Source organism: Macaca fascicularis, chromosome 19 (assembly GCF_037993035.2).
Source record: "Macaca fascicularis isolate 582-1 chromosome 19, T2T-MFA8v1.1".
Lineage (NCBI taxonomy): Eukaryota > Metazoa > Chordata > Mammalia > Primates > Cercopithecidae > Macaca > Macaca fascicularis.
Window position 1 is genome coordinate 52,198,538 of NC_088393.1, and position 121,005 is coordinate 52,319,542.

The 121,005-nt window shown below is 38.9% G+C and overlaps 3 protein-coding genes and 1 pseudogene across 24 annotated transcripts; 3 read left to right on the top strand and 1 right to left on the bottom strand.

Annotated features, from left to right (window-relative positions):
• The first annotated feature begins 21,565 nt into the window (after positions 1 to 21,565).
• ZNF227 (zinc finger protein 227) lies at positions 21,566 to 62,450 on the top strand. 21 transcript variants are annotated; one of them, XR_012427667.1, is made up of 9 exons: positions 21,566 to 21,798; positions 22,136 to 22,290; positions 26,793 to 26,854; positions 30,521 to 30,647; positions 31,848 to 31,931; positions 35,752 to 35,847; positions 37,610 to 37,759; positions 61,766 to 61,907; positions 62,249 to 62,450. XR_012427667.1 is itself a non-coding variant. In XM_065534573.2 (7 exons), exons 3-7 carry the CDS (start codon positions 26,795 to 26,797, stop codon positions 39,727 to 39,729), a joined length of 2,487 nt encoding a protein of 828 aa, XP_065390645.1. In that variant the 5' UTR covers positions 21,566 to 21,798; positions 22,132 to 22,290; positions 26,793 to 26,794; the 3' UTR covers positions 39,730 to 40,172. The 21 variants fall into 21 exon arrangements, 18 of the variants coding, with proteins under 18 accessions (XP_065390645.1, XP_073879947.1, XP_065390646.1 ...); XR_012427669.1 differs by lacking the exon at positions 35,752 to 35,847; XR_012427670.1 differs by lacking the exon at positions 35,752 to 35,847 and having other exon boundaries at positions 21,566 to 21,620; positions 22,132 to 22,290.
• An 809-nt stretch (positions 62,451 to 63,259) lies between these two features.
• On the top strand, positions 63,260 to 78,150 carry ZNF233 (zinc finger protein 233). Its single transcript, XM_005589511.5, is given in 8 exon segments — positions 63,260 to 63,312; positions 68,271 to 68,332; positions 70,118 to 70,244; positions 70,779 to 70,874; positions 76,249 to 76,450; positions 76,452 to 77,475; positions 77,477 to 77,999; positions 78,002 to 78,150. Coding segments are annotated over 7 exon segments (2,016 nt in total). The 5' UTR covers positions 63,260 to 63,312; positions 68,271 to 68,317; the 3' UTR covers positions 78,031 to 78,150.
• Positions 78,151 to 89,995: 11,845 nt separating this feature from the next.
• Positions 89,996 to 112,142, bottom strand: ZNF235 (zinc finger protein 235). 2 transcript variants are annotated; one of them, XM_005589510.5, is made up of 5 exons: positions 112,088 to 112,142; positions 110,486 to 110,548; positions 107,046 to 107,172; positions 106,268 to 106,351; positions 89,996 to 92,845 (listed from the first exon to the last, which is right to left on the bottom strand). In XM_005589510.5, the coding sequence occupies exons 2-5, from the start codon at positions 110,498 to 110,500 to the stop codon at positions 90,867 to 90,869; spliced, it is 2,205 nt and encodes a 734-aa protein (XP_005589567.1). In that variant the 5' UTR covers positions 110,501 to 110,548; positions 112,088 to 112,142; the 3' UTR covers positions 89,996 to 90,866. The 2 variants fall into 2 exon arrangements, with proteins under 2 accessions (XP_005589567.1, XP_005589566.2); XM_005589509.5 differs by having other exon boundaries at positions 106,256 to 106,351.
• Positions 100,713 to 100,967, top strand: LOC123570339 (NADH dehydrogenase [ubiquinone] 1 alpha subcomplex subunit 3 pseudogene; annotated as a pseudogene).
• Positions 112,143 to 121,005: the final 8,863 nt, after the last annotated feature.

Below are 121,005 nucleotides of genomic sequence, written 5' to 3' on the forward strand. Positions count from 1 at the left end.
GCTTGGAAGGCTGAGGCAGGAGAATGGCATGAATCCGGGAGGCGGAGCTTGCAGTGAGCTGAGATCCGGCCACTGCACTCCAGCCTGGGTGACAGAGCGGGACTCCCTCTCAAAAAAAAAAAAAAAAAAAAAAAAAATAGGTCAAAAAGACTTAATTTAGAACTTTGATCCTGGAGAGACCTGCCAAAATGTCAAAATGGTTAAAACATTTAATTAAAACAGAATCACAGATTATTGTGGAATAATAGTCATTCACTTAATCAGAGTGAAAAGAGATTCCAAAAGCAAATACAGAACATTACATGGATTAAAAAAAAAAAAACAAAACAACAACAACAAAAAAAAACCTTAATTCTTTCAAAGCTCCTGAGTAATAAAAAGCCTAATAAAGACAACATGAAGCATGAGAAATTATTTTGATAAAACAAAAAATCTTTATTTCCTAGGCCAGTTACCAAAAGATAAAAACCTTCTACATATTTAAAAACCCCTTGTGATTGCTTCTCCCTATGGGAAACCCATTTCAAAAACCTGGAAGTTGAGCCTGATGAAAAGGTACTTGAATTCAACTAAACACTGGAAGAGTGTGTATCCAAGGTTATGAGTGTACCATATTATAGAAAAGATAAGTACCTTGAGCAGGGGGATATGTGGCTCTTAGAAAAAGTAAAAGAATGTGGAATTTATTGGTTAAACAGCAATTCAGACACATCAAGAAAAGACAAAATTACAGAATCAAGTTATACTGGAAGAAAATAATATTCCCCTAGATTCTCCTAGGCCTTAAAAGACAAACATTTTTAGTGTTAGGCCACAATAGCAGAGTCAGAACTGGAGAGAGAGCCATAGAGAGAGAGAGAGAGAGAAGAGGTTACAGGAGCTGACGCCAAAGTTGAGGGAGAGGGTTATCATCCCTAAGGAGACAAGGAAGAACTGAAGGCAATGATGCATGATTTTCGTCGTTCACTTAATCAGAGTGAAAAAAGCTTCCAAAAGCAGATACAGAACATTCCATAGATGTAAAAAAAAAAACAAACCTTAATTCTTTCAGAGCACCTAAGTAATCAAAAATCTAATAAAGACAACATGAAGCATGTTTCTCATCAAATCATGTGCAATGAGATACAGCAAAGTCAAACTGAGATATGAATTTGAAAAGCTTCAAAAGGAAAGTTTTTTTGAGAAACTAAATTACTATTTTTAAGTGAAGGAGATAGTATTCTGAGGCTGGAATAAGGGAAATTAAGTGGAAAGTGTAAAACAGGAAAAAGCTGCAGTTCAGAAGATGATTGAAAATTTAAAGAAACATTTCAGAATATCAAAACCTCTTGCAGATTTTTTTTAACTAAAATCAGGTAAATACTTCAAGAAAACCTTATTGCTTTAAACATGGATGACTAGATTCTGGTTGTGTATCACGGTATTAATACTCAATTTTTGATAAAACCTATGAATAATTCCCTTTTAACTATAGGCAACTTGATTAAACACAAATTTTTTCCATAAGATTCATCTTACCTGAAAATAAATTTTTTCTTTTGAAAAGAAATTCTCTTTCTCTATTAATTCTCTATTAAATTCCTAACAAAAAAATTTATCCTTTTACATATAATGTTTTTCATATATCTCTCTCCTGCTGACTGGTTCTTTTCTGCCTTGATTCTATAGTATTTTTAAAATCTATGTTTTAAAACAAGCTTTAAATTACCTCTGAATTAGACAAAATTATGTTTTGCAATGAAAAACAACATTTTATACCTTTTGTATAATTTCTCTGATGAAAAACCCTGTTTTCTAGTACACTTTTTATGCATAATTATATATATGCTGGAATTTTTAACTTTTGATAACTTTAGTTCCTATTGAAAAACCTAGAAAGTAAGCAAACTTTGAACTGTTTTGTATCAGCATCTTGTAGGTGAGAACTATTTTATAATTTTCAGAAACATGTTTCCCCATAACATAGTTTTTTCATGTTTATTATTTATTTGTTTATTTAATTTTTTGAGACAGGGTCTTACTGTGTGCCCAGGCTGATCTTGAACTCCTAAGTTCAAGTGATTCTCCTGCCTCAGCCTCCCAAAGTATTGTAATTGCAGGCATAAGCCACTACACCCAGCCCAATTTTTTCGTGTTTATTAACAGATCAAGATATTTTAGTTTCTCTGAACCATAGAAAAAGAAGATGCCCAATATATATATAGCTTAAACTTATGTTTAGGAATTAATGTTTTAGTATTTTAACTTAATTTGAAATGATCTAGGTATTTAATGAATATCTGTTATCTAATTTAACATATCATATCTTTAGGATTTTAAATTACATGAAAAGTTGGTTTATAAATGTATATCCCATTTAAATTCACCAAATTCACGTATTTTTAACAGATTGCTTATGAAAACTGAAATATTAAACAGAGCTTGTCATTACTTCAAGTTATTACCTTGTTAACCATTTTTACAGCATGTGAATGTTAGATGTTCACCTAAATAAGAACCTTAAAGTAAAATACATAGGTATTTTGCTAGTAACTCAGAAGACACAGCTGTCTTCATTAAATCAACAATATTAAACTAGTGTTATTCATCAAAGAAGTACATAAGCAGAGACCATTTTACTCTTAAGCTGGATTTATAGTTATATGACATTTGTGTCAAACCTGATAGCATAAAATATCTATCAGAGAAAAATATAAAACTATCTGACAAATATATCCAGGCAAAATGTATGCTAGCAATTCTGAAGACCTCACTATTTTACCAACAATTTTAAAATCAGTTTATTTACCAAAGATTTACCTAAGTCACACAAATTTTAAAAAGTTGGGTTTATTACTATTTTTAGTAAATAGTTATTTACTATTTTTCTGATAAATTGCTTATTTTTTTCTTTACATCAATTACATAGAGCTCTTTTATATATTTCTGTAGAAAAATACTATGTATATATAACACAGACCCAGAAACATACAGAAACACAAAAAGATCTTATAGCTTGTCACTGTAAAATTGTAGTCAAGAAACAGTAAAATAGGCCGGGCGCGGTGGCTCAAGCCTGTAATCCCAGCACTTTGGGAGGCCGAGACGGGCGGATCACGAGGTCAGGAGATCGAGACCATCCTGGCAAACACCGTGAAACCCCGTCTCTACTAAAAAATACAAAAAACTAGCCGGGCGAGGTGGCGGGTGCCTGTAGTCCCAGCTACTCGGGAGGCTGAGGCAGGAGAATGGCGTAAACCCGGGAGGCGGAGCTTGCAGTGAGCTGAGATCCGGCCACTGCACTCCAGCTCGGGCGACAGAGCGAGACTCCGTCTCAAAAAACAGTAAAATATACTAATATAAACTCACTAGTATATAAAAAAGGACAGTTGGATCCAAATTATATTTCTGAAAAAATGGGACAAGTTAAGATCAGTTGTTCATCTTGCAAATTTTTTTTTTTTTTTTTTTTTTTTTTTTTTGCCTTTGATAGGTAATCTTACGAGGGAAGTGGACCAGATTTTGGGTAAAGCTGTTTTTATAGCGTTTTAGTTTTTGAAAAATATTTTACCCTTTTTTCCTCCTCAATTTCAAATGAGTTGTTTTAGTTAACTTCTGGATATTTACATTTCAGTTAGGATTGGCTAGAAAAATAAACTTCCAAGAATCCTTGAATTTATTAACAAATTTAATACAAGCAAACAAGTCAGCAGATTCAGAGCAAGCAGAGAAAGAGAGATAACTTAGAAGCCCCTGCATGTTAATCCTACAGTTGCATTCTCTTAATTCAGCTCTAAGGAAACAAGCTTAGAGAGTTTAAATAATTCCCATAACGGCCATACATTATCCTTAGTGTAATTTGCCAATTATTTTTTAAATGTGCATGAGAAAGGATGATACATTTCAAATGTATAGCTGCCTCAAGCACCAGAGGGCTTGGCATTCTTTAGAAGTTGAAGATTCCATTGCATTTCTTATCAGTCTCTCAAGAGCAAAGAAAAGTCCATAAATTTTGTCAAAAGCGTAACAAGTGTACCTGGCACAGAATTCATCTTTTTATACTTGGCAGATGGCCTTTGTCCTAGTTGTCTAACCTTGGTCAAAGTTGTCTAACTTTTTTTGTGTGTGTGTGTCCCCGGTTGCACAGAAATTTTCTTGAGACTGGCCGGTGCCTCAGTGGTAATCTTCCTTGTCTATGACCGTTTTATCCTTACATGGGAGATGTTTTCTTTGGAGACTGGAGTCCCTCATAGATGGCAGTGACCTTCCTAGTGGCATTTATTATTATTCTTATTTTGTTGTTGTTGTTTTTGTTTAGATACAAGGTCTCACTCTGTTGCCCAGGCTGGAGTGCAGTGGTGCAATCATAGCTCACGACAGCCTTGAACTCCTGGGCAAAGTGATCCTCTTACTGCAGCCTCCTGAGTAGCTGGGGAGACAGGCGTGCATCACCACACCTGGCTAATTTCTAAAGAAATATTTTTAGAGACAGGGTCTTGTTATGTTGCCCAGGCTGGTATGAAAATCCTAGTTTCATGTGTTTCTCTCATCTCAGCCTCCCAACTGGCTGGGATTACAGGCACAAGCCACCATGCCTGGTCCTAGTGGCTTTAATTGTCCACTAGAATCAGTTTATTTACCAAAGATTTACCCAAGTCATATGAAATTTTTAAAATGTGGGTTAACTACTATTTTTCTGATAAATTACTTAAATGCTTAAATTTTTTCTTTAAGTCAATTAAATAGAGCTCTTTCATATATTTTGGTAGAAAATATTATATACATATAAGATATAGACACAAGAACATACAGACAACACAAAAAGATATTTTCCCTTTAAAATTTTAGTCATGATACATTAAAACAGTAATATACTGTGCCATTTAGAATGTTTATTTTTTCTCTTGGAAGATGTTCAGAAACAAGCAGGGAAAACAAATAAAAGAGCCAAATTATTTACAGTTGCATGTAACCAAACTGACATGAAACCAAATGAAGCATGCTCACAAAAATTTTAAGCCAGGCTTGCAGAGCAAACAAAATATAAAACCATGTTTGCAGAAAAACCAAAGCAAATTCACTAGAAAATACATGCCTCACAGAACGTAAGTTCTGTAGGAACCAGAGTAGTCTCCAAAAGAACACTTGGCCTTATACCAGAAGAGGCTTTCCAGAAAAGACAAAAAGTCTTTTGTAGTCCCACAAGCGTTGCAAGGTCATTAATTTAAGGTGGCCTTATAGCCAAACCCAGATCCTGAATAAAGTCAAAAGAACTTACCGAACAAAGGACATCTGAGAATCTAAGCGAAGATTCACTAGAGCAGAAAAGGAAGGCCATAGAAGCATGGGCTCAAAAGGGGTCAACGTTGGTATCTCACTAGGCTCCAGGAGATGCTGGCCCATTTGAGGTCAGCTGACTTCAGTCTCACTTCTTGACACAAACTTTATGTCAACCTAAATAGCAGACACAGAGAGAAGATGTCTAAAAGAAAATTGTATTTATTCAGGAATGAGTATTGCAATGGGAAAATAGTGGGTGTATTCAGGGAGGTAAAGACAGACAAGGACTTTTAAAGGAGAAATGAGGAGGGTTACATGAGTTGTTTGAAACAATTATCTTTGACTGCAAGGATCAGTAACAAAGGTGGTAGTAGTTCAAGGTTGGACAGCCAGTTGCTGGGCAGCTGTCCTAACCAAAGTATTTTTGTGTGTGTAAGGTTGTGGTGGCCTTTGTGCAAGATTGTGATTTTTTCAGTCTTTTGTGCAAAAGTTCCTCTTATCAGGCATATGTGCATGAGAACCTTCTTTTCATGACCTTCCCTGGTTCCATTTGTCCTGCTATAGTGACACCAGTCTTTTAGTCCATACATTTGACTTCATGGGGAGCTTGCTATAATCAGTTGAATGAAAGAAACATGTGGACCTGGTTTATAGGTAATTCTTCATAATATTCTAGCATCACCTAAAACTGGACAACTGGCACACTGTAGCCTCATGCTGTGGTGGCCCCAAAGGAGAGTGGTAAAAGAAAATATTCCCATTTGTTAGAATTTTGAGTAGTGTACTTCAGTTTTTTTTTTTTTTTTTTTTTTTTTTCCCCCAGAAGGAAAGATGCCAGGGGAACGAATAGTTTTGCTAGATGGTCATGGACTTCAAATAAGCATGATTGATAATTGGTGACAAGGCAAATTGACAATGGTGTGTGAGTGGACTACTTTTAATGAGCAGAGTATAAAATTACTTGTGTCCTATTTAATTGTCAATAATGAGCAACCTCACAAGAAGATGAGCTTAAAAATCAGGTGATCAAGATGGTACATTCTGTGAATGTTCTTCAAGATTTTTCTCTAGCCAACCATGTCCATTCTCAGTGGGTGCATGAACAGTGTAGTCATGGTGGAGGAAATGGAGCTTATTAGTTCAGTACTATGAAATTCCATTCACTGAATCCAATCTGGCTACAATCACATTTATATGGCCAATCTTTCAAAAATACAGACTAACACTGGACTTCAGATAGGCACTCTTCTTCAAAGGGGACTACCAATCTCCTGCTGGAATTTGATTACACCGAACCACTTTCATCATGAAGGAGACAGCACTTTGTTTTCAATGGAAAAAACAATTACTCTAGATAGGAATTTGCCTTTCCTGTTCCAATGCTTCTGATAAAAGCATCGCCTGTGGACTTTACAAAATGTTTTATTCTCTCCTATGGAATTCCACCCAGCATTGCTTGTGACCAGGGCAGTCATTTTTCAAAAAATGAATTGCGTTTATTGGGCTCATGTTCATAGAATTCACTAAACTTACCATGATTCCTGTTAACAGTTCCATTTCAGTAGTGGGACATGCCTCAATTCTCAGAGTCCTACCATCTCTGATTTGTCTTCCCATGTTTGTGTACCTAATTCCTACTTTAAAATGTCCTTGTCCCTAAAATCCTAGTGATTCCACTTTCCTGATTGAACCCTGACTGATATTGAACCATTTCTGCTCCTTTTCAGACACTACCCCTCTCTCTCAACCATAATCACTTTCCTAACTTCTATCGTTGTTGACTACTTTTCCTTTTGTATATCTTTATATATATGAAATCATACTGTATATATCCTTTTGTGCCTCTGTTTTGCTCAACATTATGTTTGTGAGATTGAACTATGCTGCTGTTTTATAGCAATTGTTTACTTACTTTGTTACTGTAGGGCAAGTATAGGCACACTACATCCCATGGGTGAAATCTTGTATATATTTTGGGGGTGTGTGTGTGTGTGTGTGTTTCTGCTTGCTAGAAGTGGAATTTCTGTGTCATGGAGAATGCATAAATTTATCTCTAGCAGATACTGTGAAACATTTTCCAAAGTGATTGTACCAATTTACATTTTTACAAGGACTGTGGTAGAGTTCCATCTGCTTCATGTCCTTGCCAATGCTTGGTGTTGTCAGATGTAAATTGTTTTAAAATTATTTTTTAAATTCATCATTCTAACATTTTAAAAGAAATAGAGTATAATGCTACTCTAGGGGCACTAGAGTAGCTACTCCAACTCCAGGGATTGGAGTGGAGGGATTGGGACATGTTGGTCAAAAGATATAACATGTCAGTTAGATACGAGTCTAAATTAGTCATTCTGGTGTGTCGATAGAGTTGTCTCATTGAGGGTTTAATTTATACTGCTGTAATGACTAATGAAGTTGAGCAAACAGAGCATGTATCTGAAGCCTTGTTGTACGTTTGTATATTCTTCTTTTTATAGTGCTTACTTAGTCAAGTGATTTGTTGATTTGTCTATTTGGTTGTCAGTTTTATTCTTGTATTTATAGGATTTATTTATATTCTGCTTATAAGCCTTTTGACATGTGTGTGTGTATTGTGATTATCTTTTCAACTGTGGCCAGCATTTTCACTTTCCTTGTGGTACACTTGGTGAACAACCATTCTCATTTTAAGTTTCTCTATTGTATTTTTCAGTTGGTGCTTTAAAAAATCTTTGCCAACATTAGAGAAGCCCACAAAGATATTTTAGTAGCTATTTTAAAAAATCCTTTAAGATCCATATTCCATCTCATATTGATATTTACATATGAGACATGCTAAAGGTCAAGATGAATTATTTTTCCATTGAAGAATATACAAAGGACCTATCCTCACTTCTTAAGAGATTTCTCTATTTCAGTTATTATCTTTGTCAAATACCAAATGACTAGATATATGTAAATCTGTTTCTGAACTTTCTGTTATCTTCCGTTAGTCTATTCATATTGCATATATAACACACTGTTTTAATTACTACAAATACATAAAAAGTCTTGATGTCTTATTGCATAAACCTACCTCTTTCTATTCTCTTTTGATGCTTTGGTTATTCTTGACTGTTGCTTTTCTTTACAGATTTTAGACTCAGCTTGCTAGTTTTCACCAAAAAATTGCTAAGAATTTTATTAAATATATAGATTATTCAAAGGAGCACTGATAGCTTTATAACATTGAATTTTCCAGTATATGAATAGCACCACGTATTTTAAATTTTCATTGAAGTATAAATAGATGTAGAAAAATGTATATGTCATATGTGTCATGATTGTTTAATTTTCAACACACTCAAAATACCAGCATCTGTATCAAGAAACTGCACATAACCAGCATGTGGTAGCCATGAAAATGTACTTCACAAATATTTTAATGCAAGTAACCAGAGACCCCTATTGTTGTGTTTTGAGGTAAATCCTGTGTTAGAACCAAGACCAGATTTTCTGGGGGCTGCTGCTCCCAATCAATGTCTGAGAGCAGTAAGGATTTTAAGGTAGACCTGTTCAGGGAGACATGGATCTTCTCTGTTGGGTAGATAAGATTGTGAATACCTGACTTTAATGGCTTTTTCTTTAATGTAACTTTTCTTTCTTTTGTTTGAGATTTAGTCTCACTCTGTCACGCAGGCTGGAGTGCAGTGGCGTGGTATCAGCTCACTGCAACCTCCGCCTCCGGGGTTCAAAGGATTCTCCTGCCTCAGCCTCCTGAGTAGCTGGGATTATAGGCACACCACCACACCCAGCTAATCTTTGTATTTTTAGTAGAGACAGGGTTTCAGCATGTTGGCCAGATTGGTCTTGAATTCATGACCTCAGGTGATCTATCCGCCTCAGCCTCCCAAATTGCTGGGGTTACAGGTGTAAGCCACTGCACCCAGCCTAATGTAACTTTTCTTAGGCTGTATGGAAGTCCAGAATGATTGTATCCAATCTTCCTTTGTTGTTGTTGTTGTTGTTGTTGTTGTTGAGACAGGGTCTCACTCTGTCACCCAGGCTGAAGTGCAATAGCACAATCTTGGCTCACTGCAACCTCTGCCTCCCCCGCTCAAGTGATCCTCCAGCCTCTGCCTCCCAAGTAGCAGGGACTACAGGCACGTGCTACCACACCCAGTTAGTTTTTGTATTTTTTTGTAGAGACAGAGTCTCACTTTGTTCCCTAGGCTGCCTTTTGTTCTTTACTCAGTGTTAGATTTACGTCGTGGTCTGGCAATTAATTCTTCCAGCTTCTCTCCTGTTTTCTCTCACGGTCATTTCCCCTAATAAAATTCTGACACAACTAATCCTGCCTTTGCATTTTTTTTTCTCTTTCTTTCTTTCTTTCTTTCTTTCTTTCTTTCTTTTTTTTTTTTTTTGAGATGGAGTTTCATTCTTGTTGCCCAGGCTGGAGTGCAATGGCGAGGTCTCGGCTCACCACAAACTCGGCCACCCATGTTCAAGCGATTCTCCTACCTCTGCCTACTGAGTATCTGGGATTACAGACATGTACCACCACGCCCGGCTAATTTTGTATTTTTCGTAGAGATGGGGTTTCTCCATGTTGGTCAGGGTGGTCTGGAACTCCCGACCTCAGATGATCCCGCCCACCTCGGCCTCCAAAAGCGCTGGGATTACAGGCGTGAGCCACTTCACCTGGCTGCATTTTTATTTCTAAGAGGACGTGCATTAGCACATCACCCTAAAAACGTTCATGCCCAATTCAAATCCCTACTTTTCTCTGAAGGTAGGCACTATTCTGATTTATAATAGCATAGATTTACTTTGCTGTTTTTTATACTTCATATAAATAGAATAATAAAATACGTACAATTTTGTGTTTTCTTTATTTGTCCACATTATGTCCATGACATTTATCCATACTGTTGGAAGTGAATGTAACTGGTTTACTCTCATTAATGTGTATTATTTTAATGTATAAATATCACATAACTTATTAATTCATTTAATTGTTGATAGATTTTGTGTAGTTTCTTGTCCTTGGTTATTAAAATCAGTGCTTGTAGGCTGGGCGCGGTGGCTCATGCCTGTAATCCCAGAGCTTTGGGAGGCCGAAGTGGGCGGATCACAAGTGTTTGGATCACAAATTTAGGAGTTCCGGATCATCCTGGCCAACATGGTGAAACCCCATCTCTAGCAAAAATACAAAAATTAGCTTGACTTGGTGGCATGTGCCTATAATTCTAGCTACTCAGGAGGCTGAGGCAGGAGAATTGCTTGAACGCGGGAGACAGAAGTTGCAGTGAGCTGAGATCGCACCACTGCACTCCAGCCTGGGCGACAGTGCAAGGTTTCATCTAAAAAAAAAAAGATACATAAATAAAAAATGATTAAAATAAAATAGTGTTTGTATAAACATAAAAAGACATGTCTTTTGCTGAACATATGAATCTCCTTCTATTGATAATATATATATATAAGCATGGATCTAAGGGTTATACGACAGTTTTAGTAATAGCACTAAAAGTTTTAGTAGTAGCATTAAAACTACTCAGCTTCAGTAATTACTGCAAAACTTTATTGCAAAGTGGTTGTATAAAACTACACTCCTACACAATCCAAGTATTTGCATTTTTGTCAACCTTTCTTTGACTAATTCCTATTTTTTTTTTTTTTTTTTTGAGACAGAGTCTTGCTCTGTTGCCCAGGCTGGAGTGCAGTGGCGCGATCTCGGCTCACTGCAAGATCCGCCTCCCGGGTTCACGCCATTCTCCTGCCTCAGCCTCCCGAGTAGCTGAGACTAGAGGTGCCTGCCACCATGCCCGGCTAATTTTTTTGTATTTTTAGTAGAGATGGGGTTTCACCATGTTAGCCAGGATGGTCTCGATCTCCTGACCTCGTGATCCGCCTAATTCTTAATTTTAACCTTTCTGGTTGGAATGTAGTGGAGTTCTCACAATATTTTGAGTTTCTTTGATGACTCAGGAACTTGAGTATCTTTTTATTTGGTTTTTGAGTATTTTTGTCATCTTTTCTGAACTATCTGTTCAGTTATTTTTACATTTTTCTTATCTGTTTGCCTGACTTTTTCTTATAGATTTTAGGATTTACGTATTCTTTATATGCTCAGGATATGAATCTTTTGTCACATACATGGTTTACAAATTTTCTCAATTTGAGAATTACCTTTTCATTTTCTCATTGCTGCCTTAATTAAGAGAAATTCTTCATTTTTAAAATAGTCTAAGTCAACTAATTTTTAAAAAATTGTGGATTATTTTGGTCTCATATAATAATTTTTTCTACTTCAAGGCAACAAACAGGTTCTTTTGTTTCCCTCAGTGTCATTGCTTTACTTTCCAAAATTAGATCTACAGTTTTTCTGAAAGTTGTATTTGTGAATTCTGTGAAGTACAGACGAATATATATTTTCTCATGTGGGTATCTAATTGATGAAGAAGCACATATTATTTTATTTTATTTTATTGAGACAGAATCTCGCTCTGTCCCCCAGGCTCACTGCAGGCTCCCCCTCCCGGGTTCACGCCATTCTCCTGCGTCAGCCCCCCAAGTAGCTGTGACTACAGGCGCCTGCCACCACGCTTGGCTAATTTTTTGTATTTTTAGTAGAGACGGGGTTTCACCGTGTTCACCAGGATGGTCTCGATCTCCTGATCTCGTGATCTGCCCACCTTGGCCTCCCAAAGTGCTGGGATTACAGGCGTGAGCCACCGCGCCCGGCCAGAAGCACATATTAAAAAGAACTTTTAAAATGTGTACAGCAGCATATCCTTTTCACAAATGAAATGACAGTATTTACTTTGATCTACACTCTATTCTCTTCCTTTATCTATATATCTTTAAGCAAATGCCACACTGATATTGTAGCTTTATAATATGATTTAATATCTCATAAAGTAAGTCTTCCATTTTGTTATTCTTTCACATTATCCTGACTATTCTTAGTTCTCAGATTTTACTCCAAATTTTTTAATATTTGTACCAATTTCCAGAAAAATTCTAGTATTTTTATTGGGTTTGCATTGATACGAGGGATTACTTTGGGGAAGAATATTGACATGTTTAAAATATTAAATTGTCTATCCATGAATATGATTATTATAATTATTTTTAAGGTTTTTTTTGTATATGCAGGAAAATAAAAGCAGATCCTTACCTAATAATATTTACATAGATAGACTTCAGAAGGATTAAAGGGCCTAAATAGCAAAGGTAAATTTAGAAAGTTAATTTTTTTAATGTAGGAGAATATTCTTGAAACCTAGGAATTTCAAAAGCACAGAAATTAAGGAAAATGCTTATCAAATTTCTTTCCTCAAAATTAAGGATGTTTATTCAACGTGAGACACAGCATGTGAATATTAAAATCAAGTACAGGTGCCAAGACAATTCAATGAAAAAAGAACAGTCTCTTCAACAAATGGTGAATGGTGCTGAGAAAATTGGATGTGCACATGAAAAAGAGCGAAGCTGGACCCCATACTTTACATCATATACAAAAATTAAAGTGGGTAAAAGGCCTAAATGTAAGAGCTAAAACTATAAACAACTAGATGAAATCATAGGTATAAATCTTCATGACCTTGAAATAGGCAATGGTTTCTTAGATATGACATCAAAAGCTCAAGGAACAACAAAATATAAATGAATGAATTGGAACTCATCAAAATGAAAAACTTTTGTGCATCAATGGATACCATCAAGAAACTGAAGACACCAACATAATGGGTGAATATATTTGTAAATCATATATCTGATAAGGGACTTGTAGCTAGAATGTATAAAGAACACTTGCAATTCAACACTTTAGAAAGACAGATAACCCAATTAAACAATGGGCCAAAGTATCTGAATAGACATTTTTCAAAAGAAGACATACAAATGGCCAATAGGCACATGAAAAGATGGTCAATGTCATAAGTCATTAGGGAAATGCAAATCAAACCCACAATGAGATATTACTTATCCACCAGATTGGTTGCAGTAAAAAAGACAGGTAATAAAAGGGTTGCCAAGAGAGTGGAGAAATTGGAACCCTCATACATTGTTGGTGGGAATGTAAAATGGTGCAATTTATTTGGCAAACAGTCTGGCAGTTTCTCAAGGGTTTAAACATAGAGTTATTGTATTACTCAGCATTCCACTCCTAGATATACAACCAAGAGAAATTAAAACCTATGTCTACATATAAGCTTGTACATAAATGTTGAAAGCAACATTATTCATTAGAGCCAAATGTGGAAACAATCCAAAATATCCATTAATGAATAAATAAGATGTTGTGTATTCATCCAATGGCACATTATGTAGCCATGAAAAAAAATGAATAACTGATTCATGCACCAACATGGATGACCCTTCAACATGTTATGCTAAGTAAAGAAAGTTTGTTTCAAAAGACCACATATTGTGTGAGTACACTGACAGAAAATGTTCAAAATATGTATATCTACAGAAAGTAGATTAGTGATTGCCTAGGGCTGAGGAGTTTGGGAAAAATTGGAAGCGACCGTTAATGGGTATCAGGTATCTTTTTGAGATTATGTAAATGTCCTAAAAATTGATTGCAGTGATAGTTGCACAACTCTGTGGATATAATAAAATTCATTTAATTGTGCTCTTTAAATGGGTAAACTGTATAATATTTCAATTATATCTCAATAAAGTTTCTATAAGAAATATCAAAAAATACCAAGTAGCAGGTATTGCTATGTCTCAAATGCATAAGGTATTAATATTCATGGTATATAATCCAAATGAACAAGGAAAATATAGCACCCATAACCGAAGAAAAGGGCATAAATATACAGTTTACAGAATAGGCTGTAAAGTATTTTGAAAAAATGCTCAAACTTATTAGAAATCAGATAAACTTAATTAAAACAGTGAAATACCAGTATGTGTTTAATCGAGTGGCAAGACATAGGATGACTGATCATGGCAAATGATGATATGGAAATGGGTGGTTACACAACAAACTCTATTCAGTGCTCATGAGAATGTGGAATGGTTTAACCATTCAGGAGAGCAATATAGCTATTAATATTATTCGTAAATGTGTAAGTATATGACTGCTATGAACCAACAACTGCACTTATGGATATGTGTCCTAAATAAATTGTCACACATTTCTATGAAGATGTATAGTGATGTTCCTAGCATTATTATTGCCACTGACAATCCAGGTTTCTGTCATGGAATAGTAAATAGATAAAATATTTTGGGTGTAGACAATTAGTCCTATAAAATAGGTTAATGTATGCTAGAAACATGAATGAATCTTTAAAACATACTGCTGAGTTTCAAAAGTCTTGACATTTATTTTTATGACATAATACCACTTATATAAACTAAAACTGTGCACACATAACCACATCACATGCACTTTGCACAAAACACACACAAAGAGAAACACAACAAACAAAATATGGGGCTGGGGGAGGAAATGAAAGTGTTCCATAGGGGAAAGAAAGGAATAAATAAATAATAAAATTATTTTGACCAAGTTGCTAGATATAAGGTTCAGTACAATTTATTTAGAAGTGGTGATATTCAGCATCTCTTCCCATTCTCATTCTCAGAGATAAATTTTCAACATTTTGTTCATTGTTGTGTATGTTTTAGTTTTAAGTGGGAATTTATATTTCTCAAATGTATCATCATAATGTTCCTCATAATATTCTCTTAATATATTTAGTGATGCTCCCTTTTACTTCTGAAATTGGTAATATGTCATTTCTGTCTTTTTTGTTTACTGTCACTGGACTTTGTCAATTTTATTGTTCTATTTATAGAATGATCATTTTGCTTTTTAAGATCCATTCCATTTCGTGTTCTATTTCATGCATTTCCTATTATCTTGATCATTTCGTTCCATCTACCCACTGTAGTTTTGATATTTGTTTACTGAATTCCTGAGATGAATGTTTTTATTTTTTTGTTCAGCTTTTCTCCTGTTTTAGGATAGATGCTCCTCAACTTACAATGGGCTTACATTCGGATGAACTGTAATTTGAAAGTATCCCAAGTCGAAAATGCATTTAATACACACAATCTACCAAACATCATAGCTTAGGCTAGCCTGCCTTAAAGGTGCTCACGACATTTACATTAGCCCCGAGTTGGGCAAGATTTTTTTTGTTTCGTTTTGTTTTGAGAGGGAGTCGCTCTGTTGCCCAGGCTGGAGTGCAATGGCTCTATCTTGGCTCCCTGCAACAGCCGCCTCGCACTTTCAGGCGATTCTCCTGCCTCAGCCTCCGGAGTAGCTGGAATTACCGATGCGCACCACCATGCCTGACTCATTTTCATAGTTTTAGTAGAGACAGGGTTTCGCTATATTGGCCAGGCTGGTCTCAAACTCCTCCCCTCAGATGATCCAAGGGCAACGTTATCTAACAAAAAGAAGCTTATTTCATAACAAGTGTTGAATATCATATAATGTATTGAATAGGTATTGAAAGAGAAAAACAGAAGGGTTGTATAGGTACTGTACTGAATGTGTATTGCTTTCACCCCATCATGAAGTCGAAAAATCTTAAGTGAACCACTGTTAACTCCAGGACCTGTATATGATTTCAAGGCTTTCTGTGTTTCCTTCTAATTATGTATTAAAAGCTCTCCTGTTAATGTTTTTCTCCTTATGAGTCTGTCAATTTTTCTTTATAAAGTTTGCTTTGTATTATGTACGGCTGTTATAGTTAATAGAAAATTTTCATTATTATGAATTGTTTCTTTGTATATCTTAAAATGTTCTTTTCTTCAAGGACTATTGTACTTTGTCCAATATTAACATATTTTAAAATTAGAGAAAGAATATGAGGCCTAGGACGACAGTCTCTTTCTCTATTAGAAAATTTTATTTGTTTATGTCAGGTACCTGCAAACACTAACAGAAAAGGTTTACTTTAATCTATTTTCAGGTACGAATGTGATTTCAAGTTTTGCTTTAGTCCCCTAGTGAAGACGATCTATTTGCCTTTTATCTTTATTCCTGTAGTGTAGCTCTTTGGGTTTTACTAGGTACCCTTCTCCCGATCCGTAACTTCTTCCCCGAGGCCCTTGAACAACAGAATCGGTAGGTACCACCAAGACAGATACTTCCACTCTAAATTGCAAATCTTGGCTAAGATTCGCTCTGGCTTTCTAGGATACCCGGAAGCTCAGGTTACTCGGAAGTATTTCCGCTCCAAGGGGCGGAACTATGGCCGTTTTCCCCCTGGGGCATTCTGGGAAGTGTAGTCAGGGATCCGCGTAGCCTGGGGCACTTCCGCTTTCGGATGGCCGAGCTAGGGAATTGTGGGAAGTGGTCCAGGGTTTCTCTTTAGTTGCTGGAAGACTTTTTCGCTCTAAGAGGGCTCAAGGAGACAAGTGTTTGGATCCGCAGGGACCCTCCAAGTTTTCTCAACCTCGTTGGGGAGCAAGCGGGGCCCTGGGCCTCGTCTGGAGGAGGGCCTGAGAAGCTGTGGCCAGCTTCGAGGCTGGAGTTGGGAGCAGTTTGTTTTCTTTCTCCTCGGCTGAGCCTCACGTTTGGAGCAGTTCGTGCGTCCCCGGGTTGGGAGCGTCCTGGGTCGGTTGTCGCTTGGTTAGAGGGTCTCCTGGCGTTCCCCAGCCAGCCTCTCCCACCTACTGGGCAGCTCTGCCTCTTACTAGTGTTATAACGTTTTGTGAGTTAATCTTAATCTTTATGCCGTTCTCCTCATTTCTGAAGTAGAGTCATTAGTAGGAGGTCCTTATACTTTTATACGAATTATTCATTAGATGTCCAAAATAGCGTTATGTGGTAGGTACCACTACGTTCTAACAGAAAGACGAAGATAATAGACCTCTCTACACAATGTAGAAAAGAAAGCTGTCTTATTACTGAATAAGGACAACCACTGTGTAGTATTGTAGGCAATCTGAATAAAAATATTATTTAAAAATTCCGCCGTATGTGTACAGTCAAGCAGTTTTAAACTTTTTATACAGTTTTACTTTTGACTACTCTGTACATAAGTTCTCAAGATTAATGATTTTTCAATAAGAGGACTCATCATTTACTGCAAATTCTTTTATACATTTATTCTAAATTTACTTGAGAATCCAGTCTTAGTTAACTAACTTTATCCGAAGTGATAATAAAATTTCTCTTACCTCATCTGCTAGCCGATTTACAGTTTAAAGAGAGGCACCATGGTTAAACTCTTACAGTGTTAGGGACAGCGGGTTGTTATTTTCTCAGATATTTATATTCAAAAGGGACAAATCTCAGAACTTTCACAAATACTTCTATGTTGTACACCTGGCTAGAGGCTCACATAGCCTCTAACGAAATTTACATGCATATCAAAAGGTTAGAGAAAGGATTCAGAAGCACTAGGTTTCTTATGGAAATGCTCTAAGAAGAAAAGGGAAGACGAACCCTAAAACGTTCAGTTACTAAGAGAACGTCCATATGAACCCAAGAATTTGAAGCCTCAAGTCTGTGTTCATATTCTCCACGCTGTACATTTTTCTTAGAACCATGCAAAATAATCTTGTATATGGTTTGTGGAAGTCTTTTTCTATCAGGTTTGGATCTGGGGCTTTAGAGTCTATGTTCTCCTTATAGAAATAATGCATGACCATTATAGAGAGATTAGAAAATACAGAAGTGTATAAAAGGAAATGAAAGTTACCCATATTCACTGCTGTATATTTAAACAATTAGCTGGGTGTGGTGTCGCATACCTATAGTCCCAGCTACTTGGGATGCTGAGGTGGGAGGATCGCTTGAGCTCAGGAGTTTGAAGCTGCAGTGAGCTACTATCACGGCACTGCACTCCAGCTTGGATGACAGCGAGACCCCATCCCTTTAACCCATAATCTCAGGATTTAGAGATAACCACTGCTAACATTTTAAATGCATTTATTCATTGGTGCCATACCACCCACATGGTATTTCTGTAATTTTTCTTATAGAAATTCCCAAACATACACATAGATAAAATAGTGTTAATGACCCCAACCCCGCCATCATTTGTCTTTAACTCTTGTAAACATTTTGCCTATCTTATTGCATCTATTACTCTTCTCCCACATATGTTTTTGGTGGGTAGAGGAGGAATTTGACTATTTAAAATCAAAACCAAATCCTAGTCAGTAGAAATTAAAAGTAACTAACATAAAGTAATTATGAATGAAGAGCAAAGGAAGCAAATAACTTCAGAGTTTTCTTTCCTGGAAACTAGGAAGAAGGTAGTTATGTGAAAAACCTAAGGGAGAGGGAAACATTGAGATTTGGAAAGGAATAGTTATGAATTTGGCTTCCTTATTTGGAATGTTTTACTTAAGGTCTTTTAGATCTGATCTGTTTCTCCCTTAGGCTGCATGTTACTTTGTTGCAGGGACTATGTCCCATTCTTTACCATGTGCTTGCACCCAGCACAAGACTGGCAAGGAGGGGTTTAGTATTTATGGTTTGTGGAGCTGCCCAGTATCTTGAAACAGAAACCTGCAGATCATTTAGGTTGTATTTAGAATTCCCAAAATGGAGGCCGGGCGCGGTGGCTCAAGCCTGTAATCCCAGCACTTTGGGAGGCCGAGGCGGGTGGATCACGAGGTCAGGAGATCGAGACTATCCTGGCTAACATGGTGAAACCCCGTCTCTACTAAAAATACAAAAAACTAGCCGGGCGTGGTGGCGGGCGCCTGTAGTCCCAGCTACTTGAGAGGCTGAGGCGGGAGAATGGCGTGAACCCGGGAGGCGGAGTTTGCAGTGAGCCGAGATCACGCCACTGCACTCCAGCCTGGGAGACACAGCGAGACTCCGTCTCAAAAAAAAAAAAAAAAAAAAAGAATTCCCAAAATGGATTTAGGAAAAAATAAAAGGAGATAATGTCAATATTAGTGACCCTTTATCTCACTTTTGGTGGGATGCACTTGCATATTCTTCTAGTTTTTTCACAGTAATCAAAAGTTGATATGTGGTTATTGATAATATTTTAATGATCAAAGCAAATTTTTGTAGAAACCTTCCATCCATAATTTATGTGTCCTGTGTTTATCACCTGAGGTTAACATTTGCTAACTTTTTATAGGGTAGTCATGAATCAGGCAGAATTTCCAATGTTTTAGGTGTATTTATTCATTTGTACCTGATATCAACCCTATTATAGTCTCCATTTTACAAATGAAGAAAAAAGGGACAGAAGAAACGGAAGCACTAGTATTTTAATCTAGGAAGCTTCATACTAAGTCTGTAATCTTGGCTACTACACACTACTTTTATTAGTTTCCAAGGCAAGAACCCACAGTAAATCTTCCTAGAGCAGGGAATATTTAAGCTATGGATGAAGACTGTCACCCAGGAGGGAAAAGAGTAGCAGATTATGACAGAAGGGACAGCAAATACAAAGAATTTGAGGCTTTTTGTAGGAGTACAAATAATCCACTATGACTGGACATGTAGAGTGGAAAGTGGATTTGAAGAGAGAAACAGCATCTGGAAAATTCCTGTCTGTGTGACTTGTTAAAGCATTTGAACCTTCTCTTAAGGGCACTGGATAGACATGCAGGTGAAAATAATCAAATTTCCATTTTAGGAGATATACTTAACCTCTCTCTGCCTCTGGACCCCAAAGAGTAAACTAGAGGACATTACATTATTTGTCTTAAAAAAGTTGTGAAAATGGGCTAAGTGCAGTGGCTCATGCCTGTAATCCTAGCACTTTGGTAGGCTGATGTGGGTGGATCACCTGAGGTCAGGAATTCGAGACTAGTCTGGCCAAGATGGCAAAACCCCGTCTCTACTAAAAATACAAAAATTAGCTGGGCACGGTGGTGGTGCTGGGGGGTGCCTATAACCCCAGCCACTCCCGAGGCTGAGGCAGAAGAATCACTTGAACCCTGAGTGAGGCGGAGATTGCAGTGAGCCGAGATTGTGCCACTTCACTCCAGCCTGGGCAAAAGAGCGAAACTCCATCTAACAACAACAACAACACGAAAAAAGAAAAGAAAAAAGTTGTGAAAATATAGCGAGGGTCCCAGAGTCTGAATAGTTTGGACTAGTTCCTGGCACATACTTGGTTCTTTATAAGAGATAGTTATATATAACAGAATAAAGAATATATATTTAGTAAATGAGAACTGCAAACATGTACTGTAGTGGATATGTGGATATTTTTAGGTATTGCTCTCTTCTTTCAACCCTCAATTCTTGGAAACATCAATTCCATCATACATTTAATAAGCAAATAAAGATCATGGTTTAAACACTGAAGTAATAAACTTGTTCATCTTTCAGAGTCAGAAACTCCTTGAGGAATGATTACAGTGGCCTCAGTTGCTTTGAGGAGTTGATCATACAATATGCCAAAGCTTGTGTTTTCTATGTCTAGCTATCTTCAGCAAGCAAGCTATTCTGAATTATATGACTGTGCTATTAACAAAAGTGGAAATCCACAATATATTCTGCCTTCCTTGCATTTTTTGGTTGTTCTTTCATTCTTTTTGTAACTAAAGAGTAGTTTTCCTATTAGTTGATCCTGTTAAATGTGAAAAAGGGTTTCCCCTGCCTTTTTTGGGGACGTGGTGGGTATAATTCTATTAGTACAGGATCACATGATCTGTTTCTTATAAACGTTTGTTTTATTTTTTGTTTTTCTGAGACAGAGTCTCACTCTGTCACCCAGGCTGGAGTGCAGTGGCATGATCTTGGCTCACTGCAACCTCCACCTCCCGGGTTCAAGTGTTTCTTCTGCCTCAGCCTCTCAAGTAGCTGGGACTACAGGCGCGCGCCACCACACCCGGCTAATTTTTATATTTTTAGTAGAGACAGGGTTTCATCATATTGGCCCAGGCTGGTCTCGAACTCGTGACCAAGTGATCCGCCCCCTCCAGCCCCCCAGCCTCCCAAAGTGCTGGGCTTACAGGCGTGAGCCACCGCGCCCGGCCTATAATCTTTTTTGTATTTTAGGGCTCCAATTCTTCACACATTTGCTGTTACTTTTTGTTAATAAGAAAAACCTAAATTCCACTGAAATCAGAGAACTGCTTCGGCCTGGCTAAACAGCAAGAAGCCATAAAGGGGATTCTGGATGTTGTAGTCCGGGAGCTCCGAGAATTTGGAGGTTCTTTTGTCACGCTCTCGGTAACCCTCTCTCACTCGCTCTTTCTCTTCCTTTTTTTTTTTTTTTTTGTTTGTTTGTTTGTTTGTTTGTTTTTTAAGCGCGAAGAGGGCGACAGCTGGATGATTCTTGCTCCTGGGAATTCTGGGAAACGTATTCCAGAACTCTGTCCGGAAACAATTGGGCCTCAGGAGCGCGGGCCTTCTGGGAAGGGTAGTTCAAGAGCTCTGGGCAGGGAGAGCCACTTCCGCCCCAGAAAGCGAGGCCGCCACCATCTTTTGGGTCTGGGAGGTGAGTCAACCCGTCACCCACCACGACCCCTCTTGAACCTTTTCAGCCTCCGCTTGGGAATAGGCGCACCCCAGCCATCAGTCTTAGGATGGAGAGGTCGCGGCCGCGGCGGAGGCCGAGAGGCCGAGGGTGGAAGTTTGCTCTCCTCCTGGACTTGGCGAGCAGCGCCGCTACTTCTGTGGGTATAATAAACAGCGAGTTAACTATGATCCGCGCTCCTATTTCCTCATCTTTAAAATAGCAGTAAAGATAGTAGTTACCGGGTAGGGTTGTAATTAGAATTAAACAAGATAATACGCGTGAAACCTTAGAACAGTGGTGGCACCAGATACTGGGTTGGCTTGTGCTGGTTATACAGTGATTACCTCACAAGCACCCTTGTTACTGGAAGCTCCAGTGAAGAGAGAAGAAAGGTCAGGGCTTTATGTCTTGACGTATCCTTCAGGAGACCGAGCTCTTTCCGAACTTTTACTGATTTTTTTTTTTTTTTTTTTTTTTTTTTTTTTTTAAGGAAGGATTGAGTCCTCGGGCTCCAATGCGTGGGGATATTTACTGCCATTTATCCGGGATGGAGACTCCATCGTGCTGACAGCGTCCTTTTATCCACCGGCTCCTAATTCGCAAAGAGGAGGAAGGAGGGACTTCTTGGCTTCTCCCAGCATAGCCCCAGGTACCTGCTCTTGAACGCACTTTGTTGCTCCGTTTTCTGCCCTTTCAGTTAGTCAAGTTTCCTTCACTCAGTAAGTTACTACTGAAAAATGATGAAATATTTGTTGAATAAATGTGAGAGTGGGTAGGAAAGCTATTTGGAAATGAGTATTACCAATAACATCTTACCACTTTGATTTTAAGCCTTTCGTCTGTGGACCATAGCTATTGATGAAGTAGGTCTAGTTATTATGTTATGAGGCAGTTAGGCAGAGCTTATGTTATTAAATACTTTCCCGAAGTTATTCAACTGATAGTAAGAGGTGGATTTGGGATTGAACCCAAGCATTCCTTTTCAGAGTGTGTGATCTTTTTTGTTTGTTTTTGTTTCTTCGATTTTTGTTATTTTCTATTCCTTTTTCAGTGTCTGTGATCTTAATGATACAGTCATCTTCAGTTATCTTAAATAGTAATCCATATGGCTACAGGTGAGTCGTTGGAAATCAGCCTTGGGAATGTAGGTATAGATTTTACTGTGGAAGACCTCAAAAACTGCACTGATGAATTTTGAATTTTTTAGAAAAATCTTACAACATCTCACTTACTTAATTTCATTCCATGTCAAAATATGTCATATTCTGGTTATAGAAGTAATGAATGCTCATTATAGGATGCACTATCCAATCCAGTAGCTGTAAGCCATGTGTGCCCTAGGAGCACTTGAAATGTGTCTAGTTCAAATTGAGATGTGCTATAAGTGTTAAATACACACTGGATTTCAAAAACTTTGTGCAAAAAGTGTAAGATGCCTTACTGACAATTTTTTGTATTATTTGTCAAAATGGTAATATTTTGGATTCAATGGCTTAAATAAAATATATTGTTAAAATTAACTTTGCCTATTTTTGTTTGTTTTTGTTTTGCCTTTTTTATATGTCACTGCTAGAAAATTTAAAATTACGTATGTGTCTCAGTATATTTCTATTGGACAGTGATTCAGAAAACATAAGAATAAAGAAAAAATTACTTATAATAAAACTGCTGACACTTTATAGTGTTTCTCTTTAGTATTTGCTATGGATGTTTCTCAAAATAGGTTTGGTATTCTGTGTAGTTTTTTTCTTAATATATTATGAAAATTTTCTTTTTTTCTTTCTTTCTTTCTTTCTTTTTTTGTGATACGGAGATTCACTCTTGTTGCCCAGGCTGGAGTGCAGTGGCACAATCTCAACTCACTGCAACCTCCACCTCCCAGGTTCAAGTGATTATCCTGCATCAGCCTCTTGAGTAACTTAGGGATAGCAGGTGTGTGCCACCACCCCCAACTAATTCTTGTATTTTTGGTAGAGACAGGGTTTCACCATGTTACTCAGGCTAATCTCAACCTCCTGACCTCAGGTGATCCGTCCACTTCGGCCTCCCAAAGTGCTGGGATTATAGGCATGAGCCACTGCGCCCAGCTGAAAAATTTCAAGCATATTCAACTGTCAAATGAGTGGTGCAGTGAATCTCATGTAACCAACACAACATTTGCTGCAGACTATCTCCACCTCCTTCCACCCCCGCTCCTTTAAAAAAAAAAAAAAAAAAAAAAAAAAAAAAAAACTAGATTGTCTTAAAGCAGGAGTCCCCAACCCCTGGGCAGCAGACCTGGTACTAGCCTGTGGCTTTTAGGAACCTGATGGCACAGAAGGAGGTGATTGGAGTGGTACCACCTGAGATCTGCCTCCTGCCAGATTAGCAGGGGCATTAGATTCTCATAGGAGGGACTGCATATGCAAGGGATCTAGGTTGTGTGCTCCTTATGAGAATGTAACTAATGCCTCATGATTTGAGGTGGAACATTTCATCCCCAAACCATCTCCCCTGTCCCCATCCATGGAAAAATTGTCTTCCACGAAACTGGTCCCTGGTGCCAAAAAGGCTGCAGACGATTGTCTTAAAGCATATACCAGACATCAGGTCAGTTTTTTTTTTTTTTTTTTTAAATGGAGTCTCGCTCTGTTGCCCAGGCTGGAGTGCAGTGGCCCCATCTTGGTTCACTGCAACCTCCGCCTCCTGGGTTCAAGCGATTCTTCTGCCTCAGCCTCCTGAGTAGCTGGGGTCAGTTTTTTTTTCATATTTTACCATGACCTCTGAAACTGAAGCTTTATTTTGCTATTTGCTCAGTATATTATATCTTTTTTCGGTCTTTTTCTTTCAAACTTTTTGTCATTATGTTTTTGTAGTGTCTTTTAGAATATATAGTTTTTTTTTTTTTTTTTAGTGCAGTCTGGGATAATTTGCTTTTACTATCTCTGTGTATATTTTGTTCTCCTTTCTTGTGTTTTTTTGTTCAACTTATCCCTTTTATTTGTGCTCAAGTGGTCTGGGGTTTATATGGTTTTGTGTCATTCTTCTAACTTTAAAAATATTCTCTTAGCAAATACTAAATTTAATCAGCATGTGTTCTTATTCTGAAGAATATTGAGACTAAAAAAAATCTAAAAGAAGATGGGGCCAGGCACAGTGGCTCATGCCTGTAATCCCAGCACTTCAGGAGGCTGAGGCAGGTGGATCACATGAAGTCAGGAGTTTGAGACCAGCCTGGCCAGCATGGTGAAACCCCGTCTCTACTAAAAACAAAAATTAGCCGGGCGTGGTGGCGTGTACCTGTAATCCCAGCTACTCGGGAGGCTGAGGCGGGAGAATCGCTTGAACCTGGGAGGCAGAGGTTGCAGTGAGCTGAGATCGCGCCATTGCACTCCATCCTGGGTGACAAGAGCAAAACTCCGTCTCAAAAAAAGAAAGAAAGAAAAAGAAGATGATGTACCTTTTTTTTTTTTTTAAGAAGACTAGGTTTTTATAGGTCTACTTTTTATTATAACCACCCTCAAAATTTGTCATTATAGTTCTTTGGCTTTTTTAAAACAAAGATTATATTACCAATATACTCACAAATGTTTTCTTACCATTGCTTTTTACAGTCCATCTTTTAGAGTTCACATGGTTACAAATTTTTCTTCGTTTTTTTTCAGCTAAAATATTGCTTCTTTCTCATGTAAATTATCATTTAGTTGAACATAGAATTCAGGTTGACAATTTCTTTATTTTGGAGGTAATATTCATTTGTTTTAAATTTCCATTCTGTTACCCTATTTCTGTCAAGCCAATTGTTATTTCTTTTAGGTCAACTATATTTCTAGGAGCTTTAAGGTGATTGTTGTTTCCAGTTCTTTATGTTTGTTTAGTCTTTTGAATTCCTGAGTTTTACTGTGATTTGTTTAGGAATATGTTTATTTTTATTTATACTGTTCGGAATTTCTGTATGCGAACTTGTATCTTTTATCAATTGTGTGAAATTCTCAGCAATTGTATCTTGAAATTAAGATCTCTCAGTCATTCCCTCCATCCTGCATTCTCTTCTCCCATTCCTGTTAGACAAATATGGAACCCTCTCAATTTATCTTTCATATTTCTTGATTTTTCATTTGTATCTTTATCTTTCCCTTTGCTGTGTGTTTTTCTCTGTGCACATAAAAGAGATTTACCAATGATTGTTTCCAGGCTTAATGAAGTAAATTGACCTAGAATGATACATTTTAGAAAACTGATATCAGTGTCAGTAAAATATTACTAGCTGGGCAACAAATTAATAAAAAGAAATTTTAAGTCAGATTTTGGCTTATCAGAAATTAAAGGTGACTTTCATAGGAGAGCAATATTTGCAAGCCAAGTGTATAATGCAAAGTATCATCTGCTTTTTTTTTTTTTTTTTTTGAGACAGTCTCACTCTGTTGTCCAGTTTGGAGTTCATTGGCGCCATCTTGGCTCACTATAACCTCCATCTCCCAGGTTCTAGCAATTCTCGTGCCTCAGCCTTCCAAGTAGCTGGGATTACAGACGTGCACCACCATGCCTGGCTAATTTTTTATTTTTGGTAGAGATGAGGTTTTGCCATGTTGGCCAGGCTAGTCTCAAACTTCTAACCTCATGTGATCCTCCCTCCTTGGCCTCCTCAAGTGCTGGGATTACAGGCAGGAGCCATCATGCCAGGCCTCATCTGCTTTTTTGTAACTATAAGAGAAAGGGACTCCTGGTTCTTGGAACTCTCCATCTACTTATTTAATCCTTGGAAAAACCCTATGAGGGAGGTACGATTTATGATTCTTACCATGTCCTCATTGTATACATAACAGAAGTGAGGCACAGAGAGGGTTTTTAATATCCCCAAGGTTACACAGCTGGTAAGTATCATTTCTAGGAATTAAACCCAGATACTTGACTTGAGAGCCCTCATGTTGTTACACTGCCTCTTGTTTCCTCCTGTCTCTGCCATCAGATGTCCTTGTAGCAGGGATGCTGCGTTTGTGCAGACTGTTCACTGCCCAATGGCCCTGAACTATCATGCCTTTTTGTAGCTGGAATACAGTCCATGTTCTGCTTACCAAGCTGTCTGAAGTAGGGCTATTTCTGTAATTTCCTTATATGTCCACCTGGGCTAACAGCAGGCTTGTGTCTCATGGTGTCTTTGGTCTTCCCCAGTTATGCCATCTCAGGACTATGACCTTCCCCAGAAGGAGCAGGAGAAAATGACCAAGTTTCAGGTAAGTAAAGGATTCCTTACTGTCTTTTAAGGTATGATTTATTTCTCAAAGATTAGAGATTTATTTTTTCTCTTTCTTGGAAAGGTTAGTGGAAAACATCTTCAGGGCATGTTGTATGCTAACATGTATGTGTTTTGTTTGTTTCAGTTTATCACCTTTACTAATTTACAAAACAGTGTTTGAAAAAATAATAGAAGCTTTAATCAAAAATAATCTACAGTACTATCCTGCTTATGAACTAGCTTTTTTCATTTTCCCATGTTCCTTTTTCATAAACATTTTGCAATACTTGGGTAGATGAAATTTTCAAGTGTGTATTTTCCACTTAATTGCATCACCTGCATTGTATGTGATTACATCATATGCCATTGAATTGCAGTGCCCTTAAAAAACAACAAAAAAAACTATTCCTTATTTAGCCTTTCAGATATTTTAAGAATTTTACTACTTTAAAGTAAATCCAGTGACTTTTTTTTCCTACACATAAAAACAATTCCATCAAAAGAAATTCTGATGGAATTCAATATTATTTGTCCTTAAAGTTTTAGGAACTCTGCATTGAAGAGGTTCATGTCTCAGTTTCATGTTGGTTCCCTCAGGTGTTTTGTAAACAGAACATCTAAAGAATGACATGGTGTAATTTCATTAGATGCTTTCAGAGAAGAGCTATATGTTTTTTCCTGTTTATGTTTTTTTTTTTTTTTTTTGAGACAGAGTCTCGCTCTGCCGCCCAGGCTGGAGTGCAGTGGCGTGATCTTGGCTCACTGCAAGCTCCGCCTCCCAGGTTCACGCCATTCTCCTGCCTCAGCCTCCCGAGTAGCTGGGACTACAGGCGCCCGCCACCTCGCCCGGCTAGTTTTTTTGTATTTTTTAGTAGAGACGGGGTTTCACTGTGTCAGCCAGGATGGTCTCGATCTCCTGACCTCGTGATCTGCCCGTCTCGGCCTCCCAAAGTGCTGGGATTACAGGCTTGAGCCACCGCGCCCGGCCCCTGTTTATGTTTTTATCACTCATTTATTTCTTGTATGAATTTATTTCATCAAAGTAACTACATGTACGTAAGTTTCGGGTCTAGTAGTACTTAGATGTCTTGCCAGCCCTTTCTATCTGTCATTGCATTTTTCAGATGTGAGGATGGAGATGATTTATCTGCAGTTTAAATAGGAAGAAACAGGTTATGGGAACATTTTATGGCTGCCCCAAATTTCCCAGGTAGCTGACTCATTGGACACTGAAGCTTCCAACTATTAGGAATATCTGGCATTCTATTTTCATATAAAGGTAGACAGAACAAAAGAGTTTTCCTTTCACAGACATGAGCGCATATCATAGAAGTACCTGATGTTACCTTTTTATTCTTTTGAGACAGAGTTTCATTCTTGCTACCCAGGCAGGAGAGCAACGGCATGTTCTCAGCTCACTGCAACCTCTGTTTCCCAGGTTCAAGTGATTCTCCTGCCTCAGCCTCCCAAGTAGCTGGGCTTACAGGCATGTACCACCATGCCTGGCTAATTTTTGTGTTTTTATTAGAGACGGGGTTTCACCACGTTGGCCAGGCTGGTCTCGAACTCCGGACCTCAGGTGATCCACCCACTTTGGCCTCCCAAAGTGCTGGGATTATAGGCGTGAACCAGTGCAGCTGACTCTGATGTTACCTTTTGGAGGACAGACCCCAGCAATGCCCCTCATCCAGTTTCCATCTCAATGCCTATCTCTTCTCTAGTTTTGTCTCTTAGTCATTCCATGAACGTAGATACTCAAGCACAGTTTTTATATAAGTGTTTTAAATTTCCCTACAGCAAAAGCTATCAGGCAGCAAACCGGTGGCATATACGTAAACATTAGGTAAAGGTTTAATAGCTAAAATTCCTGTTAAGATTAGTAATATAGAGAAAATTCCAACTGGAATATGAGCAAAAGAAATGAGTAGGAGTGTCATAAAGAAAAGAAATTTATGAAAAAAAAGATGGTCAGTAATAAATCTGTGAAAATGTTAATAAAATAGCTTTCTATTTATATATTGGTTTTACTTACATTGTCAATGACCTTTTTAGAAAAAGGAACTGAGTCCTATTTAGCCAGGGTCTAGAGATTCAGGAATGCTTATACTGTTGCATGAAAAGTGAACTGGGAAAACCTTTGGAGAGGAAAATCTTCCATTACACTTCTAAAATTTTTAAAGTAAATATTCTGTGACTTTGCAGTTCCTTCTTCTTGACCATGATCTCTGTAAAAGGATCTATGCAGTATTGGTTAGAGTAAAAATCTGTAATTAATTGTACATTATTTGGATTGGTTAAAGATAAATCATCAGTTCCAAGGAATACTATTGTATGTAGTCACAAAATGGGACAAAAGAGATCATAAAGATATTCGTTGTTTGAATTTATTGAGCATGTATGGTGTGCCAGGCACTTCTAAGTGCTTTACATATATTCATTCATCTCATCCTTTCAAACACTTTATGATCTATTTATTTTAATTTTAAACATTTATTTATTTTAAGACACTGTCTCACCCCTGTCATCCATGCTGGAGTGCGGTGGCGCCATCTTGGCTCATTGCAACCCCCGCCTCCCAGGTTCAAGTGATTTTCCTGCCTCAGCCTCCTGAGTAGCTGGGATTACAAATGCACATCACCATGCCTGGCTAATGTTTTTGTATTTTTAGTAGAGATGGGGTTTCAGCATCTTGGCCCGGCTGGTCTCAAACTCCTGGCCTCAAGTGATTTGCCCACCTTGGCCTCCCAAAGTGCTGACATTACAGGTGTGAGCCACTGCGCCTAGCCTGAAAATGTATTTATTTTTAAAAAGTGAGACAGGCTGAAGTGCAGTGGCACAATCATGGCTCACTGCAGCCTGAAACTCGTGGGCTGAAGTGATCCTTCTGTGTCAGGCTCATACACCTTATAATTCAGATACAATGATAAAGAAGAGGAAATTGAGTTAGTGAGAGATTAAGGAATTTGCCCAAGGTCCTATAACTAGTAAAAGGCAAAACCTTGAAATTTGAACCTGGCCAGACTCCAGAGCCAGTGCTTTAAGCAGCTGTGCATCCTGTAGTAGGTGGATGTGACATGTGCCTTGAAAGCACAGGAAGAGCTATATACCCGTCCTGGGGGTTGCTGAAGGCCTGTGAGCTTTGCAAACATTAAAAACAATGATAGGGATAGGTGGGGTGGCTCACACCTGTAATCACAGCACTTTGGGAGGCCGAGGCGGGCAGAACATTGGAGGTCAGGAGTTTGAAACCAGCCTGGCCAACATGGTGAAACCTCGTCTCTACTAAAGAAATACAAAAATTAGCTGGGCATGGTGGTGGACGCCTGTAATCCCAGCTACTTGGGAGGCTAAGGCAGGAGAATCTCTTGAACCCAGGAGGCGGAGGTTGCAGTGAGCAGAGATCGCACCACTGCACTCCAGCATTGGTGACAGAGTGAGATTCCATCTCAAAAAAGAAAAAAAACAAAAAACACTGATAAAGTCCAGGCTTTGTGGGGACGGGCGTAGGAGATAGTGAGAGAGGGGAAAGTGTCACAACTGAAAATTGACAGATCTCTTGGAATCTATAACAATTTTTTTGTGGTGCTCTTTTCCTTCTTGATGCCACCCTTCTTCCAGTAGAGGTTAGTTGTAAGATTGAGGTTACATCTGTTTGATGTTGTAGGAGGCTGTGACATTCAAGGATGTGGCTGTAGTCTTCTCCAGGGAGGAACTGCGACTGCTGGATCTTACCCAGAGGAAGCTGTACCGAGATGTCATGGTGGAGAACTTCAAGAACCTGGTTGCAGTGGGTGAGGACAGGCACTGTCTGACCCTGAATTTCAGCTCCCTTGAGAATCTCTTTGCTCTCAGGTGTTCAGGGGTTTGAACCTTTTAAAACGATTCCTTGCTCTTGAAGACGAAAGGTTTTCTAATCTCTGGGAAAACAGCATAGGTTTTTCTGGTCTTTCTGTTCAGGCAAAATTCTGTCCTTTTAAATTGCTGGTTCTCACCCACAGGTGATTTCGCCCCCAGAAGATATTTAGCAATGTCTGGAAATGGTTGTTACAACTGATGGAGGGGTGCTGTTGGCATCTTGTGGGTAGTAGCCAGGAATTCTGCTAAATCTCCTACAGTGCACAGGACAGTGCTCCCAAGAGAGAATTGACCAGTCCAAAATAGTAGTGCCGCAGTTGCAAAACCCTGTTTTAAATGAACCGTAAATGGACAATTTAGCTTCTATGCTTTATCTTTCAAACACCTTGTCTTTCAAATGAAACCCATCAATACATTAACTTAGTACATTATATTGGCTTTTTTTTTTCAGTGAAATAAAACAGATAAGGATAGAAAATATCAGAGTTCCTTATCAGGAACTGCTCACATTGCATCAAAAACTGTGACAATTTTCAGTGAATGGTGTGAGATATAGTGTTGCAAATGTGATGAAAACAGACATTGGCTAAGTATAACTTGATATATATATATATATACACACACACACACACACACATATATATGTATATGAACTAGGCCACAACCTAAATTTCTTATTATAGTTCATGATCTAAAAACATCTTAAAATAAATCACTCTAGAGGTCGGGCATGGTGGCTTATGCCTTTAATTGCAGCAATATGGGAGGCCAGGATGGGTGGAGCACTTGAGGTCAGGAGTTCGAGACCAGCCTGGCTAACATGGTGAAACCCTATCTCTACTAAAAATGCTAAAATTGGCCGGGCATGGTGGCAGGTGCCTGTAATCCCAACTACTCAGGAGGTTGAGGCAGGAGAATTGCTTGAACCCTGAAGGCAGAGGTTGCCGTGAGCCGAGATTGTGTCACTGCACTTTAGCTTGGGCGATGGAGTGAGACTCTGTCTCAAAATAAAAAATAAATAAATAAAATAAGTAATAAAATATCACTCTAGAGGTTGTGAGGCTTATATGGTTCAGACAAAAATGTGTTTTAGTTGTGTGTTCATCTTAAATACATATAAATCTACATTTTCATAGGGCATCTTCCCTTCCAACCAGATATGGTATCCCAATTGGAAGCAGAAGAAAAGCTTTGGATGATGGAAACAGAAACCCAAAGAAGTAGGTATTCTGGTGAGAACCCTGTGTCTGTTCTTTCAGGTACTGGTTAGTCTGCATCTTACCATGTCCATTACCTCCCTGGTCCGAATGTGGTCATCTTTCACCTGGATTATAACAACAGCTTCCATGCTGGTCTCCCCACCTCCTCCCTTGTGCTCCTACAGTTTGTTTTCTAAATGGTAGCCAGAGTGGTTATTTTTTTAAATATCTTTATTTTTTGAGACAGGGTCTCACCCTGTCACCCAAGCTGGAGTGCAGCAGCGTGACTGTAGCTCACTGCAGCCTCAACCTCCTGATTTCAAGCGGTTCTCCTGCCTCAGCCTCCTAAGTAGTTAGGACTATAGGTGTATATCATGACACCTGGCTAATTTTTTATTTTTTGTAGAGATGAGGTCTTGCTGTGTTGCCCAGGCTGGTCTCAAACTCCTGGACTCAAGCATTCTTCCCACCTCAGCCTCCCAAACTGCTGGGATTATAGATGTGAGCTGCCACACCTGGCCCAGAATGGTTCTTTAAAGAACACATTAGATTATGTCATTCCTCTGCTCAGAAGCCTTCACAACCTTCCCATTTCACTCAAAGTCCTTGTACTGAACTGCAAGACCCTTCCTGGTCAGATTTCACCAAGTTTCTTTTTGGTCTCCCATTCCTTTCCCTTTGGTTAGATCATCTCAGCCATGCTGGCCACCCTTGGAGTATTTGTTAAACCTACCAAGTTCCCTTCTGTTCCATGGCTTCTAACTAGCTCTCCTCGTTGCCTTGGTGGAGAGTCTCCCCAGCACCTTACTTATTGCACTCAAGTCATTGCTCAAATGTTGTATCATTAGAGAGGTCTTGTATGTTTAAATTTACCATTTTAATTTAAAATACCATCTTCTTTCCATTTTCTATCCCCTTACCTTTCATTTCTCCCCTCTTTGCTTTCTCTTTAATTCGCGTATTCCTCAGGTCTACTTACTTAAAAATTAAAAGTAAGCTGGGTATGGTGGTGCACACCTGTAATCCTGGCTACATGGGAAGCTGGAGTGGGAGGATCACTTGAGCTGAAGAGTTCCAGACCAACCTGGGCAACACGATGAGACTCCATCTCTACAAAAAAATAAAAAAAATTAGCCAGGCATGTTAGCATACACCTGTAGTCCCAGCTACTTAGGAGGCCGAGGCAAGAGGATCAAGTGAGCCCAGGAATTTGAAACCAACCTGGACAACATAGTGAGACCTTGTCTCACACACACACAAAATTAAAAATAAAAATTAGGTATTCCTAGATGATGTGAATTTTTTTATTTTATTTTATTTATTTATTTTTTTTGAGACCGAGTCTTGCTCTGTCACCCAGGCTAGAGTGCAGTGGTGCCTCCCGGGTTCAAGTGATTCTCCTGCCTCAGCCTCCCAAGTTGCTGGGATTACAGATGACCACCACTACGCCCAACTAATTTTTGTATTTTTAGTAGAGATGGGGTTTCACCATGTTGGCCAGGCTGGTGTCGAATGTCTGATCTGATCTACCCACTTTGGCCTCCCAAAGTGCTGGGATTACTGGCGTGAGACACCGCGGATGATGTAAATTTATATGCTCTCCCCACCCCAAAAACAAAACAAGTAAGCTTATCTATTAACATGATAGACTAGGCTCTGAATTCTGTGAGGAGTTGATGGATATAATTCATCCTCTTTGGTTCATCTCCCTTTTTAGGTCTACATGCTGCTTCATGTTTGATGTGTTTAGGAATGTTAGATATTTGCTTCACTTTACTGGGTCTCATTTTCATATGCAAACTTAACCTCGGGAATTATCCTAGGTATTGTTACTTTTCATTTTTGCATAATTTAAACAAAGTCCTTCTTTTAACAAATCTTGTAGCATTTTCTGCCACCTTATCTCAAAGGTTTTTCTTTGATACCTTCAACATGTTTCAGGATTTTGCAACCATGCTCCATGTACAAGTAATACTCTGAAACATTCTTCATAAGTCAGAGGAACACATGTTAAAGGGCTTCCCCTGCCTCCTCACCCCCGCTCCCTGAGATGTAGTTTGGCTGTGTCACCCAGGCTGGAGTGCAGTGGTGTGGTCTTGGCTCACTGCAACCTTTGCCTCCTGTGTTCAAGCAGTTCTCCTACTTCAGCCTCCTGAGTAGCTGGGATTACAGGCACTTGCCACCATGCCTGGCTTGTTTTTGTATTTTTAGTAGAGATGGGGTTTCACCATGTTGGCCAGGCTGATCTCGAACTCCTGACCTCGTGGTCTGCCTGTCTCAGCCTCCCAAAGTGCTGGGATTACAGGCATGAACCACCAAGCCCAGCCAAAGGGTTTATTTTTATAAGAATTATTAACAAAAAACTTAAAGAGAATGGAGACAAGTAGATATCACATCCCTTTTACTCCGAGAGTTAACTCATAGATTGAGAGCACGGCAGTGTGATTAATTATTTGGGAACACTGTCTTCTAGTGGATGTCTAACATAACTCGTAATTTCTAAGACATTTTTGGATATATAAATATTCAAACCTACTAACCTTAGAAGATAAAAGCTATTCACAGCTGTTGGAATGTGTAACTACACTATCAAAAATTATCAGTGGCAATATGGCAGGTATTACAGTTCATCAGTTTCCTTGTATCAGTATCAAGTTGACTTTACTCATTGGTGAAAACTGCCTTATCCATACAGCTGACTTCCCACTTTCCCATTTTCCCTTCCCTCTAATACCCAAACAGTTATATAACTTACATACAGTAGTTCTTCCGCAGTTTTGAATTGGACATTTCCAGAAGTCCAAAGGCACTGACATACCTGTGGAGTTGAGGTGAGTCTTGATTAGGCAAAGAAAATTCCAGAATTTCTAAATTGGTTTTCCTGTGTAATTTGCATCCACATGTATTAATCTTAGCTTCCACCACAAGCAATGTGAGAAGCACTTTACATGTTGTGGTGACTTCTGGTACCAAACACCTGAAGTTAGTCTGGACTTTCAGAGTAAGGGCATAGTCTTCCACAAGACTGCTCTCTATACCAGCTCTAAGTTTAGGGATTCCCAGATAATTTTGCTCACCTCTGACCAAGTAGCTACAAATTTGAGAGTTCCATGATAATTTGTTAGAATGACTAACAGAATTCGGGAAGGTGCTGGACTTACAGTTTGTTTTTTTTTTTCTTTTGAGATGGAATCTCGCTCTGTCACCCAGGCTGGAGTGCAGTGGCACGATCCTGGCTCACTACAGCTCCGCCTCCCAGGTTCTCGCCATTCTCTTGCCTCAGCCTCCCGGGTAACTGGGACTACAGGTGCCCGCCACCACGCCTGGCTAATTTTTTGTGTTTTTTAGTAGAGACGGGGTTTCACCATGTTAGCCAGGATGGTGTCAATCTCCTGACCTTGTGATCTGCCCGCCTCGGCCTCCCAAAATTGCTGGGATTACAGGCGTGAGTCACTGCACCCGGCCTGGACTTACAGTTTTATTATAGCAAAAAAGATACACATTGGAATCAGCAAAAGGGCGAGGTGTATAGGGTGAAATCTGGGAGGGTTCCCTCTTCCCTTTTGTAAGGACTTGTGATTACTTCGGGCTGATTGGATATTCTAGGGTAATCTCCTTAAGAGCTTTCATTTAATCATATCTATAAATTGCTTTTTAAAAAAATTTTTGTAGACAAAGAGTCTTGCTCTGTCGTCCAGGCTGAAGTGCAGTGGTGCAATCTTGGCTCACTGCCACCTCCACCTCCTGGGATCAAGCGATTCTCACGTCTTAGCTTCCCTAGTAGCTTACAGGTGCCCACCACCACGCCAGGCTAATTGTTTTTGTATTTTTTTTTTTTTAGCAGAGACGGGGTTTCACCATGTTGTCCAGGCTGGTCTCGAACTCCTGACCTCAAGTGATCCACCCGCCTTGGCCTCCCAAAGTGCTGGGATTACAGGTGTGAGCCACCTGGCTTGTAAATTCCTTTTTGCCATGTACATTAACTATTCACAAGTTTGAGGGTTCAGGATGTGGACATCTCTTGGGGGTTGCGTGTCATTACTCAGCCTGCCATATCCAGAAATGTGTAGATACCTGTCGATATTTTTTTTTTCAGTTTGTATTATTAGAATGTAACATTTCATTTAGGCAAATTACTTGATTAGGACTTGGTAAACCACCCCCTAAACATTTTAAGCCAAAGTCTTTCATATGTTTCTAACCATGACCCTCAACATAAGTATAATTTTACATCTTGACTAAGCATAAATATGTTTATATTTATGTGTATGTTTACAAACTACTTTTATTGCTTTTAATACACTAAGCATGTTCTTATTCTGGTTTTTCTTTTTTTTTTTTGGTCACAAGTTATATACTTGGTTTCATGGTGCACTAATGCATTGCAGCAATTTGAAAACCCTTGTTACAGTGGGGATAAAGCAATGAAGAAAACAAAATGCGTGTTTTTTTCCATGACCATTACATTCTAGTGGGTCTAAAGAGACAAAGGAAAAAAAAAGAAAGTATATAGTAAATCAAATAATAAGTACTGTGGGGAAAAGTCAAGCAGGGTAATCGAACTGGGAAGAGTCGAAGGTGTATGGCAGGCCAGGTGCGGTGGCTCAGCCTGTAATCCCAGCACTTTGGGAGGCCGAGGTGGGCAGATCACTTGAGGTCAGGAGTTCGAGACCAGCCTGGCCAGCATGGCAAAACACCATCTCTACTAAAAATACAAAAATTGAGGGTAGCAGCATGCTCTACATGTGGCAGTAATCCCTGCTACCTGGGAGGCCGAGGAAGAGAATCTCTTGAACCTGGGAGGTGGAGGTTGCAGTGAGCTGAGATTGTGCCACTGCACTCCAGCCTGGGTGACAGAGCGAGACTCTGTTTAAAAAAAAAAAAAAAAAAAAAAAAGTTTATGGTGGTACTGTTGATTTATTTTTAGATCATGTGTTATGGAAGGCATCATGGATAGAGTAACATGTAATATGTGAGCAGAGACCTGACAGGAGCAAGAGAACAAGCAAGGCTCCCTGCTTTCTGGGAGGAAGTTTCCAAGCTGAACATACCTCTCCCTCTCTCCGTCTTCTGTGTTGGCTTTGAGAGTTTGCATTATGCTCTATTTCTTTCCTCTCCGAAGTTCTCTCCTAGTTACACAAGATTAACTTTCCCTTTTCCACTTCTTGTCCAGAGACCTGGATTTCTACCAGATTTTAGAACAATGATCTTATTCCAACTGCTTTCCCAAATTTCCTGTGGGATAATAGTTTCTAACAGGATCTAAAATACTATTTTATGCCTACAGTCTGAACTTTTCTAACCTAACTGGTTATTAGAATCCCACTTACCATAAGCCTACTGAGGAAGAGGTGAGTAGGCTATTAATTGATGTTATTGTAGGTCGCAATGTGGATTGTCTTTTTGTTGCCTTGCAGCTACCTGATTTTAGCTTTTAGCTCTCATATTAAATTGTTAGACTTACGGTTCTAAATGGATCATGTTTATACTTAGTGAATGGGAGCCTGTGGACCCCATTCTTTGTTTACACCTGTATGAAAAACATGACAAAAGAATACATGATGCTGTAAGGACAAGGTCACTTTTTCCCTGGTTTATCAAGGCTTTCTCCCATGACCTAAGTGTGAAATTCTGATATTTCTGAAGAAAGCATTTACTGCTCTCATCTCTAAATATTGCCTTTTTTTTTTTTTATATAGGCAGCAAGCATCAAAATAAGATGGAGACGCTCCAAAAATTTGCATTAAAATACCTTTCAAATCAAGAGCTATCCTGCTGGCAAATCTGGAAACAGGTTGCAAGGGAATTAACCAGGTGTCTTCAGGGGAAGAGTTCCCAGTTACTACAAGGTGACTCTATTCAGGTTTCTGAAAATGAGAACAATATAATGAACCCTAAAGGGATTTATATTGAAAATCAAGAGTTTTCATTTTGGAGAACCCAGCATTCTTGCAGGAATATATATCTGAGTGAGTCACAGATTCAGAGTAGAGGTAAGCAAATTAATGTGAAAAATAACCTGCATATACATGAAGACTTCATGAAAAAGTCACCATTTCATGAGCATATTAAAACTGACACAGAACCGAAACCCTGCAAAGGTAATGAATATGGCAAAATCATTAGTGATGGCATCAATCAGAAATTACCCTTAGGAGAGAAACCCCATCCATGTGGTGAGTGTGGAAGAGGCTTCAGTTATAGCCCAGGGTTTCCCCTTCATCAGAATGTTCACACAGGAGAAAAATGCCTCAGTCAAAGCTCACATCTGCAAACTCTTCAGAGAATTCACCCAGGAGAGAAACTCAATAGATGTCATGAATCTGGTGATTGCTTCAATAAGAGCTCTTTTCATTCTTACCAATCTAATCATACAGGAGAAAAGTCCTATAGATGCGACAGTTGCGGCAAAGGATTCAGTAGCAGCACGGGTCTTATCATTCATTACAGAACTCATACTGGAGAGAAACCCTATAAATGCGAGGAATGTGGTAAATGCTTCAGTCAAAGTTCAAATTTTCAGTGCCATCAGAGAGTCCACACTGAAGAAAAACCATACAAATGCGAAGAGTGTGGTAAGGGCTTCGGTTGGAGTGTTAATCTCCGTGTTCACCAGAGGGTCCACAGGGGTGAGAAACCCTATAAATGTGAGGAGTGTGGTAAGGGCTTCACTCAGGCTGCACATTTTCACATCCATCAGAGAGTGCACACTGGAGAGAAACCCTACAAATGTGATGTGTGTGGTAAGGGCTTCAGCCACAATTCACCATTAATATGCCATCGGAGAGTCCACACAGGAGAGAAACCATACAAGTGTGAGGCGTGTGGGAAAGGCTTTACCCGTAATACAGATCTGCATATTCATTTCAGAGTTCACACGGGAGAGAAACCCTATAAATGTAAGGAGTGTGGTAAGGGCTTCAGTCAGGCTTCAAATCTTCAAGTCCATCAAAATGTCCACACTGGGGAGAAACGATTCAAATGTGAAACATGTGGGAAGGGCTTCAGTCAGTCCTCAAAGCTTCAAACCCATCAGAGAGTCCACACTGGAGAGAAACCATACAGATGTGATGTGTGTGGTAAGGATTTCAGTCATAGTTCAAATCTTAAACTACACCAAGTAATTCACACTGGAGAAAAACCATATAAATGTGAGGAATGCGGGAAGGGCTTCAGTTGGAGATCAAATCTTCATGCGCATCAAAGAGTTCACTCAGGAGAGAAACCCTATAAATGTGAGCAGTGTGATAAGAGCTTCAGTCAGGCCATCGATTTCCGGGTACATCAGAGAGTCCATACTGGAGAGAAGCCATACAAATGTGGTGTCTGTGGTAAGGGTTTCAGTCAGTCCTCTGGTCTTCAATCCCATCAGAGAGTCCACACGGGGGAAAAGCCATACAAATGTGATGTGTGTGGAAAGGGCTTTAGATACAGTTCGCAGTTTATATACCATCAGAGAGGCCACACTGGAGAAAAACCTTACAAATGTGAAGAGTGTGGGAAAGGCTTTGGTAGGAGCTTGAATCTTCGCCATCATCAGAGGGTCCACACGGGAGAGAAACCCCACATATGTGAGGAGTGTGGTAAGGCCTTCAGTCTCCCCTCAAATCTTCGAGTCCACTTGGGTGTTCACACCAGGGAAAAACTCTTTAAATGTGAAGAGTGTGGTAAAGGCTTCAGTCAGAGTGCACGTCTTCAAGCCCATCAGAGAGTCCACACGGGAGAAAAACCATACAAATGTGACATATGTGATAAGGACTTCCGTCACCGTTCACGTCTTACATATCATCAGAAAGTCCATACTGGCAAAAAGCTTTAGAAATGAGAAGTGTGTTACCAACTTTTGTCTGAATGCACCTTTTCAAGTTTTTGGAGAGTGCATGCTGGTGGTAAACCCTATAAAAGTATTGAGAGTGGAAGGGGGTTTATTCACGTTTGGAATCTTTCTAACAAATCCATCAAGATGATGACATAGAACCATGAACAGGAATAGAACTCGTATTTAGGGGAAAAATGGGGCTTGTGGCTCTCTTGGTAAGATCTAGTTAATATAAATGATCACCTTTCAATGTGAATATATGCCTGAAGATAATGTGTGGAAGGATATTTGCCATATGCTAACTGGTTTTTTGGCCAGGGAGAGTTTTGAGTTACTATTCCTTTTCTTTAATTTTCATTTTATACCTACAGTGATCATTATTTTCATGAAAGCTGTAAAGCTATGAATAATGAATAAAATTACTGACTAAAATTTTTCTGTAACTAAGGACTCATAATATGATTATTTTATATGGTACATAGATTTAAAATTAAGGAATATATCCCAGGGATGAATCTTTGATCTTCAGAAGTAAATATATGTCTGCCATAGAGGTATATTAAAGGATAGTATGGCCGGGCATGGTGGCTCATGCCTGTAATCACAGCACTTTGAGAGGCCAAGGCGGGTGGATCACGAGGTCAGGAGATCAAGACCATCCTGGCTAATATGGTGAAACCCCGTCTCTACTAAAAATACAAAAAAATTAGCCAGGCGTGGTGGCACGTGCCTGTAGTCCCAGCTACTTGGGAGGCTGAGGCAGGAGAATCGCTTGAACCCGGGAGGTGGAGGTTGCAGTGGGCCGAGATCACACAATTGCACTCCAGCCTGGTGACAGAGCGAGACTGCATCCCAAATAAATAAATAAAGGATAGTGCATCATTGTTTTAATAGCAAACAGAAATAGTTGGATTGCCAAAGTATTTTGTGCTTTACCAATCCAGCAGCACGCTATGCAGACATCAAATGGGAAAAGGTAAATTTTTAGCTGTGGATGTTGGAAGATGTTCAGAGTATATTAACTTGAAAAAAAAAATGTGAGATTTTTATGTGATCCTATTTTGTAAAAACGCATAGATGAATAAGTACTTATAGTTCTCTCTAAATAATGAGATTTTACTTTATGTATATTTTTATATTTCTTTAAACTTATTTTGAAATAATTTAAAACTTTCAGAAAAATTATAGAAATTATATAAAAGCTCCCATATACTCTTTACCCAGATTCACCAGTTGTTAACATGTTTGAATTATTCTCTCAATAAGTATGAGCATATCTATACCCATACTTATACATGTTATATGCATTTATACATAAAGTTTTGCCATATGAATATGTTATATCCTTCTCCCTACACTAAATACTTGTGTGCTTTCCTAAGAACAAGGATATCTACTTAGCTTTAATACAACATTCCAGTGATTTATTTACTTAGAGACAGGGTCTCATTCTGTTGTCCAGGCTGAGTGCAGGGGGGTGATTATAGCTCACCACAGCCTTGAACTCCTGGGGTCAAGCGATCCACTCCACTCAGCCTTTCAAGTAACTGGGACTGCAGGCATTGACCACCATGCCCACCTAATTTTAAAGATTTTTGTAGAGATGGGCTCTCGCTATGTTGTCTAAACTGGTGTAGAATTCTTGGGCTTAAGTGATCCTCCCACCTCAGCCTTGCAAAATGCTAGGATTATGGGCATGAGCCACTGTACCCAGAAAGAAAATTTATTATTGATACATAACACTATGTAACATATAGACCTTATTTAAATCTTAGTTATCCCAATAATATATTTATTGGTTTTCTGCTCTAGAGTCCAAAGATTACACATTGCATTTAGACTGCTTTAATCTGAATTGCTACCTCTTTCATTGTTTTTAATGACCTTGATATTCTTGAGATTATTTTGTAGAATGTCTCTTAATTTGGATTTGCCTGAGGTTTCCTTACAATTGGATTTGAATTACATTTTTTTCCCTGAGGACTCTAAGTGGTGTGCAGCACATCAGGAAACACGGTATGTTTGTACCTTTATGGATTATGTTAACTTGGAACACTTGATTGGGGAGGGCCGTGCTGGGTTTTTCCACTGCGAAATTACTATTTTTTTCTTTGTAATTAATAATTACAAAGGCAACTTGTGGGGAGACACTTCCTGACTCTATAAATAACTTGTTTTTCGTAAATTTTCCTCCACTAGTTTAAGCATTCTCTAAGTCTGGCCTAAATCAGTAATTGCTCTGATGGTGTAAAAGGGTGATATATTCAACCTTCATCATTCCTCCAACACTTGTTAGACTGTTGTTCTACTCTAAGGAAGTTTCCCTTCTGTCCTGTTTGCCCGTCAGGTATTTTCAAATAAATTTGAGCACATCTACACAATACAATGTTCCAAGCTCATCTGGTATTCTTCCTGCCCCATCCATGGAATTTGCTGTTTCTTTGAGAACTCAGATTCTTCTGATTGGGGGATGGTAGTTAAACATCAAGATCTGGGTAATAGCTGTAATAGATGTGCCTTTTCTTTTTTTTTCCACTAGGGGATGAAGGAGGGGAAAGAGGTATATAGACAGGAAGAGAAGTAGAAAGGTAGAAAGAATTAATGATGAGTTCCTGCTTTTATCTCCAGTTCTTAATATCATAGTGACTTTTTTTTTCTAGCCTTACCCCTATTCTGTGTTGCATCTTCATTCTTCAAGAATCAGAAATTTGTCTCCCAGTATCATTCATATATTTACTGGGGAATGTGGACATGCATCCAACTAGAACTTGGGGGTTCTGTCTTTTGGAGAGAATGGGAATATTGGATGACTGATGCCAGAGATGATTTTTGAATGGCATAGTCTCCCAAACATTACAATTTTTCGCATTCTCAGGGCATTGACCCTTTAAACCAAATAAAATGTTCCCGTAGGATCATGAAGAAAAGTATCTGATAGAAATATCCAAAGATAGATATATTCAGATGAGAGCCTTCCAGTCAATGTTTCCTTGCAGGTACTAGCACAGTTAATGTTAAGGAATGGTTTCTTGTGAACTGTTGTGGAGCTCTCCTAGCCTGTGAGTGTCACTGATGCCACTGATGAATATTGCTTTATTTACCTCTCATTCTCTTCGTAACCTTCTCAGAGGTAGTTTGACAAAGTCTCAAACCGCATCCCTCTACTGCTTCTTGAGAGGACCAAGACATTTTAGGAGAAACTAGTGTTAAAGAGACCAAGTCAGAAGATTGGTAACAAAGTAGTATAGTATAATAGCAGACTCTCAGCCAGGCACCGTGGTTCACACCTATAGTCTCAACTACTCAAGAGGCTGAGGCGGGAGGATCACTTGAGCCCAGGAGTTTGAAGCTGCAGTGAGCTGTGATTGCACTACTGCATTGCAGCCTGGGTGACGGTGAGACCCCATCTTGAAAAAGCTGGCTGGGTGCAGTGGCTGCCGCCTTTAATCCCAGCACTTTGGCTGGCCAAAGTGGGTGGATCACCTGAGGTTAGGAGTTCCAGACCAGTCTGGCCAACATGGTAAAACCCTGTCTCTACTAAAAATACAAAAAGTTAGCCAGGTGTGGTGGTGGGTGCCTGTAATCCCAGCTATTCGGCTGAGGCAGGAGAATTGCTTAAACCCAGGAGGTGGATGTTGTAGTGAGCTGAGATCGTGCCACTGCACTCCAGCCTGGGCAACAGGAGTGAAACTCCATCTCAAAAAAAAAAAAAAAAAACAGGAAAAAAAGAAAAAGCCAACCCTGGAATTAGACTTTCTTGTTCAGTGTAGCCATTTGCTAGTTGTGTAACTGCAGACAAAATGCTTAACCTCTCTATTCCTCAATTTGCTTGTGTTGTCAATGTTTGAGGATAATATCTTTTAGTTCTGTGGTAAGGGTTAAAACTATATGCCTGGCATATAGTAAGATCTGTATAGTGTTAACTATTATTTTCAACATAGATGTCACTATTACTAGATATCTGCTAACTTATACTAGAAATGTCTAAACAAGAGATCAGTAAACTATAGCCTGCTGGCCAAATCTAGCCTGTGTTCTCCTTTTGTACAACACGAGAGCTGAGATTTTAAATGTTTAAAGAGTTATAAGGAAAAAAAAAGAATATGCTACAGAGACCATCTGTGGCCCACAAGACCCAAAACGTTACTGTCTGGCCCTTTTTAGGAAGTTTGCCATTCCCTGGTCTAAGCAAATTTTAGTTTCTCGGAAGCCTTGCTTCTGAGATACATACGTACTACAGATATGTATTATCTCAATTCAGCACTTCTCAAGTCTTTTAGGTTTAAAGAAATGCTCAAATTGACATAAGAAAACACAAGCATATTTTTTTAGAGAAAATTAGGACCATGTATGAAGCAATGTGCTGTGTGTCCAATGTGTAGCTAATCTGCAATTCTATGAATAAATGTTATGTTTGTTTGTTTTTTTTTTGTAAGTAAACTTAGGTTTTACAGGTTTAAGTACCTTCCCTAAGTCAGTCAGTAGTAAATGCCACAACCACAGTTTGAACTCAGGTGTATCTTGCTGACTTCAAAGCTACTCTTAAATGCTATCTGCATAAATTACATTGCAAGGCCAGAATGCCTAAGTTTACATTCTGTAGAGCATGCATCCCATTTCACATGAATAAAGTACAAATATAAGAATGGAATATCCTTCAAAAAGTACCAAATTTGCCTAGGAAGTGTTTTGCTCCATTTCAACTCAGGCTTTTCCTATAATAAGTTAATAATCTAAGGCAAGCTTGTCCAATTTGCAGTCCAGGACAGCTTTGAAAGTGGCCCAACACAAATTCATAAACTTTCTAAAACATGAGATTTTTTTTTTTTTTGAAAAATTTTAAAGCTCATCGGTTGTTTTATGTATGACCCAAGACAGTTCTTCTAGTGTGGCCCAGGGAAGCCAAAAGATTGGACACCCCCATCTAAGAGATATGTTTTGTATTTCCTACTTCCTTGATTACATTTCTGACCTTGTTGATGCCATTTTAAAGTATTTCTTCTTGTTTGATGATTGAACCAATACTGAAAAATTAACTCAAATGTTGAAAAAGCCATGTTTGAAGCTTTAACCTAGCAGATGTAACCTAACTGAATGTACCTCTTCCAACTATAATTTTGCAGTCCACTTGAGGAAGGAATCCTTTTTAGGACTTATCTGAAACTATTTACTTGGTAGTTCCTCCACAAAATCAGGTTTATTTAAAAATATGCAGCTTTTGCCAGGCATGGTGGCTCATGTCTGTAATCCCAGCACTCTCAGAGGCTGAGGCAGGAGAATGGCTTGAGCCCTGGAGTTCAAGAGCAACATGGGCAACACAGTGAGACCCCATCTCTACAAAAAAAAATCAAAAAATTAGCCGGGCATGGTGTCACGTACCTGTAGTCCCAGCTACAGGCTGAGTGGCTGAAGTGGGAGGATTGCTAGAGCCCAGGTGGTTGAGGCTGTAGTGAGTTGTGCTGTTGCACTGCACTCTGGCCTGGGGCCCTGACTCAGAGATAATAATCATCTTAAAAATGCAGGTTTTAGGATAGCCATTTACTTGAAAATTGTAAGTTGGAGAGCCCTTCAGCAATTTATACCCATATTTCTCTTCTCTTTTTCCCTCCCCCTTTTAAGTTTTGAGGTATAATTAACATACAATAAGCTGTACATATTTAAAGTGTTCGATTTTTAAAGTTTTAATATGTGTATCTTTGAAACCATCACCACAATCAAGATAGCAAAAATACCCATCATTCTTCAAAGTCACCTCATATCTCCCTTTTAATCTCCATTCTGCTCCTCCCCAATCCCTGAGCAACCACTGATCTGCTTTCTGTCACTGTAGAGTAGTTTGCATTTCCTACTATCCTAACAAATGAAAACCATACAGTATATACTCTTTTTTTCCCTAACTTCTGGCAGAAAGAGATTCATCCTTGTTGTCTGTATATAATTAATTCTTCATTATTGATCATTACTGTAATTGTATAGATATACCACAATTTTTTTTTAATCCATCTATTGATGGGGATTTGAGTTGTTTTCAAACTTGGCTATTATAAATGCTATGACATGCTGTCAACACTTGTTTGTGTACAAGTGTTTGCATGGAGATATGTATAGTCCAGAAATATATATATACACACACCATATATAACTCTGGACTATATATTTTATCTTGGATAAATAGCTAGGAATTGGATAACTGGATCATATGGTAAGTATATGTATGACTTTTATTGTATTTTTAATTTAGTATTTTTATTTATCACAGTTATACAAATTTGGAGGAGTACCTGTGGTATTTCAGTACATGTGTAAAATGTGTAATGATCAAATCGGTGTAGTTGGGATGCCCATCACCCCAAACATTGTGTTTAACTTTTTTTTTTTTTTTTTTGAGATGGAGTCTCTGTCACCCAGGCTGGAGTGCAGTGGTGTGGCAACCTCTGCCTGCTGGGTTCAAGCAATTATCCTGCATCAGCCTCCCAAGTAGCTGGAACTACAGGCATGCGGCACCATGCCCGGCTAATTTTTTGTATTTTTAGTAGAGACGGGGTATCACCGTGCTGGCCAGGCTAGTCTCGAACTCCAGACCTTGTGATCCACCTGCCTAGGCCTCCCAAAGTGCTGGGATTACAGCCACTGCACCCGGCCGTGTTTAACTTTTTAAGGAATTTCCACTTTACCAAAGTGAGTGTGCTGTTTTATGTTTTCATCAGCAGTGTACATGTTTTCTTCACATTTTCATCAAAATGTATAATGGTCGGTCTCTTTTAGCTATTCTACCCTAGTAGTATCTTACTGTGTTTTTAATTTGCATTTTTCTAAACATGTTTTGCATGTTCTGATTTTCCACTATCATATCTTTGGTAAAGTCTATTTAAATACTTTGCCCAATTTTTTTTTATTGGGTTACTTGTTTTCTTATTGAGTTTTATGGGTTCTTTGTATATTATTGATACAAGTGCTTTATCAGGTATGTGATTTGTAAAATTTTTTCACTCTGTGGTTAAGCAGAAGTTTAAAATTTTTATGAAGTCTAATTTATAATTTGATGTATCATGCTTTTGGTGTCATATCTAAGAAACCTTTGCCTAATCCAAGGTCTCAAAGACTTTCTCCTATGTTTTCTTCTAATTTTATGAGTTTAGGTTTTACATACAGATGTATGGTCCATTTTTAATTAATACTTGCATATAATATAAAACATGTTTATTCATCTTAAAACTATGGATGTCCAGTTATGCCAACACCATTTATTGAAAAAATGATCTTTTCTCCATTGAATTGACTTTGCATCTTTGTCAAAAATCAGTTGACCATATACGAGTGGGCCTATTTCTGAACTCTCTATTCTTGCTTGTTGATCTTTATGTCTGTTCACCATACACAGCCAGTTGTTCTTGATTACTAACATAGCTTTATAGTAACTCTCTCTAAATCAGGTAGCACGAGTCTTCCAACTTTGCTTTTTCAAAATTGCTTTAGCTATTCTAGTTCTTTTGCTTTTTCGTGTAAGTTGTAGAACCATCTTGTTGATTGTTTTAAAGAATATTTGCAGGGCTTTTAATGGGAAGCGTGTTAGAAGATTTGACTTCTTTAGTCTTCCAATCAGTGAACATGGCATGTCTCTTCTCTTATTTAGGTCTTTTACTTTGTCAGTGATTTGTATTTTTCAGTACACAGATATTGCCTATGTTTTGTTAGACTTGTACTTAAAAAATTCCTGAAAATTTTGTTCTATTGTAAGTTTCTATTTGTTCATAATAGTATATAGAAATGCAACTTATTTATGTTAACATTGTATGTTAACATTGCATCTCAGGACCTTTTGAAACTGATTAGTTCTGGTAACTTTTTCATTCTTTATACATAATCATGTTGTATGCAAATGGAGACAGTTATTTCTTCTTTTCCAATACGGTTTTTGTTTCTTTGCTTGTTTCCTTAAGAGCTTTTTCTGCATCTACTAAGATGATTAAAGAGTTTTCCTTCTTTAGTCTATTAATATGGTGAATTACATTCATTTTAAAATGTTTGAACAACATTGCATTCCTGAGATAAACCAATTAGTCATGGTGCAGTATTCTTTTCATATATTCTACTTGCTGGTATTTGTTGAGGAATTTTGTGTCTATGTTTATGAGGAATATTGATTTGTTGCCTTTCTTCATGCATTTTTCTAATTTTGGTAACAAGATAATGCTAGCCTTATAAAATGGAAAGTATTTTTCTCCTCTTTATTTTCTTCTTTTTCCTCAAAATGTTTGTGTGGTGTTGGTAGTTTCTTTTCCCTTAAATGTTTGATACATGTAAGAGGCCTAAGCCTGGTGGTGGTGTTTCTGGAGGTGTTTTAACTTGAATTCAATGTCATTAATAGGTATAGGAACATTCAGGATGTCTATTTCTTCTTGAATGAATTTTGGTAGGTTTTCTTTTTTAAATAAATTGTCTATTTCATCTAGATTGTCACGTATGGCATAAAGTTTTTCATAATATTTATTTTCATTTTAATGTCATTAGGATCTGGTGTGTGTGTGTGTGTGTGTCTCCCAGGCTGGAGTGCAGTGGCGTGATCTTGCACTTATTTGCAACCTTTGCCTCCCAGGCAGGTTCAAGCAATTCTCCTGCCTCAGCCTCCTGGGTAACTGAGATTACAGGCACCTGCCACAATGCCCAGCTAATTTTTGTATTTTTAGTAGACATGGGGTTTTGCCATGTTGGCCAGGCAGGTCTCAAACTCCTGACCTCAAGTGATCCACCTGCCTCAGCCTCCCAAAGTGCTGGGATTACAGGCGTGAGCCACTGCGCCTGGCCTATCATTAGGATCTGTAATCATAATACAGTCCTACAATTGGTAATTTCTGTTTTGTTTTCTTGTTCTTTTCAAAGTTTATTTATTTTATTTTTTCACCATTGTTCCCCTTTTAGTTTGGTTGATTTCTGCTTTCTTTTTTTGTTGTTGTTTGTTTGTTTTCTTCCTTCTTGCTTAGGGGTTTGATTTTCTTTTTTTTTTCTTCTTTTTTCATAGACAGGGTCTCACTCTGTCACACAGGCTAGTCTCAAACTCCTGGGCTCAAGCAGTTCTCCTGCCTTGACCTCCCCCAAATCCTGGGATTACAGGTGTGAGCCATTGAACCCAGCTTTTTTTTAAAATTAAGTTTATTAAGCTTAAAAAAGCTTAGATAATTGATGTAAGTTCTTTCTCTTCCAATAGAAGCATTTTCATGCTGTAAATTTTTCTCTAAATGCTGCCTTAGTGGCGTTCTACAAGTTCTGATATGTTATCTTTTTATTTTTATTTGATTTAAGTTATTTTCCCTTTTCTCTTGTAACTCATGGGTTATTTTTTTCACCCATGGGTTATTTAATTTCCATGAGTATTGGGGGACTTTCCTGAGATTGGTTTGTTATTGATTCTCATTTAATTTTGTTGTGATATGAGAATATACTGTGTGTGGTTTCAATTCTTTTAAATTGGTGCAGTGAATTACATGGCCCAGAGTATGATCCATCTTGGTATATGTTTTCTTTTTCATTGTGGCAAGATTTCATCATGACTTACAGGTTTTCTTCCTATTTGTTTTATTGATTAATGAGAATGAAGTCTCCAACTGTAATTGTGGGTTGTTTAGTCTTTGTCTTTATCAGTTTTGGCTTTGTATATTTTGAAGCTTTGTTGTTTTGTGCATACACATTTAATTTTATGTCTTTTTGGTAAATTTGCCTCTTTATTATTATTTAATGCCCCTCTTATTTCTGGTAATAATCCTTGTTTTGATGCCTACTTTGTTTGCTTTGAATATCACCACTATAGCATTTTATTCATGTTTGCCTAATAATAGTATAGCCACTCCAGCTTTAATTTGATTATTGTTGCTTTATTCTCCAATCTGATGATTTCTGTTATAATTGGTATGTTTATGACATTTATATATCATTTAGTAATTGATATGGTTAGATATAAATATGTTTTTGGTTACCTTCTGTCTTCATTTCTTTTCCTCTTGTTATACATTTTTTGCTAATTTTAAAAAATGATTTCATATTGTATCCACAATTAGCTTATTTATACAGGTTGAATATCCCTTACCCAAACTGTTTGGGATTAGGAGTGTTAGGATTTCAGATTTTTTCGGATTGTGGAATATTTGTATTGTAGTTATCAGTTGAGTATTTGCAGTCTGAACATCTGAAATCCAAAACACTCCCATCAGCATTTCCTTTGAGTTGTCATGTCAGCACTCAAAAAAATTCAGATTTTGCAGCATTTGGATGTTCAGATTGGGGTACTCAACCTGTACCTCTTTTCATAATTGTTTTAGCATTTACTGTAGAATTTACAATATACATCTATAGTTAATGACAGCCTCTCTTTAAATAATATATACCATTTTATTTATTTTATTTCACTAGGTTTTTGGGAAACAGGTGGTGTTTGGTTACATCAATAAGTTCTTTCGTGGTGATTCCTGAGATTTTGAATATGTACTACTTATACAACTGTACACTCCCAATTCCTCCCTTCAAACTTTTGTCCAGTTGTTGTCAAGCATTTGTCTTTTGCATATGCTATAAAGCCACAGTACATTGCTATTATTTTTGCTTTAGGGAGTCAAGTGTCTCTCAGAGCAATTAAAAGTTAAATTCTTAACTGCTTCTGGAAATCTTCATTACTTTACATGTTTACCAAATTTTATTTAGCATCCTTTCTGTTTGAAGAACTTTCTTTAATGTTTCTTGTATTGCTGGTTGGCTGCTACTGAATTTTCTCAGTTTTTGTCTTAAAAAGTTTTCATTATGTCTTCATTTTTGAGGGATATATTTGCTGGGTATGGAATTATGTGTTGATTTTTTTTCTTTCTATACTGTTTGTATTCTAGTTTGCATAGTTTCTAATGAGAAGTGTCCTGTAATTCTCATCTTTGTTTCTTTGTATGTATTGTGTCTCCCCACCAATCCCCTGCCTTTGGCTGCCTTCAACATTTTCTCTTTATTTTGAATTTACTGCAGTTTGAATGTGATGTGTCTAGGTGTGATTGTTTTTAAACAATCTGTATTTTTAATTTTAAAAAATTAAAATAAAATTAAAATTAAATTTTATTTTAAAAATACAGATACTACCATTGAAAATCCCCAGAAATATATTCATTCACCTAGAAACTCTTGTTTCTTACTACACTCTTCATGTAATAAACCAAAGGATGGAAGGGTGTATATTTTAATACATTAGAAAAAGCTCATTTGTATATCTTTTGTCTTTGGTTATATTTTGTTGTTCAGTAATGTCATTCATATTCAAATCTTTGTACTTTAATTTGCAATTAAAGATTCAATTGAGAAAAAATAAATCACACTTTCACATAGGACAGTATGCATTATTAAGAGTTTAATGTTAGGTTTTAACTTAAGTAAATATATGCTTCTTGAATTTTTCATATGCACAAAGACCCACTGAAAGTATACATGAAAAACTAACACTGGTCGGGCATGATGACTTACGCCTGTAATCCCAACACTTTGAGAAGACGAGGCAAACAGATCACTTGAGGTCAGGAGTTCGAGACGAGCCTGGGCAACATGGTGAAACTCCGTCTCTACTAAAAATACAAAAATCAGTCAGGCATGGCTGTGCACATATGTAATCCCAGCTACTTGGGAGACTGAGGCAGTAGAATCACTTGAACCCAAGAGGCAGAGGTTGCAGTGAGCCAAGATTGTGCCATTGCACTCCAGCCTGGGTGACAGAGCAAGACTCCATCTCAAAAAACCAAACCAACAAAAAAACTAACACAAAGATTACATGTGGTACATGGGCTTTTGGTATAGTCAAACAACCTTGGGTCAGAATGGGATGAGTTCTCAACGTATATTGTTTATATTATTTTAATTTTGTACCATGTAAATGTATTAGTATAGAAAAAAATTTAAAGCAAATTGCGCAGATGCATTAATGTGCCTTATTTTTTCATTTGCCTAGTTTATTTGATTAGAGTCTCAGTATTATCTCATTTATAATACATATAGACAGTTACACATCCATATTTTTGTATTTATACAATTTTAGAAAGTATTACATTTCCCTACAGCCTCACTCCATGGGAACAGTATTGTTAATCGGCCATTGTGTTTTGACTCACCACTGGAAAAGAAAAATTAAACACACGTTTAACAACACAGTTTTAAAACCTAACAAAGACCCAGTCCACAGACCCCATATATGTTATTTGCTGCTGCTCAGGATGGTATTTTCATCCCTGAGAGACTGCAATGCTGTTTTATTTTTTCTTGTCAATGGTTGTTTCCCTTGTCCTGCTTTCATCCAGAATAAAGTTCTTAAAAGCCTATTTCTATCATTGACTAACTCTAGCCTTCACAATGAGAACAGTGAAGATACAGTTTCTTTTTCCTGAATTCCATAATGAGAACTATCTTGTAGTTCATATTGTGGACTTTTGTTCATTTTCTTCTCTCCAGCATTAGCTCACTGATCCAATCCTCTGTTATCCCCAGTTGTCTCCATCTCCCCTGTACCCCCTAGAGTTACAGAGACCTCATTTTGCCAGGTATTTGAACTACAGGAGTTATTGCTACATTTTGCTCCCCATTCCAGTCCGATTGTACCTGACAATATTCCAATTTCAAATCCATTAAGGATAAGCTGTTTTAAGAATGGCAAAGTATAGGTTCAAAATAAAGGGATGGAGGAATATTTACCAAGCAAACAGAAAAAAAAAAGCAGAGGTTGCAATCCTAGTCTCTGATAAAACGGACTTTAAACCAACAAAGATAAAAAAAAAAAAAGACAAGGGCATTACATAATGGTAAAGAGATGAATGCAACAAGAACAGCTAACTATCCTAAATATATATGCACCTAATACAGGAGCACCTAAATTCATAAGGCAAGTTCTTAGGGACCTAAAAAGAGACTTAAGACTCCCACACAATAATACTGGGATACTTTAACACCCCACTGCCAATATTAGACAGATCAACAAGACAGAAAATTAACAAGGATATTCAGGACAAACTCAGCTCTGGACCAAGTGGACCTAATAGACATCTACAGAACTCTCCATCCCAAATCAACAGAATATACATTCTTCTCAGTGCCACATAGCATGTATTCTAAAATTGACCACATAATTGGAAGTAAAACATCCCTCAGGAAATGCAAAAGAAGAGAAATCAAAACAAACAGTCTCTCAGGCCCCAGTGTAATCAAAGTAGAACTCAGGATTAAGAAACTCACTCAAAACTGCACAACTACATGGAAACTGAACAACCTGCTCCTGAATGACTACTGGGTAAATAACAAAATTAGGGCAGAAATAAGTTCTTTGAAACCATTGAGAACAAAGACACAATGTACCAGAATCTCTGGGACACAGCTAAAGCAGTGTTTACAGGGAAATTTGTAGCACTAAATGCCCACAGGAGATAGCGGGAAAGATCTAAAATCGACGCTGTAACATCACCATTAAAAGAACTAGAGAAGAAAGAGCAAACAAATTCAAAAGCTAGCAGAAGACAAGAAAGAACTAAGAGCAGACCTGAAGGAGACAGAGACACAAAAAACCCTTCAAAAAATCAATGAATCCAGGAGCTGGTTTTTTGAAAAGACTAACAAAACAGACCACTAGTCAGACGAAGAAAAGAGAAGAATCAAATAGACCCAATAAAAAATGATAAAGGGGATATCACTACTGATCCCACAGAAATACAGACTACCATCAGAGAATACTATAAAACACCTCTGTGCAAATAAACTAGAAAATTTAGAAGAAATGGATAAATTCCTGGACACATATACCCTCCCAAGACTAAACCAGGAATAAGTTGAATCCCTGAATAGACCAATAAAGAGTTCTGAAATTGAGGCAGTAATTAATAGCCTACCAACCGAAAAAAGCCCAGGACCAGACAAATTCACAGCTGAATTCTATCAGAGGTACAAAGAGGAGCTGGTACTATTCCTTCCAAAACTATTCCAAACAATAGGAAAAGAGGGACTCCTCTATAACTCATTTTATGAGGCCAGCATCATCCTGATACCAAAACCTGGCAGAGATGAAACAAAGAAAATTTCAGGCCAGTATCTTTGATGAACATCGATGTGAAAATTCTTAATAAAATACTGGCAAAGCAAATCCAGCAGCACATCAAAAAACTTATCCACCACGATCAAGTCAGCTTCCTCCCTGGGATGTAAGGCTGGTTCAACATATGCAAATCAATAAACGTAATCCATCACATAAACAGAACCAATGACAAAAACCACATGATTATCTCAATAAATGCAGAAAAGGCCTTCAATAAAATTCAACACCCCTTCATGCTAAAAACTCTCAATAAACTAGGTATTGATGGAACGTATCTCAAAATAGAGCTATTTATGACAAACCCATAGCCAATATCATACTGAATGGGCAAAAGCTAGAAGCATTCCCTTTGAAAACTGGCATAAGACAAGGAAGCCCTTTTGCCACTCCTATTCAACATAGTATTGGACGTTCTAGCCAAGGCAATCAGGCAAGAGAAAGAAAGAAAGCGTATTCAGATAGGAATAGAGGAAGCCAAATTGTCTCTATTTGCAGATGACATGATTGTATTTTTAGAAAACCCCATTATCTCAGCCCCAAATGTCCTTAAGCTCATAAGCAACTTCAGCAGTCTCAGGATACAAAATCAATGTGCAAAAATCACAAGCGTTCCTATACACCAATCATAGACAAACAGAGAGCCAAATCATGAGTGAATGTCCATTCACAATTACTACAAAGAGAATAAAATACCTAGGAATAAAACTTACAAGGGATATGAAGGACCATTTCAAGGAGAACTGCAAACCACTGCTCAAGGAAATAAGACAGAACACAAACAAATGGAAAAACATTCCATGCTCATGGATAGGAAGAATCAATATCGTGAAAATGGCCACCATACTGCCCAAAGTAATGTACAGATTCAATGCTATCCCCATCAAGCTGCCATTGACTTTCTTCACAGAATTAGAAAAAACTACTTTAAATTTCATATGGAACCAAAAAAGAGCCCGTATAGCCAAGACAATCCTAAGCAAAAAGGACAAAGCTGGAGGCATCACGCTACCTGACTTCAAACTATACTACAAGGTTACAGTAACCAAAACAGCATGGTACTGGTACCAAAACAGATATACAGACCAATTGAACAGAAGAGAAGCCTCAGAAATAACACCACACATCTACAACCATCTGATCTTTGACAAACCTGACAAAAACAAACAATGGGGAAAGGATTCCCTATTTAATAAATGGTGTTGGGAAAACTGGCTAGCTGTATGCAGAAAACTGAAACTGGACCTCTTCCTTATACCTCATACAAAAATTAACTCAAGATGGATTAAAGACTTAAACATAAGAACTAAAACCATAAAAACCTTAGAAGAAAACCTAGGCAATACCATTCAGGACATAGGCATGGGCAAATATTTCATGACTAAAACATGAAAAGCAGTGATAACAAAAGCCAAAGTTGGCAAATGGGATTTAATTAAAGTGCTTCTGCACAGCAAAAGAAACTATCATCAGAGTGAACAGGCAACCTACAGAATGGAAGAAAATTTTTGGAATCTATCCATCTGACAAAGAGCTAATATCCAGAATCTACAAGGAACTTAAACAAATTTACTAGGAAAAAAAAAATCAAAAAGTGGGCAAACAATATGAACAGACACTTCTGAAAAGAAGACATTTATGTGGCCAAGAAACATTAAAAAAGCTCATGATCACTGGTCATTAGATAAAGGCAAATCAAAACCACAATAAGAGACCATCTCATGCCAGTTAGAATGGTGATCATCAAAAAGTCAAGAAACAATAGATGCTGGAGAGGATGTGGAGAAATAGGAATGCTTTTACACAGTTGGTGGGAGTGTAAATTAGTTCAACCATTGTGGAAGACAGTGTGGTGATTCCTCAAGGACCTAGAACCAGAAATACCCTTTGACCCAGCAGTCCCATTACTGGGTACATACCCAAAGGATTATAAATCTTTCTACTGTAAAGACACATGCACACGTATGTTTATTGCAGCACTATTCACAATAGCAAAGGCTTGGAACCAACCCAAATGCCCATCAATCATAGACTGGATAAAGAAAATGTGGCACGTATACACCATGGAATACTACGCAGCCATAAAAAAGGATGAGTTCATGTCCTTTGCAGGGACATGGATGAAGCTGGAAACCATCATTCTCAGCAAACTAACACTGGAACAGAAAACCAAACACCACATGTTCTCACTCATAAGTGGGAGTTGAACAATGAGAACACATGGACACAGGGAGGGGAACATCACACTGTGGCCTTTCAGGGGTTGAGGTGCTAGGGGAGGGATAGCATTAGAAGAAATACCTGATGTAGATCATGGGTTGGTGGGTGCTGCAAACCACCATGGCATGTGTATACCTATGTAACAAACCTGCACGTTCTGCACATGTATCCCATAACTTAAAGTATTAAAAAAAAAAATGGCAAAGTAATGTCAGGGAAAAGATGGATTAGGTAGCTTCAAGGGCCCATCCTTCCACAGAAACAAAACAAAAATGATCTTAAAAAACCTGTCAGATTCAATGTCATCAGAACTCTGAAAAGTAGTCCATGGTTTACAACAACCCAGGGAATGTTGAATAGAGAAAACAGCAGCTTAAAAATAGTAGGGGAGCTTTGTGGTGCTTTCGTTTGCCCTTGATTTACTTTTCTCTGCAGCTGGGTGATGGTCTTGAAGGTGACAGCCTATATTCCCAGTGTAGGACACTGATCCCTCGCTCCAGCGGCAGTGGAGCAGACCTTGTTCTCAATTGTATTTGTCTGTTTTGAACTGTCTGAGGGCTACTTGAAGGACTGTTGCAAGTCACTTGGTTTTATCTTATCTGACTTGGAACTCTATCATGGTGGAAAAGTGGCTAATTGAAGAGTACATTCCTCTAAATCACTGAAAGGCAAATGAACAACCCACTGTCACTTAAGGTGAGAGATTACTGTTGAAGCAAACAGTATACAGGATGACAACTTGGGAGGAAAATCTGGGGAGAGAGATTCTGTGAGGAAGTAGGGTATTGAAAAGCTCTCTACATACACCAGGAAATTTAGAAAGGCACGCACATGCTCAGAGGAGAACATATGTTCAGAAATGACCTGAAAAGACTGCAGGCTTTTACCACTGACTGATATTCGGCTTAGTGCAAGCAATAAGAGAAGGCTTTGGCAGAGTTTTAAATGGCCTGGTTAAGCATTGAAAGAGGGCTCCAACACAGAGTCATTGCACAAAGAGTGGGCAAATATTTTTCCTTTTTTGTTTGTTTTTCATCCAGACATTCAAGGAAATCCCTGTTAACACAATGGGTAAAAATAAGTGAAAAGAATAGAGGCCTTAGATACCACACAATACAGGAAATGTCAGTTTTACAAAAAAAAAAAAGTCATTTAGAAAACTCACTATTCATTTCCCGGAGCTGCCGTTACCACATGGCACAAAATTAGGTGGCTTGAACAATAAAAATTTATTTTCTCCCAGTTTTCTGCAGGTTAGACCTCCAAAATCAAAGTGTCAGAAGGGCCATGCTCTCTTTCATTACCTCTTAGTAGCTTCTGGTGGTATCCATTCATCTTTGATATTCCTTGGCTTTTAGCTGTATCACTTCAAGCTCTGCCCCTGTGGTCACATGGCATTCTCCCCATGTGTTTCTGTCTTGATATGGTATGTTACTCTTCTAATAAGGACATTGTCATACTGAATGAGGGTACACCCTAATGCCCTCATCTTGACTGCATCTTCAAAAACCCTATTTCAAAGTAAGGTCGTGTTCACAGGTTAAGACTTCTACATATCTTTTTGGGAGACACAATTAAACAGTCACTAAACAAACCATTATAATCCACAATAAGATAAAAACAAACTGAGCAGGAGGAAGAATCTGACTTTAAGAGATACCACATTATAAAACAACAACAACAAAAAAAAACAGAGCATGCAAATAAAAAATTATGGTCCATTCCCAGAATAAATGAACAGAAACTGTCCCCAAGGAAACATAGACACTGGACTAGACAAAGACTTTAAATAAACTGTCTTAAATGTTCTCAAAGAGCAACAGGAAACCATGAACAAAAATAATAATAAAACCAGGAGAATGATGTCTGAAAATAAGATACTGAATAGGTAGAAATTATTTAAAAACCATGAATTTTGGACCTGAAGAGTACAATAACTGAAATGAAAATTCACTAGAGGATTTCAACAGCATATTTAAGCAAGCACAAAAACCAGTGAACTAAGATAAGTAAATTGAAGTTATTCCATCTGAGGAGCAGAAGGAAAAATAAGTAGAACTAAGATATCTGTGGGATGCCATCAAGCATATCAACATATGCACAATGGGAGTCATGATAAGAGAGGAGAGAGAAAGGAGTATAAAGAATATTTGAAGAAATAATGTTCAAAAACTTCTCAAACATAAAAACGTGAGTCTACACATATAAGAAGCTCAAGGAACTCCAAGAGGAATAAATGCATAGAGATCCATACCAAGACACATTATAATCAAACCATAAAAAGACAAAGAGAGGCTCAAAATCAGCAAAAGGAAGTGACTCCTCATGTACAAAGGCTCTATAAAAGATTAATAACCCACTTTTCATCAGAAATCATGATCTCCAGAAGCCAGTATGATGACATATTTAAAGTAACGAAATAATTAAAAAAAAAAAAAAACCTGTTAGCCAAGAATCCTATATCTGGCAAAACTATCCTTCAAAAATTAAGAAGAAATTAAGATATTCCTAGATAAACAAACACTGAGGGAGTTCATTGCTAGTTGGCCTGCCCTACAAGAAATACAAAATACTTCAAGCAGAAGTGAAAAGACAGTAAATAGTATCTTGAAGCCATGTAAACGAATAAAGAACACTGGTAAAGTAACTACATAGGCAAACACAAAAGCCAATATTATTGTATTATTGGCTCATAACTCCTATATGATTTAAAGAAAAATGAGTAAAATAATTATAAATCTATGTTAATGGGGCACACAATGTATAAAGATGTAATTTTTTCAAATCCTAAAGGGAGAAGGACAGATATATGGGGGCAGGATATTTTATACTGTAGAAGCTAGGTTAGTATTAATTCAGACTATATTAACTTCTTTAATGTATTATAATATAGTTTGAATTAATACTATTCAACACTTTTGCATCTTTAAATTTTTTCACAGTAGTATTTGGAAAAATAGGCCAGCTGTGGTGGCTCACATCTGTTATCCCAGCACTTTGGGAGGGTGAGGCAGGAGGATTGCTTGAGGCCAGGAGTTTGAGAACAGCCTGGGAAACATAGAGAGACCCTGTCTCTACATTTTTTTTTTAATTAGCTGGGTGTGATGGCACATTTCTGTAGTCTTAACTATGCAGGAGTCTGAGGCTGGAGGACCACTTGAACCCAGGAGTTCGAGGCTGCAGTGAGTCAAGATCACACCATTGCACTACAGCCTGGGTGACAGAATGAGACCTCATTTCAAAAAAGAAAAAAGATGTTAACTGTATTCCAAGGTTAATCACTAAGAAAATAAAATATGCAGAAAAGGGAATAAGAAGAAAATTTAAATGGTACACTACAGATCAGGCATGTGATTTATGCCTGTAATCCCAGCATTTTGGGAGGGCCAAGGTGGGTGGATCACTTTAGGTCAGGAGTTTGAGACCAGCCTGCCCAACATGGTGAAACCCCATCTTTACTAAAAATACAAAAATTAACTGGGCATGGTGGTGCATGCCTGTAGTCCCAACTATTTGGGAGGCTGAGGCATGAGAATCACTTGAACTCAGGAGGCAGAGGTTGCAGTGAGCTGAGATCACACCACTGCCCTCCAGCTTGGGTGACAGTGAGACCCTGTCTCAAAATGGAAACAAAAACAAAACAGGTATGCTACAAAAACGTCAAACAGAAAAGAAGGCATTAATCGAGAGACCTAGGAACAAAAAAGATAAGCTATGTAGAAAACACATCACAAAGTGAAAGAAGCAAGGCCTTTTCTAAATCAGGAATTAATTTAAATGCAAATAATTAAGCTCTCCAGTTAAAAGGCAAAAGTTGGCAGAATGGATAAAACAGCATGATCCAACTATATGCTGTCTATAAGAGACTTATTTGCAATCCAAAGACAAAAATAATGTTGAGTGAAAAAATGGAAAAAAAATTATTCCATGCAGGATGTAAAAAAAGAGAACTGAGGTGACTGTATTAATATTAGACAAAACAGACTTTAGGTAAAAACTTGACGAGAGACAAACAATGATATTATATATTGACAAAAGAGTCAATGCATCAAGAAGATATAACGGTACAGATATTACACAGCTAGTCCCCAAATATATGATGTGAAAATTGATGGAACTGAAGGGAGAAATGGATATTTCTACAATGTTTTCAGACTTCAGTGTACCACTTTCAATAATGGATAGAACAACCAGACAAAAGATCAAGAATTAGAGGACTTGGAAAGACATAAACCAAACTCCTAGCAGATATATACAAAGCACCCCACCTAAAATCAGCAGAATACACATTTTTCTCAAGTGGTCATGAAACATTTTCTGGGATAGATCATACATTATGGCACAAAACAGGTCTCAATAAAAATTTAAAAAATCATGTATCAACAGAAAGATAAAGTCATATGAAATGTTCTCAGGTCACAAAAAAATGAAACGGGGAAATCAGTAATGAGAAAAACTGGAAAATTCACAAATGTGTGGAAATTAAACAGCACACTCATAAAAACCAGCGGGGATAGAAGTTACAGGGACGTTAGAAAATACTTTGAGATGAAAACATGATTCAGAATTCCTTTGGTACTAAAATAATAAAATTCTGCTGACTGAACTAAAAAAATTGTAGTAGAAAATATCGAAGACAGTTTCCTACCCATCCTATACACAATACCCACCCCCTATAACTTAAATAAAACAGAACAACTTTCTCCTTTCTAGAGAAAACCACATTGGAAAGAAAGTCTCTGCAAGAAGTCTTGATACACGTGCTTTTACAAGGCTGTTAGATATTACTTCATTTTGGATTCCACATTGACTTGATCTGTTGATGATCATTCTATTGTATTTATCATCTCAAGAGCAAGCTGAGTGGATATAAAAAATATATAAGTTGAAATAAGAGAAGAAGCATTTTCAAGATATAATTTAGGTGTTTTTTTTGCAAATTACAATACAGTTGGCCCTTGAACAACACAGGTTTAAACTGCATGGGTCCACTTACATGTGAAAAAGCTCACAGATAAGCCATGTAGCCTAGAAATATCAAACAATTAAGAAAAATGTAGGTATATCATGAATGCATAAAATATATGTAGATATTAGTCTATTTTATCATTTACTACCATAAAATATATATGAATTTATTATAAAAAGGTAAAACTTATCAAAACTTACACACACAAACACAGACTGTACATTCACAGTGAAGAGAAATGTAAAACAAAGATGCAATATTAAATCAAAACTGCATAAAGTTAACTGTAGTACATGCTGCACTACTGTAATAATTTAATAGCTATCTCCTGTCACTATTGTGGTGAGGTCATGTGTGTGAATATCTGCTTAAAATTCCAAGTGATGCTAATCATCTCAAAATGAGCAGTTCATCTCTCCAGTAAATTGTATATTACAGTAAAAAGTGATCTCATGGTTTCCTCTTATTTCTTATTATGTTTAGTGCAATACCATAAATCTTGAATAATACCATGGGACCTATGTGAACTGCCACTAGTGATGTTGGAAGTGCTCCTAAGATGCATAGAAAAGTCATGACATTATAAAAGTTGGATTGCTTGATATGTACTGTAAATTGAGGTCTGAAGCTGCAGTTGCCTGCCATTTCAGAAAGACAGTTTCTTAAACAGATGGTGTAAACTTACAGTATCAATACAGTACAGTACTGTAAATGTATTTTCTCTTTCTCTTGATTTTTTCTTCTTTTTTTATTTTTAGATGGAGTCTCGCTCTGTCGCTCAGGCTGGAGTGCAGTGGCACAATATTAGCTCACTGCAACCTCTGCCTCCCGGGTTCAAGCAATTCTCCTGCCTCAGCCTCTGGAGTAGCTGGGATTACAGGCATATGCCACCAAGCCCAGGTAATTTTTGTATTTTTAGTAGAGATGGGGTTTCACCATGTTGGCCAGGCTGGTCTCAAACTGCTGACCTCGTGATCTGCCCCTCCTTGGCCACCCAAAATGCTAGGATTACACGCATGAGCCACTGCACCTGGCTCCTCTTGATTTTCTTAGTAACATTTTCTTTTCTCTAGCTTATTTCATTGTAAGAATATAGTATATAATACATGGAACATACAAAATATGTTTTAATTGTTTATGTTATCTATAAGGATTCTGTTTAATAGAAGGCTATTAGCTGTTTTTTTGAGAGTCAAAAGTTTTACGTGCATTCTTTTTAACTTTTTTTTTTTTTTTTTAAGGTTAGTCAAGTGAAGCAGTTGGAGTGAAGAAGGAACAAAGAAATCTGGAACTGGTTGTGATCACCAGTTGTAACACTACTGCACCCAAACCAGCCTATAGATGCATTTTTGACTGTGATGGGGGTGACTGTCCCAATCCCAGAGTTATTCAAAGGTTGACTGCATTAATTCTTCCAATCAATAAATATGGAATATCTTTCCATTTTTCTGTGTCATCTTCAATTTCTTTCATCAGTGTTTTATAGTTATCAACCTGGAGTTCTTTCACTTCCTTGGTTAAGTGTAGTCCTAGGTATAATTTTTTTGTTGTGTTTGTAAATGGAATAGTTTCTTGATTTCTTATTTTAGATAGTTCACTGTTAGCATATTTCCTTCACTTCCCTGCCAGCTCCTTTCATTTGCCAAAAATCCCTGTATTTCAAAGTGATCAATTAAACCCAACAAAAATGAGAAAATTTTGTTGTTCTGTGACCCGATCAAAGGTTACTTTTCCTTCTTGTGAGTCTTTAACATCTTTGAATTGCTCATGATAGATATCATTGTCTAGATATATCCAGGCACATGTAAAGAATGCAATAAGATAAAAAAAAAAAGTTTGAGATTCTCTGTTCACCTTTCTCTCTATACAGCCACATTTACTTCATTTTTTAATTTTTTTTCTTTTTTTTTTTTTTTTGCCTCTCCACTCTTTGAAACAGCCACATTTAACTTTCCAGTCACACTTAGTTGTAGTGTCACTTTAGAAAGGAAACAAAGAAAACAGAACAGGGAAGGAACAGAAAAATAAAGGTCAAGCGCTAATAGCCCCTGACAACAGTTAAGTGAATCCACTTACATATTTAAAAATAAATAAATAATTTAACGTGGCAAGGTCTGCCTTGCGGAAGATTTTAGGAAGCGTAATACGTGAGAACCAGGTAGCTAAGACTACTTCCGTTTGACGGGGCGGGACGGTAGCCTGTTTCCGCTCGGGCATTCTGGGAAGTGTAGTGCAGGAGTCGTTGCAACCTTGTGCACTTCTGCTGCAGGAGGGCTAGGCAGCCGTCATCAATCCCCTCTGGGAGGTGAGTCAGCGCGGAACCTCTGCATCTACAGCGAGCTTTCCTGGCCTGGGCGTGGGACTCGCAGGTGCCTGCCTTCGCCCTCAGTAAAGAGAAGCCACAGAGGGCGGGGTCGATGTTTTGCTTGCTCTTTGCTTTTAGGGCGGTGCATGGGTCTCCAATTTGGGAATGGCTCCTGGTCGCACGTCTGGTTTGAGGGTGTCCTGGGCGCTCAAGTTCCCTGGTTTTCCCCACCTTCCACACGCTCTGCCGCCCTCTGGCAATATAATCTTGGCATATAATTTCTCTGTTTCTCCTCTGTAAAGTGAATTTCATAGTAGTACCTATCTGGTAGGAGTTTCGTGAGATTTACGTAAGATAGACGTAAAAATGCTTAGGACCGATCCTGGCACACAGTGAAAAGGTGGCTGGTTGTTGCCAATCTCTTATTTCTTCCCGGAGAGGAGAGGCGTTCAGTCTCTGAAAGGTTCTGTGAGCTCGCGGTGGGTTCTGAGCTCCAGGTGCAGCGCCACTCACCCTTCTCTGATCCTTGCACTCCGCGGGGCTGTTCCTGGCTTCCTAACGGGGGGAGGGGGGCGTCAATTTTCTCTCCATCTTTTTTATTTTTCCTTCTCCTTTAAGGCATGAGTGTGTCTCACCTCCATGTGGTGCCTGGGGATGTCCACTGTCATTCATCCTGGACCAGAAACACAGTTTGGATATCTTCCAACCCCCTTTCCTTCCTCAGCCCTGACTAACCGGAGGGCTGCAGAGAGGAGGGTGTCGACCCCCCTGACTCTTTGTAACATTGTCCCAACGTGAGAGGACTTAATACATGCTATTGCTATTTCTGCTCAGTTGGAGAACAGATTTCCTTCACTCATTAGCAATATTATTTTTCCTGCTGGGCAAAAGCTCAAATATTTATGGAATAAACGGGAGGTTGGATTAGGCATGTGTTCATGAATGAGTAATAATTGTTAATACAATGAGTGCCAGGGTCTCTTCTATAGGCTTTACATGCATTAGTTAGCTTAATCTTCATAACAATGATAATATTATCATTCCTATTTTACAGATGACAACACTGATGGGTAAAATATTTATCTTCCCAAAGTAAAACAACAGGAAAGAGCCTGAACTGGGAGTTTGAGCTCAGGCAGAGTGGGTTCTTGAACTTTGTGCCACACTCTCCTTCAGCCCTGAGAAATGTCAGTTCCATGGGGGTGCAGTGGCTCATGCCTGTAATCCCAACACTTTGGAAGGCTGAGGCAGGAGGGTGGCTTGAGCCCAGGAGTTCAACACCAGCCTGGGCAACATAGTGAGACTCCATCTCTACAAAAAAAATTTAAAAATTAGCTGGATGTGGTGGCACACACCTGTGGTCCCAGCTACTCGGAAGGCTGAGGTAGGAGGATCGCTTGAGCCCAGGATGCAGAAGTTGCAGTGAGCTGAGATCATGCCACTGCACTCCAGCCTGGAAAAGAGAATGAAAGTGTGTCTCAAAAAAATTAAAAATAAAAATAAAAAGAGGAAAAGAAATGGTTTCACAGCTTAGGCAATGACTGGGAGATGCTCAAGAGTAATAATCAAAGAAAAAATTTTTAAAGGACTTGCAGGGAAGAACTCTGAGGAGATGACATTTGAGTAAATACCTGACACTGCTATTAAAATAAATAAATAGATAGGGTTTACATTATCCACAATCTATGACCCTTTTATGAATGATTTCACTTTTTTTTTTTTTTTGAGATTGAGTCTCCCTCTGTCTCCCAGGCTGGAGTGCAGTGGCACGATCTCAGCTCACTGCAACCTCCCACTCCCAGGCTCAAGCGATTCTTGTGCCTCAGCCTCCTGAGTAGCTGGGATTACAGGTGCCTGCCACCATGCCCGGCTAATTTTTATATTTTTAGGAGAGACAGGGTTTCACCATGTTGGCCAGGCTGGTCTCGAACTCCTGATCTCAAGTGATCCACCCACCTCAACCTCCTAAAGTGCTGGGATTACAGGCGTGAGCCACTGCGCCCGGCTTAATGATTTCACTTTTAAGGATGACCTTGATGTTAATTGAGCAAAGCAAATGAAATTAAAAAGCAAGAAGAAATTGACAGATAAAGTTCATCTTCTCCTCCCAATTAGGAATAGCCTCAGAATTTTGTAGCTCAAGAGAATCTTGGAGATCAATTAGTACAATCCTTGTCTGTGTGTCCTTCTTTGATTCCGTGTGCATCAAATACTCACTATACTCTAGGTGCTTGGGATAAAAAGATGAGTAATTGTTCATTATCTCACAGGCAAAACAGATGCTTGATTTACTAATTATACCCCAAATGCCCCAGCTACTCAGAATGCTTCCAAGAGGAGGGATTACAGAGAAGGACAGGGAAGCTGGTCCTCTCTGGAGGCAGAGTGGCAGGAGCAAAGGCACGAGAGGACTTGACAACCTAGGAATGAACAAAGTCTGGAAATTCAGGCCTAGAAAAGTGGCCCTGGTACATATAGTGAGCAGAGCTGAGCCAGGCACTCCAGACCCCATTTGCTTTTTTCTACTAAATGTTGTGAAATGTCAAGTCTTGCAAAATCCTGTTACTGAGCAGAGCAGGAGGGTTCAGGGAAATATAGGACCAGAACAAAGGGAATTGGATGTTAAGAATTGATCTCTCCCTAGCTTTGAGAAGAGAATACATTGCTCTTTTCCCTACTAGAGTGTTTCTGCCTGAAGTAGGAGGAGCCGTGAACGGGAGTAGCTATCTGTATTGAACGCTATCTTGTATATACTCACTGAAACCTCTTAATAACCCTACGAAGTAGATGCTGTTGTTGTCCTCACTTTATGGGCAAGGAAACAGGCACAAAGAGCTAGTACGTCAGAAGAGTCAATTAGGATATTAGGTTCCTCATCATCTGGCTCCAGTATCTCTCAGCAGATCATTTTCAGCAGTTCACACCCTCCAACTCCCCTTTCTCTGATCTCTAAGACATGACTCCTTCCATGTCTTCATATTTCTGATTAGAGAAGGAGACACGATTAAGAGACAGGCTCCGGACTCAGCTGGATTTAGATGCAGTCTCACCTCACCAGCTGTGTGACCTTGGGTAACTTAATCTCAGTAATCCTCAGCTTCCTCATCCACTAAATGGGAACAACAGTCATCATGTCATCACTTACTGAGAGCTTATATAATGTGCCCGACACTGAATCAAGGCTTTTCCCCACTATTTTAAAAATTGAGTCATAATTCATATACCATATAATTCACCCTTTTAAAGTGTACAATTCGGCGGCATTTAGTGTATTCACAATGTTAGGTTGTACAACCATCACTATTTTCTAATTCAAGAACATCTGTATCACCCCCAAAAGAAACCTCCTATTCCCTAGCCATCATTCTTTACTATCTCCTCTCTCAGCCTCTGGCAACTATTAATTTATTTTTTGTCTCTATGGATTAGCCTAGCCAAGACTATTTGATTTGCTCACTTAATCCCAAAAGCAACTCTGTAGATTAGGATCTATTATTAGTACTACAGTATTTTTCACTTAAGTGAGACACATACTGTCAAACTTTCACTCAAAATTAGAAAAAACAATCGCAGAGACACATTTTAAATTAGTATTTCCTTACGACAGTGAGCATGGGAAAGGGAGATACACCACTAAGACTCCTGTCTACATGAAGAAAATTCATAAATATTTATACCTTTTATAAAACTGAACACTGATATCAATTAAATATTACAGGACAACAAAGTAGTAAGTAATGTAGCCAATCAGAATTATAGACTTTTCAGAGGTAAAGGTGAATTTCATAAGATAAAGCATTGTACAGTCTTTGAAATCTGGATGTTATAAAAGACTCTTTTGTTGGAAATGATGGCAAAAGACATTTGTAACAACAATTTTATGATGCATAATATCATCTGCTTTTGTGCAACTACAGGGAAATCATTTATAAGAGTTTCCATCTGGCCGGGCGCGGTGGCTCAAGCCTGTAATCCCAGCACTTTGGGAGGCCGAGACGGGTGGATCACGAGGTCAGGAGATCGAGACCATCCTGGCTAACACGGTGAAACCCCATCTCTACTAAAAAATACAAAAAACTAGCCGGGCGAGGTGGCGGGCCCCTGTAGTCCCAGCTACTCAGGAGGCTGAGGCAGGAGAATGGCGTAAACCCGGGAGGTGGAGCTTGCAGTGAGCTGAGATCCGGCCACTGCACCCCAGCCTGGGCGACAGAGCAAGACTCCGTCTCAAAAAAAAAAAAAAAAAAAAGAGTTTCCATCTGTTCACACATTTGACCCTTATAATAATCTTGCAAGAAAGCACTATTTTTCTCATTTGCAGGTGACAGATTTGAGGAATGGGGAGGTTAATGAGCTTAAAGAGTTAGTAGCCAAGCCAGGATTTGACCCCAGACCTTGTGACCCCAGAATCCACTTTTGTAGCAAGTACTTTCTGCTGCCTTTCATTTCCCACAGTGTCCAGTATGAGAATGATAACCCTGGAAACTACAAAGGGCTCTTATGTTAGGCTTGCTACTTAGAATCGGGCAGGTTGTTTACTGCAGAAGGGCCCCTGGCTGAGCGGCTAGTGATATGTGCTGAAGAAAGGGTCTTTTTTTTTTTTTTTGAGACAAAGTTTGGCTGTATTGCCTAGGCTGGAGTACAGTGGCACCATCTTGGCTCACTGCAACCTCCACCTTCCAGGCTCGAGCCATCCTCCCACTTCAGCCTCCAGAGTAACTGGGATTACAGGTGTGTGCCACCACACCCGGCTAATTTTTGTATTTTTTTGTAGCGATGGGGTTTCGTCATGTTGCCCAGGCTAGTCTCGAACTCCTGAGGTCAAGCAATCTGCTTGCCTCGGCCTCCCAAAGTGCTGGGATTACAGGTGTGAGCCACCGTGCCCGGCCACCTTTTAAAAATTCACCCAGGACGGCCACGTGGGCTATGGCCTATTTCTCATGGCTTCTTTCTTTTCCCAGTTCTGCCTTCGCAGGACCCTGCCCTTCCCTGGAAGGAGCAGGAGAAAATGACCAAGTTTCGGGTGAGTTGAGTTTTGATTTTTATCTCTTAAAATGACATCTCTTTCCCTCAAAGATTAGACACTTTTTTTTCTCTCTTTCTTGAGAAAGATAAAGGAGGAAAACAGGTATTTGGGATCTGCTAGTTACTTGATTGTCGATTGGTTCAATTTTTTGTTTATGTCTTTAGCTTTTGTTTTGTTTTTAGTTTTGGTAGTTTATCTTCTTTATTTCATAAGTAGTGGTACAAAAATTCATAGATATCAAAAAATGGGAGAAAAGTCCACATTACTACACTAAAATACAAATCATCTATTTCCTCCATACTATTTTATATGTATTTACATATTGTGTGTCTTATATGTATACTTATCAGTGTATTTTACAGAACTACAGTCGCATTCTATATATAATTTTCTTTTTTCAGTTAATGTTATCACTAGAGTTTTGTATGATTTAGTGTTTCTTTATGTATTTGTCTGAGAAGGGTTTTCATTTTGTGTCTAATTTTTCAGAGGCTATGAACAAACATACACAATATTGTGTCTCTAAATGTTATTTCAATTTGCAATACTTTTTCATGAGGCTTTAAAAATGCAATATTTACTTACAAAATTACATATCTCTTAAGTGGTCAGGTCAATAACAGTTGTATATCCCACTCTGACAGTTGTATAATTGCATTAGCCCACCACTCAGAACAAGATATAGGACACTTATATTACCCCAAAAAGGTCCCTCCTGTCTCTTTCAAGTTAGTTCTTTACTCCCCAGAGGCATCCTCTGTTATCCCTCAGCTGAGGCCCTAAAGTCCATTGTGTCATTCTTATACCTCTGGATCCTCATAGCTTAGCTCCCATTTATGATTGAGAACATACGATGTTTGGTTTTCCATTCCTGAGTTACTTCATATAGAATAATAGTCTCCAATATCATCCAGCTTGCTGTGAATGCCATTAATTCATTCCTTTTTATGGCTGAGTACTATTCCATCATATATATATATATATATATATACACACCACAGTTTCTTTTCCCTTTTTTTTTTTTTTTTTTTTTTTTTTTTGAGACAGAGCCTTGTACTGTCGCCTGGGCTGGAGTGCAGTGGCGTGATCCTGGCTCACTGCAATCTCTGCCTCCCAGGTTCAAGCAATTCTCCTGCCTCAGCCTCCCGAGTAGCTGGGATTGCAGGCACTTGCGACCACTTTTTTGTATTTTTAGTAGAGATGGTTTCACCATGTTGGCCAGGCTGGTCTCGAACTTCTGACCTCATGATTCACCCGCCTCAGTCTCCTAAAGTGCTGGGATTACAGGCGTGAGCCACTGTGCCTGGCCACACAGTTTCATTATCTACTCATTGATTGATGGGCATTTGGGTTGGTTCCACATTTTTGCAATTGCAAATTGTGCTACTATAAACATGCATGTGCAAACACCTTTTTCGGCGTTGGTACTAAATTGACCCAACATTTCTAGGACAATTTCGTAGTATCAGTCAAGTTATAAAATACATATTCCGTGTGAGTCAAGGTTTACAGTGCTGGGGCATTTACTGCTGGAATACTTACAAATGTCACCAAATACACAGGGGTTATTTTTTAGTAGCATACACTTTTGATGTGACTGTGGAAAAGGAGTCTATGAGACTGGCATGTGGGATGGAGAAAAGGAGGAAGCTACTTAAAGTTGATTTGAGGCCTTCACAATCCAGAACATTTTCCTGCCTGTTCTTTCTACCTGCTTAGTGCTGCCTCTCTCCCAGTAGATATTGGCCATCAGATTGAGATTACATCTGCTTGATGTTGTAGGGGATGGTGACATTCAAGGATGTGGCTGTGGTCTTCACCAGGGAGGAGTTGGGGTTGCTGGACCTTGCCCAGAGAAAGCTGTACCAAGATGTGATGCTGGAGAACTTCAGGAACTTGCTGTCAGTGGGTGAGCACAAGCGCCTCAAATTGTAACTGAAAGTCAGCCCTCTGGACCGTCCTGCTTTCAATTATTTAAGACTTTGAGATGCTTAAAATGCTTCCCTGAACTTGGGGATGTGAATTTCCTAATTCCCCAGGGATACCTTGTCTATACTTTGTCTATTTTTCTCAAACTGCTGTTGTGAAATCTTGGTGGGCTTTGAAATCAGTTGGTGAGTTATATTGTGTTTAATGAAATGAAGTAGAAATATTATAGCTCCTTGTCAAGAACTGCACTCAGTGCAGCAAAAATTGTAAGCAGAAACAGGAAAGATGTGATCAAAGTAGACAATGGATAGGATCAGATTATCTGATCACTTGATTCAGTGATTGACACTTATGTATTTGTGTACCGGATCACAAATTAAAAGGTATTCAGATAGCAGTTCATGATCACAATTTTGAAAAATACTACTTAGAGCGCATGAAGATGGTAGTGTTGGAATTAAAATTTTTTACTATAATGCATTCACTTTATATATATGCCATTTCTTTTTCACAGGCTATCACCCCTTCAAACTAGATGTGATACTACAGTTGGGAAGAGAAGACAAGCTTTGGCTGATGGAGACAGAAATCCAAAGAGATGGCTGTTCAGGTGAGAACCATGCAGCTCTGAGTCTTTGCATGGTACAACCCAGTCCTCTCCTCCTCACCACCTCCTAGGCCACCAGCCTGGCCCAAGCCCTCAGCATTCATCACCCCGGTTTACTGCAGCAGCTTGCACATGACCTTCCTCCTTCTGCCTCCCTCCAGTCCATTCTCCACATAGCAGCCAGATCATGTAAGTCAGATCATGTTGCTCCTTGGCTCAAAACCCTTCTGCGACTTCCCATCTCACTCATTAATTCCGAAATCTGTATGAGCCTTCAGGGTCCTATGTGACCTGGCCACCCACTCCCTGTGAATTTATTTCCTATCCTTTGCCTTTCACTCACTTCTTTCCAGCCACACAAGACTGCTGTGTGTTTCTTATACATGCCCAGTGTGCTTTTGTTTTTTATGTTTTTTTAAAGACGGGTCTCATTCTGTGGTCCAGGCTGAAGTGCAGTGGTGCAATCATGGTTCACTGCAGCCTCGACCTCCCGGGCTCAATTGATCTTCTCACCTCAGCCTCCTGAGTAGCTGGAATGGGACTACAGGCACATGCCACTAAACCAGGTTAATTTTAAAAATACATACATATATTTTTTATATATATATATGTATTTTTTTGGTAGAGATGAGGTCTTACCATGTTACCAGGCTGGTTTCAAACTCCTGAGCTCAAGCAATCCTCCCACCTCAGCCTCCCAAAGTGTTAGGATTACAGGCGTGAGCCACTGTGCCTGGCCTGCATGTATTTCTCTCTACCTGAAGCCCTGCTGTTCTGTCTGCATGGGATGTTCTTACCTCATACATCCTCTTGGCTCCCTACCTACTTCCTTTGTGTCTGGTCAGATGTCATCTCATCATAGAAACATCACAGAAACCTGCTTTGACTACCCTGTTTAAAATACCTATCCTTGGTTGGGCGGGATGGCTCATCCCTGTAATCTCAGCACTTTGGGAAGCCAAGGTGGGAGGATCACTTGAGGCCAAGAGTTTAAGACCAGCCTGGACAACACAGCGAGACCCCACCTCTACAACAAATAAAAAAATTAGCTCGCAGTGAGCTATAATTGTGCCACTGCACTGTAGCCTGGGTGACAGAACAAGACCCTGTCTCAAAAATAAATAAATACATTTAATTAAATACCCATCTCTTTATTCTGCCTGACTTTGTGATTAACCATCAATCACCAGCTGACATATTCATGTATTATATTTTGTTTACTTTTTTATGATCTCTTTCCCCACTAGAGTGTAACTTCATGAGTGTAAGAATTTTACCTGTTTTCTTTTCATTTTTCTTTTTCTTTTCTTAGAGATGGGGGTCTGGCTTTTTCACCTAGGCTAGAGTGCAGTGATACAATCATAGCTTGCTGCAGCTCAAACTCCTGGGCTGGGACTGCAGGAGTACACTACTGTGCCCAACACTAATTTTACCTGTTTTAAAATTGCTGATCCTTATTGCCTTTCATAGGCTTGGCACATAGTACACGTTCATTCAATATTTGTTGAATGAGTGACTGAATGGGTTAATGGACTGATGTCAGTAACGTCAGTTAATGGACGAATGGATAGGTGTTTTCATTTGAATAGTAGTGAAATGGCTCCCTCACAGCTCTCCCTAACCTGTGTTATCTGCGTGACCTTTGGTGAGAGTTGCCTTATCCATACACCCAGGGACAACCTCCCTGCGCTGCTTTCACCCCTCTCCTTCTATTCTTTCTCTTCCTTATTTCATTCCCCCTTTTCTTCACTCCTTCCTTCATTTATCTTTAATTTGAATATACATCATAAATACCTAAAATATATGAATTAAAGTCATTCCTACTTGACTTTACCCACCAAAACCCAAAACTAAATCAAACAAACAAAAAAGCAAACCAAAAACCCAAGAGAATCTCTCTGCTTAGCTGAGAGAGACAGACCCTGGATTTTGGAAGTAGCTGGGGTAGTAAAATCTTTTCAATCTTATCTTTTATTTTCTTGTATCTCCATGCTGCATGAAAGTTTACTGCATTGCAATCAGGAATGTTGGATGCTGACTTCTTTGGCTGACTGCCTCATTTTTTAAAATTTTCTTTTTTTTGTTTCTGACTGCCTCATTTTTGTGTACAAACCTAAACTTGGGAATGTGATCCCAGTTATTGCCACTGTCCTTTTTTTTCTTAATAGGTAGCTTCCCAACTTCTTCTTTGCCTCCTTGAGCAAATCTTTACTTTTTTTTCTTTTTTTTTTTTTGAGATGGAATCTTGCTCTGTCGCCAGGTTAGAGTGCAGTGGCACAATCTCGGCTTACTGCAACCTCTGCCTCTCAGGTTCAAGCGATTCTCCTACCTCCGCCTCCCAAGTAGCAGGGACTATAGAAGCACGCCACCACACCTAGCTAATTTTCGTATTTTTAGTAGAGATGGAGTTTCACCATGTTGGCCAGGATGGTCTCCATCTCTTGACCTTGTGATCTGCCTGCTTTGGCCTCCCAAAGTGCTGGGATTATAGGCATGAGCCACCATGCCCAGCCACAAATCTTTATTTTTTTTTTTTAATTTTTGGCCAAATTTTTATTGAAATATATACAGAAAATTGTACAAATTGTAAGTGTATAGCTCCCTAAATTTTCAGAAAGTAAAATGGCTTGTTTTACAGTTCTTTTTTACTGAGTTAAAATTTACATGTGCACACCTTAAGCGTGCAATTGGATGAGTTTTGACAAAAGGATATAACTATGTAACTTACAGCCCTTGGAAAACTGAACAAATCTGACAGTGTATTCTACCCTCACCTCTCTTCAGAGTGAACATCAGACTTTTTCAGGGTTTCACACTCTGCCTGTCCATCTAGGTACCCAGCTCCACCTACACAAAATATTCCTGAGGTCTATTTTCACTGGACAGAAGTACAAATTAAAGGGCATCTTCTCCCTCAAGGATCAATAAACAAAACCTTACAGAGAAGGGTGCTGAGTGGATCTCACCATCTTTACTTCTCCTGGAGAAAGTTCACAGGCAGGGAATAAAGAGGTGTCATTAAAGGACTATTTCAGCACATAGTTACTCTTCTGACATATGTTCAGCCTAGTTATAATTTTTATGACACCTATGTTAGTCATCAATTATTGTATAACAAATTACTGTAAAACTTAGCACCTTGGCCAGATGCGGTGGCTCACACCTGTAATCCCAGCACTTTGGGAGGCTGAGGCAGGCAGATCACCTGAGGTCAGGAGTTCGAGACCAGCCTGGCCAACATGGTGAAACCCCATCTCTACTAAAAATACACACACACACACACATTAGCCAGGTGTGGTGGCGGCTGCCTGTAATCCCAACTACTGGGGAGGCTGAGGCAGGAGAATCACTTGAACCCCGAAGGCAGAGGTTGCATTGAGCTGATATCATACCATTGCACTCCAGCCTTGGGAACACGAGCGAAACTTCGTCTCAAAACAAAACAAAAACCTTAGCACCTTAAAACAACGAACACTGGTTTACAGTTTCTGTGGGTTAGGCATACGGGAGCAGCTTAGCTGAGGGGTTCTCGCTCAGGATCTCAAAAAGCTGTTGTCAAAGAGTGACGCAGCTGCAGTCCCCGGAAGGCTTGACTGAGACTGAAGGACCTGCTTCCAAGGTGGGCTCGTTCACATGGCTGTGGCAGGAGGCCTCGCATCCTTGCTAAGTGAGCCGTTCCCTAGGGCTGCTGAAGTGTCCTCAAAACATGGCAGCTGGTTCCCCCCAGACCCAGTGATTCAGGAGAGAGGAAGATAGAAGCACAGTGTTTTTATGACCTAGCATCAGAAGTGACAGATCACTTCTGCCATATTCTATTGGTTTCACAGACCAAGCTTGATACAGTGTGGGAGGGGACTTCAAAAGGGAGTGGATTCCAACGGGGAGTGATCACTGGGGACCATCTTGTATTAGCCATTTAGGTTTATCAGAAAATTCAGTCAAACCAAGTGGCAACAATTTTCAATGCCTTTACTCTCCTATAGGGTGTGTCAGCTATGGGAATATGTTTTCTCATTTTTTTTTCACTTATCATGTTCACTAATTGAATATTATATACTTAGAACCTCATTGAAAAGGAGAATTCTCCCAAATCTAGCTCATCAAATGTATATTTTAAGAACTAAATTAAGGAAATAATGGTACTATCTTATGGGTTCATTCTCAAGACAGAGAAGATATTTTTCTATATTCTCTTCACTTTTGCCAAAGATTCTCTTTCTCTGAGAATTCTTGGCATCACTTAATAATCCACTTGTAAATGCTGAAGGAGAGATTCAGGCTTTTCTAACCATTTTGGACTTTTTATCATATACAGATGCAGGTTGTACAATGTAACCATGATTCTGAGGCTTACATATAGCCAGGATTTTGTAGATTTTATACATCTGCCATGGAAAAGAGGAGAGGATTTTTAAGTGATTATTCTTATGGACAAGGAGGTAAAGTTACTCTTCTATAACATCTTTCTAGGACATCTTTTTGTTGCTCTGTATGTGTATTTGACCACATACATAAGTCTTGGTATTGGCCAGGCATGGTGGCTCACACCTGTAATCCCAGCACTTTGGGAGGCCAAGGCAGGCAGATGACTTGAGGTCAGGAGTTCAAGACCAGCCTGGCCAACATGGTGAAACCCTGTCTCTACTAAAAATACAAAAAAATTAATGGGGTGTGGTGGCATGCACTTGTAGTCCCAGCTCCTCCAGAGGCTGAGGCGGGAGAATCACTTGAACCCCAGTGGTGGAGGTTTCAGTAAGCCGAGATCATGCCACCACACTCCAGCCTGGGTGACAGAGTGAGATTCCGTCTCAAAAAAAGAAAAAAACAAACAAAAACAAAACAATCTTGGTATAGCTCTAAATGAGTCTCATTAACATTTTGTATATAGAAACCAGCCTTTTTTGTTCCCATAGGCATGAAAAAAACCAATGATAGGCCGGGCACGGTGGCTTGTAATCCCAGCACTTTGGGAGGCCGAGGCGGGCAGATCATGAGGTCAGGAGATCGAGACCATCCTGACTAACACAGTGAAACCCCATCTCTACTAAAAATACAAAAAAAAGAGCTGGGTGTGGTGGCGGTTGCCTGTAGTCCCAGCTACTCGGGAGGCCGACACAGGAGAATGGCGTGAACCCAGGAGGCAGAGCTTGCAGTGAGCCGAGATCACACCATTGCACTCCAGCCTGGGCGACAGAGCATGACTCCGTCTCAAAAAAAAAAAAAGAAAAAAAAAAAAAAACCAATGATAAAGTCAAGCTGAATTCTCCACTGGTTTATTAAGGTTTCCCAGTGTGGTCAACCTGTGAAATGTTTTTTATTTCTGAACAAATATTCACTTGTCTTCATTTTCATTTCTGAGTTCTCTTTATAATTCCAGGACACAGGAATCAAAATGAGATAGATATCCTTCAAGAAGTAAGATTAAGATTCCTTTCATATGAAGAACTTATATGCTGGCAAATATGGGAACAATTTACAAGTAAATTAACCAGTAATCAAGACTTCATAATAAATCTTCAAGGCCAGAGGTCCAAGTTGCTAAAACAAGGTGATTCCCCCTGTCAGGTATGGACAGGAGAATATTCAGGTCTCTGAAGATGAGAACTATACAATAAAGGGGCAAGGGGAGAGTTCAAATAGCATCAAAAATCAAGCGCTTCCAATGAGGACCACCTGGGATTTCTGGAGGAAAATGTATCTGAGAGAACCACAGAATTATCAGAGTAGGTGTCAGCAAATTGATGTAAAAAATAATCTCTGTAAATGTGACCATTGTGTTACGCAAAGGATTGCTCATCAACATGATGGTCATGGAGTAAACAAAAGAGAGAAAGCTTTTAGCCACAATAATTGTGGAAAAGACTGTGTGAAGGAATCATCCCAACATAGCATAATCCAATCAGGAAAGCAAACCTCTAATGAGAATGGAAAAGGCTTCAGTGTTAGCTCTAATCTTGAACTTCACCAGCACCTACACTTAGAAGACAAGCCTCAGGTAAGTATCGAGTATGGGAAGGGCATAGGTTACAGCTCAAGGCTTCCCAGGCATCAATGTGTCCACATAGGAGAGAAATGCTATCAGAATGGTGACAGTGGTGAGGGCTTCAGTCAGGGCTCACATGTGCAACCTCATCAGAGAGTCAGCACAGGAGAGAACCTCCACAGATGTCAGCTATGTGCCCAGAGCTTCAACCAGAACTCCTGTCTTCCCTCTCATGAGCTTACTCACCCGGGAGAGAAGTTGTGTACATGTGGCACGTGTGGGAAGGGCTTCCATCATAGCTTAGATTTTGACATTCACTGTGTAGATAGTGCTGGAGAGAGAGCCTGTAAATGTAAATGTGATGTATATGATAAAGGCTTCAGTCAGACATCACAACTTCAAGCCCATCAGAGAGGTCACTCTAGAGAGAAGACATACAAATGGGAAGTAAGTGACAGGATATTTAATAGGAATTCTGGTCTTCATCAGAGAGTTCACACTGGAGAGAAACCATATACATGTGAGGTATGTGATAAGGGCTTCAGTAAGGCCTCAAATCTTCAAGCCCATCAGAGAATCCACACTGGAGAGAAACCCTACAAATGTGATGTGTGTGATGTAATAAGAATTCAGCCGTAATTCCCACCTTCAGGCCCATCAGAGAGTCCATACAGGAGAGAAACCCTACAAATGTGACACATGTGGGAAGGACTTCAGTCAGATCTCTCACCTTCAGGCCCATCAGAGAGTTCACACAGGAGAGAAGCCATACAAATGTGAGACATGTGGGAAGGGCTTTAGTCAGAGTTCGCATCTCCAGGACCATCAGCAAGTCCATACTAGAGAGAAACCCTACAAATGTGATGTGTGTGGGAAAGGCTTCAGTTGGAGTTCACATCTTCAAGCCCATCAGAGAGTCCACACAGGAGAGAAACCATACAAATGTGAAGAATGTGGGAAAGGCTTCATCTGGAACTCATATCTTCACGTTCATCAGAGGATCCACACGGGAGAGAAACCCTATAAATGTGGCATGTGTGGTAAGAGCTTCAGTCAGACCTCACATCTTCAAGCCCATCAGAGAGTCCATACTAGAGAGAAACCATACAAATGTTTTGTGTGTGGTAAGGGCTTTAGTAAGAGTTCATGTCTTCAGATTCATCAGAGAGTCCATGATGGTGATAAATCCATTAATCATGATGAGTGTGATAGAGGTGCTCTTCAAGACTTAGACTTCTCATTTTCCTAGAAAATCCGCACAGCAGAGAGCATTTATAAAATGTCATGTTTTAAGAATTCACGAGTGAGCTGAGTTTTTATAGTCATCTGAATTCCATTGAAGAAAAGCTATTTTTTGTATGAATATGACCAGTTTCAAGCAGAGCTCAAAATGTCACAGTTGTCAAGAGAACACAAAACAGAGAAACCCTATAAAGAATGATACAATACATTTCAATCAGAACCTTCACATTCAATAAGCAATATGCAGGAGTGAAGACTTCAAAATGATAAGGTCAGAACTTTAGCAAAAGTATAATGAGGGACATGATAAAATCTGTGTCCACTAGAATCTAAGCTCCATGCAGGAACATTGTTTGCTGCTGTATGATCATGACCTTGAACCAGTACCTAACAAGTAGTGGCTTCCCTGGAATTGTTTAATTTGATAGGAAAAATCTATCATATATAGGACATATATTTGAACATTTTAGTGAGCTCAGCCCCAATTCGTCATTATAATTGTACTGGGAAAAGGATTCTTGCAAGAAGCCTTAAAATAAATTCAAGGAAATGACATTTAATTAAAACACAGAAAACCATGCAGTCTACAATTTGAGTAATATTTTAGCAATTGGCTTTTGTCCTCAGTTCAGCTTCATTTTTCAAGCAGTAACAGGCCAAAGTTTCTATCTGATCATTTAAGACTTTTCCATACAGTGTACAGCTGTGCTATGTTTCTTTGGTGGGGGCTTTGCTATCTTTCTTTCTGGGAGCTTTTGTGATAGAAAGAGACTGAATGAAGAAAAAAATCCCAACTGGTTTTTAGTTCCATAAAGCTTCATGAGAAAGGTTTTGCAAAAAAGGGGAACATCATATGGCATGCATTTTAGATGTTAGACTAACCTGTTAAGGACACAGCATTTTGGACAACACCCCACACTTCTCAGACACCATTACACGTTATGCAGTGTATAATGATCAAATCATAGTAATTGGATGAAGGGTTTACTCAGGTGTATTATTTAGTGGAGGTGGGAGAAAGTTTCCCACTGGTTTTTTTTGTCCTGAACCTTACCTTCCAGGACAATGAGTACTTAAGTTCCATGATATCTTGTTTCATGCTACCATCAGAAATACAGGGCCAATAAATGAAAAAGAAAAAATAAATAAAAAAGATAAAAACAAAGAAATACAGGGCCAATAATGCTCTGCTTTGTCACCACCAGATTACTAGGGTGGGCTGCTGGAGCTCATGGTTGTTTAAATCAAGATGTTTTCAATTGTGAGAAATAGAAAATCACACTCCAACTAGCTGGAACAAAATTTATTGGCATGCATAATTAAAAAGAAGAGGCTGGGCACGGTAGCTTATGCCTGTAATCCCAGCACTTTGGTAGGCTGAGGTGGGTGGATCACGAGGTCAGGAGTTCGAGACCAGCCTGGTCAACATGGTGAAACCCCGTCTCTACTAAAAATACAAAAATTAGTCAAGTGTGATGGTGGGTGCCTGTAATCCCAGCTACTCAAGAGTCTGAGGCAGGAGAATCGCTTGAACCCAGGAGGCGGAGGTTGCCATGAGCTGAGATGGCACCACTGCACTCCAGCCCAGGAGGCCGGTGTGAGACTCCATCTCAAACAAAACAAAACAAACAAAAAGAATACAGGTAGGACAGGACTAGGTGTGGTTGAAATAGGGCTCTGGGTCAATTCTTCTGTGATTCCCTCACCTCTGCCCTTCTGGTTGAGTTGATTCCCATATTTGTTCATTCCAACCTACTGAGGAAATTTACTTAAAGAATAGATGCTCAGTTAACATTCTCATATCACACTCCCTTTTCTGTGCACTTCTAAACCAGCTATTTTTTGAACCTGTTTTTGCTCTTAGTCATGTAGAGACTTTCATTTTCCTAAATATATCATATCTAAATAAATATTCATAGAGGTACTGTGGGTTATGGTTTGCCATTTGAACCATGCATCAACCTTCTGGAGAATCTTTTAAAGTATATACATTTTTCCAGAGTAAATATTTTTTTCTAAAAATAAACACTTGAAATAGTTTTTATTAATATATTAATAGTTGTATATATTTATGGGATGCATCTGCTATTTTGATTTGTGCACAATGTATAATGATCAAATCATGGTAATTGGGATATCCATCACCTCAAACATTTATCATTTCTTTGTGTTGGGAACATTCTAAATCTTCTATTTATTTTGAAATATACAATAAATTATTGTTAACTGTAGTTGCCCTACCTTGTTATTGATTAGATAGAATAAATAAGTTCTAGTGTTACTGACACTGTTCTATCTAATCATATTTTTGTACCCATTAACTAACCTCTCCATCTTTCCCTCACCCCTGTCCATCCCAACCTCTGATAACCACCATTCTAAATCACTTCCTCCTTGGGATCAATGTTTTTAGTTCCCATATAGGAATGAGAATATGTAAAATGTGTCTTTCTATGCCTGGATGATTTCACTTAACATAATATCCTCTGGTTCCATCCATGTTGCTACAAATGACAGGAGAAAGAAAATGTGGTATATACACACACAATGGAATATTGTCCAGCCATTAAAATAATAAAATCCTGTCATTTGCATCAGGAGATTGTCTGGCTTTTGTTTTTATTTAATTAATTAATTAATTTATTTATTTATTTGAGACAGGTCTCAGTTGACCGGGCTGGAGTGCAGTGGTGCAATCTTAGTTCACTGTAGTCCCAACCTGCCGGACTCAACCAATCTTCCTCAGCTTCCTGAGTACCGGGGACTACAGGCATGCACCAACATACCCAGCCAATTTTTTATAAAGACGGTCTCACCATGTTGCCCAGATTAGTCTGAAACTCCTGAGCTCAAGCGATTCTCCTGCCTTGGCCTCTCAAAGTGCTGGGATTACAGGCATGAGCCACTGCGCCTGGCCTGAATAATTTTATCTATATATACTTGGTCTAAAGAGAAAAAGACCTGCAAACAAATCATGAACACTAACAAAGTTTGTTATGTGCATTCATGTTATTTGGCAACTCCAAAACTACTTGCCATGTACTGGAGAACTGAACAGATGAGTAAACATACTGATGATGCTGGGGGCCAATTTCTGACTCTTAGAGAAAGAAGTAAATATGGAATGGGAAAATACCTTAGCAAGAATCCTGCAATACTTATTTAAAATGAGAGGGATCATTATTTTGCACAGACACACACACACACACGACTATTATCCCAATAATGATTAGTATGCACAGCACCCAGATCTGGGTTTCTAAGTATCATTCCCCACTAAAAGCAATCAGAGCTCTACAGAATCTGTGGCTGGGACAGGGAATATACAAGATAAACCTAATATATTATTGTACCAGAAAACAAAGGTTCATATGGACAACAGACAGGTAGAGAGATATGGGGGTAGGGGAAGGAAAAGCTCTTCTAACAAACAGTAGGATGCCAATTCCTAAAAATAGAAGGAATGACAGAGTCAGAAGGTCATCATTTTGCAGTCATCACAATAATAATTGATTCAGACAAGAATCATCAATGAACACTAAAACTAGTGGGTGAAAGATGAGATCTTCCACACAAATTGCTCAAAGATCTTCCCGCAAATTGCTTACCAATTTCAAAGCCAAAATAGCCATTTTTTAGTGGAAAAACCTGGGAGACACCAGTTTATACAAGTTATCAATGCTAACACCAACAAAACACATCATGTGTTTCCTATTGTGATACACTGAGAAGTATGCATTATTCATGCAATACTCAATCTACAAACATTTAACTTGAATCTAATCATGAGGACTCAAACCCAAATTTAGGGTTGTTCTACAAAATAGCTTGTTGTCTTCAAAAAGGCTCATGAAAGAAAAAATGGCTATGGAACTGATCTAGGTTAAAAACTAAAGAAATATGACAATGAAATCCAGGGCATGATACATTTTAGATTGGACCCTGAACTAGAAAATGCTATAAACATTATAGGACAACTGTGGAAACTGAATAAACTCTGTAGATTAGGAAACATTACTGTATCAACCTACAATGGTCTTAAAATATGTTTACAGATTATTTTCCTACCCTCTTGATTGTGGATAGGGTTAGAACTGAGGCAGAAGTGATGTTGGAACTTCCAACGCTAGATTAGAAAAGGCCATAGTACATGCGCTGGCTTTTATCTGGATACTAGCTTTGAGCCACCATGTAACGTCCAGTTTCTGTGAAGTCACCATGCTGAAGAGGTCACATGCCTAAGGAACCAAAGCTGTGTCGTTCTCTCAGTTCAGGCAGTAGACGTGGAAATGAACAGGTTTAACTGCAATCACATTAGAGACCCCAAGAATATGTGGGATTCTTTTGTATTATTCTTGCATCTTTTCTTAATGTTTAGAATTAATTCAAAATAAAAGTTTTAGAACATTTAAAAAACATTACAAAAATGTTAAAAATTACTACACTGGCCCCCTTAAAGTAACAAGATCATATGCATACATACATATATACACACATCACATACACATATATACACATTCATACAAAATCCTGTCTCTGCCCACTTTCCTAAACATATTCTGAGTAACTACCAATGTCAATAATTATAAATTTACCTCCTCTCATTTCACTCTGTATTCCACTGAATGGATAAGTCATCAAATATTTTGTCAGTCCAAATGATAAATGCAAATTTTGCTATTATCAACAATGCAACTGTGAATATCGATTTACATACATCTGTAACCGAGTGTCTCAGTCTTCAAATGCATCTTAAAACTTTTTTCCCTTTCCTTCCTGATATGGTTTGGCTGTCCCCACCCAGATCTTGAATTCCCATGTGTTGTGGGAGGGACCTGGTGGGAGTTAATTGAATCAAGCGGTCTGGTCTTTCCTGTGCTGTTCTCATGATAGTGAATAAGTCTCACAAGATCTGATGGTTTTAAAAAGGGGAGTTTGGCTGGGCGCTGTGGCTCACGCCTGTAATCCCAACACTTTGGGAGGCCGTGGCAGGTGGATCACGAGGTCAGGAGTTCGAGACAAGCCTGACCAACATGGTGAAACCCCGTCTCTATTAAAAATACAAAAATTAGCCGGGAGTGGTGGCACGTGCCCGTAATCCTGGCTATTCAGGAGACTGAGGCAGGAGAATTGCTTGAACTTGAGAGGGGGAGGTTGCAGTGAGCCGAGATTGCACACTACATTCCAGCCTGGGTGACAGAGCGAGACTCCATCTCAAAAAAAAAGGTGGGGGGTTCTGCACAAGCTCTCTCTTTGCCTGCTGCAATCCAGAGACTCTGACTCAAAAACAAAAAAAAAAAAGAAAAGGAAAAAAAGGGGGAGTATCCCTGCACAAGCTCTCTCTTTGCCTGTCATCCATGTAAGACATGACTTGCTCCTCCTTGCCTTCCACCATGATTGTGAGGCCTCCCAGCCATGTCAAACTGTAAGCCCATTAAACCCTTTTTCCTGTATAAATTACCCAGTCTGGGGTATGTCTTTATCAGTAGCATGAATACAAGCTAATACACTTCCCAATCTCAGAACGTAGCCTTGTACTTTAAAACTCTTTGTATTTCCCTTTCCCACCAGGTACTTTCACGCACAGTGCTCGCTTATCTAATTATGTGTTTGCTTGGAAATTCCAGGGCTAATTATAAAACAGCCCAGACATAGAGACCCAGCTGCGCAATCCTCTCACTTAGGGAGAGTTACAGTTAGTTCACCACTAATTGGGCCAAAATCAGGATGACACAAACTATTTCTCTGGATGGGCAATTACTCAAGATATCCACTGGAACAAGACATACAGATCTGCATTTTCCTGTGTCACTCCCACACATATGTCCCACACCAAGTTTTCCTTCTTAAACCCCCTCAGTCAACCCAAAAAGTAAGACTGGACTTTTAAGGCATGAGCTTGGCCATTCCCCAACTACTTGCATTTAATTAATAAAACTGCGTTTCTTTCACTACACCTCACTTGTGTTTTCAGCCTTTGAGTGGCAAGCAGTGGATTTTAGCTGGTTACAAGTTTCGTGCCCCATGTGAAGAACTGTGTGTTTTGAGCAGCTCAGCCTGTATGCCTGGTTTCCAATGAATGGAGCAATTGGGCACAGCAGATGCCAGAACTTACCCATTCATGCTACCAGGCAGTACAGCAGTCATTTGCAAATGCTAGCTGCTTATGGCTAGCTGACCCTGCAGTTGGGATCTTACAGAATTCCCAAGTGTCAATACTCTTTGTCTTGGGGATTTGCCCTTCCCTCTTCTTCATGGCATCAGCTGCTATAATACTGTGTTGGAGTGAGGAAAGCCACATCTGGGAAGCTGATGGGCTTCAAGAACTGGGCAACCAGAGTGCATCCAAAAATCCTCTGTCTTTGCCATCTGGGCTTTCAGCCATCAGGACCTAATGCAGGTCACTCTATGGTCCCATCTGGGTTTGAGACAAGATCTCAGGACTTTTCTCTAAAATACCCTGAGTACCAGTCTGGAACACTGTCTACACTGGATCCATCTGTGGTTTCTGTTCAGTGGTACCTATCCTTCTGAGGGTGCTTTGGCAGTTTCCATCCCACCAGCCAAGACCAGGTCCAACTGATTATCAGAGGGTAGCAAGATAGGCTGCTCCTCTCCTTGCTAGGGGAAAAGCAGGTTTTATCATGTTGGCCACCAATTTTGTAACTCTGAGATTTTAGCATATTTTAGACACTTGTGTCAAGCTTTGTGGGGAGGAGAATGTGTGAGAATTCCTTTCTAGACTATCTGGGAATCCAGCTGGTTACATATCTATGGCCGTTTTTGTACACATTTTAAATTGATGGGAAAATTACAGCAATAAAAATTCAGAGCTCAAATGATTAACCTGCAACTATAAAGTTAAGCAGAATCTTCTAAAGCTCTCTATTTATGTCTCTCTTTTGTTTTCAGCCTGTGTTGAGTCTACTGTTAGTAAGCTACTGATGTTGAGATAAAACTCACTGTTTCAAAGTAATGTAGATAATTTTTTATTCTTATACAGTTCAGCTAGTTCTGGCTAAAATATAAACATTGCAAACTCCTTTAAAACTTAATTTTAAAAAGGTAAAAGAGGTTTTTAAAAATTAAAACTGCCATAAAAACTGTTTTACCCAAAATTTTGATCCACCGTTCTTCTTGGATTACCTATCAGGGCAAACAAAGTTTAGCCATGTAAACAGATTCCATTTCATAAAAAAAAAAAAAAAATTTTGGATACAGCTATCTTTTATAAAATGGTGAGTGTGTATTGCTATCTTACGGCTAGAACTCTAAGGTAAAAGCTATTGGATCTTTGTATATGTGTGTACATATTTAGATATGTTTTTTCGACTGCATTATTACATGTATGTAACATGTATTGTTATGTGTTGCTCTAGCATGCTACCAAATGGCCTTGTAAGTAGATGAGTAATTATAAATTAAGTAAGTACAAATGCTTTTCAAGTTCACATAGATCTTCAGTAAATAAAACTGGTTTTAAAATCATTAGTAAGATTAAAATGTCTTCAGAATTGTCAGCATACATTTTTGTCCGGGTAAATAAGTTTTATAGCTTTATAGTTGCCTTGGCTAAATGTTTTAAGGTGTCACAGTTTGGCACAAAGGTTCTGAGACTATAAACCCAACTGAAAACAGAGTAATCTTTGTGCAATTTAAAAAAAAAAAAAAAAAAAAACTTTACAATTGTTAGTTTAACGAAAACAGCTAAATCTTCTGAGTTACTGGCAAAATGCCCAGTGTTTAAGGTTCTTAGTTAGATGTATATCTGATATTCAGACTTTAAAAATGGTTAACAGGGAAATAACTTTAAATAATGACCAACTTTATGTGATATCTCAGTTTTCAATAGTAATCTAGATAGGCTGTTAAAAATGAGAAAATATTGAGTACATATAAATGAGATAAATGCTTATAGACTTTTTGTGTAATTTAAAACCCTAAAAATTTTAAATTAAATAATACTCATTCACCCTTTCTACTTTCCCATACATTAAGGCATAGAACGGTTGAGGACAGTGTAAATCCAGGTAATGGGTCAAGACCTTTACGAACTGAAAATAAAGTGCTACTAAAATCCTAGAGAAACCAAGGGCCAGACCAACAGCTAGCCAAAAAGTAGACAGTAACTCAACCATCCATTCATCTGTCAGATTGGACGGAATAAGACCATGGATACATCACACTAAGGTGAAGGCAGCTCCTCCTCAACCTGATGCCTCAGACAACCGGACTGCTTGGTCATGTAAACCAAGAGGACCTAAAGTTATTTATTAAAGAAAAATCATACAAATAAGTAACACCCTTCTGTTAACATGAATTGTTAATGAATTGTACAGTTATAAGTACATTCTTTATCTTTGCTAAAACTAACCTGTTTGCTGAATGGGCACAGCTGGTGAGTTACCCTAAAATAAGACTGTTGGGTCTGCGGGGTGCCACCCCTTTCTTTAATCACAGGCTTGCCATGGTGCATACAAACTGCTAACCTGAGCACTTGAGTATTTTTATACTTGGGGTAAAAATACTCACCTGTTTCCCTTCTATGATTACAGCAGCACTTACCATGAGTTCCCCACCTCTGAGAAAACACATAAACATATTTTCCTTCTGTTTCATAAACAGGTTAACGCCACCCCCACTACAGGATATGCCATACACGATGGCATAGGATGGCTGATGGCAGCGTAAATCCAAGTAATGGGTCAAGACTTCTATGCACTGAAAAACACAGTAACAGTACACCCTGCACTATCTCCCACGATATGGGATGATTACCTCTTCAACAATGTGGCCAAACCCTTGGACTGACTAATAACATGTGACCAGGACGCACAATCAAAATAGCATCCACCTCCATAACAGAGCCTTATCCTTCCCCCTGGGGTTTGCTATGGGTCTGCAGCACTCATGGTTGGCCTTACTGTTGGGGACCAGCCTTAACACCACCCGTAGGGTACCCGAAGTCCAGTGGCAAAGTGGCGACAAAGGAATGAGAAGACACAGGTTGAGTTCATAAAGGTGGGAGCCAGGGGGCCAGAGCAAATCAGAAGCTGCAAAAGCCCAGAGTTTCGGTCTCTACACTATTTATTGAGTATAATCACTTAGATCTAAGATGTTCAGGGCAAACCAGTGAAAGGGAGGCAGTGCGTTATACGCGTGATCTATAGCAGTGGTGGTTTAAGTGAATCTCCTTTGTGCTTAAACAGTGTTATCTTTAATTTATCGGAGAGTAGCTGGTGGGAGTGGGCTTAAATAGGAGCCTGCATATCTGTCTACACTTCAAGGCTTTAAAGGAGTGTCTTTTTTCTTGAACACAGTGTTTACAGGTAAGACAGCAGGTCTCGCTCTGAGTATGGGAACATGATGGCAATTAGGAGGCTTTCTTCCTCAGAGGCCTCTTGTGGCTTTCCACAAATTATTGTCCCATATTTTTATGGCCAGTTTATGTAGGCACCCCACAAGCCCTTTTCCCAACACTTACAACTGGACTGGTAGGCGCACCTTCCCTACCAGGATGTATCCTTTCCCATTTAGACTCTCTCCATGCCAACTGGGAAAGTGTAAAGGCTAGACAACCCCATCAAAAATAGGCATCAAGGTAGTTGTACCCACTAGGCTTTCCCCACCCCCCCCCCCCCAGGCAGTGGCCATAGATGTAAAATTACAAATAAAAGACCTGGTTAAACATACGGCTGCTACTTTTAATAATATCCATCATGCCATTCCCTTTCTCACTGAAAGACCCTCACAAGATTAGACAAGTGGCCCTGCACTGGCCTGGCCAACATAGTGAAACCCTCTCTACTAAAAATACAAAACTTAGCTGGGCATGGTAGTGTACACCTGTAATCCCAGCTACTGGTGAGGCTGAGGCATGAGAATTGATCTTGAGAGGCAGAGGTTGCAGTGGGCCAAGATTGTGCCATGGCACTGCAGCCTGGGTGACACAGCAAGACTGTCTCAGGAAAAAAAAAAAAAAAAGACTAAGTATCATGTATATATACCACATTATTCTCACAATATGACCCAAGCTATGCATGCATTGGACACCCATATTTCTGATACAGATATAGGATCCTCTCCCAGGACCCTTGAACAGTGTGGTCCAGCTGACTTCCTCATAAAAGACTTTCATATACAGTATGGTTGGTATTCTTCTCATTGTCCTCATCAGCTGCTGTGGATTTTACCTCTGTTATACACTGAGGACAGACTTTCTCAAAAGTTCCTAGGTCCTTGGTCCTCCCACTGTTAAGGCTCCAGCAAGTTCCTGCTACAGATCTGGGAATGCGGATATATTTCCAACTCCAAGTGAATAGATTCTATTCTGGTACTTCCCAACTACGCCCCCTTGCAGCAGGAAGCAGCCAGATTAACTGTGTTGCCCACTTTCCATAAAAATAGGATGAAGTTCGACAGTGGGGAATTCTAACACAGTATTCCAGCTTTGAAATGCATTTAAAAACTTTTCTCCCTTTCCTCCCCAATCTCAGAATGTGGCCTTATATGTTAAAACTCTTCATCTCTCCCTTTCCCACCAGGTACTTCATGCACAGTGCTCCCTTGTATAATTGTGCTTACTTAGAATTCCAGGGACTAATTTTAAAGCAAAACAGACACAGAGACTAAACAAATCAGCCGCGCAATCCTCCCACTTAGGGGCAGTTATGAACAGTTCATCCACCACCCCTGGGCCAATATCAAGATGATGCAAACTGGACTCCAGATGGGCAGATTACTCAAGAAAACCATCAGAAGACGACATGCAAGACCTGCACCTGACTGCACCGCTCCCACTTATTTCCCACACCAAGTTTCCCTCTTAAACTCCCTCACTCAGCCCAAAACGTTGGAATGGTCTTTTAAGGCATGAGCCTGGCCATTTCCCAATTGCTAACATTTGATTAGTAAAACTGCTTTCCTTTCACTACATTTTGCTTTTCATGTTTTCAGCCTCTGAGTAGCAAACAGCTGGACTTAAGCCAGTTACACATCCATAACACAGGATTACATGCCATATAATGAGATAAAGCAAACAAGATTTAGCTGTAAGGGATTATCATCAATTTTATCAAAGTGAATCACTTTTACTTTGATAAAATTGAAGTCACCATAATTTTTTGAACAGTTAAAATATCATCCCAACCTTCCATGTCACAGTAAACAACTGTTAGCATATTAATATCCTTCTATTATTTCTATGCATATAATCACATCATTAGGTGGACAGACTTCTATTAACTGGATCCATCCCAGGAAGGAGCTAACCTAGTTTTCTTATGAATAATGTTTTCTCTAGTCATTATAGACCTCTGATCATCTTAATGGCTGTATATTATAAGGATTTATCAAGACTTACTCAAATATTTCACTGACATTTTCCTTTTTGAATTCAGGATAAAGATCCTTGTGTACAATCTTTCTCACTTTTGTCACAATCTCCTAAGTGAAATTTCTAGTGCTAGGACTGCCAGGTCAAAGAGTATTTATTGTCCACTAATACCAAGAGGTGTTAAGCATAGAATGCTGTGTAAACAGTAATCCATCTAAATCATTACATTGAATACAATTTCAAGGTTGGGCACAGAGGTTCACATCTATAATCTCAACACTTTGGGAAGCCAAGGTGGGAGGAATGCTTGAGGTCAGGAGTTTGAGAACAACCTGGGCAACATTGCAAGGCTCTATTCAACAGAATAAATAAACAATAAGATAAAATTCCAATAAAGACCCAACAGGTTTCTTGCCCTGCCACTTCCTTTTAAGGGGATAAATGTGACAAATTAATGTGCTTGAAATCTGCCAAAGCTCCTTCTAAAGTGGTCTAGATGCAGGAAAGACTATACGTAGAAAAGCAAGTAGACCTGAACCTGAATGAAAATAATGAAACCAATGATTAACAATTCAAGTTTACTAAGAAACTTTTTGTCATCAGTAACTACTTTTAACACTTTCAGAGTTACAGTAAAGCTTAGTGTCCAAAAATTCTAATCATGTAAATTGCAGGGTCACATTAGATAAAAACAGTATTGTTCAGTCTACAAACTAATGACGCTAAAAATCATACTGTACACAACCGATACACTGTACAAAGAACTAAGGCTGAAGGATGGGAGCCAGTCGTGTCTTTTTTCCAAATCTGTATTAGTATGGATGGCAGTATTACACATTTTTCAGTACTTACTGAAACTAACGTTATTAAGGCTACTTGCAGGATTCCTCTTGAATATAAATTAATATAAATTTACGGTACAAAACAGACTAGAATTTTCAAGTATTTGTCCTAATTAGAGGTATTTTCTTCACTTTCTTCAGTAATTGCTGGGCCCTATTATGAGCTAAGCACAATTCTACATGGTAGAGATACAGTGGTGAAAAACACCTCCTTACATAGAAGTTACATTTTAGTTGACATCAATTTTTTCTGTCAATCATATTTTTGTTAAAGGCAGGCCTCTCTCCTGCGCAGACTCTGACAAGACTTTTCTGCTGTGTTACATCTTGAGAACTGGGACACTTGGTAACTCTGATATAAACACTGATCATATTTACAGAACAAAGTTTTCTCTCATCTGTGAAATATGACGTTTGTAAAGAATTCATGTCCTGACCAAGTCTAAAACACAGCATTTGAGAGACTTCTTTCCCGTCAAGATTCTTTGAAGCTTCTAGTTTTACAAGAACTTTTCACAATCATCAGCATGGACTTCCCAACGGCGACAAAGATGTGAGCTCTAACTGAAGGCTGAACCACACCTCTCTCATTTCTACAGATTCCCTCCAGTGTGGACTCTCTGATGGTAGACGAGATGTGACCTCTGACTGAAGCCCTTACAACAGACATCACATATGTAAGGCCTCTCTCCAGTGTGGACTCTCTGGTGTGTGTGAAAATGTGAGGCCTGACTGAAGCCCTTCCCACACTGCTGACATGTATAGGGTTTCTCTCCCGTGTGGACCCTCTGATGAGCACTGAGACCAGCACTCCAACTGAATTCTTTCCCACATTCCTCACATTTAAATGGTTTCTCTCCAGTGTGAATTATCTGATGGACTTGAAGATTTGACCTCTGGCTGAAGGCCTTACCACAAGTGTCACATTTATATGGTTTCTCTCCGGTGTGGACTCTCTGATGGGCTTGAAGGTGTGAGGCCTGACTGAATCGCTTCTGACATGCATCACACTTGAATGGTTTTTCCCCAGTGTGGACGCTCTGATGGGCTTGGAGATTTGAGGCCTGACTGAAACCCTTACCACACTCTTCACATTTGTAGGGTTTCTCTCCCGTGTGGACTCTCTGATGATTGTGAAGATTCAAGCTCCAATTGAAGCGCTTCCCACACACTTCACATTTGTATGGTTTTTCTCCAGTGTGGACTCTCTGATGTGCTTGAAAATATGAACTCTGACTGAAACCTTTACCACACACGTTGCATCGAAATGGTTTCTCTCCTGTATGGACCCTCTGATGGCTCTGGAAACTTGAGGCTGAACTAAAACCCTTACCACACTCTTCACATTTATATGGTTTTTCTCCTGTGTGGACTCGCTGATGACTATGAAGATTAAAGCTCAAACTAAAGCACTTACCACACTCATCACATTTGTATGGTTTCTCTTCAGTGTGGACTCTCTGATGGGTATGAAGATTTGAGCTACAACTAAAGCGTTTACCACAATCCCCACATTTATAGGGTTTCTCTCCGGTGTGAATTCTTTCATGGGCCTGAAGATGTGATCTCTGAGTGAAGCCCTTCCCACACACCTCACATTTATAAGGTTTCTCTCCAGTGTGAACTCTGCAATGAATGTTAAGATCTGTGCTACGACTGAAGCCCTTCCCGCAACTGTCACATCTATAGGGCTTCTCTCCTGTGTGAATAGGCAAATGAGCATAAAGATGTGAGCTCTGATTAAAGCTCTTACCACACTCGTGGCATGTATAGGGTTTCTCCCCTGTGTGGACTCTCTGATGAGTTTGCAGATTTGAGCTCTGACTGAAACCTTTACCACATTCATGACACCAGTAGCGTTTTTTTCCAGTACGAACACTTTGTTGAACAGGAATACGTGAGCTATGACTGGTGTCCTTCTCGTGCGTACTATACGCTGGAGACTTCTTTCTCAAGTGTACCTGCTTATGAAATTCGAGACTGGAGCTATCATTGAAGGCTTCTTCACATTCATTACCCTGGTAGGTTTTCTGTCCTGTGTGAACACTACACTGGGTAAGAGGTGATACCTTTAGGGTATCTTTACCACAGTCACTATTGCTATGAGCTTTATCTCTTTTGTGCAGTATCTTATCATCACGGTGGTGTGAAATGCAACTGAAAATGTCAACATATGGAGCGAATATACATAATTGGTTTTTCATCTGAGTCTGCTTACAACTTCTCTGATAATTCTGTGTCTCATTCAGATATATTTTACTCCAAGAATTCGGAACTTTCCCAGTTGGAAATTCTTGATTTTCAATGATCCTGGAATGATCCCCTACGTGATTCACTAGAAGGCTGTCATCCACAGAAGCTTGAACAGATTCTCCTGCTCCCACCTGACAGGGGGAATCATGGTGCTTGGGGAACTCAGAGCTCTTTCCTTCAATATTTATCATGGAGTCTTGACTTCTGGCTAATTTACTCACAACATGTCTCTTGATTTGCCAGCATGAAAGCTCTCCCAGTGAAAAGCACCTTAATCCTGCTTTGTGAAGAGTCGCCATCTCGTTTTGATTCCTGTCTCCTGAAAGGATAGAGAGAATAAGGAATAAAGGACCAGAGACTGACATTAGCAAAGTAGAGAAATTAAGAAGATCTAAGCTCTAATTTTCCCCATGGAAATGTTAAAAAAACAACTAGACTGGCTGAAATAAATTTATAGGAGCTCCGAAAAGCAGCTGCAACCAAGAGAACACTAAATTTTTTTAAAAGCCATATTTAAGAGAGAAAATTTGAGATCAGCCCAGGGTGAGTGCTTAAGGTATATCTTGGGTCTTTTCTGAGTATGTGTCTTGCTGTCTGTGTGTATTCTCCAGTATACACAACTCCAAAATGAATGCTTTGTCCAGATGTTTCCAAATTTTACACATAGTTCCTTCGGTATCGGGCTTTAGTTCGTGATGGAAATTTTCAGCTTATCTTTACCATCATGGATTTTCTTGGATTTTATGGCCTGTGGAAACACAGAACTACAGATCTAAGAATAGGACAGGGGGTAGAAACCAGCCAGCTGCAGAGCAACAAAATGATATCTCAGTAAGTACTTGGAAAGGAAAAATTGACTTCCTTGCCTATAAGAATGGTAAATTAAAAGTCACCTCTTCTTTGGCTACAGGAACTGAATCATAAGTAGCAACTACATAAATCAGGCAAAATACATGCCTCAATTATAGGCTCTCATTATACAACCTGCACAGTTAGAAATGTGCTCAAAATAACTGATAGACAAATCCATATTTATAGCTGGAGATTTCAATACCGCTTTCCAACAGCTAGCAAAGCAAGTAGCAAGATGCATGGTGGCACTCATGTAACCCAGTCCATGCTGTGAAATGGACAGCTGCCCTGGCCCCTTGGGGGTCAGAAGTCACCATGCCAAGGACTGTGTGAAGGGCACTAAGTTCCACTGGGACCCAAGCTCCAGTTCTTGAGAAGCCAAGAGGAGGGAGCACCAGACTTCCTTCAAACAGTGGTGCTGGTAGCCTCCAAGTCTCTTCCTCCAGGCCGCCTGTGGATATGCCCTCCAGAAACCAGTCCAGCCCAGCCAAGATGATGACCTGTGCCCTTGTACGCTGCTCAAAGACTACCAGAACTTTCCCAGAATTGAGAAGGTTGATGACGCTGTGAAGACACTTGTCTTTGGAGATGGCTAACCAGTAGAAGCCAAAAATTAAGCCGAATAGTTCATTAAAAAGGACATGGCAAGCCCTGAGGACACCAGTTCCCCAGAGACTAGAATTATTGACTTGAACATCAAGGTCCATGGTTTTTTTTTTTTTCTTTTGAAATGGAGTTTTGCTCTGCCCCTCAGGCTGGAGTGCAGTGGCACGATTTCGGCTGACTACAACCCCTGCCTCCTGGGTTCAAGCGATCCTCCCACCTCAGCCTCCCAAAGTGCTGGGATTACAGGCATGAGCCACTGCGCCTGGCCAAGATCTGCAGTTACGAAAAACACATGCCGATACATTGAAAGGACAAAGCCCACAAATGCTATCTGCTGATGAACATCAACCAGAGGAAAAAGATGCTCAAAAACCTCCATAAGACCTATTATGACAACTCTGGGAAGACACGTAGGGAACTGGGGACTGAAGACACCTTTCCCCTCTGAATTATTAAACAGCCCACTGACCGTGGCTTTTGACTAAGAAGGCTCTGTGAATCCAGGTTTTCCAGAATGCACAAAAGCTGAAGAAACAAAAAAGGTCTTAGCTGCAGCAGCGGCAGCAGCAGCAGCCAGAAAACAAAACAAAACAGAAATAATCAATTATGTTAAAAATAAAGCAAACACAACTGAAAACAAGTAGGTAATAAGTGAAGATATAGGCTTGAAGCAATATTACCAACCAAGTTGACTACTTGGCCTTTACAGGACACTCTATCCAATAAGAGCAGAAAATGTTATTTTCAGGTGTACCTGGAACATACTCCAAGATAGACCATATTCTAGGCCATAAAACAAGTTCTAACAGAAGCAAAAGGAGTCAAGTCATACAAAGGGTATTCTAACCACAACTGATTTAAATCAGAAATTAAGAATAGAAATATCTCTGCAAAATCTTCAAATATTCAGAGAATAAACAACATACTTCTAAATAAACTGTGGATCAAAAATAATTCAAAACTTTAGAAACTGAGTGAAAATAAAAAACCAACATATAAAAATTTCTACTTAAAGCAAAATTTATAAAGCAGAAATGTGTCAAAGAAACTAAAAACACAAGAACAAATTAAATGCAAAGTAAGCATAAACAGAAAATAAGAGAATTAAATAGCTAGTTCTTTGAAAAGAACAATAAAATTAATAAACTCTAGCATGCATGATAAAAACAGAAAGAAGATACAAATTACAAATATCAGTAATGAAAGGTGACATAATTATAGATCCTGTATACATTATTAAAAAGATAAGGGACTTATGAACTTTATGGCAATAAATGCAACAATGCAGATGAAATGGACAAATTTCTTTAAACACACAAAATAAGTTTACTTGAGAACATACAGATAATCTGAATAGCCCCTGTCTACCAAAGAAATAGAATTCATAGTTACAAACGTTTCCACAAACAAAACTTGAGGCTTACAGAGCTGCATCCATGAATTTCGCTAAACATTTAAGGAAGAAACAATACCAATGCTAGACAAACTCTTCCAGAAAAATGAAAAGCTGTAAATACTTCTCAACACATTTTAGGAAGCCAGCATTATTCTAACACCAAAATAAGACAAACACATTCCAAGAAAAGACAACTACAGACTAATATTCCTAATGAACATATTTATAAAATTCTTAACAGAATGTTATCAAATCAGATCTAACAATGTATAAAAAGGATAAATCATGACAATTATCTTGAGATAATCACTACTGATTTAACATTCTAAAATTAGACCTAAATGCTTCCCTCAGAAAATCAGAAACAACGCAAGTATATCCACTCTCACCACCTTTATTCAACATTACTGAAAGTTCTAGTTAGTGTAGTAAAACAGGAAAAAAACGACATAAAAGAAATACAGATCATAAGGGAAAAAATAAGCCAGATAAATAATTTGAAATACTAATTTTAAGGAAGCTCAATGAGATACAAAAGAAATTTGAAAAGCAATACAAAAAATCAATTCAGGATATCAATGAGAAATTTACCAAAGAGAAAGAGATAGATATCTTTTTTAAAAAGCCAAACGAATAAAAACTTCTGGAAATGAAAAAATCATTGAAGAAATACAAAATACAGTTGAAAGCATTTACAATAGACTAAACAAGCAGAAGAAAGAATCTCAGTACTTGAAGACAGGTCTTTTGAATTAATTTAGTCAGACAAAAGTAAAGAAAAAAGAATAAAGAAGAAAAAACAAAGCTTTAAGAAGTATGAAACTACATAAAGCAACCAAACCTACGAATCATAGGTATTCCTGAGGGAGAAGAAAAAGTAAAAAGTTTGGAAACCTAGTTAAGGAAATAATTGAGGAAAACTTCCTAATCTAGCAAGAGCTTTAGACATCCAGATAAAAGAGATCTAATGAACTCCAGGAAAATACATTGCAAGATGGAACTCACCACAGCATACAGTCATCAGACTAAGGTTTATATAAAGGATAAAATCCTAAAATCGGCAAGAGAAAAGTGTCTAGTCACCTATAAAGGAAGCTCCATCAGATGATTCAACTTGTAGAAACCTTACAAGCCAGAAGAGATTGGGATTCTATTTTCAAGTTACTTCAAAAAACAAAAAAATTGTGTATCCTACTAGAATAAGCTCTATAAATGAAGGAAAAATAAGCCTTCCCCAAATAAACACTGAGGGAGTTTGTCACCACTAGACCAGCTCTACCGGGAATGCTCAAGTGAGTTCTAACCATGAAAACAAAAGGTTGATACTTGCCATCATAAAAGACACAAAAGTATAAAACTCGCAGGCCTTATAAAATAATTACACAAAGAAAGAAGATAAAGAAATCAAATGGCAACATAACTCATCTTACTGATAAAGACACAGACTGAAGGTAAAGAGGTAGAAAAAGATATTCCATGCAAATGGAAACCAGAAACGAGCAGGAGTAGCTATTTTTAGATCAGATAAAAAAAAGACTTTAAATCAACAGCAGTAAAAAAAAGACAAAGAAGGTCATTACGTAATGATAAAGGGATCAATAAACAAGTAAGATATAACAATCCTAAATATATACACACCCAACATCAGGGCACCCAAATTCATAAAACAAGTATTATTAGACCTAAAAAAATACACAGCAATACAATAACAGTGGGGGACCTCAACACCCCACAGACACCACTAAATAGACGACTGAGACAGAAAATCAACAAAGAAACACTGGACTTAAATTTTAGGTCAAATGGAGCTAACAGATATTTACAGAACATTCTACCCAACAGCAGAATATACACTTTTCTGATTAGTGCATGGATTAGGTCACAAAACAAGTCTCACTACATTTTTAAAAACCAAAATCATACCAAGTATCTTCTCATACCTCAGAATAAAACTAGAAATCAATTCCAAGAAGAACTCTAGAAACTATACAAATACATGAAAATTAAACATGATCCTAAACAATCTTTGGGTTAATGACAAAATTAAGACAAATTTTTAAATTTCTTGAAATGAATGAAAATGAAAATACAATATACCAAAGCAAAAGCAGTGCTAAGAGGGAGGTTTATAGCGTTAAATGTCTACATTAAAAAAAAAAAAAAAAAAAAAGATAAAAAATTAACAACCTTATGTCTCACCTCCAGGAACTAGAAAAACAAGAACAATCCAAACCTAAAGCTAGCAGAAGAAAGACAACAAAGACCACAGCAGAATGAAATAAAATAGAGAACCAAGGAACCATACAAAGGATCAATGAAATGAAAAGCTTGTTTTTATCTTTGAAAAGATAAAACTGATAAACTGACAGTAAGACTAGCCAAAAAAAGAGAAGATCCAAATAAACATAATCAGAAATGAATAAGGAGACATTACAACTAATACTACAGAAATACAAAACATGATCAGAGACTATTACGAACAATACACTTGAAAACTAGAAATTCTAGAGAAAATGAACTAATTCCTGGAAACATACAACCTCCCAAGATTGAACCAGGAAGAAACAGAAATCCTGAACAGACCAGTAATGAGCAGTGAGATTGAATCAGCAATGCAAAACCTCCCAAGAACAAAAAAGCCCAGGACTAGACAAATGTACAGTGGAATTCCACAAAAGGAACAAAGAACTGGTATCAATTCTACTAAAACTCTTCCAAAAAATCTAAGAGGAGAGAATCCTCCCTAACTCATTCTACAAAGCCAGTATCGCTCTGACACCAAAGTCAGACAAAGACACAACAAAAAAAGAAAACTACGGAGCAATATCCCTGATGAACGTAGATGCAAAAATCCTCCAAAAATAAACACAACCCCCACCAAAACACCCCAAACCAAATATAATAGCACATCAAAAAGATAAGTCACCACGATCAAGCGGGTTTTATTCCAAAGATGCAAGAATGGTTCAACATACACAAACCAATAAATGTGATTAAGTCTATAAACAGAATTAAAAACAAAAATCACATGATCATCTCAACAGATATGGAAAACCATTTGACAAAATTCAGCGTCCTCTCATGATAAAAACCTTCGACCAACTAGGCACAGAAGAAACATACTTCAAAATAATAAAAGTCATATATGACAACCCATAGGTAACATGCTGAATGGGGAAAAGCTAAAAGCATTCCCCCTAAGAACTGGAATAAAACAAGAATTGCCCACTTTCACCACTCCTATTCCACATAGCACTGGAAGTCCTAGGAAAAGTAATCAGGCAAGAGAAAGGCAGAAAACTATCTAAATTGGAAAAAAGAGTAAGTCATTTAGTATCTATTTTCTGACAATCTGATCGTATACCTACAAATCCCTAAAGACTCCTCCAAGAGAATCCTAGATTTGATAAATGACTTCAGTAAAGTTTCAGGATTAAAAAAATCAATATACAAAAGTCAGTAGCATTTCTATACAACAATAATGATCAGGTTAAAAACCAAATCAAGAACATAATCCAATTTATAATATCTACAAAAAAAATTAAAATACCTAGGAATGTATTTAACCAAGGAGGGGAAAGTGCTAACCAAGGAAAATTATGAAACAATAATTGAAAGAAGTTGCAGATGACATTAAAAAAATGGAAAAATATCCCATGCTCATGGATCAGCAGAATCGATATTGTTAAAATGACCATACTGCCCAAAGCAATCTACAAATTCAGTGCAATGGCTATCTAAATACTAATGTCATTTTTCACAGAATGAGAAAAAACAATTCTAAAATTCATATGGAAACATAAAAGAGCCTAAATAGACAAAGCAATCCTAAGCAAATAACAAAGCTGGAGGCATTACATTATTTGACTTCAAATTACACTACACAGCTATAGTAACCAAAACAGCATAATGCTGATATAAAAATAGATACATGATGCTGATACAAAAATAGATACATAGATCAATGGAACAGAAAAGAGAACCCAGAAATAAGTCACATACCTACAGCCAACTGATCTTTGACAAAGTTGACAAAAACATACACTGGGGAAAGCACATCCTATTGAATAAATGGTGCTATTTAATCCATCTTGAGTTCATTATCTGAGATCTCCTGAGACCCATGACAGATTTTAGTAATAGCCATTCTGACAGGTATAAGATGATATCTCACTATTGTTTTAATTTGCATTTCTAGAAATCACTGGTGATTTCAACCACAGGAGGCAACCTGAAAAAGCTCCAAGTGGTCAAAGTAGAAACAACTTGGTAACAAAATAAACAATGCAATACTGGATTATAACACAAAGTATACAATAAATACATACGAGCCCATACTGATTACAGAATGGATATTAAGTGACAATAAGGAGTTACTGTTGTAAACAGACACTGATAAATCTATGGGTGATAAGACAGTCTCCAGAAAAAAATATGACATTCTCCAGAAAAAAACAGAAGGGAATAGATAAAACAGGAACAGTGGAAAGTTGATAACTGCTAAGACAGTATGGATATACAGTTTGTGGCATTATTTACTTTTCTATGTTTTTTAAGTTTTCAAAATAAAAAGTTTAAAGTCATAGAAAGGAAAACAAATAGGTCATCCAAATTATGTGTATGTTGGGAGAAGGGTGGAGAAGCAGAAATTATCCATTTAAACTATCAAGTCAATTTTCATTAACAGAAAAAGATGTAAAATGAATGTTAAAACTGAACTGAATGGTGGCATTACAAATGGTATCCTACTAAGTCATTTTTATCACATATCTCCCTCAGTTTGGTGGATTATATGATATCTTAACAAAGGACATAAGCAATTTTAGAATTAATCAAAGTTCTATGTTTTATACATTTTTGAAGTATATGGAAATATATACATGTAGACTATGATTATACAGAACACTCCACCCAGTAACAGCAGAATACACATTTTTCTGAAGTACATGCAGAACATTCTCTAGGATACTCCATATGTTAAACTACAAAAAAGCTTTAATAAATATAAAAAGATTAAAATCACACAAAGTATCTCTGCTGATCAAAATGAAATGAAACTAGCAATGAACAGCAGAACAAAACCTGAAAATTCCATAAATATGTGAAAATTAATACACAAACAACCAATAGATCAAAGAAGAAATCACAGGGGAAATTAGAAAATATCTTGGGATAAATGAAAACAAATCCACTGCAAAAACAGTGCTAAGGGGGAAATTTATAGCTATAAATGCTTACAAAGAAAAGGAAGAAAGGTCTCAAATCAACATCTTAACCTTACACCTTAAGGAACTGAAAAAAATAACAAGCCATTGCCATTGCCGAGACCAAGATGGCTGCAAGACTTGCTGCCTTCTTCAAGAATGCCTGGGCCAAAGAGTCGGTGCTGGTTGTGTCCTTCACCATTGCAGGCCATGCTATAATTCTGCCCCCACTCAGCCCCTACACCAAGTACGCCATCATGATCAACCAGGCCACACCCTACAATTACCCAATGCCTGTCTGAGATGATGGCAGTGTGCCTTACGTGTCCAGCCAACCCCAGAACTCCTAGGGCTCAAGCCTGGAGTGGCTGAAGAAACTGTGAGCACCTCCACTGACAGGGAGGAGGACCCTCCCCAGTGGCTTCCAGTAAAAATGTGAAAACCAAAAAACAAAACCAAATTAAACCCAATGTTGACAAAAGAAAGGAATCTAATCTTTTTTTTTTTTTTTTTTTTTTTGAGACAGAGTTCCGCTTTTGTCGCCCAGGCTGGAGTGCAATGGTGTGATCTCAGCTCACCGCAACTTCTGCCTCCCGGGTTCAAACGATTCTCCTGCCTCAGCCTCCCGAGTAGCTGGGATTACAGGCATGTGCCACCATGCCCAGCTAATTTTATATTTTTAGTAGAGGCAGTGTTTCTCCATGTTGGTCAGGCTGGTCTCAAACTCCCAACCTCAGGTGATCTGCCTACCTTGGCCTCCCAAAGTGCTAGGATTACAGGCATGAGCCACCGTGCCCGGCCAGGAATCAAATCTTATGAAGATAAGAGCAAAAATAAATAAAATTGAGAATAAAGGATAGAGAAAATAAAACAAGAGTTGGCTCCTTGAAAATATCAATAAAATTGACATTTAGCTACATTGACTAAGAAAAAATAGACTCAAATAACTAAAATCAGAAGTGAAAGTTGGTATATTACTACTGACTTTATAGAAACAAAAGGATAAGAGAGTATCATGAACAATTGTACGCCAACAAATTAGATAACCTAGATGAAATGAACAAATTCTCAGAAACCCACAACCTAACACTGAATCAGGAAGAAACAATATATGAATAGACCTATACCTACAAAAGATATTGAATCAGTGATCAAAAACTTCCTAGCAAAGTCCTGGACTTTCACTAGTGATTTCTATTAGACATCTGAAGAATTATTAGCACCAATCCATTTTGCTCTTCCAAAAAACTGAAGAGGGGGGAATACTTCCTAGTTCATTCTATGAGACCAGGATTCCCCCAATACCAAATACAAAGATACTATAAGAAAAGGAAACTACAGACCAATGTCCCTTATGAACACTGATATAAATATCCTCAACAAAATCCTAGTAAAGAGAGTTCAGCAGCATATTAAAAGAATTACACCATGACCAAATGAGATTTAGTTCTGGAATGCAAGGATGGTGTAACATATGAAAACCAATCAATGTAATATACCACACCAACAGAATGAAGAAGAAAACACATGATCATCTCAATTGATGTAGAAAAAGCATTTTACAAAATTAAAAATCCTTTCATGATAAAAATATTTAAACCAGGAATAGAAAAAATCTAACTCAACATAATAAAGGCCATACATTAAAAACCCACAGCAAACATCATATTCAATGGTGAAAAATGGAAAGCTTTTCTTCTAGTACCAGAACAAGGCAAGGATGCCCACTTTTACCATTTCTATTCAACACAGTAGTACTGAAAGTTCTAGTCAGAGATATTATGCAAGAAAAATAAAGAAAAGGCATCTAAATTGGAAAGGAAAATGTAAAATTATCTTTGTTCACAAAAGATGTATGTAGAAACCCTAAAGATTACAGAAAAAACCTGTTACCAATTAAATATTGTTACCAAAATCACCCAAAGCAATCTATAGATTTAATGCAATCCCTATTAAAATCCCAATTTCTTCTTTGCAGAAATACAAAAACTCATCCTAAAACTCACATGTAATTGCAGGAGACCACAAATAGCCAAAACAATCTTGAAAAGAAGAAAAAGTACGGAGGAATCTTTTTTCCTTTCTGATTTCAAAACTTATTATAAAGCTACATTAACCAAAACTGTCATAAAGACATATAGGCCAAAGGAACAGACTAGAGAACTCAGAAATAAACTCTTGCATGTAGGGCCAAATCATTTCTGATAATGCTGCCAAGACCATTCAATGAGGAAAGGACAGTCTTTTCAACAAATGGGGCTGGGAAAACTGGATATCCACATGCAAAAGAATGAAGGTCAACCCTTACCTTACACAAAGATCAACTCAAAATGCATCAAAGCCCTAAATGTAAGAGCGAAAACTGGCTGGGTGTGGTGGCTCACGCCTGTAATCCTAGCACTTTGGGAGGCCGAGGCGGGTGGATCATGAGGTCAGGAGTTCGAGACCAGCCTAGTGAAGATGGTGAAACCCCGTCTCTACTAAAAGTAAAAAAACAATTAGGCAGGCGTGGTGGCAGGTGCCTGTAATCTGAGCTACTCGGGAGGCTGAGGCAGGAGAATGGCTTGAACCCAGGAGGAGGAGGTTGCAGTGAGCTGAGATCGTGCCACTGCACTCCAGCCTGGGCGACAGAGTAAGACTCCGTCTCAAAAAAAAAGAGAAAAAAAATGAAAACCACACAACTTCTAGAAGAAACCATATGGCGAAAGCTTCACAATGCTGGATTTTATAGTCTCTTGGATGTGACAACAAAAGCACAGGCAATAAAAGAAAAAAACAGACAAACTAGACTTCATGAAAACTAAAAACCTTTTTTTTTTTTTTTTTTTTTTGAGATGGAGTCTCACTCTGTAGCCCAGGCTGGAGTGCAGGGGCATGATCTTGGCTCACTGCAACCTCCACCTCCTGGGTTCAAGCAATTCTCCTACCTCAACCTCCCAAGTAGCTGGGATTACAGGTGCCCGCCACCATGCCTGGCTAATTTTCTTTATTTTTAGTAGAGACAGGGTTTCACCATCTCAGGCTGGTCTCCAACTCCTGACCTCGTGATCCACCCACCTCGGCCTCCCTAAGCGCTCGGATTACAGGTGTGAGCCACCGCGCCCAACATAAACTTTTTTTTTTTTTTGAGACGGAGTCTCGCTCTGCCGCCCAGGCTGGAGTGCAGTGGCCGGATCTCAGCTCACTGCAAGCTCCGCCTCCCGGGTTCACGCCATTCTCCTGCCTCAGCCTCCCGAGTAGTTGGGACTACAGGCGCCCGCCACCGCGCCCGGCTAGTTTTTTGTATTTTTTTAGTAGAGACGGGGTTTCACCGTGTTAGCCAGGATGGTCTCGATCTCCTGACCTCGTGATCCGCCCGTCTCGGCCTCCCAAAGTGCTGGGATTACAGGCTTGAGCCACCGCGCCCGGCCACAACATAAACTTTTTATATCAAAAGACACTGTATCCACAGGGTAAAAAGGGCAACAAACAGAAAGGAGGAAAAGATTTTCAACTCATACATCTGATAAGGAACTAACATCCAGAATATATAGAGAACTTCCAAAACTCAGCAACAAAAAAACCTGATTCAAAAATGGACAATGGACTTGAACACATATTTCTCCAAAGAGGATATATTAATACAAATGGCCAATAAGCATATGACAAGGTGCTCAACATCACTAATCATTGGGGAAATGCAAATCAAAACCACAATGAGACACCACTTCAAACCCATTCAGACGGATATTATTTAAAAAAAAAACAGAAAATAACAAGTGTTGGTGAGGATGTGGAGAAATTAGAAACCTTGTGCACTGCTAGTGGAAATGTAAAATGGTGCTGCTGTTGTGGAAAACAGTGTTCAAGGGTCAACTGTACTATAATGAAATATTATTCAGCCATAAAAAAGAGGAAAATTCTGACACATGCTACAACATAGATGAACCTCAAAGATATTAGGCTAAGGGAAATAAGCCAGACACAAGGGGGCAAATATATAATTCCACTTGAGTACGTGGAATGGTCAAATTCAGAGTCATAAAGCAGAACAATGGTTAATTGGTGCTGGAGAGAGAGGTGGAATGTGGAGTCATTGTTTAATGGGTACAGAGTTTCGTTATGAACAACGAAAAACTTTTGGAGATGGCTACACAACAATGTAAATGTACTTAATGTCACTATATACTCAAAAATGGTTAAAATGTTAAAAGTTTTATGTTATATATATTTTACCACAATTAAAAAATAAATATATGTGAATAAGCCTTGGTGGTACAGTGCTTACACACAAATTCAGGCAAATTAAGGACATGGAGAGTGAAGGGAAGATGGAATTTTTTTTTTTTTTTTGAGACAGAGTCTCGCTCTATTGCCCAGGCTGGAGTGCAGCAGCGTGATCTTGGCTCACTGCAAGCTCTGCCTCCTGGGTTCATGCCATTCTCCTGCCTCAGCCTCCTGAGTAGCTGGGACTACAGGCACCTGCCACCACACCCAGCTAATTTTTTTTTGTAGTTTTAGTAGAGATGAGGTTTCACCGTGTTAGCCAGGATAATCTCAATCTCCTGACCTCGTGATCTGCCCACCTTGGCCTCCCAAAGTGCTGGGATTACAGGCATGAGCCACTGCACCCGGCCAGATGATGATATTTTAAGAAAGCCTCTCATGAAATGACTTCTGAGCAGAGGTATGAATGAAATAAGGAAGAGGGGCTGGGCGCAGTGGCTCACGTCTATAATCCCAGCATTTTGGAGAGGCTGAAGTGGGCAGATTGCTTGAGTCCAGGAGTTCAGGAGCAGCCTGGACAACATGGGGAAACCCTGTCTGTACAAAAAATACAAAAATTAGCCGGGTGTGGTGGTGCGCACCTGTAGTTCCAGCTATTCAGAAGGTTGAGGTGGGAGGATCGCTTGAGCACAGGAGCTGGAGATTGCAGTGAGTGGAGACTGTGTCACTGCACTCCAGCCTGGGCAAGAGAGTGCGACCCTATCTCAATCAATCAATCAATCAATCAATCAATCAGAAAGAGGACAGAGGTTTAAGAAAAAACAGCATTCCAGCCAGCGAACAGAAAGTAAAAGGCTGTGATGCAGATGTCATATTTGAGGAACAAGTGAGGATGGCAGAGACAAAGGGAGGGGAAAAAACAGAATAATAAAGCTAGGTGAGTAGGCAAACATTATACAGTCTTACAAGCTCCTTAAATACACTGGATTTCAGTCAGTGAAATGGGAAGCCAGTGGAGGGTCTGAAGCAGAGGAGTGACATGATGTGACAGATGTTTTTATTCTTTTTTTTTTTTCTGAGACAGAGTCTTGCTCTGTCACCAAGGTTGCAGTGCAGTAGCGGATCTCGGCTCACTGCAACCCATACCTCCCAGGTTCAAGCAATCCCCCCATCTCAGCCTCCTGAGTAGCTGGGAATACAGGCACATCCATCACATCTAGCTAATTTTTTTATATTTTGTAGAGACAGGGTTTTGCTATGTTACCCAGGCTGGTCTTGAACTCCTGACCTCAAGTGATCCACCTGCCACAGCCTCTCAAAGTGCTGGGATTAGAGGCTTGAGCCATTGTGCCCAGCTATGACAGATGTTTTTTAAAAAAATCTCTCAGCTGGGTGGAGAAGAAATTATCCTGAATAAAGGAAAAATAACAGCTGTTAACTATGATTCCAGCTGCACAGTTCTCACCTGAATACTTATCTCTTTGGGTCTGAAACTCTTTCATCCAAAGCTTTTCTTCCCTCTCCAACTGGGATATCATATCTGGTTTGAAGGACTGATGTCCTATAAAAAGATAGTATTTAAGTGAAAATGTTGAAGTGTTAAAAGCAAAGAGTACTGAAAAATTCTGGTTCCAATCACATGATGTAAATCTCCTCCCTGCCCCTCCATGCAATGTTTAGGAAACATTTTTTTTTTTAATCACAACACATTATAAGAAATACATTTACTATCATTGGAAATACATTACCCTATGTAAACTATTGAAATAAAATATTAAAGGACCTGTTTCTAATCCGTATCTGTTTCCATCACATCCCTTACTGCAAGCAGCGGCAGTTATTGCCACAACGTGCACCATTCTGGCTAAGGGGCTCTGATATTGTTACTCTATTTTATTACAGAAATGCTGATGCAACTTACTAATTTCCTGACCCACCAATGGATCATGACGGACAAGTTTAAAGAAAGCAGGAGGAGCCAAGCTCAACTGTTCTTTTATAGTTCATTTCCAAAAGAAAATCATTTGTCTTGGAACAAAGGCCAGAAACATCTTGTCTCTATGCTCTAAAGAGACAGAAAAACTCTAGCCTCTGAGCAGTCCCAAAGCCTTAACAAGGGGACAGAGGCCAGGGATGCCACTAACATCCCAAAATACACAGGATAGCCTGATACAACACAGAATTATTTGGCCCAAAACATCAATGGCATGGAGGTTGAGAAACCCTGCTGAATTACAGAGGGTGCCTGTCCTTACCCACTGAAACCAGGTTCCTAAAGTTCTCCAGCATCACATCTCGGTACAGCTTCCTCTGGGCAGAGTCCAGCAGCCCCAGCTCCTCCTCAGTGAAGGCCACAGCCACATCCTTGAATGTCACTGCCTCCTAGAACATCAAGCACACATAACCTCAATCTCGTACCCAATGGCCACTGGCACCTAAGCAACTCTTTCTGTAGAGTTACTATTCTTTCCTTTCCACAATCACACCAAAAATGCTAGGGGGAAAAAGGAAAATACCTTGTACATGTAACGTGGTGCCCTTTATATAATTAAATCCCTAGAACTGTCATTGTTAAATCATGGCATACACACATTTTACCATTTGACTGATAGCGCCAAATTTTATAAGAAATTTTGCATTAATTTCTTCCCAACAGTGTTTGATGGTACCTATCTTCTCTCATTGGATAGTACCACTATTTTGTCAATCCAACAGGCCTTCATGAAGCTCTGGGACAAGTATGCAGTTCATTCTCTGGGTTCTCAGGAACATGCTATATTGGTCAATTGCAGCAGCATTTAGGGTTAAGGTTAACAGTGTAGGCTCTTGAGTTTGACTGCCTTAGTTCACATTCCAATGGTATATCCACTGTTAGTTTTGTGACATTGCTCAAGTCACCTAACTTCTCAATACCTCAATTTCCACATCTGTATAAGAAGACCTCTATCATAGGATCCTTGAAGGGATTAAATGAGTGAATACTATAAGGAACTTAGGACACTGTGTGACATACAGTAAGTACTCAATAAATGTTAGTCATTACTCTTATTATCATCACCATCATCTCTTTCATCCCATTCATGGCTGCATGATAGCTCACAAACATGATCTACAATATATTTAACCATTCTAAATAATGCACATTCAATCATTTTAAATTAAAAAATGACAACGCCACAAAAAACATATTTTTACATAGATCTCGGCCAGCTCATATGGTTATTTCCTTAAGATAAGTTCCGGCTGGGCACAATGGCTCACTTCTGTAATCCCAGCACTTTTGAGAGGTCGAGGTGGGCGGATCACTTGAAGTCAGGAGTTCGAGACCAGCCCAACCAACATGGTGAAACCCTGTCTCTACTAAAAATACAAAAATTAGTTGGGCATAGTGGCGCAAACCTGTAATCCCAGCTACTCGGGGGGCTGAGGCAGGAGAATCGCTTGAACCTGGCAGGTGGAGGTTGCAGTGAGCCAAGTTCATGTCACTGCACTCCAGCCTGAATGAGAGAGCAAGATTCTGTCTCCAAAAAAAAAAAAAAGGTAAGTTCCAAGAAGTGGTAATTACATTGTAAAAAATATATATATACCTTTGTTTTGCTGGTCTTTGTTTTGCTGGTATAATGTTAATTTTCTCAACTAACTCTTCCTGTAAGAGATTGTAAGTACTCCCGATTCTCTGTACTCTGGCCAAAACTGGACTTTATATTATTTTTTTAAAATCTTGAACAATTTGGTGAGTGATATAAACAGCTATTTAATTTTTTTAAAGATGATCTGATATTATTTTTCTTCACATATTGCCTTTGCTTAATCCTATTGGGATTTTTCATGTATCAATAACATTACTATTAAGGATATTAAGTCATTTTCTAGAATATATAAATTCCTACCCCTGCACCTGTTTCCTATTTGTCTCATAAAGTCTGTATATGGCATTTTTCTGTATGGAAATTAACATTTTTTATCTGAAGACACTGCTCATCCCTACATTTGTTTTGGCTGGAGTTCTGATCATCCATGTACTAAACAACTTGATGACATACCTGGCAAAGAGTCATGCACTGAGAAAGGGAATCTGGTGAAGAGCAATGTTATTTTTGGAGCTCTTCATCCACCAGGACATGCCAGGGACACATACACGTGTAGCGTAGCCTCAGGTCCCTGAATAGTCTCTTCTGTTTTTTCCTTTTTTGAGACAGTCTCACTCTGTCGCCCAGGCTGGAGTGTAGTGGTGTGATCTCGGCTCACTGCAACCTCCGCCTCCCAGGTTCAAGCAATTTTCCTGCCTCATCTACACGAGTAGCTGGGATTACAGGCACGTGCCACCACACCCAGCTAATTTTTGTATTTTAAGTAGAGACAGGGTTTCACCACGTTGACCACGCTGATCTCAAACTCCTGACCTCAAGTGATCCACCCACCTCAGCCCCAAAGTGCTGGGATTACAGGTGAGCCACTGTGTCTGGCCTTCACCCAAATGAAATACCTGAAACTTCTGGCTTAGGCACTGAAAGCTTTAACTTCAGCTGGGCATTGAGTGGACTTCACTAAGTCTAAAGGTTCACACCTGTCTATGTTTAAAATACAGGTAAGGCCATCTACATCCTCACAAAGCTGTTCCATGGAGCAAATTTCCTGGCGAATCTCCAAGTGCTATAAAACTTTTAAACTAAGTATGTACATCTTTAAAATATAATAACATGTTAATGAATAAAACAGATACTTAACTATAATACAAGGTTTTACTTAGAATTAAAGAAAGAAATCTAGCTCTTGTTTGAAACTAAAATTACTTTCTATGAGTTTGGCATCAGTCAGATGCTACTGCACCAAGCTATACTTTATTCTTTCCATAAAATGAGGTGTCGTGTACGAGAAAATGAGTCTAAAACTTTAAAGATTTAAAAAAATGGTAGAATTCTCAAAATTCCTATTTGGGAAGAGAAGTTATATGGGGAAAAACTGCTATTGTCAATGTCCTTAAAATGGCAAAATTCATAGATTACATAAACATGGAGAATGAGGAAAAATAAAATCAGATAAAAGATGGAAAATGACATGATAAAACGTAGGTGATATAAAATTAAATTTAAAAAACTCAAAATTGTACGTAAAGTACGACTATATATATTTGTGAGTGCAAATGAAAAGGAAGGTGGGAAATTATTGGTAAACATATTTGTAATGTGAGAGTTGTTTTCCACTTAAAAAATGTATCTGTTAGGCCAAGGCAGGAGGATCGCTTGAGCCCAGCAGTTCAAGACCAGCCTGGGCAACACAGGAATATCCCCTCTCTATTAAAAATAATTAGCCAGTTGTGGCGGTACGTGCCTGTGGTCCCAGCTACTCAAGAGGCTAAGGTGGGAGGATCTATTGAGCCCAGGAGGCCCAGAATGCAGTAAGCCACTGCACTCCAGCCTGGGAAACAAGGTGAGACTCTGTCTCTAAATATATATATTTAGAAATTTATATTTACATATATAAATATATTACACAGAAATAGATTTTAAAATATTTAAGATATATATATCTGTTAATGTTTATACTATTATTTGGAAATAAAAGGCAAGAGCCCGGCATATAACAATCTTTCAAGCACCTTTCGTTCCCTTTACTCTTCCAAATGGGAAAAATGTGTCCAATCTTTGTGCAATGAGATGTCATTTTAAGAAACAGAAAGGCAAAATAAACTTACCTGGAACTTGGTCATTTTCCCCCTCTTCCTTCCGGGAAAAGACAGAGTTCCGGGGGAGTGAACCTGGGGGAGGCAAAGGCATCATGAGATAGGTTAGGGATGCCACTAGTCAACATGGCACTTTATGTGGCACTTTAGAGAAAGGTCTCCCTTTCTCTAGGCAGGCACAGTTACACACAGCTTAGTGAGAACGGGAGCTGGATCCCAGCTACCACTGGGCCCCCTCACCCAGCTGCTTTTGTTCATGAACATTTCATATTAACAGACCTAAATCAAATGCAGCTCCCTGCGTACTCCTTCTGAACCTTAGTCTCCAAGGAAATGAGACAAAGACAGGCAGGGTAATGTAACAGAGCCAAAACGCCTGGCTTCAAATTTTGGCATTTCTACTTATTTTCTACTGATCAGTATAAACAGTATAAGCAGTATAAACCTTAAGCGAATTATTAATCTCTCTGTGCCTTAATTCAGTCACCTGTAAATGGGGAAAATAATGCCTGTATTCTCTATTTCCTGCAGCTTCTGACAAGCAAGTGCTATTATGCTTCATAAAACTGCCCTTTTGAGTATGCTTTCTAGAAAATGAATCTTTCAAGAAACCCAGAACTCAAAGATAATTGCTCTGTCCTGTGAGTTACCATGACCCTCAGAAAAGTCTGTAACTGTGATTGGTTGTCTAACATAATTAGGTCCGTTGGTAATGACAGTTAAACTGCTACGGATTTTTTTTTCCTCCAATAGATGTAATTACTTGCAAATGTTACTCAGCTGGAGGAGCCTCAAGAAAGTCTCTTTTTCCATATGCATGAAAGCAATGACTACTAAAAACCTAAAACTCTCTAAGAAATGCTGTTACACTTAAGTTAACCACACGGGATTACTGGTTACAACCACATAATACTGAACATTTATTAGCGCCTCAGGACACCTCTGGCACTCTGCAAATCTGTAATGACGATCGCTTCTCTGAGATAAAACACAGAGGACATTCCCCAGGCTCCGGCTGGAACTAATCTCCTGTCAAGAGGCTAGAAAAGTACAAGAATCCAGGAACGGCCCCACATCAGGCAAGGATTAGAGAAGGGACAGCGGCTCCGTAGCTGGATCTCCGACCCCATCCCAGGTTCAGAGGAGTTTCCAAACAACAGGCGTCTTTTTGAGTATAACAGAATTAACGGCGGCATCCAACATTTTCCTATGCACTGGTTTTAAGCTTATTTCTATAAAATCTCATTTAATTCTCACAAGAACATCACTGGGAACGCACTAACCCTTTACAGGCACGAGGAAACTGAGACAAGGAGAGATTAAGTAACTTGCCCAATATTTTGCCGCGAGGAGCAGGCAGGACTGGCTCGTAAGTGCGTGAGGCTGGCTAGGGCAGCAGAGAGGGCGGGAGACCCTCAACCTCGAAGCACGACGCGAGCCCGCCCCCAACGCAAGAGGTTCCGCCGAGGGGACGCAAACTCCCGCAGTCTCCCAACCCTGCCCTCGAGCGCTGGCCACAGCTTCTCTTCCCCAAGCCAAGGACCGGTTCATCGCTGGCCCCACGCCCAGGCCAAGAGGGCTCGGAGAAGTCTTGGAGACCCGGAGCTGACTCACCTCCCTGGGAGCTATCTCAGGTCCGACCTCGCCTTCCTGGAGCGGAAGTGCCTGCGAGTGCCCACGGTTCGTGGACTCCACTTCCCAGAATTCCTAAGCGGAAGCGTCTCAGAGTTCTCTCACTCCTGGACTACAGTTCCCAGAATGCTCCAAGGGTCGCGCTTCCCACCAGCTGGGTTTTGTTTTGACTCAAGCCGGTTGGGTTTGAGACACTTCTCTGGCGCTACTATTGTCAGATTCCTTTTAGTTTTATTCATTTTAAAAATTCATGAGAAAATAATTGTAAAATTTTTAAAGTGATGGCATATAAAAGTGAAAAGTTCAGCTTGTATTATGAAAATAAGCTAGAAACCAAAATTTTTAGCAGAAACAAAGGGTAGGCTAAAAATGGGAAACGTAAAAGTGACTTAGGCTGAGCTCCGATGGACGCCGAACGTTAAGGAATACCAGATCTCAAACTTGTGTCAAATGCCGGCTCCCCGAATATCATCAGCTCAACCTGTTGATAAGACAAAACAACGGAATTTGTTGCTGATTGCAGCAATGGAGGACAACACTTCGACGGAGCGTTGGCACCTTCACAGAGCAAAGTGTCAAGGCAAGGTTGGAACTGATTGAGAACTGGATGTTTAAGGCGGGTCTTTCATTGCAAGGGATTTTATTAGTATTGCATAATGATCATGATACTACAGTCCGGGATTGGTGGATATAGCAAGGATTTTTGAAACAAAAAATCTTAAGGTGCAATCTATTGGTACTTTCTTTGGAAGAGATTGAAAATTTGATGGGTCTCTGCGGAAGCATAATGAACAATTAAACAGTTTGCTTGGGCAGGAATCTCCTCGAATAAAGGCCTGCTGATGAAGACAGCTGAACAATCATGTTAGTGCCGAAAGTAAATTGTGATGAAACGGGAAAAGTTCGCTTGTCCCCCTCCCAGGGCATGTAATGGGGGTGTGGCTCGTTTCTTCGTGCCCAGCTGCTCAAACCTCTAGGGGGAGCCTGCACACGGCAGGTTGCAGAGCTCCAACCCAACGACAGTGTCTAGGGGTGAATGTTTACAGCTCCTGAAGCCCCAGTGGGCGTATTTCACAGGGTACTTTTTAGTTTAGCCATCCATAGGAGGCTTGTGTTAGCTCAATTAGACCCCTGCCTTATCGCAAGCACAAGAGGCGTCTTGTATCCCAGAGTTTCTTGCCTTGGTGTACCAGAAGAATCGTATCACACATGGGCTTGGAGAAAGACTGCAAGGTTTTACTTGCACATAAGTTTACTTATGAATGATCTATGGGGAAAGCTTTTCCCAAATACCTGAGGCTTTTCACCTTTCATGGGGATCGGGCTAATGCATAGCTGTTCATTTGGAAGAGGGTATTACAATTCATGAACTCCAGGGCTTAATCTCCACATTTGCCTAAGTTTGGAGGATCCTGAGATTTTTATTTTCCTTTACATACCCAATCTGCTTTAAAAATTTCCTGATTACCTAAAAGTATCTTATGACTGGTTTGTCAAATCAATATCCAGTCTATTCATTTTATTTATCTACTTAGGTGTATTTATTATTGAACACTACTGCATCATCCCCTTTTTCAGACTCTGGCCTGTTGAAGGAATTAGGTCAGTTGTTATGATGTTACACATTCTGGATTTCTCCAACTTTTTTGGCCTCTGTCCCTAGTTCCTGGGAGATGGCATTTAAACTCTTAAAATATCCTGATTTATAGAAGCTGTTTGTTATTCACGGTGGGCCACTCACACTCTATCTGACAGATTGTCTCTGACAAAGACACATCATGGGCCTCTAGATAAGTTATGCTAGTGAGATTACTTCAGATAGGTGCTGGTTACACCAGACAGATCGATCATGTGATTTGAAGTTTAGGACTCTGAGCCAAATAACATCAGCCTGTGTAGAGGATGGGGGCTAGAGATTGAGTTACACGTCAGTTCTTCAATCAATCACACCTATGTAATAAAGCCCTAATAAAATCTATGAACACAAGCTTGGATAGACTTCTTTGGTTGGCAAGTATTCTCATACAGCTGTGTGCTGGGAGGGTAATGTGTCCTGATTTCAAGAGAAAGAACCATGGAATTTTCTATCTGGAACCCTCCCAGACCTTGCCCTATGCATTTTCTACCTTTGGTTGGTTTTGATTTGTATCCTTTTGTTATAATAAAGCTGTAATTAATAAATATAATTTTCCTGGGTTCTGTGAGTTGTTTCAGTAAATTATTAAACCTGAGAGGCTAGTGATCAGAAGTGGTCAGCTGGTCAGAAGTGAGGGTGGCATGGAAACCCTTGAACTTGCAGTTTGGAATGAAAAAAGTTTTATGAGGACTGTGCACTTAATCTGTGAAGTTTGACCTAACACTGGGTAATTAGTTCCAGAAGTAATTACACCACTTAATAATATGGGCTAATACCTTTATGAACCTCAGGGCAGAAAGTATTTTGTTTAGAGACAGGGTCTCATTCTGTTGCCTACATTGGAGTGCACTGGTGAAATCATCATAGCTCACTGTAACTTTAAACTCCTGGGCTCAAGTAATCCTCCTGCTTCAGCCTCTTGAGTAGCTAGGACTACAGGCATGTACCACCATGCCTGGATAATTTTTTAACGTAATTTTTTTGTAGAAATGGAGTCTTCCTATGTGGCAGAGGCTGGTCTCTAACTCTTAGCCTCAAGCAATCCTAATCCTCCCACCTCAGCCTTCCAAAGTGCAGAGGATTACAGGCATGACGACCTTACTTGACCAAAGTTTTCTTAATATGTGCATACCTGGGAGATATTGCAGGTTTGGGTCCAGACCACCGCAATAAAATGAATATCTCAATAAAGTGAGTCACATGATTTTTTTGGTTTCTTAGTGCACATAAAAGTTATGTTTATACTATACTGTAAACATACCATTTACCTGTGTAATAGCATTATGTCTAAAAAAAAGGCAATGTACGGCCAGGCACGGTGGCTCACGCCTGTAATCCCAGCACTTTGGGAGGCTGAGACGGGCGGATCATGAGGTTAGGAGATCGAGACCATCCTGGCTAACATGGTGAAAGCCTGTCTCTACTAAAAGTACAAAAAAATTACCCAGGCATGGTGGCGGGCACCTGTAGCCCCAGCTACTTGGGAGGCTGAGGCAGGAGAATGGCGTGAACTCAGGAGGCAGAGCTTGCAGTGAGCCGAGATCGTGCCACTGCACTCCAGCCTGGGCGACAGAGTGAGACTCTGTCTCAAAAAAAAAAAAAAAGAAAAAAGAAAAAAGAAACAAAAGCAATGTACATACCTTAATTTAAAAATACTTTGTTGATAAAAAAATGCTAACAATCATTTGAGCCTCCTGTGAGTTGTGTAATCTTTTTTCTGGGAGAGGGTCTTGTCTTGATGTGTATGGCTGCTGATCAGGGTGGTAGTTGCTGAAGGCTGGGGTGGCTGTGGAAATTTCTTAAAATAAGACAACAATGAAGTTTGCCCCAGTGATTGACTCTTCCTTTCATGAAAGATTTCTCTGTAGCATGTGATGGTGTTTGATCGCATTTTACCCACAGTAGAACATCTCTCAAAATTGGAGTCAGTCTTCTCAAACCCTGCCACTGCTTTATCGACTAGGTTTACATTATATTCTAAATCCTTTGTTGTCATGTCAACAGTGCTCACAGCATCCTCACTAAAAGTAGATTCCATTTCATGAAACCACTTTCTTTGTTCATCCTTAAGAAATAACTCCTTATCAAGTTTTATCATGAAATTGTAGCCATTTTGTCACATCTTCATGCTCCACTTCAAATTATACTTTTCTTCATATTTGTAATACATTTGCACCACCTGAGTGCTACTGTCCATTTCAGAGTCTACTTCCCAGGGAATGCAACCTGTAACAATGCTTCTCTTTGGGCAAAAGGCTCCTTTCTCTAAAGGCTGCTAATCTTTGACACATCACCCAGTCAGTGCATATTTCTCTTGGTACCATGCTTAGCTAAGCAATACTTCTTTCATGGATTCCGGATTGAGAAATTGCATTTTCCACTTCTATCATATAACTGGGTATTTGTTAACTCGATTTCCCCTATCAGTAGTAACGATATTATTAGTATTAATATTTTTAAATTATAAAATGATAATCTACTATTTTCTTTTAAATTATTATAATACTAAAGATACAGTTAACATCTCCTTCGACCACCACAGCTGCCCAGTACTCTTCATTCCCTGTCTTTAAGGTAGAGACCATTATCAGTTTAGTATCTATTCTTATGGACTCTTTTTTATTTTTTTTTATTTATTACTATTCTGGACTCGTTTATATGCATTTAAATGTGTAGAATGTGTACCCTTGTAAGACTTAAAGAACATCATTCACCTTATATGCTACATAATATTTTGCAAATCTGTTTATACAGTTATAGGATGAAAGACATTGAAATTATTTTCACTTTTTCCACTATTACAAAAAAGCTGCAATAAACGTCTCATTCATGCCCGTGTGAGCATTCTCCACGGGAGGCGCAGAAAAAATGCAATAGCTAGGTCATGTGGTAAGCATATTTAAACTTTTAATAGCTACTGCTAATTAATTCCTCAAAGCAACTGCACTAGTTTCCACTCCCACAAACAGTTTATGAGAGTAGCAGATTCACCACATTTTCTTGAAAAAATTTAGACAACCTGGCAGGGCGCAGTGGCTCACACCTCTAATCCCAGCACTTTGGGAGGCCGAGGTGGGCAGATCATCTGAGGTCAGGAGTTCGAGACCAGCCTGGCCAACATGGTGAAACCCCATCTCTACTAAAAAAAAAATTAGCCAGATATGGTGGTGCATGACTGTAATTCCAGCTACTTGGGAAGCTGAGACATGAGAATCACTTGTACCTGGAAGGTGGAGATTGCAGTGAGCCGATACCATGCCACTGCACTCCTGTCTGGGCAATAGAGTGAAGCTCTATCTCAAAACAAAACAAAACAAAATTTTGACAACCTTAAGGGATAAAAATAGATCTGGTTGTAGTTTTGACTTCCCTAGTTACTAAGATGGTTGGGTATCTTTACATATTTTCACTGTCAATGTGAACTTTTATTTTAGTGACTTACCTGTTCATTATGACATTTTTTTCTATTTTATATATATATATTTTGCAATATGTGTTGTTGGGGTTTCCTCTCTCTGATTTCTAATCCTTTGGTTTTGTTCACACAGTGAAATATTATTTATCTCACATATCACTGTCCGGGATATTCAGCTGTGTGGGCACTTTTATTGTCTCCAAGGAGGTAAAATCTTACCATAGCCCTAATTGCAGTACCACATAAAGGGTCTGAACACACACATGTATGGATTCTAATGTTAAGACTCTTGCTATTCTTCAAACCCTTAGATCCCTGTGTTGGGTTGGCTGTTATTAACTTGGCATCACCAACAACCCCTTCTAACAACTTGTCTGTATTGAAGAAGAAAAGCAAGCATCTACCCTTTTCCCAGGATCTCCTTCCCAAGATGGTTTTACATTACAGGCAGCAATGGAGGAGACTGTTATATAACATTTAGCATGTGGAAGACAATGAGAAGAAAAGACCCAACTTAAAATGGGCAAAGAATTTCAATAGGTAGTCCTCCAAAGAAGTGTCCAGTACACACAAATGGCTAATGTAGAGTCCTCCAGTCACCCTCTTTTTCTGTGTCCTGATCAAAAATCACAGAGTGCTTTGACCACTCTGTGACCCAACCAGCTGCACATTTTTCCAGCAGGCTTGAACCCAAACTGGGGCCTTAAACATTTCCAGACATTGACAATGACTTTATCTCTCCTTCATATTTGAAGGATAACTTTGCTAGATACAGTATTCTTGGACGATAGTTTTGTTTTGTTTTGTTTTTTCCAGCACTTTGAAAATGTCTCTCCACTTCCTCCTGGCCTGTATGGCTTCTGTTAAGAAGTCTTTTGCCAGATGAATTGGAGCTCCTTTATATGTGATTTGCTTGTTTTTTTCTTGCTGCTTTTAGAATTCTTTCTCCTTGACCTATGAGAGTTTATTATATGCCTTGGGGTAGTCTTAGTTGGGTCAAATCTGTTTGCTGTTCTATTACTTCCCTGTACCTGCATATTCATCTCTTTCTTAAATTTTGGAAAGTTTTCTGTTATTTTGTTGAATACACTTTCTATTCCTTGCTCTTGCTCAACTCCCTCCTGAACATCGATAATTCTTAGTTTTGGTCATTTGAGGTATTTTCTGTATCTTTCAGGCAATGTTTGCTCTTTTTCCTTCTTTGTTCTCTTCTGTGTATTTACAAATAGGCTGTATTTGAGCTCACTGATTCTTTCTTCTGCTTGATACATTCTGCTATTGAGAGCCTCTAATGCATGTTTCAGTTCAGCAAACATATTTCTCAGTTCCAAGACTTCTGATTTTAAAAAATTATTTTATTCTCTGTTCAGGTTCTCTGATATACTTCTGAATTGCTTCTCTGTGCTATCTTGGAGATTACTGAGTTTCCTTAAAACAGCTCTTCTGTAGTCTTGGTCAGAGTTCACATATTGTCTTCCTGTTAGGATCCGTCACTGGTTCCTTGCTTTGTCCATTTGTGGGACACCATGGCTCCCTGTTTGCTGTTGTTGCTTGTGAATGTGTGTCTGTCTTTGCATCGAATGATTACATATTCCAGTTTTCTCTGTCTGGCTGGTTTTGTTTTTTATTGGATATGGCTCCCTAGAGATTCTTTTTATTTTACCTGTTGATTTTCTTCTTTCCTGCTAGGTTACTGACTTCTTTTTGGTACTAGATGGCACATTAACTCCAGGCTTGCCTCCGTTCTAGTAAATAATCATAGTGCCACCCATCCCAAAAGGGGTAGGTCCCACAGAGGATATCCTAGTTGTAAGAAAGCTGGCTAGTGGTTCATGATTGGGGACCTACAGTGTAGTGATGCTGAACAGCCACTCTGATTTTTGTCTCCTTTGGCTGAGTTGCAGAATAGAGTTTCCATGACGGGGGCAGTATTCCTACCTCCCTCCTTTGTCTCTGGCTGTCCTCAGGGATATTTCTCTCTTCAGTTACTCCTGATGCTCTCTGTAGGTTGAGTCAGGGACGTCTCCTGCCAGGGAACCCAAGATGGTGAGGAGGCTGGTTGTCCACCTTAACATTTTCCAGCGTAGAAACTGTGAGACGGGGAAAATTTTCCACAGTCTTGGTGCCAGGCAGATTAGGGGGAAGCGCATATGGATAGGAAAGTCCAATTCTCTTACCATCCGCTCAGTTTTTTTTCACTTATTTGTATCCTCAGGAACTGTCTCCTTCTATTTGAGTTCTGGGATATTGTTGGTGATAATCTTGGTGCTGTATATTTGTCTTTAGTTTTCTATTGAAAGGAGTGAAGCCAGCTTGCTTCTACATTGCTATTTTTGGAACCAGAATTTAATCTCTACTGCTGACTTATGAGTTGTACTTTAAAAAATTCTTAAATGGTTACTCTAGGGCTTAAAATATATTCCTATATTTTTTCACAGTCTATCTTCAAATCATATTATGCCAATTAATGTATGGAGTACCAACATATACCTCTAATTTCTGCTGGTATATTTCTAATTTCTGTCTTTCCTGTTTTGCAGTGTTCTTACAAAACATCTTACTTTTATATATCCTCTAAATTAATAAAACCTCATTCCTAATTTTGCTTTACTGAATTATATTTTGGAGTAATAAATTATTTTACACTTAAAATGATTGAAATAACTATTTTCATAGTTATGTCTTTTGGTAGATCCAAGTCTATTTCTGGTATGCTAAATATCTCTTACAGTGCAGGTCTGCTAACAGTGAATTCTATCAGCTTCCATTCATCTGAAAATGTCTTTATTTCGCATACCTTCTGAAAGATTTTTTTCCACCAGGCTTAGATTTTTGATTGATCATATTTTTTGTTGTTGTTTCTAAATGTTAAAGATATAACTCCATTGTGTTTTGCTTGCATGGTTTGTGATAAGTCTGATGTTTTTCTCATTCTGCTTCTTACATGTAATGTGTCCCTTTCCTCTGTCTGCCATTAATGTTTTCTTTGCACTGTCTATCCATTTTTAGCTACCTGACAATAATCTAGTTTTGTTTTTTTTTTTTTTTTTTTTTTTTTTTTTTTGAGACGGAGTCTCGCTCTGTCACCCAGGCTGGAGTGCTGTGGCCGGATCTCAGCTCACTGCAAGCTCCGCCTCCCGGGTTCCCGCCATTCTCCTGCCTCAGCCTCCCAAGTAGCCGGGACTACAGGCGCCCGCCACCTCGCCCGGCTAGTTTTTTTTTTTTTTTATTTTTTAGTAGAGACGGGGTTTCACCGTGTTAGCCAGGATGGTCTCGATCTCCTGACCTCGTGATCCGCCCGTCTCGGCCTCCCAAAGTGCTGGGATTACAGGCTTGAGCCACCGCGCCCGGCGTTTTGTTCTTTTTTAAAAAAAATACTGCTTTGGTATTCTGAGGTTCTTGAATCTGGGTGAAGTCTTATTATTTTTGGAAAATTCTCAGTCATTATCTCTTTAAATATCTTTTCTTCCCATTCTCTCCCCCTGCCCCTGGGTTTCCAAGTATGCAAATATTAGATTTCTATTGTTTTCTTCACACTTTTTCTTTTTGTGTTTTACTTTCTGTGATTTCTATTGACCTATATTCAAGTTCTGACACTTTTTCTTAACTATGTTGAGCCTACTCATAAGTCCTTCAAAAGCGTTCTGATAAAAGTAAAAGCAGTAGCATAAATTTTCTTTTCCTAGCATTTCCCATTTGACTATTAAATTTTACTGAAATCCCTATCAACTCATGCATATTATCTGCCCTTTTCACTGGAGTCATTAGTACATCAATCAGTTATGTAAAATTCCCCAATATTTCCAAAATATGGTTATCTATAAGTGTGGTTTTATTAATTGGTCTGCT

What these genes read in the sequence shown, in the direction of transcription:
- ZNF227 (XM_065534573.2), top strand. Translation starts at nt 26,795, where the DNA reads ATGCCATCTCAGGACTATGACCTTCCCCAGAAGGAGCAGGAGAAAATG. An exon ending in AGAAAATGACCAAGTTTCAG is followed by an intron (nt 26,855 to 30,520) that starts GTAAGTAAAGGA and finishes TTGATGTTGTAG; the next exon opens with GAGGCTGTGACATTCAAGGA. An exon ending in CAAGAACCTGGTTGCAGTGG is followed by an intron (nt 30,648 to 31,847) that starts GTGAGGACAGGC and finishes ACATTTTCATAG; the next exon opens with GGCATCTTCCCTTCCAACCA.
- ZNF235 (XM_005589509.5), bottom strand. An exon ending in TAGGAACCTGGTTTCAGTGG is followed by an intron (nt 106,352 to 107,045) that starts GTAAGGACAGGC and finishes ATCTTTTTATAG; the next exon opens with GACATCAGTCCTTCAAACCA. An exon ending in CCAAAGAGATAAGTATTCAG is followed by an intron (nt 92,846 to 106,255) that starts GTGAGAACTGTG and finishes CTATCCTTTCAG; the next exon opens with GAGACAGGAATCAAAACGAG.